The sequence below is a fragment of the Sceloporus occidentalis genome, unplaced genomic scaffold (assembly GCF_023333645.1).
Source record: "Sceloporus occidentalis isolate IW3139 unplaced genomic scaffold, rSceOcc1.0.p SCAF_31, whole genome shotgun sequence".
Lineage (NCBI taxonomy): Eukaryota > Metazoa > Chordata > Lepidosauria > Squamata > Phrynosomatidae > Sceloporus > Sceloporus occidentalis.
In genome coordinates this window covers 830,961-959,193 of record NW_028317011.1, presented here as the reverse complement: position 1 = coordinate 959,193, position 128,233 = coordinate 830,961, and the positions used below count along the sequence as shown (strand labels likewise).

The 128,233-nt window shown below is 39.3% G+C and overlaps 1 protein-coding gene across 1 annotated transcript; it reads right to left on the bottom strand.

Moving 5' to 3' along the window:
- Positions 1-8,300: 8,300 nt before the first annotated feature.
- LOC149298667 (S phase cyclin A-associated protein in the endoplasmic reticulum-like) lies at positions 8,301-127,232 on the bottom strand. Its single transcript, XM_089487033.1, has 30 exons — positions 127,121-127,232; positions 114,114-114,181; positions 112,531-112,725; positions 107,589-107,689; positions 104,694-104,810; positions 103,766-103,926; positions 101,868-102,133; positions 93,820-94,038; positions 91,465-91,626; positions 90,464-90,539; positions 90,101-90,218; positions 89,858-89,969; positions 88,738-88,878; positions 87,872-88,027; positions 86,396-86,538; positions 79,991-80,072; positions 76,911-77,063; positions 76,287-76,394; positions 62,699-62,835; positions 53,223-53,288; positions 52,694-52,820; positions 37,698-37,813; positions 33,311-33,434; positions 27,815-28,044; positions 27,480-27,635; positions 25,816-26,050; positions 24,757-24,906; positions 14,800-15,027; positions 9,655-9,706; positions 8,301-8,398 (listed from the first exon to the last, which is right to left on the bottom strand). Exons 4-30 carry the CDS (start codon positions 107,678-107,680, stop codon positions 8,301-8,303), a joined length of 3,825 nt encoding a protein of 1,274 aa, XP_089343159.1. The 5' UTR covers positions 107,681-107,689; positions 112,531-112,725; positions 114,114-114,181; positions 127,121-127,232.
- Between the last annotated feature and the right edge of the window lie 1,001 nt (positions 127,233-128,233).

Below are 128,233 nucleotides of genomic sequence, written 5' to 3'. Positions count from 1 at the left end.
GCAGGTGCGGCAGTTTCTGATTGCCAATAGAGTCTCTGGATTACAACTTTGTTACCTTTCTGGTTTATATTATTTGCATTGTTGTGGAATTCAAATCTCAATCATTTCATGTAATTATTACAAGGGAATGACTCCTCTCCTGTGGCAAAGTAGATGGGAAACCAAAATAAAGTTTGTATAAAAAAAAAAAAAAAAAAGCAATAACCGAGCCAAGTTTATAGAGTGATTTTACTACTGCAACAAAGTAATGCTTTTGCTGAATGTATAATTCCACCGGTTACTATGGTGATATTACCAGCTCTGCACCAGGACTGCTTTATAAACCCTAGTGTTTTCCAGGACACATATCATTTTTACATATTGCTGATATACAGCAGATATAAAGTACTGCCCTGCAGTATGTATAACTAATTGGTTCCCTTCCATAAGTGTATATATCCCACATACTGCAGGGCAGCATTTTATCTGGGCTGTAATGTAAAAATTGTGTGTGTCCTGGAAAACATGGCCGATGTGGTCAGTACACGCCCATCATTAAAAAGATGTGCCTCATCCAGTAGGCTGCAGGAATCCGCGTACAAGCTCCTCACTAGATGGTATAGGGTGCCTGCTGATCTTCATCATTTCCTCCCGGACGTGCCTCCCCATTGTTGGCGTTGTGGGTCCGATGTCGGTACTTACCTGCATCTGTGGTGGACCTGTCCTCTCATACGACCTCTGTGGGAGGCTGTAACTGCGGTTATACGGGCCTTAGACGATCCCAGTTTCCAGGCCACACCTGAATTGTTTTTGCTGCACCACACGTCCTCCAGCATGGGTTCCTATAAGAGATCTCTATCCATTCATTTCGTTACTGCCGCCAAGGCCATTATCCCTCAGTTTTGGAGGCAACCCAGGACCCCTCCCATGTCAGCCTGGCTCCGGAGGGTCAACTTTATCTGCCAGATGGGGGACCTGGTCATGACCTCTAGGGGACTCGGTTATAAAAACGGCCTGAAGTTGCTTCCCTGGAGGGAGTTCCTGGCTTCCACGACTTTCCAGACTGTCTTGGGTCGCTTTCTTGACGAACCCCCCGACTTGGACTTGTGACGACTGGATCTTCTCCCCCGCCCCTGGCGCTTTCCCTTTTTTTGGCCCCTGCCTACTTTGTTCCTTCCCGTCCTCCTCTGGGTTACCATCTATCTGGCGAACCAACCTTCCATTTATCTCTGTGCATTGTTTTGTTCGGTTTTGTTTACTTTTGTTTTTTTTCACCTTTCTCCATTGTGGTGCTCCTCATGTAATAGTCCTCTGTACTGTCTCCCTGGTGGGGCATTTGTTACTGGACCTGTATGCATTATGACTCTTATTGTTTCTTGTAAGACCTGGAGGTATCTGTTGTACGAAGTACGCTTTTTCCGTTCGCATGTGAACTGTCTTCTCGTCTGTATACCTTGCCTGATGTATACTGCTCTGTTACGATGCCTTGTGTACCGGTCCTTCTGTTCATGGCAGCACTTTCTTTTTCTTCAATAAAAGGGGATTTAATTAAAAAGATGTGCCTAAAACAATAGGTTTTATTCCTATTTTTCCCTCTTTCCTGCATCCAAATAAATGCACTATTTGGGGCTTTGGGCACAACTACACTGCATTCCCACACTAGCACGTAACAACTTCTTCTGAGCTAAGACGCTTACATGCAGAGGCGTATATAGGGTATGGCAGCCATGGCACGTGCCATGGGCGCCATCTCAAGGGGGGCGCCGGTGAGCGGCTTTTAAATGTCGCTCACCGGCATTTTTTTTATTTTTTTTTGATGCGGAGGAGAGAGAGGCGCCCCTAGCAACCGCTCGGCGCCCCTAATTCTCCTCCACGAGCCCTCTACCCCCATCCCGGTGCCGGCATTGCATGAAATACCGGCACCAGTGAGCGGCTTTTAAACACTGATGCGGAGGAGAGAGAGGGGCGCCTAGCAACCGCTCGGCGCCCCTCGTTCTCCCCCGCATCAAAAAAAAAGAAGACAGCGTTTAAAAGCCGCTCGCTGGTGCCCGCTGCTTCACTGCTGAGCGCCGAAATATGACGTCATATTACGGCGCTCAGCAGTGAAGCAGCGGGCACCAGCGAGCGGTGCAGGAAGACAGAAGCATCGTCCTCCCGTCGCTGGACTTCAAGGTGAGAGAGAAGGGGGGGAGAGAGGGGTTAAAAAGTGATAAGGGAGGGAGGGAGTTAAAAAGTGATGAGGGAGGGAGTTAAAAAGTGATGAGGGAGGGAGGGGGTTAAAAAGTGATGAGGGAGGGGGTTAAAAAGTGATGAGGGAGGGGGTTAAAAAGTGATGAGGGAGGGGGTTAAAAAGTGATGAGGGAGGGAGTTAAAAAGTGATGAGGGAGGGAGGGGGTTAAAAAGTGATGAGGGAGGGAGGGGGTAGATATAAGTAAAGAGTGTGCATTAATGTGTGGATGCATTGAGTGAATGAGGGAGAGCATGAGTTAATGTGTGGATGAGTTGTCTGAATTAAAGTGTGAATTAGTGAGTGACTGTAAGTGTTTGTGTATCATAGATGTATAATTGTGGAAGGGCAAAGATGGCACTAGCAGGAGGTTTGAGCCTTGGGGACCAAGATGGCACAGGCAGGGTGTATATGGGACAAAGATGGCACTGGCCGGACTGTTTGGGGACAAAGTTGACTTGTGCTGGGCTATTTGGCGACAAAGATTGCAAATTTTATGTGTGTAATCTGGGCGCTGGTCAGGTTCTATGTGGGCAGTGTGGACGCCAGGGCTGGCTTTGGGGTGTGCAACCTGTGATCTATGCCTGTAATTTAGGGGGTTTTAAATATACCTTTAATGCCGTGTTTTTATGTGAATTCCAATTGATCTTTACCTGCAAAGCTGGGTTTTTGTGTTATTCTGCTATGCTATGTTTCCATACATTATTTATGTGTACCTGCAAATACAGGGTTAATATGTCTTATTCAGTTGATCTATACCTGCGATGCTACGTTTCATATATTATTATTGAATACCTGCAAATACAGGACTTGTATGTCTGATTCTGTTTATTTGATATACCTTCAGTTCTGAGATCACAAGTGAATTTCAATTGATCTGGGTTTGTGTGTTGATCTATACCCGCTATCGGCAGCAGGGACTAATATATATATAGGCAGCAGGGGCTAGTAAATGGGTTTTAGATATTTGGACAGGGGCGCAATTTCAGTGCTTGCCATAGGCGCTATTTTCAGTAGATACGCCTCTGCTTACATGCTAACACCTTCAGCGGAGGCAGCCAGGGGAGTAGGAGGAGGAAAATCAGACAGATTTTCTAACTCCATCAACTAAAGATCATGCATGCTCCAATGTATCACTTTTTATTCTTTTATACCATATTACACTTGAAGTGGATCCATCACCTAAAGAAAAGAAAAAACATACTGCCTGCATGCTGTGTTGATTCCTAAATAATTAACAATCAACACAGTGCTTCTTACAATAAGGTTGTTCAAAGGATATGACAAAACTAGAATTGACAGACTAAGACAAACTATTACATTGAGCAAAGAGGACCCTGTTCACAAACTTATAAACTTGAGGATTCTAACTCAATATCTTACCGAACCCATAACTTGTTATAACCAATAGCCATAGCCACACTGCAACTGTCATTATGCTTAGCTGTAGGAATTCTGAGAGTTACAATTTTCTGACTTGCATAAATACATGAATGTTATGTATAAAAAATGGTTCTGGTACAAAATTTGAAAAATAATCTTATCCCCATACCAACCAACCAACGCAACTTTCCTGCCAACTGGAATTAGACATGAAGTCAGTTTTCAAACTCTGGCATGCCACTAAAACACACTCCACGAGAGAATATCGAGTGCAGTGGTAGCACTCGATTAGATCTAAGTAAGTTTTAATATAAACAGACAGTGTGTGTGGTGGCTGCCCTCTCCTCCGCTTGCTCCGTGTGGCAGATTCCCCTCTTAGTGCTTAAAAGGATTCTGTTTAAATAGGAATTCATTTTTGTGCATTTAATAGATCTGCAGATAAACCTGGAGTTTTCTCGGTAATATTCCACCCAGCCATAATACTGTGTCCGCTGCCCAGCACTCTAGACAAACAGAAACCGCACAGACCTTTCAGGATCTTGTGAAAGCGAGACGTTTTTATGCTCACCTGGAGTCAGGAGACCTGAGGAATGTTAGAAAGCTGTAAAGCCTCCTCGTTTAGGAGCCTTAAATCAATTGGCAACTTGAGACTGGAAGGAACTGGGTCAAATTCTGCTTCTATAGTTAGGTTTCAGATGGAACAAATCAATATGTATATATATGTATATATGTGTATATATGTGTATATGTATGTGTTTTGAGTCCTCGTGTGTGTAAACATGAAAGTTCAACATATTTACAAAAGTGCTTATGCAGTAGTAAAACCAAGAGCCAGAAACAGAGAAGGTGAAATAAAAGGAGGCAGAAAGCCTTGTGCTTGATCATGTTTAGAAAATACACCCGTCTCCAGACCCCCTCCCCAACTTTCATATCTGTTACCTCCTGAGGGAGGGAGACCACAAGGCTGGCTGGTCTATCAGGATGTCTCTAGTGTTTCATTGCTTCCTAGTATAACTTTGCTATAAATTAAATGTTTTGGCGTATGATGTCATACTCTGCCAGACAATTGGGGCTTGATGCTAATAATCGGAACATTATTCAAGCACTAGGATAGTTGCTATGTTTCTCATACCCAATAATCCAGGTGTGTAGAGTGTTTCGACCTTCTTATGATGTCTTCTGGGGCCTAGGGCATGGTTGGAGGTCCTTCCATGCAATAGAGTCATATCTGATTCTGAAACACTAAGGGGGCTCAGGGAAATTGCTGCACGGTGGCTTTGCCATACAGCACCTGGGGCAGTTGCCCCTCTTTAACCACTGAAATTACAAGCCTGGATCTTGGTGTCTTACTGAAGGCTGGGGTGATGCTGATAAAGGAACTGTGGCTGAAGGGAAGAGACAATACAGATTTCTGCTAAATATACTGTATTCTCCTTAAAACAAATTTGTGATTGTAAATTATCATGCAAAATTATTATTTTTATTACTTGTGCGGTGCCAATAAATATTTTGTTTTAAGGCCCTTAAGTATCCACAGCCGGCACTAGGCAGCACGGCTCTTTATTTCCGGTAATCTTTGGCTCAGTTTTATACCACAACCACGGGACATCTCTGCAACAGATATATGGAGCCCTTCGAACTCGATGTAGAAAGCTTAATCAAGAAAAGCTGAAGCACAGAATTCAATTGAAACCAAATGGTAACACCTATGAATACAAAATGACTCTTTGTTTGTGGTTCAAGTAAAGAATTACACTGCCGTTATCAAATGGGTGAAATGAATGATCATTAAACACAAAATCTGTAAAACTTGACACGCGTTTGCTTTTCTAAGGCATCTTTTATTTCTGGTGACATAATGGTTGCGATGCAGAATAGTGGTGGGATTTGAAACAGTGACTTGGATTTTTCAATTAGATGTTTAATTGAAATACAAGCCTGCTTCTATTTGGGGTTAATGACATGCCACCTTAATTATTTATGGCATGTTGGCAGGTTTCCCAAAGCTGTAAATAGCTGAAGCTTGGATGAAGGAGGAGCAGGAACAAGGATATGCTCGGACACCTCTGAATTTTTTACACTAATACTAATTGCAGCCAACTCAGAATGGAAAAAGACATTTATTTTTCGGAGAACACAAATTTAAACAAAACTTGGTTGACATCTGACTGAACTTTCAAAGCTATGGTCATTATTTGTATACAGTACAGAGAAGCCTATATTTAACAGAGAAATAACATTTTATACTCTAGTGTTTTTCCAGAGAGTGCAATCTCTTGACATGAAGGCTTCTATATCACCAACATAGACTGCTCCCGGGTTCAATATGGTAATATTGAAAATACATACAACTTGTCCAGTCCTCCCGACTTACCAGGTTCATTCAATAAACCTGTTGTCTTTAAGTGATCGTTATGTGGGGCTTATTCACTAAAGCAGGAGTTTGCAGGAGAGTTGGTTTTTCAACCAATTATGAATGTGCCTAATTTTTCCCCCTCTTTCCTCCACCCAAATAACTGCACTATTTATGCACAACTACATTGTTTGCAGGGGACAGTGAAGCATGCTGGAGGTTCTTTGCAAGTTTGGGGCTGGATGTCTGCAAATGAAGTTGGGGATTTGGTCAGAATTAATGGTCTCCTCATGGCTGAGAAGTACAAGCAGATACTTCCATTAGGGGGGCATCTGATTGGCCCCAACTTTAGTCTGCAGCATGACAATGACCCCAAACAAAGCTAAAGTATTTTGTATAAAGAAGAACAAGGAGTACTGCAAGTGATGACACGGCCCCCACAGGGCCCTGATCTCAATATCATCTACTCTCTGTGGGATTGCATGAAGAGAAAGAAGCAACTGGGGCTAGCTAAATCCACAGAAGTGTGGTTAGTTCTCCAAGATGTTTGGAATAACCTACGTGCCAAGTGTGTAAGTGTATGTATGTAGGAAAATTTAATCTGTTTAGAAGGCATAAGGCCCTCACAACAAATATTGATATTTTTCTTCTGTTCACTAATTTCACAAAACCAAAGGAGGCCTTTTGTATGCAATTATTTTAAATTAGTAGAAATATGTGATGTTCTGGAAGACAGCCACACATTTAAGACTCAAATCAAGGTTTGCTAAGAGTCTTTTGTTGGTCAACTCATACAGTCACCAAAATCCATAAATATTGATTTAGGGCATCATTTATTATATGTTGCACACTTTTAAAAAGAAAAATAAGGAACATGGTATTAATCATACCTTATTACCTCTGTTGAAAAAAGTTATTTGGAGTAGTTCTGTTATTTGATGCCATAGGTCTTTTTTAATTAAAAAAATAGATTTACACTTTATCCCACTCCAAATGAATGGCTGCAGAGGGAAAAATACAAAGTCAACTTACATGGGAGGTTATAAACATGCAAACTCAATTTTTGGTTGTGTACTCCATGATGAAGGGCTTAACTGGGTAAGGAGCATAATGTATATAATAATATAATTATCATAGCAGTTATCCACCTGGGTTATCTCTCAACTTTACTGAGACCATCTACCTGTAGCCATGATTTTAAGCCTCTTGCAGTGGGTAACGTCCCCCACACAGTCTGAGATGGTGATGATGTAGGACACGCTGTACCCTGCCTTAAATCTTGGCCACCTCAGTAATTCTCATTTACCTATGACAATCTTCTGACAATCTCTCAACATCTGTCAAATACACCTTTGCAAACAACCTTTTGCCGCACCAGTTCTTTTTCCACCTCCCATCTTCATCTTTTCCTTCCCTGACATTATGCATTAAAGGGGATCGAACACTTCAAATGTATGGGCAACTAACTCTAGCCCAAACTTTTGAATGGTAGTGTTTATATATATACATACACAGTGTGCAAGTATACTTTACTAATACTATATTGTAATAATGAAGCACTGTATTCTTTATTCCGATATACTGATCTTATAATGGTGAACTTGGAGTTTCCCGACCTACAGTAGCTTATAACGTACAGAGAAGAAACCATGAAGAACCCTGCTATATGCAACCAGTAAAACAGGCAGTGGGATTTGCTCCTGAGCAATGATAGCAAATATATCTCTTATGTCCTTGATAGTATAGTGCTCTCTTCTTTTTTCTGCTGTACACACATCGGTAGCGATTCAGCAAACACCAGGTCATTGACTGCGTCTAGCATAGAGATGTGTCCCTGTTAGGCCACATGGGACAAGAGAAAAGCCCCCCCCCCCAATGCCGTTGTTAACAGCGGGAGTTGTTAACAGAACCCTACATATTGTGTATTTCAATTAGATGGAGCAGTCTGCCACCGCCATGACTGGAGGATCTTCTCAAAACACTACAATTATAACAACCCAGTCAGAAAGAGAATAACTTATTTTATTGCAAGATATATAAGACAGAAATGTTCATTCACACACAACATTTATATTTGCAAAGCATTTACTTTAATATCAAGGAACATTAACCCTAACTCTGCACGTTGAACTCATTCCCATTACAAAAACAACCAGGAGCCCTCCCTATATGGTTAGGTCAAAGAGGCCGGTAAAATCTTAAACCACTCAGTATCTACATGATAAACATATAAATAAGTGTGCATTGAACACAAAGTGATTAGGTATAATTACAGAATTGTCACAATACTGTACATGTTATGGAAATCCCAGGCGGTCAAATATTTAAAATAAAGTTAAAAAAAAAAACTTGTATTTCTTATTTATCTTCATCCTTTTTCAGAAAGAATCTTTGGGCAAGCTCCCAGTATTGACGTGGGAAACGGCTGGAGAATTCCAGGTAGTGCTGAGAATTTTCTGGGAGCAGAAAAGAAAGTAAATGTTGCTGTGAATGTGAATCTTAAAAAGGACAAGAATACCAAGGAAGACTTTCAAATGCATATGTAAACTAAGAAAGGGGGGTACTGGCGCCCACTCATTCATCTAACACATCACAAACAGCCAGAGATTTATTTCTTGATCCTGATCCCAGTGTTGGCAAACTCTGCTAAAACGAGAATGGTGGTTTGTTTATTTTGTGCATCACCTAACAGAGGGTTTCAGTAAAAGGAACAGACAAGTGACTTCTTATTCAAGGTCACAGGGAGTTGATCAGGCATTCCAAAAGACTTCTAATGCTGACAAGCATTATTATTACTCAATGTGTGTTCTTGATTAAATGGCTGTTTGTGTTCATGGCACATATACAAGCAATGTTGCTGTCTGCTCCTTTCTTTAAGTTTTGAATTAAGTTTTTCTTAAAGGAGCGGTTCCACTAAATATTAATTGCTGCTGGCGGGTTAAGTACAATCTTATCAGATACATCATTTTCTTTCCTCTCAAAGTTTTCTCGCCTACAAACACACAAACGTTTAAGAAGCCTTTTCTGGCGGCCTAATTGCTTTTGTGCCACATGAAACGCTCCCCGAAAAATTATGATTGATGCTAAATTTTGCCCAATTGAAGAATTATATTTGGGAAGGGTTTGGGCATTCATTAGTAATTGAAGTGCCTTTAAATTCAGCACAGCAGGTGCCATGCCTACACAGTGTTAATGTTTTTGCACATTCTGTAGCATTTCTAGTAAAATTCGTTGTACTACTTCTTTAGTTATCTGAATCAGTGTTTTTACATGGGAGCTATATGCTGCGCAGTGGTGAGGTCTAATAAACAAAGGACCACCAGCAGAGACAATAACGAGCTCTCCCAAGAGTCATGTTCACTATCCCCCCCCTTTAATAAAGTGTTCAGCGCTAATGTATCCTGCAGGGTGTGTGTATAGTAAAGTAATTTAACCTGCTCCTGGGATGCTAGCTTGTTTGGTAAGTAACTATTACCAAAAGCAGACAGAGCCCTTGGGTAAACTTGTCTTTGTTACTAATAAAAGAACAAGCTGTGCCTTTTGTTGTGAAGTTGTTCAGCGTTTAATATCCACAATGAATTAGCACCAAACTCATTATGTTCTTTAGTCTGTCAATGGCATCTTCACAAAGCAGGTCATTTCCCTCAAGGTCAGGGGGACTGACTACTCTTTAGACTGAGAGCCTGTAATCATCCAACCTTGGATACATTACCTTTGTGTTGAGACGTCTTACTGTCGGCATTGCTTGAACCTTGCAAACAGTCCTACGACAATAAACACAATATACTGGTTAGTAAAGCAGCAAACAGCCAACAATCCACCCATGCTGGTAACACAGTCTGCTGTAAATTTGGTGCCGCCTGAACCCCCCCACCCAGTATTGTACGGAGAGCTTTTATTCAGTTGGCTCCAGACTTTTAACCGCTTTGTAGATCCTTATTGTATTTCCCAATAATGAATTAAGCAAACACACTTTCTTTCTAACACCTTCTTACCTTCAAGGCTACTCAGCACTCATTCTGTCTTTCCTCTCTGATATTATGCCATATACCAACACGCCATTGGCGTGCCATTCATAGTTGATGTCTCTCTGCTCCATTAACAGCTACTCCTCCATCTTGTCTAAAAGGACAGCCTTACCACGAGACCTTCACCAAGTTTAACTCTCCACAACTTTAAAAGCAAAGTAAAGGAATACCTTTTAATGGTAACACTCCAGTAATTTACAAACCTTGGCTTCAGATAAACGCGTGCAAATGGAACTTTCCTCCTCCTGTATTTGTATGTCTGCACACTGCCTGTTGCTATTTAGATTGTAAGCCCTACTGGACAGTGGTTCATTTCCAATTGTCTGTAGACCACTTTTTATATAACCACACTTATGTTACTTCCATTTTTATTATACAGTAAACTGCACAGCACTAAGTATATCTGTTACCCCTGAGCAGTGGAGCTCATTCGTTCACAGCCAGCCATGCAACGCGTATTCACTCGCTCTCGAACACAGGAGAGAACCTGGCACACACGCCAGTTTATAACCACCGACAGTAACTAAGTTTGTCTATATGACTGAGAAACAATAAATAAATAAAAACAACTCTGCAAGTATCTCAATGGATGGCCTTCTTTTATACCACCAAGTACAGGCATGCAACGTTTGACCCCTAGTAATAATGGATCGCTACAATTGTTGAGACTGTTTTAGAGGCCTTTTTTTTTCTATGAATCCTGCAGTCTTCAGCCACTTCACACCCATGTCCTTATCTTTAGCAGGATGCAGACCACAAGATGTATCTGCCTATGTAACAGAGCCTGGCCTGACAACACATAACGCAGCATGGGTACTAATAAACCTGCTTACAGTCTCTGCCCAGAGAAAGAATGTTTAGCATTGGATAATTCATCCAAATTATAAGTCCCATATATTGTAGCATTAAAGGTGTAGCATGCTATATTTCACCAGAAACAGACAGGCTCCTAAATAGATTTACTATAGGAATGCTGAAATAACATTGTCACTAAGAAGGTATGATGAATTAACCCCTTCACTTTCCCCAGACTACATTCTTTGATTAAAAGTGCTAATCCATTTAGATAAACCATAAACTTTAACAGAATTGTATTTTTTATTCTTTCTTCTGAATGTTTAATAACACAGAAAAAAAGAAGGAAAATCAGTGACAAGTTTGTGCTCCCTAAAAAAACTTCATATGAGGAATTATTTCAGGGAAGGGTTTGGATAATTAAAAGTAATAAGACTTGTGTTTCTAATTCTATATTTAGTCACAAAAGTGTTAAATTCTGCAGTGTATGTATAACCTAATATTAAAGACAAAAATATGTTTGTTTGTACTAAATAATATGTCGATATATATCTTGGTGCATGCAGAAGTTTTTGTTTATGTTCTTAAATAATGTTGTGATTCCTCCGTGCTTCTCTCATTTTTAAATAAATTATTCCATTAAAAAAAAGACAAAACAAAATCTCTAATTGAACTGCACTAAAGATCTATCATCAAGCTTTTCACGAAGTTATTGTGAAAAGCTAAAGACTGTTGCATCTCAAAGAAGTCTGAAAGTCGTGTGCGGATGAAAAATGAGTATTCAGTCTTTCGTAGTTTTTTCCAGCTGTATACAGCTGCCAAAGTGGAGCATAGCACAGATCAAGGCTGCAGGGCTTCAGCTTCCTCCGCTCAATGAAAAAATAAGCAAACGTGACACTGTGTTTACAGGTTATATGATTAGGGCCCAGAGAGTACCTTTCTGACACTGGGAATAATACAGGTCGGACCTTCTGTCTCCGCACTGATTTTTTTTGGTTTATTGCTGGCCAATAACTACTGTATAGCATAAGGGGAATATAATAGCAACAGAAATCTGCGGTCTCTATAGGGATATATTAAATGTGTTCTTTCTATACCAGCGTGAAAAAAAAGAGAAACTCCCTAACAATGCTCGATATAATTTGTTTAACAAGAGTCCAATTATTATTGATACGTAAAACAACCATTATATTACATACATGATTTATAAAACATTCTAATTTATTCATATAAAAAGAAAACCCAAAAGAAGAGGAAAAAAACCATAATCTCATACACTTTTGAAGCAGATTGTCTTTGAACAAAAATCTTACTGTGAATCCCTAAAAATAAACTTCATAAACATTTATTTGTAAAAATAAACGTTAAAAAAAATAAACGTAGAACACAAATAGATTTGGGGATTTTTAATGGTTTGGAAAGTTTGCATTTTGTGTGGGAAAAATTGTATTTTTTTTCCATAATGAATTTTAAGATTATTTAAATATTTTAATACCCAAAAGGTCACAGTGCTAATTATATCTCACCGTCTAGTACTGAAAACTAATAGTACCAGGTTGAACAGCCAACCTCTACATAGGCAGCCTTGCTTTATAACTAATGCTCTCTAACTTCAATTCCTAGAAGTCTTTGCCATTTTATACTCATATATCACTGTATTTTTCAATGATAAAAAAACACACACGTATTACAGACTTAATGTTCTGTCTCAAATTTAATTATATTTGGCCTCTTGTAACCTTTTGTGGTTCGCAAGATACAGCTCACAAAGCAAGGAGGGGAGATTGAAAGAAAAGTTAATTATGTTCTAAGGAGTTAATCATATGTTAAACACCAGAAGACAAGTTCATTTTCTTAACTTCATCAGCTGCACGTCACGTGAGGAAGAATATATGGGCAACAGACTATATATGACTTTTAAAAGATGTAAGCGTTGAATTCTGAATTAGAGACCCAAATTTGCCTTAATCAAATGTCCTTACTGCCAAATCTAGTATAGCAAGGTAATACATGATCACAAAGCCACAAGGAAGGCTATAAGCAATATCATTAGTTGTATAGCCATATAATATGTTAAATAATATTGCATACGATATCATATTATAAAGGGCACTGCAATATCATAGAATGATAACAGATAAATAATCATGTGCAGAAATACAAAAAAGCTATCTGTCAATAAAATGAAATTAAAAAAGTGCAGTAACATATCGTTTTTAAATTAAATACAGTACAACATGCACTTTCGTATTGTCTACTAATCGACTGATCAAATAAAATATGCATATGGAAATTTACATTCTTAAAATTATATTTTTTATATTATATCACCAATAATTAAATAAAAACATTGCAGTAATCTAGAGAATTAAAAAGTAAATACCTAGTTTGTTGTGAGAATGTATTTATGAAACGTCTTCGAATAACATGACCAACACAGTGATTATTAGATATCAACGCGCCATAAATTATTATATTTATAATATCTGTCCTGTGCTCAAAATTGTGATCTTATTTTTTTTTGCTTAAAATTTTAAGTAAATGTTATATTTGTCTGTGCAAATCCCGGCCCAATGTCAAACCATAGGTATGGGATAATTCCAGGCAGACGGAACATCTATGTATAACTAAGCAAATACTTACGGTATTCACATTAACAACAGAAGCTGGAATCCCAGTTACCACAAACCCGGGGGTAGCCAATAGGTGGCAAAGGTCTGGGAACTGTCGCTATTGACTATTTTCCTGGCTAACTAACATATTCAAACACATCAAAAGCCGGCACACACTGTGAATTTCTTTGTAGGACTTTCCTGAACTATTTAACCCTTTGCACCAGGAGTAGGAACAAATATAGCATTAGTAACCACTCACTCACTCTGCGCATTACATATCATTGGTTTTTTTTATTTCTATATGATAAAAGCGTAAAAATAATAATTCTGTAAATAAATAAACCCCCTAGATTTCATCTGCCACACATAAATTTATTTTATTGTGCTAAATGGGCTCTATTACAAATAATTACATCATTATACTGCCTTACATGACCAAATGCATTCATTAAAAATATCTTAATTCAAGATTAGCACTAATTGCCCGACAGATGTACCATTCACCTAGAGTTCATATGGATGAAGCCTTTCCTGCGTTGTCCTGAGATATTCATGGGTTTGAAGTTATTGTTGACACGTGTGAAAGTGTGTGACAATTGCGCCACGCTATGTCAATATTGTCCCTGTTTACTAGTAAAACAATGATGTATTATGTTAAATAAACAATGAAGGTTTTTGCATATGTTCGAGATTTGAACATGAAATATGCTCTACGTTTCCCAGGGTTATTTAATTACTATTTTTCCCCCTAAAGGTTATTTAAAAGAAGGCAAAGTTGTCAGTTTATTTCCACGTGCCAGATTTGTATAAATAAACACAGTAATCAGTGCTGTACAAAGGCTGGGCTCAAACAGATACAGAGCCTCGTTGATATTGTGGAATCTGGACGGGGATAGAACCCCAGTATCACTTTCTATAAACTTTGGAAAACATTACCGCACATATCCTTCTACTTTTGTTTTTGCTCCCCGTGTTCCTGTACTTCTTTATAATACCTGCATGCTCTATTAAATTAAGTGCGGCTTTTTGTCTATTACAGAAAAGGGGACATGACTACATTTTGCAGTTTCTGTTTTATGATATTTTGTACGATGTACCAATAATATGTGTTGATATTATATAAATATTACACACACAGCTATGTTCTGGGATTTGCACATTTATAAATAATATCAGTTTCATATATGTATTTTTATATTTTTCGCTTATTAGTTCTGACCTATGAGAGATCCTACAAATAGGTTAATGCCCTAGAGAGGTGAAAGCGTACATTGACATACTCACGGTCGGGTGAGTTTCTCCAGCCACCACTATGATAGTAAGAGTTCAGCTCTGATGGGCACTCACTGCTTCCTAGCTTCCAGATTCATGTCCTTATCCCGCAAAGCCCCTTCTCCTGAAATCCCTCCCACCTCTCACATCTGGCCCGGTTTTGCTCCCTTTCCCAGCTTCTACCTGAATGAAAGTGGCGAGCAGTTGACAGCTTAGCTCCTGCTCCAGAATAAGTCTGTTCTGAGGGTTGTTGTAGCAGGCGGAGATCAGAGAGGGAAACAGGAGCCGGACCAGCCGTGAATCGCTGAAGTACTGGAAGGGAAGCTGGCAGAGCTTCTGTAGGACAGTTGGGTGACGGCCAGACTGGACAGTAACCTGTGGGAGTTAATATTGCTCATTAGAAACTGCCTTCCGCAATGGAGTTAAGAGAGTTACAGGGTGTTAGCAGCAGGACTTGTAAGTGCTGGCAACACAGACAAAAAAACATTGCTTTATGAGAATTTAACTCTTAGTAGCATAAATACGAATCACTGTTACAAATCTGGCATCTCAGTAGGAAACAGTTTAAAAACCCTTGAGTGGCTCATTGTGTTAGGCAGAGAAACCAGTGAAAACAGTGTGTGGGCTCTGTCCTGTAAACGATTGCCTTACAGAAATGTAGTTTTTCGATTAAATAGAAAGTCTCTTCTTCGGTTAACTCTGGCACTGCCAGGAAAGGTTCTGATCTTACAGGGAAGGTGCGATATGTTTCAGTTCACACGCTCCACGCATTTAAACTCGTTAGAAGACACAAATGTTCACATAATACGAAAGGACGTCATGCATCTATAAAGCAATATAAGCCAACATATTTTGCAGCTGCTGTGGATTACTTGATGTTTGTTCTTATCTTTTTTAAAATTCTGAAGTCAACATCATTAATATGATCGAAAGATTGAAATATCCTACAAATATGGGCTCTTTCTGTTTTACACCTAATACACAGCCCCATCGGAATCCTCAGGACTGGGTCCCAAAAGGACAGGCTCGACATCTCTTGTAAACATTATACAAGTACTGATGGTACGTGATCATTTTTACCCAGTATCTTCAATGATTTACAATCCCATAACCCAGAAATGCCATTATTAAACAGCTATCAATATAAAGTAAATACATTGATCCCTGTGGGGAGTGATTGCCCCGAGCACAGCATCAATTTTGCCAAAAATAAATATTGGGGCTTTTTTTTTTTTTATTCAATTCCAATAATGTCTACTTATCAATATAAACAAAAAAGAAAAACAAAAGTCAGGGGAAACCCAAATAGTACATTTACAAAACCATATATTTCACCACTAAAACAAGTGTCAGCTTTACTTGGGGTGAACTTGGTAGACTTTTTTCAACCTAAATTATTATGTTTTATCCTGCTGATTATATGTATATATATATATATATTTATTTTTTTCTTAGATATCTCTCTCTCTCTCATATATATATATATATATCCTTGGCCACCAACATAATATAAGACATAAAGAGCTGTCCAGTTCTGTGAATGGTGTTGACTTAACCCTTTACTGTCGGGCAGGGAGTAAGTATTGCTAACAAGTCACTAACATAAAGTAACATTGTTCTTCATAGTTCCACACTCTAAAAGTTTACAGTTGACTGAATGACATAATATATACCTTTAAGTGTTAAGAGCTGTGTTTTGATAGGAAATAAAAAGCCAAATCATGCTAGCAAACAAGCAACGTGTATCTATTTCAGCAAAGAATTCCTTTTTAAATAAACATCCAAAAAGTCTTTCTGTCTTCATGTAAGAGCCATCTACTTACTTCATTAGCTACCTGTATCTAGTTTATCTGCAAAAATAAAAACCGTATTGGTTTCAGCTGCAAAACATATTTTATATAATTTAAAAAGGGCTCCGTTACAAATCATTACATTCATTGTCTGTCTTACATGATGAAAAGCCTGCATATTACATATTCCATTGTATTGTTTTTTACTGGCGCTCTAATATGAATAGCTTGAAAGATAACTGTTAAATAACTATACGTTAAAACAAAATGTGAAAATGTTTAGCAAATGTATTTATTTAGTATAATAATTTTTGTATTAATCAATAGTGTTTCCATCATTTAGTTTGAGGATACACTACAGGCTGAAAAAACTAAAGTTATATTCATGCATGACTATTGTTGGTAAATTAGCAGTTATTTACAGACCTATATGTTTTGGCTGTATGGAAAATGAGGTATGCACAAAGCTACAGAAAAAAAAACCCAGAAAAAACCCCAAAATGTAGACAGATTAAACTTGTAAATATCTAGTCCGACTAGCTGGCACCAGTTCCGTATATACTGTATGTATGTTGTGTATGGGGGAAGAAGAAAAAAAAAAAAGTATGCCGATTGGTTTTCTTTTTATGTCCCACAGGTTTAAATATGTGTTTTTGACAAAGCAAATATATGTGTCGGTTTTATTTATTTGAATTATTTTATTGACATGGAATCCCTGCTCTTAATGGCTTCTTACGTATTTATGATGTTTCTGTTTCTCTTACATGAAAGCACTGGTCTTACATGCTGCGTGGTAAAGATCCCGGGTCAAAAGTCCATGAGATTTTCAAACTCATAAAATGATGGGTAACGTTTCTACTTTAAAAAAACTAAACAGAAAAAATACTCTTTTTAACCTTCCGTGGAAGGATCTTCAAAAACTCCAGTTTTCTTTGTATTTTCAGTGCAGATTAGAAGAAAGCTATTACACACGGAGCACCAAAAAATCCAACAGAAAATAAACTGCTTGAATGCACAGGTGACTATTTGTCTGTTCTTCATGGGGGATTTCTTTTTCTTTTAGGAAATAATCGCAAAATAAAAATTTCCACCCAATGGTTCTTGGCGAACCAAATATTTTCAAATGTTAAGAAAAGCCTAGTTTTCAGCTATCTTTCACAGTGCCATGCAGTGCTATTTTCACAAAGTATGGTGAACCCATGACGCATGACAGAATTAAAAGAAGTCTATTATCACACGAACAGAACTGCCCAAAAGCTAGCAAGAAACACTATGTAAAACATTTTTGACCTCATGATGATGTTGTTCGGTGGCATTCTACAAAAAAGCCACAACATGTCTTGCCGTTCGGTGGGTGAACAGTAAAAGTCTAGACAAATACAGATAAAATGTAAAGGCCATTTTGGATAAAAAAAAATTATATGAAAAATATAAAAAAAATAATGGCTGGATGCCAGCGATGCAAGCCATTTAAGAGCCATAGAAATTTTTCTTAGCATTTTTTAAAATAAGTCTTGGTATTATTTTCCTACTACTTCATAGACAATTAAGTGTTGTCATAACAATATTGCTAGTAAAACCACCAACTTTGTGAAATAACAATGGCATTAATAGCAGATATGGTTCTGTAATGGGTCAGCAAGGGCAGAGAGCCACCCTTTTTAATAAATTAAAACAAAAAGTATTATTTTTTTTGGATAACTATACTGATGATAAAAATATCTCAATGTGCTCCAACAAGTTAAAAAGCTACTTTTTTCATAATGTAGTGTACAGTGGTTTGCATTCAAATAAAATGCAGATATGTACCTTGAAACGGAGACCATGTATTTCAGTGTAAAATTATTATCATCTTTTATTTATATCTATAGTGAGTAGTGCAACAGTTGTAGCCTTGTGCACATAGCAGATTTACACAAGAGTGTGTAACACTTCACCAGGTTCTCTTTATTCTGCAGCCACGTGAGTGATGATGAAAAGCTGCTTGTGCTAGTCAGGAGAGTGAGGGACAGATCATTTCAGGTGCCTGGTAGGTAAGGGTTAAACCAATAAATGTCAAGGGGCTTTCTATACTGAGCATTAGTGAATGGTTCACCCAAAAGGCCTAACAGTTCATAGCCACTTAGTTAGGCTTTGTGAAAACCTTTTCATCAGCCCACGATAAACATCTCCTATTAACGTTGATGGAGGGAGGGGTAGACTTTTAGGTGTATGCTCTGTGGCTGTGAGACTGGACACCCACGATTCATGATTGGCGCCAGATCAGCTCCTAGGCACGGAGGATCATATTAACCTTAACTCTGCCTCAGAAAGCATCAGATGATTATAACGTAAATAAAGCTTCATCACAAAGTCACCCCAAAAAACATTAAAATACTCTTTTTTTTTCAAAAGGGTATTTGAAATTGACTGCTGGGCAATAATACAGTCACGATCTGCATGCTTCGCTCGGTTTCCCTTTTAACGCAACCCTGATTATTCACTTTATTATTCATTTCTGGCACCGAGTAAATTAATTAAATATGTAAACATCTGGGCATGCAACGTATGGTATTCATAGATATTCATGCAATAGATGTTGGCACATAAAGTGGCATATACTTACAATTTTAACTATAATATATACTGTACTGTATTTCTGTTAAATTATTCAGCGTTCGCATTAACACTCGTAAATTCTGCTACCATAGGGGCAAGTACAATAACATTCAGAGTACAATACAATATGAAGGTTTTTTGTATTGCATAGGCATGGATATAATGATCTGGGGTGAGAGAATTCATGCCCAGATGTGAAGGAATGTGTGTGTGCGCGTGTGTGTATATATTATATATATATATATATATATTATATATATATTATATATATATATATATGCGTGAGAGAGAACATAAAGTGTTAACTGGCAAAGCTAGCTTCCCTTCCAATGAACAAGCTCCCAATCTTATACTTTCAGCTAGAAAACTGTATGTTGAAGGAACACACCCAGGGCACGGCCACTTCAAATTGAAAGCAGAAGTGGAGAAAGCAACATCACTTGGGGGAGATTTACAAGTTTTCAGAGGCTTTGAAGAATACCTTAAGAACACACTCTGAGTTCATAATGCACCTTAACCAGAGACAAGATCAACAAACTAACAGCTGCCATTTCTTTTAGTTAATGGAGAAAGGTGGGAAGGACGGGACATTATAGCTCTGCCGGATATAAAGAGTCACTGACATATATATATATATATATATATATATATATGTCATATATATATATATATACAAATAGCCCTGCACTCCTACCTAAACATAAATAAGGTGACAAATACTAGATTCCTAGTTCAAAAAAACATGGTGTCCGGTGCTTGGCTAATAGCAAAGTAACAATAATCTAAAAGTAGTGAAGCCAGCACTCTTGGTGTTTTGCAAATAAAAGTTAAGCATTATTGAAGACCGTGAGTGCTGGCTTCACTACTTTTACACAGTAACTAATTTTACATTATATATGTATATGTATATATATATATATATATATATATACATACATACATATTTACATATATATACACACACACAGAAAAACATTGGTGACTTGATATATATAGCTCAGTGATTAGTATCTGCTAAGCTACCAATGACACAAAGACATTATCTCAATCACCTGTATTGGTGACCTCTCTCTCTCTCTTGTTGTTAGTATAGATATATAGGGTAGGAAGTATGTAACTGAATCAGTGTAATGGCGGGTAACCCCTTCTTGCTGACTGAACAGACTGGTCATAAACCTCATCATATGTATATAAGATGTATGTAAGGTGGATGGTGTTTATGTTATGTATCTACATAGAGTAATGGTAGTATAACCATTCTGTATAACCAGTGTATTGTAAGTGTAACCAGTGTATAGATGTGTTTTTAATTTATGCATAGAAGTGCTTTTATATGCATACCTACATTTGTATGGATATAAGCACGCTTATGAATGTATACAACCAGTGGTGCTCAGCATACAGTGGTATCCCTTTGCCTTGCAACGCTAGGTTCTATTTCTGGACACATGTGAATTCCCCATAATTATAAATAAAACATTGAAAGTATCTGTCCTGGAAACATAATATTTGGTATGTGATACCTCTCGTTCCAGAACACTTCTTCCCTCTGACAAGTAACAAAGGGCAGGTAATAAGGATTAAATAGTTAACACCTCTTGGTAACTCTGTATGCTATACACAACTACAGCAGCAGGTAATTGAGGGAGACAAGAGCTTGTGACATCATCCACCATGTCTTAGGTGAGGAAGGGAATTAACCACTTGCAGACCAGACCCAGATAACACAGGACAGAACTCATATTCAAACAAATGATTCTTATTAGTAAAACAAGAAATTGTTATATTAGGAAAACAGGATGTTCCATGGATCATCAGGTTAATATCGAATGCATACAGAATCTCATTTGGCAGAAGGAATCCAGAAAGACACCTTGTTGAAATGCTGATATAAAGTCAGAACTCCTTATTTCCCAGGGTTTTAGTATATTCTCAGCCTTTTCCTATAGGGGTCTGTGTGCGGATGCATAAAGCTGCCCCTGTAATAAGTAAGGCTATTGGGATATATGCATATAGATATTAAAAAGTAACCTTTGTGATAGGTGACCCAGAATAAAGAAAATATATATCTGATGAAGTTCTGCAAATGTACATTTTATAGCCCATGTTATGGCAGATTTTTTAAATTTTTTTTAACAAAAACGTAACAAAAAATAAATTAGTATGAAATGTTTCACTGTGTCTCATTGATCTGATTTATATAACCCTTTCAAAAACACTATTACAATTTGTACATGAAGTGGCATGTATCCAAAGGTATGTCATCAATATTATCCAGAACCCTAAAGAGTAAAGTTCTCAACAACCGGGGTGGGGAACCATTATTAGCACAGGTTAATAGTGCTGGATGTGATATTGAGAATGGGTGGAGGTTGTGGCAAGGGTTAAAGCAATAACATGATAAGAAGTGACAGCTGGAGAAGAACTAGAAATTACAGAAAGTGGGAAATATAGAGATAACAGAATGAAAATAAGGACTAGGAATGTGACAGCTACAAGGAAGAAAGTAGACAAGAAATGTTCCTCCTTCAGCTAAAATAATCACCTGATCTTCTATATGCATTCTCTACAGAACTGATCAATTAAGACATAATAAGTTTAGTTTCATTTAGTACATGTATGAATTACCCACAAACGTACAAATACTGTTCTGCAGGAGGTATAAGATTCAGAACTAGGCAGATCATTCTTAAAAGACTACTGCTTGTTATCTCGTATAACCCAGTGGGGGTCTGAGTTTTCACCAAAAGGGCAGTTCCCCTAAATCCCACAAGAGACAGATGTAGGGCTAACAGTTGATGTCATTATAATTAGACACATCATTAGCTGTTGTTCTGAGATGTTTGGGATTTAGGTTGGAGATTCAGTACAACAGTAGCACATTCCTTGCTAAGTGCACCATTCAGACTATTCTACTCGATATGCCTCTGGCCTTGCTAAATCCCCCTCTTCACTCCTAAATCCCTGCACAAAGCTCTCTCAGAAAAGCTTTTGATGGGTAATGAGTCGGGAACTATGTTACGGAAGCAGGCATCCCCTCATTGGTCCGTGAAGCATGAAAGAAGGTGCAATGGGAGGTGTAGGAAGATGATTTTCAGTGCAGCCATCTTTGTGAATAGACAAGGTTTTTTTGACATATTACAGACAGAGATTACACAAGGTAGTTCCCACTATATATTTTGGGGGAGCGTACTACCGCCATGCCATTTTCAAGCCACTACAACGTCATTTGTATAAAGCTCAGGTTTCTTAGCGATGTCTTTAAGAGCCTAAATATGCCATATCTTCGATATTCTGTCTAAAAGTGTTCATTTCTTATTTGTTCCATGAGACAGCAATGTTTATGGGTATGCTTAGTTTATTTACAAGATTACATTTAAATTGAGTTGAATGCTTATAAAACATTGTAGGCATCTACAGCGTTATTGCTCTACTTTAAAGCAGACAAGTAGCTTTTCATGATTTTCCCGATCAGCGACCGATATCTGAATTCTACCTCTCTTCTCTGCCAATACGGCTGTAAGGGAAAATTCTTGAGACCGTGGTATGCAGTTTTTTTGCTGACAACCCTAAATAGCCTCCAATACAGCCTGGGAACAATAACCGCTTATCCTTTGGCTACAGATTGAAAACTTGGTGGCATGATGAAATCCCTTGAACATCTCTGTCTTCAATTACAGCTGATGACCCTCTCACATCTCCCCAGACTCCCCATTCATGTAGCGTCCCTAGACAGCAGACACCAGGGATTTCACTGCTAGGCTCCTTGCTGCAGGGGCTCTGTCTCATTCTTCTTGTACTCGAGACTAACAATTTGCGATTAAAATCCATATACAGTAAAGCGACAACCCAATATGCACTCTCCCAGCTGCAGATGAGGGTTCCTGATGGGTCTCTTGTGCTGCAGACAGAAAAATCCCTCTCAAGCGTTTTAAGCCGGCGACTGAGATCTTGGCTCTTTATCAACAACATTTGTAACAGATTATTTATAACAAGGATAAAAAAATTCTCTTGACACTGGTGTTCCCTCTTTAAAGTTGCGTCTGTTATTTCTCTGCCCCAGTATAAACAATCTGGCGTGTTTGATCAGCACGGTGTCACCACGAGGATGCTGCGCATCGGAGGTCACACAAATGTGCCTTTTCAGCAATGAATGCTCCAACTTTTCTTTTGTAGAAAAACTAGATAGAGACTGAATCTGAAGTGGGAAGTGAGTAAGGGTATCAGCTATTGGTGGTACTTGCACTCCATATGAAAATTGTCTAAGGCGATTTGAGGAGCATTGGGTATGTGTACTTTATAAGAAATGTAATATTTATGCCTACTTTTGCACCTGAAAAAGACTCACCTATCTACCCGTGCCGGCCAAAGCTTTTCTATACGTAAGTAGCATTAACGCTCAACCTGTTTGTTGGAAATCTGCGTTGCAAAAACTAGGTGTATTACATAAATATTAGTTACATATATTCTGATGGGCTGGTTTAGCAAACCCATTATTTTTCTTCTACAGATTCCCTGTTATTTTAAGAAGCTGCAAAGAGCGGTGCCTTCATACAAGGGGTTTCTATGAGACCTCAATGTCATCAAGGACCACAATGTTTTGATATTCCAGCTTGAGTTTTGGCATCTCAATATCAGATCCCAGGCCTGTCTGCAACCCTCGAGGAATGGAGCTGTGCAGCCCCGATCTGTATATTCTATATATTGGAGTAGCCTATCTGTAATGTGTAAATGGGTTTATAATTCATATATTAATGGTTTTAAAAGTAATGTAACTAAGTGGCCATAACCAATTTAGCGTGAAAAAATACACACAGTGGATAGGTTTCACAGGAAATTTTGCATTAAACACAACGTATGGCTGGTTGTAATAAAATAATATCTGTGAAAATGATTACATGTTCAGAAAAATAAAGATATATTGTAAAAATACAGCCATGAAAACAAAATTAAAGAGGCGAATCCCTAAAGGTCAAAAATTGTTGAATCTGTTATTAGTAAACATTCTATAGCTGCCACTTACCTCTAACCGTAAAATACAATGGGGGAAAAGCAGAAAAAAAAGAAACCATGACAGTGATTGCATAGATACAAAAAAAATACATGCATAATTTCAACAAATTGTGCAGTTTTTTTTATGAATCCGGACATATTTCAGATTCCATTAATAGTGCTATAGTTTTCATAGGATTGCACATTTCTAGGATGTCATTTAGAAATCTAATTTAAACACTTCTATAGGCACACTATTAATAACAGAGTAATAAATCAACAGCTCTTGTCCAGCTCTAGCAATGGTCTTTGCAGTGAGTTTACTGGGTACTTTTACCTGACTGCCTCCCATAGCTATGTGTTGTTGTTCTGGGTGCAGACCCTTAAGGAAGCTCAGAAAAACAGAGTATTAAGAAAACACAAGAGACCAACAAGCCGTCTGAAGTAGCACGAAATGGCAGACCCAGACACGGCACAGCTAGGAAATTGTGTGGAAATCAGATTATATGACGTTTATGAGAAAGATTTCCATTATCAGCACGTTACTTACAGGCTCGGTGCACTTAGCATCTGGAATTGTGTTACCACCTATCTGAAAATGAATATGGCTGTTAAGCTTTAACCCTTTTGTTTCACACAAGGGCCAGGAAAACACGTATTTAAGAAAAAACTGGCTCTGTCATTTTGTGGCGCATGGTAGCAGGGCTCATATGCCGTCTCTCACCTGATTATCAGAATGATTAACTGTGAAGTATCCAACACACACAATGATTTCATGAAGAAGATCCTCACAGGTGTACTGACAGCAAAACCAGAGAAGGGAACTGATCACGTGCCGGAAAGCAAGAGAGAGACCCTCCGCACCTACGACAGACTAGGAAAGAAAACTTTTTATTGTTATGAGGATGGGAGAATCTTTAAATCCAATGGACAGTATGCCCTGTAGCTTTATCTGGGCATTGCAAAACACCCATTAAAATTGCTATAACCAATTAAATGGCAAGCAAACTGAAAGCGGAAAAGTGATTTAATTTGTATTCCTATATTACAGGGGTCAAGAAAATTTGTATAAATATGTATGTTAAACGCTGTAATCAGATACTTGTGAGTGCAACGGGATCTGGCTTCACTACAAGAGAGTTCATATTTATGTAAATTTGGGACTCGGTAGCGTTAAATACCCTGTCATACTTGTCAAACTTGTGACCTACTGACCGCTGAAAGTGATTTAATGTGAAAAAATGGAAGACCCAGCACATTTCTATCTACGGGAAATGCTATATTTCAGAGCAACCACATATAGCCACACAGTAACCCCAAACGGAGGGCATATAACAAAATGCATGCGGTATTTAACATATAATCACCCCCAAATCCTCTCCAGGACCAGGGAGATATAGTGAAAGAGGGGAGAATAATCTCTGACAAAGCACTTTTTCTGCCTTCCATCTATATGTCACATCATGTTCCTCTGAGTAATAATGGTCAAAAACGAATAGCGGTATATTTTTTATTTTGGAACAGCTCCTATGTTGATTCCCTTTATGTATTGAAATGTTTCTATCATATCCCCCCTGTCTCGTCTTTTTTTCCAAGCTATACCTGTTAAGATCCCGTAACCTTTACTGGTAAGTTGTATCCTGCACATTTACTAGAACTTCAAATGTATATAGTCACATGTAGCCCGGCCATCATATTGTACCATGTTTCCATTGCAAGCATATCACACTGTATGACTCCCATCGCGGAGACGTCAGCATTAAAATCTCGGTTAATCATGTACCTGGAACGCCTGAAGGTCTAGCATGGCAAAGCTGTTGAGGAATCGTAAGCTGTGAGATGCCACTTGGATGGTGTTCTGGTCATATGTCTCTTTGGAGCTGGAAACACTAGGATCGGAGGTTGTGCTATGGAACAGGGTACAGTACAACATGTGCAGGACACCGACAAGATCTGAGGTCTGGAGTGAGGCTGACAGCCCTGTAGTATCTGCGCATGCTTCAAATATGTCACTAGATCTGCTTACAAAACAAAACAGCTAGTTAAGAGGTGGCAGTGGGACAACTGAAATAAGACACAAGATTTCTATTGTGGTCCATATGCATTCTGTCTTCTAACAGGCGTCTCAATGTAATGCTGTTCTAATAACCACTGCCCATGATAACAGACTCTATTCCATATAACCGTCTTAAAATTCATAGCTACAAGTACATTCTCCTAATAGCTTCATTTAACCTCCCTCTGTAACCAGTAACACCTATAATCTTTCCCTGTGACCCATTTTCTTGTCCAGTATAACCAGAGCCTCTAGATTTTCCTAGTAATTCATATATCCTCTGCCAATATGTACTCAAGGGTTTATAATTTAATCTTACCTTATTTTACCAGGTACGAGTCTTAGCGACTGCACAAAGGAATGAGCTCTGATATGTGGATATACGCGAGTGTTGAATTGTAGGCTTTTGAAGCTGAAGTTGTGGTTAAGGGAAGCATTATAACATGCTGACTACACTATACATGGCCAATAGTGAACTTCTACTGCAATAAGGGCTAAAGTACCTCTGTAAAAGTATGTAGCAGCCCCTAAAAGTCCATGGCCCATTGGCTTCTTATTACACATAAAGGCTTCTTGCCATCCCTATGACTGACAGATCAAATGATGGTATAGCACAGACAAGAAATAATGCATCCTGCTGAACAATCAAACCATATAACATCGCCATTTAACTATTAAAACATGCTTTAATCATGCACTTGTATAAAACCATGTTAACCTCCTCAACCCCCTTCCCCGTTTTCTCTATTATTTGATATTTTTCTTTACATGCCATATTTGAGGCCGAGTTTGGTACTGTAACCACAGATCTCGAATAGCTCAGACATTCATCATGTTTCTAGCAGGGTCACTGAAGCTGTGTTTACATGTAAGGGCTGCTAGCATCCGGCCGAGGTTCCCACTGACTCCACTTGGTTTGAGATGTCTGCTTTAATTATACATATTCTCAAGTTTTATAATATCAAAGTCAAAGGACATATTCAGAAGTCCCAACATAACACTGAGAATGAAAAGTAGTCTGATTCGATGTTGTTTTAGTTTGTATGCATTGTATGTATTGCATTAATGAACAAAATAGGACATTTCATTTCTAGGTTTTCACCACAGATGGGTGTGCAAGATGTACCACACATGGAAAAGCACACAGATCGAGCAGAAGTTTAAATATGGAAGCTCAGTTTCCCTTTAAAGATGTGACATTTGCTGTATGTCCATAACTAAATGGCACTATAATTACAAAATGTTGAGGAAAAAAAAAAATCATTATTTTGACAGCAGATGTTGTCACATAAGCAGGACAATATCCATTGCATTCACTAAATTTACAGTAAGAAGTATCGGATCCAAACGTTCAGAAGCATTCTGGGATCAGTTTACTATACTTCCCATACCTTCTAGTTACAGACGTACATAGTCTGCACAGTTCTTGCAACAGAGCAGCGGCTGACTGCAGAAACGCAGACACTTTGGGGTTCTCATCAAGCGGACCTTGTATGGAGAGAAAGCAGCCACAAAGCTTGTCAACCAGCCCAATATTCACAGTGTAACTGGAAAGGAGAAGAAATAGGATTGACAGCAATTTAGTTATTAAATAATTAAGTCATTATAAAATAAAACTCACATATATATCTTCGGAGGTACATAAATGTCTATGCACACAGCATACTGCATACACCAGAACACAATCAATTCAGTAACAATATACATGCAACGAATGTGCAAATACCTAATGATGTCTTGAACACGGCTGTTAACAGAGTCGGTTGATGACCCTTTACTCTTGGTTTCCAGTTTTAGGTTGGTATTGCCTGTTTTGTCATTTCCCGATGAGGAGTTGCATGTTAGGAACATAAAGATCCGAGAACATAAATGTAGTAGTCCTGTGGTCAAGCTGTCAAAGACCTGCCTGTTAACACTCCTTCCTGAGATGGTCTTGTCTTCGTCTGGGACAAATAACTGTTAAACAGAACAATGTATTGAATAAGTGTATTACCGGGGGGGGGGGGGTTGACATCTATAGCAAGAATTAGCTCCCATTTCATAATAAACTCAGTATGTTCTTGTGTGTGGGTTTGGGAACTCCATGTAATCCAGTAACAGTACCATGCATGTAAAAACTGACATATTTCATGGCATTAAAGAGGTTAAAAGGAAACAAGGGGTTTGAAAATCATCTGAAAAATGATTACTAAAAACCCAGATGCACATTAATGTTTAGCAGGTGTACTTTACCACGGCACAGCGCCCGATGGTTCCAGATCTAAAGTGATGCGTGTCTAACAGGATCAGAGCTCAATACTGTTTTAACAAGTCACAAAAATGTGTACGGTTAATACTGTAGTATCTCTTGTTTGTAGAGCTCGAGGTCCCACATTTTCAAGTATTAAATATGTACATTTATTAAAGTATAATTCAATTTTAAAGTATCGTTTAGGTGGAGTTGATGTAATGTTTTTTGGTTTTTTTCTGCATAAAATGTAAAAACACATTTAACTAAATTCAATCAGACGGACCTCTGCAAAGACACTTGAGGCTCATTCCTGCAGTCCTACTTGAAAGAACAAAATTTTTCGGCCTATCAATAAAACAGCCTTCTTTTGGCTTTTATTAAGTTAGTGCATGCTTTCTACAGGAAAGAGGGGTCTGAACAATGAAGCAGCGTCTTCTGAAGTGATTAAAAGGTTACAAATTCAAGGCAAGGAATCTGTATAATAAATCTATTGTCTGCGATGCCCGATGTTCCAGCAGTACATGCTTGCATGAATGGACACGTTACAACAAGGTGCACAGAACACATACAGACATGTCTTGGCCTTTCATGTTTCTTTTAAGGGTTTACATGACCAGAAGCACTATTACTTGTAATATCAGGATGGTGCAGTCACAAAACCCTCTAACACTTCTGTACTTTCAATAGAAGGATTACCGCTAACCTAAACCACAGTGAAAATCACACACGAAACAATTATTGGGTAGATGGGAACAATGTTACATGTGCAGTTAATGCAACCGTACCCATATTCATTAGTCATCAGATTCAAAATGACAGAAGAGTTACACCTCAATAAAGAGGGCGACACATCAGATTACCCACTCACTCAGAAGAAGTGATGTTAATTTTACATACAAGCGACAAGGTGTCATCTTGCCACGTCTCCCTCAATTGGTTTCAATGACGTTGGCAGTAATTGTGACGTAAAGCTCACGGTGGGGTATGACGTGTAACCGTTGAGTGCAAAAATAGATGATTCAAAATGTGACTAGTGGGCTATAAAGGATATAGAAATAATAATAATAAAAAAAAAATTCTGGTATAAAGGCCAATCTTCCACGTAACTCCTGAACTGTAAGACACACCATACTTTAATTAATAACAATGAATAATCTGCCTGATTCTTATTATTAACCAGTCTGCTATAAAAATTTCTAGTTTTGGAGCATTGTAACACACAGTAGAATGTACTTGGCTTAATCTCCCAGGAGAACGTTTCACTGATGAAGATTACATAATTTACAGACAGAACTTCAAGGAATGCACCATTGTCTGCCATATACAAGTAATTATGATAATGATAAATATAATAAGTAATGTTAAATATAATATTTAGCGAGCAGGCACTGGCTCTCAGCACACTTATTAAAGCTTATACTGAGGAACAGTGGCTGAGCAGGAGGATGTTGTACGAATTAACATTAGAAGCCTTGTCATTTTGGGGCAAAGTGTTAAAGATGGCGCAGGAACAGGCCACTGGTTTCTAATAATTACATTTTGGCGCCCTGACGTGCAGAATTACCGTATTTGCTCGAATATAAGACGAGGTTTTTTCCAGAGCAAATGCTCTGAAAAATCCCCCTCGTCTTATAATCGGGGCCGTCTTATAATCAGACCTCAAATAGGTCTGACTATGAGACTAAGATCCAGATCCCCTGCAGCGATGCAGGGGACCTGGATCATCCTGTGTTATGCCCCCCCCAATTTACCGGTGCTTCTGAGTCTCCGGTGCTTAGTCCGGGCAGCGTGTAGAGCGGAAGTTGTGTACGCGAATCACGTAGAGTTCTACACGCTGCCCGGACTAAGCACCGGGGACTCAGATGCAGGGGACCTGGATCCTCCTGTGCTATGCCCCCCGCCCTCAACTTACTGGTGCTTCTGAGTCCCCGGTGCTTAGTCCGGGCAGCGTGTAGAGCTCTACGCGATTCGCGCAGAGCGGAGGTTGTGTACGGGAATCGCATAGAGTTCTACAAGCTGCCCGGACTAAGCACCGGGGACTCAGATGCAGGGGACCTGGATCATCCTGTGTTATCCCCCCCCCCCAACTTACCGGTGCTTCGGAGACCCCGGTGCTTAGTCCGGGCAGCGTGTAGAGCGGAAGTTGTGTACGCGAATCGCGTAGAGTTCTACAAGCTGCCCGGACTAAGCACCGGGGACTCAGATGCAGGGGACCTGGATCATCCTGTGTTATCCTGCCCCCCCCCCCAACTTACCGGTGCTTCTGAGTCCCCGGTGCTTAGTCCAGGCAGCGTGTAGAGCTCTACGCGATTCGCGCAGAGCGGAGGTTGTGTACGCGAATCGCGTAGAGATCTACATGCTGCCCGGACTAAGCACCGGACTAATGCACAAGGCATTTCTGGAGGCAGAGTGCTCTGTGAAATGCCTTTTAACCCCCATTAATGCCACTCTGCCGCCAGAAATGCCTTTTAACCCTCTATATGCCACTCTGCCTCCTGAAATGCCCTATACCTCTTTATATGCCACTCTACCCCATAATATGTATTATAGAGTGGCATATAGGGGTATAAGGCATTTCTGGAGGCAGAGTGGCACATAGGGGGTCAAAAGGCATATCATGGGGCACAGTGGCATTTAGAGGGTTAAAAGGCATATCATGGGGCACAGTGGCATATATGGGGTATAAGGCATTTCTGGGGCAGAGTGGCAAGCCTGGGGGCAGATGTGCATAACTGGGGGGGCAGGTTGAAAAAAAAGGAAATAAAAACAAAATATTTTTCTCAATCGTAGCTTTTATTAACAAACAATTGTTCATATAGTTTACATGAATTAACATTTACTGGTAAAACTTTTCCTAAAGGGTCATCTTATATTCAGGCTTTTTCTTTTTTTCATAAATATTCAGATTTTGGGGGGTCGTCTTATAATCAGGGTCGTCTTATAATCGAGCAAATACGGTACTCTTTTGATAAGTGTCTGACACACATATATATATATATATATATATATATATATATATATATATATATATTTAATAGGGTCTGCTTATATATTTATAGACAGTGGGACTAATGAATGAATACATTGAGTTATTAGAATACACAGCAGAGAAAGTGTTAAACTTGGGTGGATACAACAGCAGGATAACCGTGGCATCCCAGTCTCCCAGCTTTAACAGAATATGTATTTCTGTTCCAATACTGTCTGTGGCCATAGCCCGGGGGAGAATTTATATAAAAACAAGAGCTTTAAAACATCCGCAGTGCAGGAGGAAATCTTTCTTCGGCTCATCAGAAAATCCCTTGCTAAAGAGCAAGCTTTCAGGAACAAAGCTTAGAGAACGTCACTTTATTTTAACAGTGGAATTTCTCAGACTTGCTCTTCAGGTGATATATAGGTCAAAGTTTCAGCTTTAGAGTAAATTAGCACTAAGTACACAGAGAGTTGGTAAATGGATTTTTGCGTCTTGTGGAGATTTTCTTTAATGTGCCAAGCAAGCTTTTGCTATCTCCAACACGCAATGTCTCTTAACGTCCTGAAAACCCACTGGACAGCGGTCACAGCAGATCTACAATTAAGGTTGATCACAATTGCAGTAACACATATGTTGTCTGATTTTTGCTTTAATTTTATACATTGTTCTAAGTCATTAAAAACTTCTCATGACCCATAAGCATGCAGGTTGCATTGAATAATACAAAAGAAGGAGAGTAGAGAAGGAGAATAGGCATAAAATGTCAGTGACATGGTGGAAAAGACAGGCTTGGATATAACCATCAGGAGTGGGAAGTGTTACTGTTTATCCCCCGTTAGTTCTGAAAATATGGGCTCTAGGCACCTGCCTAATCTGACTAGTGTCCAACCCCATCCAGCCAGCATTATCAAGATGGAAAGTCCTTAACAAGGTATCAATGGACTTTGAATCTAATTTTGAAGCATTCATTATAATGTAACTATCTGCATTTAAAAAAAAAAAAGATCACAGGAGCACATAACAGACAATATACAAAACTGACAATAACATTAACACATGTTACGATATGCTGGCGCATAGGATGAAGAGGGTCCTCTCTTGTGAGCTTGAAATGCAGTACAATCTACTATTCAATGAAAAAAAATCAAGCAATGCTCCAAGTTGGTTTATTTCCATACGGAGGAGTAGAAGTTTAGCGATTTGCACAGAACAGTCTCGGCAGACACCAGGTCAGTGCAGGAACAGCTCCCAAAAGTTTATTGCTAATCAGGAACTCCCTACTCATTAAGATCTTATTGAAATATTGTAAGCGTACCTTTGTCCTACTTTTTCTCCAAAAGTGAAATATGACCGTGCTATCTATACATGCCAAAGACTATCAAAAGCTCTTTACACTAAAATGTAATGAATGTTTCACAGAGCCCACCTAAACATGCACAGACATTAAAATGGAAATGTCCCCAAACAGTCCGAATTCCGCCTTAATCAAACAATGTAATATAAATTATTCAAAGCACATACATAACTTTTCAATTAACAAAACTGCTTGGCTCGGGGACAGATTTGAACACCAGGTTTTAAGACAAATGCAATATCTGAATTTCTTATGATAATGAAGTCCTGATGAATTAGGAATGAAATATGAAATGAAATATTCAGTAAGGTTTGTAAATAAGGATCATCACAGCAGACAGTGTTCAGGTGTCCTTTAGTTAGACTACTTTTTGTATATATGGAGAAATAGATTTGCCGGATAAAAGTCTATTTAAAAAGGTGAACGACATTTTAAGCTCACTGCAAGTTCTTTTAAGGGAAAAGTAGAACAATCACTGTATTGTATAGCTTATCACACCAATACATATGATTTCTGTAGAATGTTGTTGTCATATAACATAAAACTGTGATTTTTTTATTTGCATAAAAGCCACCATTTGCTTAATCCGTTTCTTTATTACTGCAGAGTCGCAACAATCCAACAGACCCCCTGTTTATATCCCTACTAACTCTTCCCGACTTACCGCTAGCTGCTGTATCAAAAGTTCAAGTAGAAACGTGATTTTGCTGCTGAGCAGGACATACGTGCAATTCTCTGGGCAGTTACCGCAGCTCAAAGTGTAGATATTTACAGCGCTGCAAAGAGATCTGCAAAACAAAAAATAGGCTGTTTGGTTTATCCAGAGATGACACAAAATAGAAGAGGCATGGGGTGACTAACCACTGGCCGCATGGGACATATACAGTACACGACACCACCAAATCAAATCTGTAACGTAACGTAACTTCACTGATATCCCCTCAACAGATCTACAGACCATCAGCTGGGTAGTTGAACCTTATCCCATGCTGCCAATACACCAAATTTCTAACATATGTACATTTGTTACATTGTGTAACATCTGTTTTATACTCACAATTTTAAATCCTCTCTTTTGCCAAGTTAGAAATATGTTGGGGTGCAGTCTAGACCCCAAATTGTATTCTTGGTTTTTTAAATAAGGGTATTACTCGTTACTAGGTTCCTGAGATTTCAAGTGTAAAATGAAGAGATGTCAACTGAAGCAAAAATATAATGGGAACATATGTAAATACATTAGGTTCCTTTCAACGCTCTTTCCCAACATCTCCTTCCCCATCCCTTTTCCCACAGCTTCACTTCTTGTTTTCCGCACCATCTGTCTTCTTCACTGATTTGCTGCGTTACCCTGGCCTCCTAGAGCACTTCTGCATCAGGGCAGCACCTTGGCTTACACCACGGGGACAATCTCCACCCGGGGAACAGGCTGTTCACATGATGTGTGCCAAGGCGCCACCTTGATGCGGAAGTGCTCCGGGAGGCCAGGTTCACACAGCGGATCCTCACAGAAAAAAGAAGAATGAAGGCGCTGAGAACACAAAGAAGAAGTAGAAGCGGAGTAGAGGACAAAGGAGAAAAGGGGAGAACAAGAGACGGACATGTAGAGACACAGAGACAGTAGGTGGGACATTGAAAGAGAGAGTGTTTCTTTAGTTGCTGCCATAACACTATTAGGGATGATGGTGAAAATTAACAAACAATTTTGTATATTCAGGAACTGAGTACACGGGAGGACCGCTAGCACACGCAAGTAAGACAATAGATTAAGGTATCAGTTAATTGGCATCTTCAGAGCTGTGTGTTAATTTGTAACACCATGAAGAAAGGCAAACTGTCAGAAAAATCAAAGAAAAATAAACAAATAACATGCAGTGGTAGGCAAATAGGCACTTCTATGTACAAAATACAAAACCGCACAACCCCACTTAAGTCTGTGTTTAATCATCAACAGAATTACAAAAAGGTTGATGACAGATTTCTCTTGGATGTATCCAGAAATGGTCATGGTAACTGGCAAGTCTAGTTAGGGTTATATTTGGGACAGGGGGGATAAAAGAGAAAGTTAAATCAATATAGACAATATAGGACAGTGGCTCAAACAGAAGCAAATAATTAAATTCATTTCACATTTCTGTTTCCTGGCATTAGGATACAGCTACAAATATTAAGAACTATATTTTAGATATAATGTGACCTGCGCTATATGAGATGAGAGCTTCCTGTGAAGGGCTGGACCCACAATGAAAGAATGAACACTGCCCCTCAAATCTTGAGCCTGAATTTGGGCAGACATCGAGGCTTATATGTATTTATTGGTAAGTGCCTGGCAGAGACAGAAGGTATAAAGGAGTGACCATTTAAGACATAGAGCTTCTGGTCCCTTACAGCAGATTGTCCCCTCTTCAGGCACGTGCTAAGGCGGGTGTTACGTGCCCCTGTGGTGGTAGGGAGGAGAGTAGGAGATGTATTGAAGACACAGTCCTAAGTGTGAGTTAAGGAGGGAAGGGGAGGCCACGCATCTGTCTTACTGTATGGACCTAGAGTGTGTGTAAGTATATAGTGTTAGCATGTGGGTAGCTGTCAGCACATGGTGTAAGACTATTTGTATGGTGTATGGTGTTAAGAGTGTCAGAAGGAGGCAGTGGTGTAAGGGAGAGGAGGGAGATAGTGTGTGTATATATGTGTGTAAGTGAGTGATATTAGAGTGAGTGTTTTAGGTTTTTTTTGGGGGGGGGGCACAGTGCCACTATCCCTAGGCTTACCCCACATTCCCATAATCCAAATACGTCAGAATTTACTCCTCTCTATATCAACTAAAAATAAACACAGGAAAGGGGAAAAGTAATGTAGAGAGATAAAGGAAAGAGTTAAATGGGTTCAGGGGTGTACTAGTGTTACCCCTCATTACGGAACAAGGTCTAGTCATGGATATCTCAGCTCTGCACTGTGAATTCCTATGAGCAACCTTTAAACACATTTTGTATCAGCTTTATATGTGAGGGATCACCCTTCTGTTAATTATAACTCCCTGATTACAAAGAGCTTGCAATGTTAGTCTATACTCATTGGGATTTGTTGATAAACCATTGCATGATTATTACACAAGTTGTTAAATAATCTTATCCAACCAAACACAATTAAAGGTTTAAAAGTGTGAAAACAGGTGCAATTCAACTATGTCCACCTGAGGGGATATCACTTGAAAAACGTTTATGGCAAAAATGAAAACATTAATGTAAAAACATTAGATTGCTTAACATTAGATTAACATCATAATAAACAATGCAAGTAGTGGTGCCTAGAGCTGGAAACACTGAATTAAAAGATAATATTCAGTTTGGTTTAATATTAAGTAGTTTATGAGAAAGAAAAAAATCCCCTTAATTGATTTTTTTGGATGTTTGCCAAAAACTTGCTATAAAGGGTCAATGTAAGAATTCTGTCAATGCGTATTAATACATGGTAGCAAGTTGCAAATTAACATGCTTTTCATGTGGTTAGTTCTAATGATTTAAGTAGGGAAGTAAAAAAAAAAAAAAAAGAGTAACAGTAAAAAAAACAGGGTTTTAAAAATAACTTTTGCGATGCTGGCACAGCTAACCTTTAATAATATTGTTTATTTATTTTATCTTTAGGGAGACAGGATCAGCCTTTTGGATCTGAATACCCTCTTTTTTATATTTGTCGTCATTAATTTGGACATACTTGCTGTGATTAGTTCACAATAAAAATGGTTTTAAAAAAACCCCAACTTTGTAATGCTGACACATTAGAATATGAATGAAATCCAGGCTACCCCTGCACTACACACACACACTAATATGTATTGCATGGCAATACTGGTACATAGTAAATTTTATCTGGCAACAAGAGGACTCTTACCTTGAACCGAAAAATGTAAAAGTATGATTTTAAGTCATTAGTTTACAAAGGCAATATTATTTCTTATGCTGAAACTAGGAGTGAATGGATATATATATATATACACACATACAAACATACATACACATATATCGATCTATCTATCTATAAATCTTTCTGGCAGCCACGGAGTTAACAGTGATGTCAGTAAATAAAGATGCTGAGGTATAAATATCTATGTGACCCAGGTGCCTTTCTCCGCCTCCCCATCTGGCCATGCAGTCCCTCCACCATCTGGCCCAGGCACTCTATGTCACACAGCTCTTGTGTGACGGAATAAATACTCTTCATAAATCAGATGCCTACAGACAGCACGTGTACTTGAGATGGAAGGAGAACTGGTTGAATAAGTGGGTAACTTAACGTATGTTCTGCAAGTCAAGTAGCTGGGGGCTAGACCTCTCTATGCATTTGCAGGAGGAAAGAAAGCATATGATGACTTGAGAACACGTTTCTTGAGTTGGTGTACAAACATCTATGCACTACACAATGCAGATGTAGAAGGTGTAACTGGCTTATTGTGAGGGAGCTATGGTCGATGCTCCTCCAGCACAGGTCTCTAGTAAGTTTGGAATTTCAGCCTGAGACTCAACCCAAATGTCAGAAGAAAGACTGGGACTGTTAGAAGGAAGCTCAGAAACGTCAACATAAACCAACTCTAATTGGCGCTTTTCATTACAGATTTAGGTCACTCAAATCAGCTGGTTATAAATCCCTTATAAATGAACAGACGTGTGCATGGACAGTAAAAATTATTGGAAGGCAAAGTTAACAAAGGAAATATCTATTTATGTTAAAGTGCTATGCATTTGGAAAGGGGCAGATATACACCTTGTTTAGCACTATTCATTGAAGTAAAGAAAGTTTACCTTAATGACTACAAATTTAGTGAAACCTGAGCAATTTTAATGAGATAACAAACAATGACAATATTTGTTTTTTAAGGTAGATTTTTTTTTGACAAGATTATATGGGTCGAATTGTATCTGCAGCCATAATGTATACTCCTATGTTTCTACTACAATAAACATACTGGGAAAAGTTTTTGTAATACATGCAATCAAGGGGTCATCCATTCTGTTCAGATGTCAATTGCAGACAATATATCCCTGTGATCACTGGTACCTTACTTGAATGGCAGACGGGTGGCCGGACATGAGTTGCATACTGGGGTTGCTGTCTGCAAAATCTGTTCTAGGACAGAAAGTCCACCTGCTGCCCGGAATGCTATCTGATCAGCCACGTTCTGTGGGAAAAGGAGGAGAAAAACAGGAGAACTCAGCTCATCCGTAACCGAGAATCATATATTAAAACTTGGGAAACACACAATAAAATATCAGATGCAGACCCTGCTTGCCCCCTTGCTTTCAGTCTGTAAAGTGATAAAATGTCCTGGGCTCCACAGATATAAACTAGAATAAAAGAAGTAATCGTTCCTGCGTTTTCTTTTTTTTTTTTTTACGCATAATAGATGGTGAGTCTGTTACTCGGCTGTGTTTAATCAAGAGATTCTGGAAGATGCCCCAGGACACTATGCATTGTTATATTGTGTCAACAGATGTGTCGGTCATTCTAAAAAGTAACATAATCTACTAAGTAAGTTGCTTTTTCTATGTCCAACACCTGCTACAGTTTGCCATTAAAGACCATCCCACACAAGTATCCCTGAGGGTGGATTTCTGCTATTCAAGGAAAGATAGGCCTTCCAGTAATTAGTCACAGTAAAGAAAAGCCAGAACCGCCATGAATGATGATAATAATAATAATAAATAAATAAAGGTTTACAGATATTTAGGGAAAACTGATCCAGAAAGATCTTGTTCTGCTTTACGAAAAGATAAAACTAGGCATTCTTAGACTGCTGGTATGGGAACACAGATCATTTTATTTCCGTATTCTGGTAGGAGAAAGGCACATTCACCCAAATCACGCTGCTAGCACTTGTGCTGGATATAAGACCACAGTCTAGTAGAGAAAACATCAGAATGGATGGATCTGCTGACAAAAATTAACTAAATGCTTTCCTTTGCTTGTTAGCTGCTTGCAAAGGTATTGATTACTGAAGCTATTTGTTTCCCTTTGAAGGGTTGAATTACACTTTTTTTGCCATTAATGTCATGTGAAAAATGCATATATTTTTTGTTTTCATTTGATCCCAGAACACATTATGACGGCAACCCTTAGAAAAACCAAATAGAAGTCCTGTTTAGTAGTCCTTGGAGAGAAACATTTTATAGCTGCGCGTCTTCAAAGCAGAAAACGGGAGTACTGGGCAATGTGACAATGTGCGAGCAGATGAAAGGGAAAGGAATTGGGATTTAAACTATTTATTGCCCAATCACATGAGGTTTTTGTTTCCAAATAAAAAAGAAAAAGTTCTACTGCTCTATACCACTCAGCAAGGTAACGTTGCTGCTTTTCCATTGCTTTCCCCCGGTAATCCGCACACACAGAATTTACAGTTATGCTGTCAGCGGTGTCCAAATAGAAGTCCAAATTACTGTGCGGGAAACAAAGATATATAAGTGGCTAAGTGTTAATGTACACGTAATGTCACTGCCTGGGCTAACACTTAACAACTGCAACTGGGATGACTGCACTGCAATAAAGGGTTTTATCCTATATAGTAGATACAACTGCTACACTGTGACTGCAGATAAGAGAAGGCACCACTGAAACCCGATGTTATACTTAGTTACAAATAATGAAGATATAATTAGTCTGGCTTTGCAAATGGCTCGGATATTGTGCGCTGGTTTTATTATCAGTTAGGGCATAGAAATGGTGCAAAACACTATAAGGGATATTAGGTAAAGGTTAGCTACTTCGGTGTTGGTGCTCCATAAATAAATAATGATATTACTATTATTACTTATATTTGGAGTATAAACAGAAGATTTTCATGTATTGGCATCTGTGTTTCTTTTTTTTTTTTGCAGTTCACAAAAGACTATATTTCCCAGAATGGTCACCAGCTCCCTAGATGTTGCAGAACGTCCTTCACAAAGTACAGACAAATGCTAGCATCTCGGTTGCTGTGGGTTACCATTCTGATGAAGCCAAGTTTGTTAACAACTGCCATCATAAAATGTTGGCCAGGGTGTATGAAAGCTGCATTTTCCAGCAGCCAGTGTGCCATACATTGGCAAACAGCGCTTATTTCTCAGATTAAGTATAGTATTGACTGGCCATGTGATATTGATGTCTCATGGTCAGTGTTAGAATGTATTCAAAATGTATGTGTGTGGCACAGACCTGTCTCAACTGACTAATGGCTCTTTACCTCCATGAACTGTAGTTTGACTGACAGAGGACTAATCGGATTAGCAGTCCTCTTCCAGAAATACAGCGGGGATGGGGGTGGGGGCTAGAAGACACATAACATGAACTATGCTGCACATTGATCCTTCCAATTATGTAGACAAATAACTATTACCCTGGCTAATGAAAGGAGCAACAGCTGTTAAGGTGGAGATGCTCTCTTGATGGGTCAGGGCAGCTTTGTACTTGACTCATGCTGCCCACTGTGTATGTCTGAGGAGGGGCTGTCTCAGCCTTTTACAAACCTACGGGTAAGACCTGCCTATGTAAAGGTAATAACCTTTTAGGAGCGGTCACGCGTATGAAATGCAGTAAAAATGACTGGATCCATTTTTAGTGTTTTAGAATGGATTCATTCATGGACAATGGGCTATATCTCCCACAATGCCTGCCCTGAGGTATGCCTTCTCTGCTTTAAATCCAGGCAACGCTCAGTAACCTATTCATAGGCAACCTTCTGTACAAGCCTCTGCTAACAAGGCTAAGCGTTCCTACCACCCTACAAGTACCCAGTACGCTTCTCAAAGCATTGTTTAAACACTCGCAGTAACTAGGATTTGTTACTTTCAACATTTTGACATAGAATCACAGGGATGGACAAATATAACTAAATCTATTTAGCTGTAAATACATTTTTAAAAAGAGTAAAATGCATAGATGGATCTGCCAAAAAACAAAATAGACAAATCACATAAATCTTGTTATATGGACTATCTAAGCACAATGCTATGCAATTTAGAACTTTTCCATCAATGCCTTCATTGTCAGACCGATGCTTAGAATTCCAAATAACTTTTGCTGTTACCTCTTCCGACTGGATGGGTATATATCTATCTATCTATCTATCTATATATATCTATATCTATATATATATATATCACTCAGTACCCGACAGCTTATATTATGACATAAGGTAGGATAAGTCAAGATCAAGATTCCATATAAGCTCAATTTATTTTAAGCAAAACTCCATAGCAGTTATTCAAGGTCCATGTTTTCATCTATGATATTACTTTCTGAGGTCATTTTGATTACAGGGTATTTCACCCCAATATGTTTTATCATCTCTGAGATAAGGTTTAAATCATATTGTCTCATTTCTCAGTAATGGGATAATAGTCAAGTAGCATACTTGTCACATCATATATAGCTGCATGGGAACCTTTACCTAATTACAGTCGAGGCAGCTGCTGAGATTTAATTAGATGCCACGCACAGAGAGTTGGCAACATTTTAATTGGCTAGTTGATACTTATCCTCATCTAGCCAGGAACGCTGCGACTGCTATTCCTCCTATATTTTCTTTAATATCAATGGCATACCTATTTGAATTAACTTGTATGAGTTTCAGCAGCAACCGTCACTTTAATGGAAGCTATGATTTCTACCTAAATATGGATTTATAGCCTGATGATCACGTCAAGATTTATGGTCTACAATTGGAATGCGGCAGAATTTTCTTTCAGATCAGGGCAAATAATATTATACAGAATGTTAGCATTACAAGAATCTGACCCCAAATCAAGAAATCTAACCCCTCTTAAATCTGATCATTTAAATGCTGAACAGAACTGATACCGTTGTAATAATTCACTGACTACGGGGAATCTCCTAGAGATTTGCGGCTAAGAGAATGGCTGAATTAGATTACTATCAGGAGATGTTCCTAAACATTAGCACCAAGGCTGAGTCATTTCTACCTTGCTCTGATCAATTTCGTGCCTGAATGTGGGTAGACATGAATATTTCAACACAAGCAGGCTACTATAACATCTACTCGCAAAACCAAATGCCCGAAGCTCTTAAAATCATTTATTAATATTTACTGTAAACAGACAGGCAATCAGAGTGAGGTCTGAACCCACACAAAAAAAGAAAACTTTAGACTGAAATCTGAGATTCTTTAACAGCACTTCAAAAGGGGGGGGGGGGGCATTTATATTTTTCCAGACATGTTTAACCTTTTGAGTGCCGGGGGGTAAGACATTTTCCTCCATGATACATTACCATGGTAGAAAGCAGCCATGTCTGCAGCCACACTACAATAGGGTACTTATTTCTCCACAACTGATAAAAGCGATCACAGAGAGGGGACCATACAGGGGACATCCTGGGTCCATGTTACCAACCATGTACCACACAGGTGATAGACATTGTTTGGGTTCATGTTTGAGGGCTCCCAATGCACTCATCCTGGCTCCAGAGTTCAGAAGTAAACAGAATTTCTAATCTTTCTTTTTTTTTTAAATGCAAAAATATATAACACTTGTTTAGAAAAGAAGGGTGCAGTGATCTTTTAGATCTTCACTAGAATGCTTTCCTTAAAAATATCAATTGAGCAAAGTAATTAACATATAAGTAACACTACCTTTAATATATTTTATGGAAGCTAAAATCTTATTTCCATCCAAGGCTGAGGTAGCTTAACAATATTAATAGAATTGGGCTGATGCTATGTATCTCATATGATACTGTCAGACAGCAATATATATAAGATAACTTTACATCCTTATTTATTGTCACTATCAACACTGGTGAATGGTTTCATGCACATTAAAATAATAATACATTATTCAGGTATAATGACAAGTAGTTTTTAATAACAGTGATAAGGACCTCAGACCATTTGTTCTAAATTCCGTATGGATGGCTTTATACGATGACTTTGTCTTCAGTCATCAGAAAACTTTTTCGTTCTTTCCTGATGCAGGAGTCAAACGTCAAATGTGTTATATAATAAGCACCAGACAATTCTGAAACCAATGGAATCCTCTACTGATTTTGTACACTAGTTACACATTAGGCCTAGAGGAAAAAAGAGGCCAAAGAGATTACAAACAGAAAAGAACATTATAAGAACTCTATGCAAACATTATAGTTAGCAGCTAAACCTAGCTCATGAATTTGAAAGTCTCAGAACTCTCTGTGGACTTAAAAGGTATCGATACAAAGGAGATATAGGGAAATATTATAGAAACAGTAAGACAAGTTGGACTAAGTGGTTTTATTAAGCAAAAGGGGGAATTATATGGTGGGCACTGGGCACTCAAACCCCTTTAATTCCCCAAAATATCCCCCAAAATTTGAAGGACCCATTTTTATTATATTACATGTACGCACACACTCAATATGGGGCCAGTGTAAGACTATTACATTACTTCTGGATCTGGCCCTCTAGTGGAAGATCACTGATACAAAGGACTCCAACTTCTCTTACAAAGAGCATTATATCATATCAGTGCCTCTAAACACTGTACTTGTAAACAAGACTTGTTCTATTGGTTTTATGCATTCAACTGTTGTCCATAATGACAGTTTAATGGCATATTATTGATAACTGTTGTCCAATTATAAGCAAAGCAGAAAAAAATTAAAACATGTTTTACACTACAGAAGATTTTCATGTTAAGCTTTTCATGTTAATTACTGCATCAAGGTAAAACGTTGGCACAAATGGGTTTTTGGTGGATTTGCACATTAAGGGTGCCAGGTAAAACCAATATGCGGGTGCTTCAAAGCTCTGTGTACCGCTGTGAGGCAAATACACTTGGACAGAGGAGAAGATTAGAGATAACAGAAACCGTGCCCTTGGTGGACAGAGCAGGAGCAGCACATGTTGCTTATCTTATGCCAGGAAGGTGCATTAACCTAGGTCCTTCTGACCTAGGATGAAACAGAAAACATGAAAAAGTCACCAAAAAAGAAGGGAACCAGTTTAGTGGAAACGTGGAATGGGTGCTTGGAATACATGCCTCATTGATCTTTTACTGCACAGCATTTTGTTTGCAATGCAGTCACATATTGTACCTGTATTATACCTTAAATAAGATTGGAGCAGTGGCCAGTATGTTCCATAGCTTTAAGCTAATGTCAAGATCAATGGCAAGACAGAGACTTCACTGAAATATCAGGGGGAAAGGGCCCTACTCATAAAATTCAGGTCTACAAGGGGATGAAACAGTTCAGAAATCCAGAAGCCAGAAGCACTCTATATTACGTGGACATGTATTCCTGAGCAAAGGGCCTGGATGGGAAGGATATAATAAGCAAAACATGGCGAACACTGCAGTATTTAGCGGTGACAGCATCAGTATTAGAACATTAGAATCACAGATGTATGCACATGCATATATATGTATACACTATATGGACAAAAGTATTGGGACACATGGCCATTACACCAACAGGGAATTTTAGGATACTTCATTCTGAATACTTAAATATTAATAAGTAGTTGGTCCCCCTTTGCAACTATAATAGCTTCTACTCTTCTGGGAAGGCTTTCCATAAGATTTTGTAGTGTTTCTGTGAAACTTTTTGCCGATCCATTGGGAGGTCAGACACCTTTTGTAGTTGCCAGGCACTTGATTTTATTATTTCCAGTTTCAAAATTTGCAATAATACCGGTATATGCTCAGATTGGATTGGCCTATTCTAATATTCTATAAATTCACCATATCCCCTTCTGCTTTTCTTGACACACAGAGCCCAGCTGACTCCAAACCAAGATCAAAATGTCAGGTCAGATCCGATTAAAAGCCCTTTTAATCTTCTTTTCCAGCATAAACGATGTTATCCAATATGTGCTAATCTATTTTCTGTACCAAACCTGGCTAAGCTGCCAGCACGTTGTTCAATCCACTTAGAAACCATGTCAGGGAACAGTTTAGCCTCATTCTAACAAAGCCTAACTTAAATCTCCCTGGTTACGGGGTTAGATCATTTTTTGAAATCGATGCTCATTAATACTACATAAAGCTACATACTGTTATACATTATGTAATATGACCTTGAATAAATAAATATATGATGTCCAACTCACCCCAATTCTCTTATTGTTATAAACCTGCTGACCAAATCACTTTACTTCATGATAATGTATCAATTACAGCCGCTATCATGTTTATTATTCTTATATTGGAGATAAGGATCTAGATACATGAATGAATGAGTGTGTGTGAATGATTGACTAAGTATCTGTGAATGAATGATTATGTGTGAAAGAGTGGATGAATGAGTATGTGTGTGATAGCATGGATGTGTAAGTGGGAGGTAAGACGGCACAGGCAGGCTGATTGGGGGCAAAGATGGCACAGGCAGGCTGATTGGGGCAAAGATGGCACAGGCAGGCTGATTGGGGCAAAGATGGCACAGGCAGGCTGATTGGGGCAAAGATGGCACAGGCAGGCTGACTGGGGCAAAGATGGCGCAGGCAAGTTGATTGGGGCAAATATGGCACAGGCAGGTAGTTTTGGGGCAAATGTGGCACAGGCAGGTTGTTTTGGGGCAAATGTGGCACAGGCAGGTTGTTTTGGGGCAAATATGGCAGAGGCAGGTTGTTTTGGGGCAAATATGGCACAGGCAGGTTGTTTTGGGGCAAAGAGGGCAAGTCCTATGTGTCCAATCTGGGTGCTGGGCATGTCCCGTGGATGCAATCTGGTGCTGGGGCAAGTCCTATGTGTGCAATTGGTGCCGGGCTGGCCTTTGGAGTTTGCAAACTGTGATCTATGTCTGCAATTTAGGGTTTTCATGCATTATTTATTTGATCTATACCAGGGGCTTCCAACATGCGGCCCGCGGGATCTCGAGGTGCAGCCCGAGTGAGATCGGCAGCCAGGATCACAAGAGCCCTGCTGCTTACTTGTGGGAGGGTCTATTCTCTGCTCCAGTCCTGCCTCCTCTGTGGGGAGAACGAGGGAGGCCGCGCCCCCTGCTGAATTCTGTGATCGGCATTGAGAGAGCTGTAGTGCAGGTAAGGGGGTGGGGGAGGGTGTTTGAATGAGTATGCCTGATTGGGGGAACGAATCTGTGAATGAATGAATTTGTGTGTGTGTGAAAGCATGGATGTGTAAGTGCTGGAACCTAGGCATGATGGGACTGTGATTGCTGTTAACAATCCCACTCCTATCATGCCAAGTCAGCCAGTACATGCTGAAACCTGGCTAGCTGCCCCCTTGTGTATTGATGCTGCCAGCAGTATGGGGTCTGCACTTACAGCCACCCTGTACCAGCATGTACTGGCTGACTTGGGATGATAGGAGTGTGATTGCTAACTGCTAACAGCAATCACAGTTCCATCATGCCTAGGTTCCAGCATTTACTGGTTGCCCGGGTATAAAAAGAGCGTGTTTGCTGTTAGCAATCACACTCCTATCATGCCAAGTCATATTGTTGATTTTTTTTGGCCAATTGTGGTGTGTTACTTTTAAAAAATACAATGCCCAGCCAACCAGTACATGCTGGAATCTGGGTATGCCTGAGATTGCTGTTAACAATCATAATATATAATTTTTTGTACAATTTTGGTGTGTAACTTACTTTTATTAAAAGTGTGTGGGGGGTCATTTTCAGTTTCGGCTAAGTGAACCCTGAATTTTCGGTTTTGGTCCAGAATTTTCATTTTAGTGCATCGCTAAAATAAATAGAACTATTTTATTTTTACTTATCCAGAATCCTGAATTTGTAGTCACAAAACTTTCTAGGCCCAGAAATCAGTGAGAGGAAAAGTAAAGGTTTTGTGTCATTTACTTTTTTTTAATCTGCATATCTTATTAAAGGCCATATTTTCTCACAGTGAAAAATGAGTGCGGCCCGCGCACGTATACAATTCTGATGAAGTGGCCCACTGCAGAAAAAACTTGGACGCCCCTGATCTATACCTTCAATGCTGTGTTTGGTTGTGATTTTTCAGTTGATATATACCTGCAAGGCAGACTGCACTGACTTTGACAGTCTCCTACTAATCTGTAGAGTCAGTACGGCAAGTATTTATTTTATTTATTTTGTTTTTTTGGTGTTGGAGTGGAGGGCGTGATTGTATGCCGTGGAATGGGGGGGGGGGGTCAAGCAAATCATTGTCCAGGATTCAATTAATATTAAAGATGACCCTGGACAGGGCTCTGCTCTATCTACCTAGAGTTGATAAAAGTATTTGTATGGCAAGCTGACTGCTGTCATGCTGTCAAGTAAGTTCCTGTTCTCATATTACTCAGTAAAATGACTGATCACTTCCACTAAACCCTTAACATAACTCTGTTATAACTACTGATACATTTATATTTGCAATTTACTTTTTCCATCACTCCTAAACATCCCTCATGTCACTGATCTAAGAAGACATATAATAATAGTCACAATTAGATTACATTGTGCTACAGATTAGGTATAACATGCACAATAATAAAGATGGGGTTAATGGTTTTGAAGTAGAAAAAAACAGGTCGGTCATTAGGGCACAAACTGAATTATAGCAAACAATATACTTGAAGAAAAGAAGCAAGACAGGATCAGAGTCCAGCACCTTGTACAGGCCAGCCACCAGGGGAGCAAGTATGAGAGCAGCGAGGAGATGAATTATGGGAAACAGTTGTAGGAGCAGTTAAAGAACACATTAGTCAATGTATTTTACTGCCTTGTATGAATGTTCGAGTCACAGTTTCATGACTTGCGCTATAATGGGTTTTGCTGGACAAAGACAATTTCATAACAAAACCCACACATATACTATATGGACAAAAGTATTGGCACACCTGATCATTACACAAACAGGGACTTTTATGACAATGCATTCTAAATACACAGACATTAATATGTAGTTGCCCCCCCCCCCCTGCAGCTATAACAGCTTCCACTCTTCTTGGAAGGCTTTCCACAGTGCTTCTGTGGGATGTTTTGCCCATTCATCCAGTAGAGCATTTGTGTCAGGAGTCTTGGCTGTCAGGAGTCTTGGGGACATACCAAGACATTTTAGACAATGCTATCTTCCAACATTGCAGGAACAGTTTAGGAAAGGCCCTTTTTTTTCCAAGCATGACTGTGGCCCAGTGCAAAAAGCAAGGTCCATAAAGACATGGTTGGATGAGTCTGGGGTGCAAGAACTTGACTGGCACAGAGCCCTGACATCAACCCCTTCGAACAGCTTTGGGATGAACTGGAACGGAGATTGGTGCTTGCATAGCCCTGCTTTTATTATCTATACTGTGATGTTTGCCTCCTCTGGGCTATGAAACTGGTAATGCACTGATTGAAAAGGGATAGTAAGCAGTCTCCTGTGTACCTCGATTATGATGCAGCTCATAAAGCAGTCCATTTAGTAAGTGAAAAGCTATTGTCCTGCACTCTCCTCTCCCCTGGGAACTTTCTGCATCTGATCTCCACAAGCAAGGGAAATATACAATGCATCCGGCCCATATACTGTCCTGCTCACTTGTGCCAACTACTAACAGTACCCCAGGGAAATTCAATTAAAAGTGTCAACTGCACTCCCTCTCGTCAACGGATCACACCATCAGGGCTCTTCCTCCCGCCCCCCACTAACAAGAGAGTTAATGCCCACTTACAGGAATGACCCTGTGCAGACACAGACGTACACAGATAAATCTATCTGCAGGAAACCTATTGATCAGGAACTTCGGAGATGGGCGACTCCTTGTAATGTAGAGGAATATTTTTTAAGCAACTATACACTCAAATAACAAAAGCAATTTCCAACCACAATAAACTGCCACTGCAGCCAATTAAACTGAGTAAAACTGCCACATACTACTGAATGTGATAGAGAATGTAATGGGTTGCGGGGGAATTCTCTCCCTCTGTGTTTTCAGTACACATGGATACATCTGGTAGCCCAAAGTGCAACAAGGGGGTTAAATTAATTAACCCCTTCTCAACTGGCACATCTTCAGAAAAGAGGTTGAAGCAAATGTTACAACAATCACAAATAAAATGCTTCTCAGAGTAAGCAAGACCGCCTGAACTACAACTGAAAGATGTATTGACAGCTCTTGTGTCGTTGATGCCTGGACCAGTGAACTGAATGGATAGACATGGCCCATTAGCACCTTCAGTACCATGGACAAGGAATGCGATATGCAAGACTACCAGCAGTGACTGGTGCCAGGTGCCACCCTCTTCATTCACATTACATTTCTATAGCGCCAGAAGATTCCGTAGCACTGTTAAAATCAGTGGGATCATTTAAAGTCACACACAATAACAAAGAGGTACAAAATTAGAAGAGGGACCTGGTCTTGCAAGCTTACAATCTAGTCAGTGGTTCATTTCTTCTTGCACTTTAAACAGCCCGCCAGAGTTTTAAATCTGCATAGCAGTACTGATCATGTTCATCACCATCTGTAGTTAGGATTGTGAATGCGTACAGTACTGTCCCAGCTGGGGCAGTTGATGGAAACATAGTGATACAATTCAAGATCTAATTCATGTAACTGTATTTAGAACACAAAGGGAATAACTTTTGAGCAAAACTTTTGCTAGAAAACTGAACAAGGATCATAACTAAATGAAAAATATTACCTGTCTGCATATCTGCCTGTCTATTTATCTATTCACCCTTGGAAAATACTCAGAACCCTTAACGGGGTCAACCATATCGTTGTACCAAAATACAATTGGCACATTGGAATCTTATCAGCTACAGTAAAGTGACATTGGTTTCATCATGGTCAAGTTTTATAAGGAATCAAAGATATTGATATGTTATACATGCACATACATTAGAAAAAGGGTACAAAATAATATACCCGTGTTTGGATATCCCAGTGAGTATGGTTGGATAAATAATCAGGTGGATGCATCACATTACGGTATTTAAGATAGGCCATTCCTTAGCTCTCTGACAAGGAGGAAACATGTGAGAGAAGAGACAGAGACCAACAGTAACTTTGAATGAGCTACAGAGTTCGGTCAACAATAAAAGAGATCTGTATAATACCAGCCAGTATGGGAACTTGGCAAGAAAGAAGTGATTACGCAAAAAGTACCATTGAACGGTGCATCTGAAATCAGGAAGCAGCACTAGCTACAATGCGTGAAAGGGTTTTATGGTTAGTTACAACCAAGACAGATATTTTGGCCACAATTTTGCTGAGCAAATGTAGCACTTCCCATACATGAAAACACACCATCCCTTCAGTATTGTGCGTCTTATTGAAACTCAAAGAAGAATGGGATGAATAAACACTGGAAAATAATGCAAGAGAATCTGCTACGCTCCACTCCAAAACCACGGAACAGTGATCCCAAGCACAAGGCCAATGCAACATTGTACAGGCTCAAGAGCAAAAAGGTGAATGTCCTAGAGTGGTCAAGGTAAAGCCCTGATCCCAGTCCCACCGAGAATTGTCATCAACAAGCAACTCCCAAACAACCTAAACAACCTGGAGCCAATCTTCCAAGAATGGACCAGACGTTCTCAGACACTGTGCGAATGCCGATACAGACTTACCCTGTTATTGCAGGGAAGGATGGGTTTAGCAAATATTCATATGTGAGGATTGATGAGCTATGCAAACAACAAAAGAAAATGATATTGCTGTGCAAGATTTTAAATGTAGTAATGTGAAACTTGGGCAGAGGTTTTTATATATATATATATATATATATATATAATGTAAAAGGGTGAAGCCGTATTAGTCCAGTAGACACGATGTCAAAAAATAGAGTATTGCAGAGTATGCGGTGATACCTTTTTTATTGGACTAACATAATATTAAAAAGACAAGCTTGTCTTTTTAATATTATGTTAGTCCAATAAAAAAGGTATCACCGCATACTCTGCAATACTCTATTTTTTGACATCGTATATATATATATATATATATATATAATGCTACACAAAGAAATTTTGTCATTATGAAATAACTTAACAGAAAGGGGATGAAGTAATTAAAATGCATAAGGTTTTCCGATATTACATTGAAAAAAAGAAACCCGTAATCCTTCTACATTACATATAGATTACTAAATGGTCATTATAGAAGGAATAATAAACCAGAAGCTTTCAATAATCCTATCAGTGCTGCTCACCTAATGCTGTGTACAACAAGCATGCCATTCATTGCATTTTCACATAGGAAAACGAAGAAAGCTCAAAGTAATATCTCAGAAGAATAATGCAGAATATGGGGCAAGGGTTTTTCAGTGACACGTAAAAGGGCAGCCGTGTTCTTCTGTAATTTAGTAACCGCAATATGGATGGCGTACGACTGATAAGATATTAATGCAGGAAATGATATTACCCCACTAGGGCCCCTCTAATGGCCTCAATTTTGCAAACATGATTTAAACTTAATGGGGAACTCTGTAGGATTGAAGCCTGCTTCGCTATCTGATTGGCATGGAATTCTGTTAGGAATGTCAAGAAATCTCGTCCAAGTAATCCCGCAATTGTGGCTTTTAATGGGAATAACTCTCCGTGGCAGTGCTGCTATATCCAATATCTGATAACAAGCAGTTACAGGCAGATCCTGAGCGGGTAAGTCTACAAAGTATACCCCCTCTGGAATTTTATCATACAACTGCTAGATATACTGAAAGCTATTACAGACCTAGCAGCGAAATTGCACCCTGGTTCATGAATAATGCCTGTAAAATAGATTCATTTAGACAGCCTGCACTAAAAACATAAACAAATGTCAAAAAAAGGCAAGAAAGGCAAACCCCACCCAAGAACGTACAAAAATATCCCGTTATTGTGTACTTGTTGTGAATGCAAGAACACGAATACCCAACTGTTGCCTGTTATGGTTCTCTGTATTTTCTATATGCGAGCTACAGATATTACTGTTTTGTGCTGATTTGTGCTGATGGCTCTGTTAGTTCCCTAAATTAATTAATTCATGGTCAGAAGAAAACGTTATAAAACTTTTCCACTTAACAAAGAAGAAATTAAAATTATCTATCTAATCAAATCTAATCCAATATCCAATCTAATAATTAAAATGTTTTGAGGTGTTCACTGAAAATCTTTTTGTTTCATTAAAGATAATAAGATTTAAAAAAGTGTTGGTAAACATATTTTTAAGCAATCCTTATTTATATTTATCATTTTCTTAACTGGAAAAAAACCTCCCTTAATTTACATGCTGATGCAAGAAACTGCTATTCTACTCTTATATGAAAGGTGCAACATTTATATGCAAAGGGCTTTCATTTTGCCTTCCAATCATCAAAGTCTGGGTCTCATTAAACTACCTGACCTGTTGTTCACTTATCTATCAGTTAACAAATTGTGACATAGGTCAATAAAAGAAGAAAAAAAAAGATTGCATTGCAATTAAATTACAATCTTTGGCAAATATTATCTGCGAGTTTCAGGTTGACACAATGTACAATTTAATCTTTATTAAACATGGCATTATCTGAATTGGTTTGGAAGGGACTGCGTCGGGACTACGGAGTTGGAAGGAGCGTTTCCTGCCGGTAATGACACACAGCTGTGCGAGTTACCCGCAGACGGAGAAACCTAAAGTAACCGAGGAGCCGTCAAGATCTAAACACAATATTTATTCATCCCTAATAGTATGGGCAAAAAATTGGACAATGTGAACATAATTCACTGGCAGAAGGCAGCCATGGAGCAGAAAAGATCAATGATAACTAATTTGTTACCATAATACGCATTCCTGTTCATGCTACTGCTGGAATGCAAGTTTTTGTTCCAGTTCCACTTGTTGGCACTTGTATTTTTATTTTATTTCTATAATAATAATAATAATAATAATAATATTATGCAGTACAGAATCCTAAAAAAGGTTTAGTACTCACCTAAGTCTTGTATACATTTTATGATACCAAACTACCTCTCTCTATTAACAACCCAAATTCAGTCCCTAGTGCTTTAGCTCAGGATCCAGTCAATTCTGCCAATTATGGTTCACTTTGTTGTATCATAGTACACAGTCTAATGTGCATCCAGGGGCCCTTTCTCTCAATACAAATTTATATAAGCTGGAAATAAATCTATCAACCTCTACACATTTTGAAGTTAGTCCGACATGAATGTTACCTGCTTCTCCAGGATCCTGGAAATCTCCCCCAAGGCTCTGTCCAGGGCTGATACTTTATTGGTGGGCCAGGCACCACTGTCCTGCGTTTGTAGCTGCTTCTGAATATCCTTGGTGAGTCTCTGCAACCTAAATGTGGACAAATTACTAGTCAGTTCCTTATGATGACCTCAATTCAAGGAGCCCAGAAGCCCATTAACCTTTGGAGTTGCAGAAGAACCTTAGGCAATGCAGAGTTATGCCACTCCCATTCTTCTCCCTTGGCCCTGAAAGTTTTGGAAGAACACCCTTGTAAAGTTAACCTCTGTCATAGTGTTTCTGTAAATATCTTGTGTCTCTTAGGCTTCACACTACCCTTTCTACCGCCTTAAAAACACGCATTATATTATATTATATTATATATATATATATATATATATATATATATATCCCCTGATTTTCAAATTTAAAGATGGGGTCAGTGTATTACTTGTTCAGAAGGCAGGGATATAAAATAAATAAGGATGCTGTTAAAATGGAGAATGAACTCACTTGGCTTTGTATGGAGAATCAGTCACAGGGGTTTTGGCCTCCATTGTATTTTCATACTCCTTTGCTCTGAAAGGCAACAATAACACATACATTTGGTATTATAAATCAGATGTTAGCTACAGTGTATGGCTAACTAGTTTGGCATGGATGGCACATATTAATTTGCATATGAATATAGTGATTTCATTTGTGAAAACGGGAATTTGACTACTACATGCATTATGAAGGCCCAATCCAGGCAAGTTTCCCCTGCATGAAGGATCAAGCTGGGGGGGGAACCTTTTTAAAAAAAACCCAAACATTTCTATAAAGAAGGTAAGTCCAGAATGTTTCAGGGACCTCTGCCTTTGGGAGAGCCCCCCGCATGTCGTTCCGAATACAAAAAAGGCCCCCAAATTTCATCCGAAATTAATTACAGGAAGTGATTTTGCTCGCTGTGCACTTGTCTAATAATTAGTAATGGCTAGAAGTAACATTTTGCTTTTGGCCAGTGGATGAGCAGATTATCTGGAACCATGTATTCCATACCAGGTTTACCAGATTTCACTAGCGGTGCCTCATAGCTCCTGAACTCACTTCCAGCTTTCTCCCTCATTCTCAATATTCATGAAAACTTAAAACTCACTTTATCATTGAAGCATACAGCCTATTCAGAAAGAGCTTATTTGCAACTAATACAGACATCTTATGTTTTCTCTACACCCCATACCCTCTAGATTGTAAAATTGTGAACAGGGCTCTCTAACGTAACAGATCGACGTAGTCTGTCCGTTCTAGTTTTGTCATACCCTTTGACAGTGGCGTCTCCAGGTTTCATATTTAGGGGGGGCACATGGGGGGCCAGGGACCAAAGTAGGGGGGCCAATTATAAAACGGTACATATACACTATATATATATATATATATATATATATATATATATATATATACACACACACGTTAGACGTGCATTTTTAACTACATAATATGCACTTATCTCTTTGAAGTAAAGACTGTGATTAAAATATGATTTCAAAATAACAGCTAAAGTGACAGTTATTTTTCATTCTTTAATATTAGCCCCTGCTGACAATATATATAAATATTAGACCCTGCTGCAGATATATAGAAATATTACACTCTGCTTCAGATATATATTAATATTAACCCCTGCTGCGGATATATATTAATATTAGCCCCTGCTGCGGATACATACTTATATTATACCCTGCTGCCGATATACATAGAAATTATACCCTGCTGCCAACATATATTAATATTAGCCCCTACTGCCGATATATAGTATTAGTCCCTGCAGCCAATATATATAAATATTAGCCCCTGCAGCCAATATTTATTGATAATAGGCCCTGCAGCCAATATATATTAATATTAGCCCCTGCTGCCGATATATATAAACATTAGTCCCAGCTTCCGATATATATTAATATTAGCCCCTGCAGCCAATATATATTAATATTAGACCCTGCTGCCAATATATTTGCCACACTGACTGCAGATCAGGGGAAGACAGTGAGAGTCAGTGCAGTGTTCCCTCCTTCTGACTGCACCGTGACATTGAGAGGTCCTCTCCCCTGTAATCATCCCCAGAGTCCCTTTGTCCCCTCATTCACTAAACCATAGCGCTCTTTTACTTACACCCTGTAGTTCAGGTATAGATCAAATAAACAACACATGGAAACAGCACATGCAACTGAATGAGATTAAAAAAAAACTTGTATTTGCAGGTATACATAAATAATGTATGGAAACATAGCATTGCAGGTATAAACCAACAGAACACACAAACCCAGGTATATATCAACTGGAAATCACATGTACACTCAGCACTGAAGGTTTAGATCAAATAATCAACAGCACTCCAGGTATTGATCAACTGAATAAGACATGCAAATCCTATATTTGCAGGTAAACATTAATAATGTATGGAAATATAGCCGATACAGATCAACAGAATGACACAAAACCCAGCTTTGCAGATATAAATCAATTGGAAATTACATATAAACTCTGCATTAAAGGTATAGATAAAACCCCTTAAATTACAGGCATAGATCACAGGTTGCACACCCCAAAGCCAACCCTGGTGTCCACACTGCCCACATAGAACCTGACCAGCACCTAAGTTACACATTATGTCAACTTTGTCCCCAAACAGCTGAACGTACGCCGTTTTTGTCCCATAAAGACCTCTCCCTCCCAATCTATCCTATCTACCCCCTCTCCCTCCCAATCTATCCTATCTACCCCCTCTCCCTCCCTATCTACCACATCTGCCTCTCTATCTACCACATCTGCCTCCCAATCTATCCTATGTACCCCCCTCTCCCTCCCAATCTATCCTATGTACCCCCCTCTCCCTCCCAATCTATCCTATGTACCCCCTCTCCCTCCCAATCTATCCTATGTACCCCCTCTCCCTCCCAATCTATCCTATCTACCCCCTCTCCCTCCCAATCAATCCTAACTATCCCCTCTCCCTCCCAATGTATCCCATCCACCCCCTCCTCCCTCCCAATCTATCCTTATCTACCCCCTCCTCCCTCCCAATCTATCCTTATCTACCCCTTCTCACTTCCTATCTACCTCTTCTGACTCTCTAACCCCCTCCTAACTTTCTAACCCCCCCTTTGAAGTTCACTTACCTTGGGCTTGTCCAGCGGTGAGATCGCGAGGTCTCTGTATCCCTGGTTCTGCCGGCTTCACTGCTGGGCGCCGGATATGACGACATATACCGGCGCTCGGCTTGAAATGCCGGCACTGCGAACCAGGAAGAGGCCTCGCGGTCGCGGAGAAGAGTGAGAGGCGCCGAACGGTTGCTGAGAACTTATTCCTCAGCAACCGCTCGGCGCCTCTCACTCTCTCCTCCGGGACTATTAAAAAAAAAGAAAAAAAAAAAAGACGGCGTTTCAATTGGGGGGGCACACCGGGGGGCACAGCATGATGTAGGGGGGGCCATGGCCCCCTCTGGCCCCCCCCCTGCCGACGCCACTGCCCTTTGAATGTATTTATTATAAGAAGCTGGATCAGACTCTAACTGGGTGTCCTACCAGCACATTGCTGTTAAGCATACACTTCGTTCACAGACCCTTGACAGATTAAAGTGTTTCTCTGACAGACCCTCAAATGTTACACACAGTTCATACCCCAGCCTATAAATCTTCACCTACCCAATTTAATAACCCTGGGACATGAAGAATATTAATAAGGCCAACAAAAACTTCTGTAAGGAAATAATATGCCATTCATCACAATTTGTCCTTTTCTTCCCCTCTGCCCTGGCTAACATATTGATCTAGATTCTGAAATAAGTTTACAAAACTGTAATATAAACTAAACCGCATTAGTGGTTCACTGTGACCTATGTGTAAAGAAAGAACCTACAACAGGTTCATTTATAAAGCAATGTATGATGAAAAAAACAGTTGGTTTTTTAAAGGCCCCTGACAACACCCCCCAAATAGATGTGTTATACCTGTATCACTGAGACTCAGCTAGTTCAGGAATTCTTAACTCCTTAAGGACAGAGCTGCCCTTTGCGACAATGGCTGTTTTAACATTTCTGCGGTTACTCATGTCTAGCTGTAATATTCTTCTCTCATTTACTGTACCCAGTATACATTGTTTTTTTCAGTAGTATAAGGGCTTATGTTATTGTAAATATTATTGCTGACAAAGACATAAGAAAGCAGGGAATGTCTAGTCTATGATATATGCACAAGTTCGCGCCAACACATCTACTCTATGTTATTATTATATATATATATATATATATATATATATATGTGCAAAGGGTCAAGTCTAGGCCATTCTTAATTATGCAGCTTAAGAGGTGTAACCTGCTTGAAAAGTAACCAATCAGAATGATGCATGCTATTAGAAGTAGATAAGATGCTATATAAACCATGTAATCCAAACGTGTAATCAGACAACGCTTCGACTTATGTGTGTTGTGTGCCTTGTCTCGATTCTCCGCATGATCTAAATAAAGGAAAACTCTTTCTGAAGAGAATTCCACCATTAATTCAACCAACACTTTCTTTAGATACCATTATTTTAATCATATCATAAAAGTTACTATAAAAAACAAAAGATAAAACATGAGAAAACAAATGTACTTTTTTTGTAATTTTAAAAATCTTTGGCTCACCTACAAAAGCTAATGACAAAACCTGCTAAATAGATTCTAAATGTGTCCTGAGTTTAGAAATACTCAATCTTTTGTTTTGTTCTGCAAGTTATAGGACAATAAGTACAAGTGGCTATTTCAAAACAATGTTATTTCAGGTTATTTCAAATGCCAGTTACCTTTTTGTGACAATATATCGCTAATTTTAGGAGTTGGTCATAAAAATAAACTTTATATAAAAATGTATTTTACTATTTACATTGTGATTAGTAAGCTGGGCTCCATTGACTTGCATGGTTGAATGTAGTACCTGTATTTAACCTGGAGCTCAGAGCTCAAAAGAGTCTCTCCAGATGCTCTTGGGAACTTGTTGATTGCCTCCTAACTTTTTGTTTGACAGGCAACTGGTGCCATATTTAATTGAAATTGAGGCATTACAGTAACACCGTTTGGGAGAAGAAAGCGATCTTAGAATCGTTGCCAACGGGATATTTATTTCTGAGCTGCCTGGCACGTCAATTGTCAAGGGGTTAAATAGATTGCTATTTAGCATCTCACTGTAATTATTTAGGTTCTATTAATGAATCCATGGCCTAAGGTTAACAAATGCATATTTTCCCTAACGAAAGAGCAAAGAGAGTACATCGTACACTAAAAGGTGAACAACAGGACTCTATAAAGCATATTTTACATATATGCTGTGAACAACCCTGGTAGTAATGTAAAATGTAGAAATTCTCTTCCATTTGTTTATGAAAACATAGTATAACACTTTTAAAAATAACAATGTTTTGTCAAAAGGAACAATACTTTTTATTGTGCAAACCCACAACAGATACATTCCATGTCTACATGTAATGTGTGGTGCCCATAAGCAGTTTATCTTAATTATGCATGGCTGCTATCTGCACTTGCACAATCACCGTGGAACGAACAGCTGGCAAAGGGTTAAAATAAACTTCAACCTAAGATCATCATTGCCCCTGATATAATGATGCCATCCTTGTTACTTGTGATCTTGTGTCTCTATGTGGCAGTGACAAACTGCAGACCTGACCACAGTCCTTCCACGGGAAGATATTTCTAGCTTGTCCCTTGTTGTGACAGAACACTAAATTGATTAAACCAAGCCCAGAGATTTGACACCAGCAGCGGACGCCTTCTATTTGTTGATTACTATTGATTTTCTTTGATACTTCATTTAAAAATCAATAGCTGCAAAGAAGAATCGGCCTAGTTTACCCCGTGTGAAACGGGCTATTGTGAACTGGACATGAGCCACGGATTCACACGGCGCTGCCTTCCAATTATGGAAAAGCTCTTAACAGGTGAACACTTCAACCTGAAAATCGATACTCTGCTTTCTTGCTCAATCAAAGAAAGTGGCCATAAATTAGGCTCATCACTGGGATTCTCCAGACAAACGCATGGAAAATAATTTTTACATTATTTTCCTTCATTCTCCATTCTTCAGGCTACGCCCTCTGATACATATCGGGCTAAACATGTCATTACTATACTTTCCAAACTCAAAAGTGCACTGACACGGAAGGTCTTTGTGAGAAACACAAGTGGCAGCTCCTCTGCAGTCCTACTTTTCCAAAACAATATTCTCAGCGTGATAACGAAAATTCCGCATTTACCTTCATATGTCTGGGCAGGAAATATTTTCCATTCTAAATCCATATAAATAAAACAAGACAAAGGGGTGTAAAATAAGTTAAATTCACAACTCCTTTTTTCTTCTTTCTTAACCTGATACTAAAATGGTTTTAATTCCTCAGCAGGTCTACCTTGAATTTTCCAAGCTAATCAGAGTAACTGCTCCAACCACCTTCACATAATTAAATAACAGCTCATAGCACAACTTTCATTTCACCTCAAAATGCTTCCTTGCACTTCTGATATGGACCCATTTTCTCATAATTCCTGTCAAGTGTGTGGACAAAGTTTTTCTTGAGTCACAAATATCTTCTCCCTGCTTAAGCCAGACATGTTCCAGCATCCACGGACAAGGGTGTGTGGATGCAGTACCATGGTGTGGCAAGGCTATGGCTGTTAAAATTATTGGTGAATAGGTTAAGGACAATTAACAGCTAATAGCATTCTGGGAGCAATAGATAGACATGTAACTCCAGCGTAGAAGTCCTGTAAGACTAAACAACAAATTAGGCAACCAGACATCTAGTGCCTTTAACTCTTCCAGCCTTAAAGTTGAAAAATCCATCTGATTATCACAAGATCTGGTACCCTGTTCACTGATAATTGTCATTGTTAGGATCCCATATTTACCAAATAACTTTATCTGTACCATCCTGATATCAGAGAGCTACATAGGTTCATTGGCACCTTGCACTGTTTCTTGTTCTATTACTTCATAGGAAGAAAGTAGATAGGGATGATAGGGATACAGATAAATAGTGATTTGTACTCTAAGGTCAGTATGCATTTCTAAATTCATTCTAAAAGCACAATAAACCCGCACACATTCGACTTTCCTACATTACTTTAAACATGTACGTCCTGTACTTTGTAAGAAAACTGTAAAGAAATGCCAGTGTTTTACAATGCCAATAGTAGCTTTAGTTAGTAATCTGCTTTTTCATTCATACAAAAGTTCACATTAAAAGCAGTGGCGTCTCCAGGTTTCATATTTAGGGGGGGCACATGGGGGGCCAGGGACCAAAGTAGGGGGGCCAATTATAAAACGGTACATATACACTATATATATATATATATATATATATATATATATATATATATATATATATATATACACACGTTAGACGTGCATTTTTAACTACATAATATGCACTTATCTCTTTGAAGTAAAGACTGTGATTAAAATATGATTTCAAAATAACAGCTAAAGTGACAGTTATTTTTCATTATTTAATATTAGCCCCTGCTGACAATATATATAAATATTAGACCCTGCTGCAGATATATAGAAATATTAGACCCTGCTGCAGATATATATTAATATTAACCCCTGCTGCGGATATATATTAATATTAGCCCCTGCTGCGGATACATACTTATATTATACCCTGCTGCCGATATACATAGAAATTATACCCTGCTGCCAACATATATTAATATTAGCCCCTACTGCCGATATATAGTATTAGTCCCTGCAGCCAATATATATAAATATTAGCCCCTGCAGCCAATATTTATTGATAATAGGCCCTGCAGCCGATATATATAAACATTAGTCCCAGCTTCCGATATATATTAATATTAGCCCCTGCAGCCAATATATATTAATATTAGCCCCTGCTGCCGATATATATAAACATTAGTCCCAGCTTCCGATATATATAAACATTAGTCCCAGCTTCCGATATATATTAATATTAGCCCCTGCAGCCAATATATATTAATATTAGACCCTGCTGCCAATATATATTAATATTAGACCCTGCTGCCAATATATTTGCCACACTGACTGCAGATCAGGGGAAGACAGTGAGAGTCAGTGCAGTGTTCCCTCCTTCTGACTGCACCGTGACATTGAGAGGTCCTCTCCCCTGTAATCATCCCAAGTCCCTTTGTCCCCTCATTCACTAAACCATAGCGCTCTTTTACTTACACCCTGTAGTTCAGGTATAGATCAAATAAACAACACATGGAAACAGCACATGCAACTGAATGAGATTAAAAAAAAACTTGTATTTGCAGGTATACATAAATAATGTATGGAAACATAGCATTGCAGGTATAAACCAACAGAACACACAAACCCAGCATTGCAGGTATATATCAACTGGAAATCACATGTACACTCAGCACTGAAGGTTTAGATCAAATAATCAACACATGGAAACAGCACTCCAGGTATTGATCAACTGAATAAGACATGCAAATCCTATATTTGCAGGTAAACATTAATAATGTATGGAAATATAGCCGATACAGATGAACAGAATGACACAAAACCCAGCTTTGCAGATATAAATCAATTGGAAATTACATATAAACTCTGCATTAAAGGTATAGATAAAACCCCCTAAATTACAGGCATAGATCACTGGTCACACACCCCAAAGCCAACCCTGGTGTCCACACTGCCCACATAGATCCTGACCAGCACCTAAGTTACACATTATGTCAACTTTGTCCCCAAACAGCTGAACGTACGCCGTTTTTGTCCCATAAAGACCTCTCCCTCCCAATCTATCCTATCTACCCCCTCTCCCTCCCAATCTATCCTATCTACCACAACTGCCTCTCTATCTACCACATCTGCCTCCCAATCTATCCTATGTACCCCCCTCTCCCTCCCAATCTATCCTATGTACCCCCCTCTCCCTCCCAATCTATCCTATCTACCCCCTCTCCCTCCCAATCAATCCTAACTATCCCCTCTCCCTCCCAATGTATCCTATCCACCCCCATCTCCCTCCCAATCTACCCCCTCTCCCTCCCAATCTATCCCATCTACCCCCCTCTCCCTCCCAATCTATCCCCTCTCCCTCCCAATCTATCCCCTCTCCCTCCCAATCTATCCCCTCTCCCTCCCAATCTATCCCATCTACCCCCCTCTCCCTCCCAATCTATCCCATCTACCCCCCTCTCCCTCCCAATCTATCCCATCTACCCCCCTCTCCCTCCCAATCTATCCTTATCTACCCCTTCTCACTTCCTATCTACCTCTTCTGACTCTCTAACCCCCTCCTAACTTTCTAACCCCCCCTTTGAAGTTCACTTACCTTGGGCTTGTCCAGCGGTGAGATCGCGAGGTCTCTGTATCCCTGGTTCTGCCGGCTTCACTGCTGGGCGCCGGATATGACGACATATACCGGCGCTCGGCTTGAAATGCCGGCACTGCGAACCAGGAAGAGGCCTCGCGGTCGCGGAGAAGAGTGAGAGGCGCCGAACGGTTGCTGAGAACTTATTCCTCAGCAACCGCTCGGCGCCTCTCACTCTCTCCTCCGGGTCTATTAAAAAAAAAAAAAAGCCGGCGTTTCAATTGGGGGGGCACACCGGGGGGCACAGCATGATGTAGGGGGGGGCCATGGCCCCCTCTGGCCCCCCCCTGCCGACGCCACTGATTAAAAGTATTTTAAAATTTTTGTAAGGAGAGTAAAAAGTCGGTAGTAATTCTGTACAGACAGCGCTACAGAATCTGCCGCCACTCTATGATGTAACGCAATACAGGTGGACAACCTAGAATGTTTTATCATTGTGCACAGTTTCCCAAAAATAGAATCAGGATTAACAAAGTCCATAACAGCTTAGCACATTCATAATAATGATTGGCAAGTAAAGACAACTGAATTCTAGGAAAGAATGATAAACCTATAGTTATACGCCAAGTAGGGCCAAATGACTAGAGATGTACCTGCTGTTCAAACGAGTTTTTAACTTCTTGGCCTTCTTCTTATTTTTTTGCTTCTCTTCCCCATCTTTCACAGGCTCGGCTGGGGCAGCTGTTTCTACCAGTATATCCACTATGTATTTTTTTAAAGAAAGGTGTTCCTGTGAGGGAAAAAAATAATTAAGCATTAAACTGCTTTTACATAAAAAAAAAAAAAAAGCTTGTAATTTTGGTAAAGCCTTGGCTTTTCTCCTGGTGTGTCTTAATACATTACTATAGGAAAAGGGAAACATTCACTTTACAATCGTACAAATATAGTTTTTGGGGTGCTGCTGTATTTATAGGATTTGCAGTGCATGTTTAATGGGGATACACAAAGTTCTTGGTGCTGTGGAGGTGAAAAAGGAGCAGTTAAGGGGGAATTTAAGAGATTACAGGACAAGTAAGAGGATACATTTTAAAAAGAACTTATACACAGATATTACTGTAAAAACTACACACTGCAAAGGTCTCCAACTCTAAAGACAGCCTTACTGAGTTGATTTTGTAAAGTAATTGCCGCACACAGTTCCTGGGCAACCCATGATTCTAAATTGGGAGAACTCTTAGAACGTAATGGAAATTGCGACAAAGCACGAAAGGACACTACATTGTGTGGTCCATTTTGCTAATTCGACTGAATGCATATCCCCGCACGTGACTCACCTCCAGTCAGATCTGGTGAACAGAGCATGCAGAGGTCTGTCTAGACCCCAGTGCGCATGTGTAGGGTCTTTCCATTAATTTTAATAGGAGCACTTTCCTGTCGCTTGGCTGCTTAAACTGTCAATCAGTGACCACAAAATGTTCCCATTAATTTCAATGGAAGTACTTTCCTGCCACTGACTGACAGTTTCAGATCCCAGAGGAGAAAGGAAGATATTTTGTTTCGGAAGAATGCATTTTGAAGTACTCACAAAGTGCTTTCATACATATATTCTTCTTTAGTAGGGGTGTCACAGACATGAGACCGTCCCTTTAACATAGGTTTATACAAAACACATCTGGAGCAGTTAAGGAATGAATTACACTGTGTTACATAGTATGGACATAAAAGCCGTTAGGATAATTAATTACGAGCAGATAAGAGATCAGTTATAAAGAGCTGCCACTGAAAAACCTATTGGGAGAAAAGTTGGATTAGACCCTACAGGTGATGAGAGGTAGGGCTGGTGAACGTCTGTGAATTTTCTATGGGCCTGATCATAGATGATTAGAGGTTATACATTTCTGGAGAATGCATTTACAAATCAACACCATGTTTCACAAGTCATTTGTCTGATGAAAAGCTGACTTAAAATATCACACACACAAAAACATTTTCAATGGGAAGAACTTCTCAAATGTACTGTAATCTCATTATATGTGTCCAGCAATCACTTTCAATTAGTTCGAGGCTGAGGTCGGGGAAACCGATGGGGGAACTGATATCTCACACTGGTTATGGGCGTCTTCCCTCTCTTTCTCAGACTTCTCAACTTTCAGAGGTGTGAAGACCGGATTAATTCTCAAACTTTGGACTCAAAAAAATCATTAAAAGTCAACAAAGGGAATATCAAGAATGCTCACATTGATGTGTCACCTATAAAAGGCAGAGATCAAAAGGAACGATTAGCTCTGTGTCCGAAATAAAAGTGAAGTGAGAGTCGCGTATTAAATGACACTGCTGCCGTGCTAATATTCCAGCTTTATTGTTATGGAGGACTGTGTGATTAAACTATATAAAATATTCACATTATTAATCGAACCAAGGAGTGGAATTGTGCTTTTGAAATGTACAAGAATTCTTCTTACAAAGGCAGGAAGCCTGGAAAGCTGAGCCTGTTCCAGCTGCACATCACAGCGTGTCCTCCGCTGCCCTCTCGCATTTCTACGCTCGCTGGAAGCCACAGAACATCAACCGGGGTAGGCTGAGCTGAACGCAAAGATTCACTATGCTGTACTGATTAATAACAAGGACTATTCGACTGACAGGCCCAATTTAATGCTGAATAGCATCAGATTGAATAACGATATACAGCTTGCATTATATATATATGTAAATACACGCTTTGCACATAAGTGCCAACATATGGCACTGATCCAAACTATACCGATGGAAGGTCACTCCCTTGCTCATCGAAACGGCATTTGGTATTGCAACCGAAACAACCGCAATTTAGTACTGGAAACGATATAATACCAAAAATAACTAATGAGAAGATCACCGCAAGCACTGGGTATGTAGAATGATGTGTGACGATTCTGGTCTCTTTTTGATATAATAATCTAAGGCACAGGTACCACCTATTTAGAAGTTATATACATCTAGTTTTTTATTTTATTTTTGAAAAGGTCACAATGGAGCCAAAGATCCCCCTCCCCTTGAACACTTCAGTGGTCTTCCTTTTTAGAGGGAGACCAAGAAGATCAAGCCCACCACCAGGCTGGAAGTGAAAGATTGGGTCATGTGTCTCTTTAGGGGTAAAGAGTTGGGCTCTATTTACACTATATTCATGTGTTCTACTATATTTATACTTTATCTTTGTTTCACTGACATCTCTTTATAAAGGATACTTGCATTCTTACTGGCATTTTACCCTTACAACCTTCAATCAATTTTACTGGCATTATACCGTGATTAGCCCTTTAGGTTAATAAAAACAAAAAAAGTTTGGTTGTAAGTAATCATGCATTGTTGCAAATGCCAGGTAATAATGATAGAGAACCTGTGCCCCCTGATACTGCTGTTTACAGTAGCATGGATACCATGTCCATTTGGCACTCACACATTTTTCATTTTGAAAAGAAGGCAATTTCCAGTACATCTAAGTTCTGCAATGAGCATTAAATAAAAGTTGGGGTCAGACTTTAAGTAAGGTTGGAATATATTTGTCCCCAACCCGTATTTCGTCTGGAACAATCGCATGTCGGTTTTCCTAGAGCTACAGCTGAAAAGGCAGTCAGGGGGAAAATCTTCATACTCTCACATAGGATTCCTTGCTTCCCTCGAGTAAAACAGTTTGTACCCCAAACATTGTTTACAAAGAGATAGAAGAATTACTATCCTGTCCACTGTATTCATGGGCTTTATTATTCAGCATAAAATATCAGGGAGCTCTTATCGACATATCGATTCAATATATCACTTATGATAAAAATGTTGAAATTTTACCATAAGGTTTGAAAATATATCAGCACCATAATAAATACCCTAACCTTTTTCTCTGTAGGGCAAAGGTATTTTTATTTTTTTATGTGTTTTTTCTCTGTCTACTGGTTGTGCACCCATTTATTTGCAATAGAGTAATTCATCTGAGCAATGGTTGTATTTTTTTGATCTAAATATATTCGTAAATGTAAGGTTGCATACTAATCCAAGAGCTATACAATTCTGTTAGCATTGCATATGTTTGTATGTGTGTCTACGTAAACGTATATAGAGCTGTGTGTGCCACACCAGTATTAAGGAGTGGTATAACTGGAATATTTCATAAACGACTTGTGAAGGAACCAGCATGTCGTCGAAAAGGTTGCTGGGAATGGACTATATTGTACAGGCGATAGAAACAGAGTTTCATGGAAGTTAAGAATCATTTGGTCCACTTTTCCTCAAACCTTATGATCTTGTCATATGTTCAGGATAGAATTATGATCATATGGGTAGTTTTTGAAATGAAAAGAAAAGGTATTGTTGGTGTGACCAGAACGAGATATATTTAGCGCAGGAAATTGCATGAATAAAAATATATGCCATGAATATTGTGGTCACTGAAGAACATTTCCTGAAAGATGACATCCAGCCAGACAGAAATTCACACTCTGCTTACACAGGAAAACTAGCATGGAGGGATTTTTATACAGTGTATATAAGAACATATCTGTTTTAAATTAGTGTGTTGCCAGAAAATTCCATATCGTTAAATGTTTGGGTAAACGGCTCTGTGTTAATCAGTTTGCTCATGCAGTTCTGCACGATCTAAAGCCATTTAACTATGCTGCTGAAGTTAGGGTATCACTGAATGTTTTGTTTATCAGAGAACCAACATTTATCTTATTATGTTCCTATGTACAATAAAAGACACTTGAAATTTGTAATGAGGGTGGTAGATGCGTGGAACAGGCTCCCAACAGAAATGGCAGAGGTTACTAGAGTGAGGGAATCTCTGCATTTACGGGTCAGATATATGGCTATCCTGAATATAACATAAGACAATGAAGCTGTTACGGTCTGAGTCTTTACAGGAGGAGTAGGACTGGATAAGCTGAATGATTATGTACCATCAAATTCTATATTTCTATGTTTAATTAACCATAATAAACCTATTGTGCATTTTACGAAGAAACGTGCAATGAAAGTCATGGTCAGATTAACAATATAAATTATTCACATTTAACATGCAGCAAACACACCTACAATAAATATATTATATATATATATATATATATATATATATATAAATACATATACACGTAACAATACGCTATGTATTTTTATGGTAAAACCAAATACTCATTTTAATACTGGCTATAATTTCCTTTTTTGTTCCTGATATATTTGGCATTGTTTCCTCAAATACACACTGTGGGAGGTTGTCCTGCTAAACCCGCACACAATACTACAGCACGAACACCCTCATTTTGTTCCTGATATTCACAAGTCTAGATGTGATAGGCTCCACTCTTGTGAGTGAACATCTATAGGGGGTTATATGTTTTACCATTCAAGAGGCATTTAATATACTGCACTAGGGCTGCAACTAACGATTAGTTGGCCGATTATTTTTTCGATTAATCGATTAATCGGATAAAAAAATGAATGTACATTTTTCATTTATTTAAAATAATTTAATAAACAAATTATGTTAAATACAAACGCAGAATAAAAAAAAACAACTGATAAAATGCATTTCTTGTCTTTATTTCCCAACCAGCCCCCCAATTTATGCACGTTTGAGCCCAGGCTTGCCACGCTGCCTCCCAGATATGCCACGCTGCCCCCCACATATGCCACTCCACGCTGCCCCCCACATATACCACTCCACTCTGCCTCCCACATATGCCACTCCACGCTGCCTCCCACATATACCACTCCACGCTGCCTCCCACATATGCCACTCCACGCTGCCTCCCACATATGCCACTCCACGCTGCCTCCCACATGTGCCACTCCACGCTGCCTCTCACATATTCCACTCCACTCTACCCCCACATATGCCACTGTGCCTGATACGCCTTATACCCCCTGATACACCACTCCATCCTCCCCAGACATGCCACACTGCCTCCCAGACATGCCACGCTGCCCTCCCCACATATGCCTTATATATCGTATATGCCTTATACCCCCAGATATGTCTCTCCATCCTCCCCAGATATGCTTTATACCCCCAGGTATCTCATAGTCCCCTCAGAGTCACAGACCTGTTCGCATCACACTGACACCATACTTTTATAAATAAGTACTGGGTTAATCTTCACTGCCCCCAGGATTTAGATTCCCCTTAGTCTGCCCCCCTTTATCTCTAACTGCACCTTAAGTTAACTTTATTAAATTAACCCTCAGCCCTCATCATTAAATTAACACTAAACACCCCATTAACCATAACTACCCCTAAATTAACTCTAAATACCCCATCAAACACAACTACCCTAAATTAACCCTAAACACACCATTAACCACAGCATCCCCTAAATTAACCCTAAAGACCCCCATCAACCACAACAGCCCCTAAATTAACCCTAAACACCCCATTAACCACAACTGCATCAAATTAACCCCAAACACCCCATTAACCACAGCTGCTCCTATATTAACCCTAAACACCCCATTAACCATAACTGCCCCTAAATTAACCCTAAACACCCCATTAACCATAGCTGCCCCTAAATTAACCCTAAACACCCCATTAACCATAGCTGCCCCTAAACACCCCATTAACCATAACGTCCCCTAAATTAACCCTAAACACCCCATTAACCATAACTGCCCCTAAATTAAACCCCACCTCCCCTAACTTTCAGCAGCCCAAATATTAATGTTATACTCACAGTTAGATGAGTGTCACAGCCATGTGGTTCTGGCCTTCTGGGAGAAGGAAGGGGCGGGGCCAGTTGTCACAGTGATTACAGGGAGGGGCTGGTAAGTAGGAGCTGCTGCTGTGAGTCACTGAAACGGATTATATAATGAGGGGTATTTTTCAGAGCGTTTGCTCTGAAAAAACCCCTCATTTTATAATCGATAAAAATCGATTCAACTAATCGATAATGAAATTCGTTGGCAACGATTTTCATTATCGATTATTATTGATTTTATCGATTAGTTGTTGCAGCCCTATACTGCACTCCAATGCCTCATATGTTTCTTTAGAATGATTGTGCTATCCGAAAACCAAGAAATTGAAAGATAATGGCTCAGTTTACACTTCTTCTGCACACCCGTACTCTGCACTTAACTATTTAAAAAAAAATGTTTATAGGGCATCCCATGCTGGAGAAAGGCGATCTTAACATCAAAACACAAGTGGCCTCCGTGGGTGTCTTCCCTAGATTTCGGTTGCACATTTGTCCTTAGATGAGATTTGTGTGTTTTTAATTTATATACCATATCTTAAATATAGGGAGATATTCCCGATCAACATGGAACGTGATCATATTAATACAAATAATATATATTATACAGCATATATATAATATCAATGATGGCAGTGCAGTAAATAAATGTCTCACTTGATGGGTTTGATTTACATAAAATAAAATCTGAATGCAGCCTGTAACTGATCCTAAATTAAGTGAGCATTTTTGCGATGTGCTAATTGCATGTTTCGAGTGTCCACATATATGATACCACATTCACTCCCTTCAAGTTGAAGGCTCTCCTTTGGGGAGAACCACCATCTGCCAGACTGAATTTAGAAATCTGATGCTGCTAAGGTCACCAAACCTTATGTCCCCTAAAAGTCTGTCATGCAGGCTGTCACTTCTGGGAACGAGAGCAAGGGATACGCTGAAACGCAGAAGCACGATGGCGATGTGCTTCACCCAGGGTGCTTAGACAAAGTCCATAGACCTCTACTTGCCATTAGCTAGAACGAATTATACACACAATGTGCTGGATACAGGCCTCCTCTGTCCTGTGAGTCTAACCAATGAATTTCTGTGAGGTCAGCATATGTCACTGTTTAAGGTATCTTTTATATAGGTGGTTGGAAAAAGATAACAGGAACACGGTGAGGTATTTTTGACTATGGATGTAACCTTAGTCTGAGGTAAGCAGTAATTATAACAGAAAGGGGGATAAGAGTAGCCAGGTTTCTAAGTAGATATATCTTAACAAAACAACAATAGAATATCTTGGCTACTGCTGAACATCAGTTAGGTCAAAAATGTAATTTGGGAAGCATACATTATTGTGACAAAGTTGTAACAAAAAGCATTAACATGAATAAATGGTAGTTTGAAATCCTAGCTAGGTGCTGTAAATGAAGTAGCATGTACCTACTGCAAATGACATTATAAGGCTACAAGAAACAAACATTTCCATCAGAAAGCCTCAGATAGCAGGGGAATTTATCATATTTGATATTATATAATACCTTGGGTTTCAAATATCGGTTGTACAAGGATATTACTTATAACCACCCCCATTCCCTTTAAGGATAGTGGCAGTTATTTTTTTTTCTTTAGAGGAGTATGTCAGATTTTGAAAAATATGACCATTTATTTCCTTTAACCTTTCTTGCAAAGTATCCTCTCTTTTACAGCATGGTAATGTTCAATTATTTCTAGTATATCCAGGTATGAAACATCCAAATGGTGTAACAAACTCTCCCCATGCCTGTGTTCTTGTACTTTGCTGGTAGTGAAGGACTATAAGAACTTTGAAGAAGCTCTCCTTTTACATACAGCACACACAGGCTATTCCTTTCTAACGTGGTCCAAATGACACAAAAGGAATGACACACTAATTCTTTCAATCTGGAGCTATATAATAAATTCACTTTCCAGATTTAAATATTTAGAGATGAATATTATGGCATCCCCTAAAGGAAAGACACCATACTCAGGATCAGTTTTGTACAGGCCGTGGCTGGCATCGGAAATCAGCCCTGGTACTTCTTCAGCAGTCAAAGATCTTGATATATACACTATTAAGACAAAGACATTGGGATATCTGACCATTACACAAACAGGGTCTTTTATGACATTGTATTCTAAATACAGCTATAACAGCTTCCACTCTTCTGGGAAGGACATCTGTAAAATAAATTTTGGAGTGTTTCTGTGGGAATTGTTGCCCATTCATCCAGTAGAGCATTTGTGAGGTCAGGCAATGATGTTGGATGAGAAGGCCTGGCTCACAATCTCCGTTCCAGTTCATTCCAAAGGTGTTGGAAGGGATTGAGGTCAGGGTTCTGTGTGGGCCAGTCAAGTTCTTCCACACCAAACTCATCCAACCATGTCTTTATGGACCTTGCTTTTTGCACAGTCATGCTGGAATAGAAAAGGGTGCTTCTCAAACTGTTCCCACAAAGTTGCAAGCATAGCATTGTCCAAAATGTCTTGGTATGCTGAAGCATTAAGATTTAAGAAGCCCTATACCATTATCCCTCCTTCACCAAACTTTACAGTTGGCACAATGCAGTCAGGCAGGTAATGTTCTCCTGACATCCGCCAAACCCAGACTCGCCCATTAGACTGCCAAACAGAGAAGCGTGATTTGTCACCCCACAGAACACGTTTCCACTGCTCCAGAGTCCAGTAGTGGCGCGCTTTACATCACTGGCCTCATGTGAGGCTTGCATGCAGCTTCTTGGCCATGGAAACCCATGAAGCTCCTGCCGCACAGCTGCAGATACTAATGCCAGCAGAAGTTTGGAGCTCTTCAGCTATGGAATCAGTAGATCGACTTTTACGCACTCTGTGACGCCGCTGCATGGTCTTCTGCTTCGTTGCTGCTGTTCCTAAATGCTTCCAATAATACCTATGTGCAGATCATACCCAAATCTACCTGTCTTCTCCTGATCTCTCTCCATCTCTCATGTCCCGTATTACCAATTGCTTGTCTGCTATTTCTTCATGGATGTCACAACACTACCTGAAACCTAATCTTTCTAAAACTGAACTCATTATCTTCACTCCCTCCATCTCCACTCCACTACCTGAATTCTCTATCACCATTAACAACACAAATATCTCTCCTACTAACCAGGCCCGATGCCTTGGGGTCATCCTTGACTCAAACCTCTCCTTCATCCCTCACATTCAGTCCCTCGCCAGATCCTGCCGCTTGCACCTAAAAAACATCTCTCGTATCCGCCCATTCCTCACGCAAGAATCCACAAAAACCCTGGTTCATTCCCTTATCATTTCCCGTCTTGACTACTGCAACACTCTTCTGGTTGGCACTCCACTGTCTCGACTCTCTCCTCTACAGTCTATCCTAAATGCCGCTGCTAGGCTCATCTTCCTTGCACGTCGCTCCTCTTCTGCTTCCCCCCTCTGTGAAACCCTCCACTGGCTCCCTATTACCTTTAGAATTAAATTTAAGATCCTGGTACTGACATATAAGGCCATCCATAATACTGCTCCTCCGTACATTTCTGACCTCATTAGCAAATACTCTCCTACTCGATCCCTACGTTCCTCCCATGGGCTAAGGCTCTCCTCCTCACTCATCACCTCTTCCTTTTCCCGTCTACAAGATCTCACTCGAGCTGCCCCATATCTCTGGAATCTACTCCCAAGGAACCTTCAGCATTCACCCTCCCTCCCAACATTCAAGAAACATCTAAAAACCCACTTCTTCAGAGAAGCAGCACCATCTTAGCTGCTAGAACCTCGTCATTGATACAACCCCCACACTACCTCTCACCCTTTCTCTATGCCTTATGTTTGTCACCCCATTTCCCTCTAGATTGTAAGCTTGCGAGCAGGGCTCTCTCCACCAAATGTATCGGTTTGTCTTAGTCTATCAATTCTTGTCTTGTCATATCCCTTGAATTTATGTATTGTATTAAGCGCTGCGTAAACTGTTGACGCTATATAAATAAAGGATAATAATAATAATAATAATACAGTTATTACAGTTGACCGTGAAATAACTAGCAGGGATGGAATTTCAAGAACTGACTTATTGCAAAAGGAATCCTATCAAAGTACCGCGCTTGAGTTCACTAAGCTTTGCAGAGCGACCAATTTTGTTGACAAATGTTTGTAAATGCAGACTGCATGGCTAGGTGCTTCCTTTTATACACCTGTGGCAATGGGTCTGATTGAAACACTACACTTCCACATGAGAAGTATACACTCATACAGTATTTCAGACAGCCGGGAATCATAGGATGTGAAGGTCTTTCCTTATGCCATCCCTGTTTTAGGAAAACACTGAGACATTTTAAACTGTGTCCTAAATAACCAGATGCCTAAAAAAAAGATCTAGACTCCCCAGGTCAGGTGGATGACAGAATACATGTAAATTTAAGGTCATCTTTAAATATGATCTAGTGAAAATTTTTAGTATTCATGTAAATTCAGTCAAAAAATGGGAGATGAGAGACATTTTAGTAACTGCCAAATCCCATTGGTAGCCTATTTAATATCCTGGTAGTATGGAAAAAATACACATGAAAAACTGAAAGAAAATTAAGTGGATTTATGAGCATAAAGCACATTCAAATAATAATCTGCAAACTACTTCTGGTAGACATTTTCATCTCATATACAATGAGGATCTGGACACATTAAAATATCAAATCATAGATAGGATATATGAAATGGAAGGGGGGTGATATAAATCAGCCTTTATTAAGGAAGGCAAGTAGATATATCTATAAATTAGACAGCCTGAAACAGCAACGAGTAAACGAGCAATTAAAATGTGTAGTATGTCTAAGTGTTTTTTGATGCTTCGAACTATAAAATAAGATTAATAAAATAACACGGGGAGGATAAATGTGTTTTACAACTACTAAAAATATATTTTTCAGGTAATGGGGTATATTGTGCTAAAGTAGCAAATGCTAGCTATAGCATTGCCAAAAAGTATCATAGTAAGGGTTTTATATAAAATGAAAGTCTGGTACAACATTTCAAAAGTGATCTATTCATCATAACAATCAATTAATGGTCATTCAGCCAAGAACAATGCAATGGTTAATGTAGGCGTAAGGCCACTTTTTACTTTTTTTCTTTTTATACATAACTAGTGTCAGCCTTTATACTGAATACAGGGAGAGAGCCAGTTTTGACATACATTACAAACATGTATAAGTAAAAGCAGACATTAAAAAAAATCAAGCAGATTTTTAAGGAAAGCTAGAAAATTTACATTACAAGAGAAGTAAAAAGCGTGATATTTCCCATTAATTGAATAAAACAGCTCTTTACATAAGTAGATACTTATTTTTATTAATTCTAAATACCTGGTATGTATAAAGAAACCAATACTCCACAACACATTATTATTTATCAACCCTTACAGCTAAATAAAACAAATGTAATAATAATAAACATGATATCAGTTTAGGTTGTACTAAAAGTTAAACAGGATCCTAATTAAAAGAAAACATGGTTATGAGCAAACAATAGTGCAAAGTCGGAGAAGTGGTCTTATAACCCCCAATGGATGTAACTGTACAATATCTTTAGGATATTGAAAATAGGATGGACGCCAAACACAAAATCTTAAGGGACACAGGAAGGCCAAGAACCAAGTAATACATCTTCTAGCCAATGCTTCTTTTTAACACCAGTTTCACCAGCTAATTACTTAGAACATCAATGTGTTTACTCCATGTTGTTGAGAAGCTGACCTCAAACCGTGCCCTTGCTCATAGCAGATGTTATATATTGCGATACTAAATGATCTACCTGGAGGACATCTTGAGGTCTGCATGTTTCAGCATATTTAAGATTCATTTGGAAAAGACTTCAATTTTCCTATTTTCCAATTATCTTTTATAGCATACACGGCTGTTTAATCTTAAAATCATAAATGAAGTTTAAATCCCTCTTGACATCTTAAATGTTTATGGGGCAGTCGTCAGAATAAAATGACTTGTACGCCAATAAGGTGGCGCCTGCAGGATAACAAGGTGATCTGAATACAGGTGTATCTGAGCTTCAAAGCTATAAAATCATCGCGCACCAACATAAATTCCCCCTGTAATCCACCAAAAATGGCTCATATCAAAATGTTTTTGCAATTTCTAATGCACACATTATATACAATACATACCTTATTATGTTACTGACCATAACAAATATGACTACTTTGTAATGGAATCTCATGTGGCAGTGGGATTTCACATGGGGCAGAGGCTGCTTGTCTTCCATTTATTGCATGCAGACTCCTAACATTGGTATCCAAACACACAAATACGTAGGGTCCAGGAGACCCAGATGAACACGCATCCACACAAGATCCATGCAAGGGCAACAGGGTAGTGTGCTCAGAGTATGACGCAACAGAGTGGGACACAACCAAACAGCACATCAAATACAGAAACATAGAAGTTTGATGGCAGATAAGAGTGGTTCGACCCAATATTTCTCCCATGTGTGTTTACATTTTTTTTATTATATAGTCAACAAAGTATTACGCAGCAGTGCAGAGTGAGACAGCATTAGCATCAGGGCAAAGTAGCCCAGCAGGAGACTCCACAGTAGTGTATCAGAGCTTGAGAAAGCAGAGTAGTGCCCTACAGGATGAGAGAGCAATGTGTTGCTGCATGTGACAGCAGAGCAGTACCCTGCAGTCAGCATTGTGTAAAAACATGAGGCAACAGAACAGTGATTCACAGCAGAAGTCAGCAGAGGGGAGTAAAACTGCGTGACACGACAGTGCTGCACCATATAGTATGCTTGTTGCAACACATCTTCAAGGACAGCAAAGCAGAGATGTTTTAATTAAAATGTTTAAAAAAGACTGGTTTAAGTGCATTTCAGGTATAAGGAGAGCAAAGCAACACAGCATGAGACACAATAGGGGAGCAACATTTCATGAGACAACATAGCAACACGGCAGTAAAAGAAAAGAACAAAGGGCATCATAGTTTGAGAAGGTATAGCATAGATTAAATGGACACTCCGGCCATCACATGCACTTTAATGCATATGATAGCTTAGAGGTCTCTTTACTTTTATGTTGGTTTCCCTCTAGCAAATGTACAGGGATATTCTGCAGAATCCCCTCGTGTACATTTGTCCCCAGGCCCATCCCCTCCCCAAATTATTTTCCATGAAGGAGATGTGTATGGCTGAAATCTCCAGGCATGTGATATACTAATCGGCAGTCAGCTCCAGCACCAGATAACAGAGTACTTTAATACGACTCTTCTTTGGTGAGGCTGTCCGGGACAATAATCTGTCCCTTTATGGGCCAATTCTCCATTTAAATTAAGAGCCCTTCATCTATGTTACTGCGAGCATGTGCTCTTAAAGGGTAAATTACATCAATTTGATTTTATGATGACTAACGTCTTTGCATCCATCATAATTTTACATTGTTGTGATTTTAAAGGTAGCTGGTAATACACATGTATGGAGAAAGGAAACCAGTCCAGGTGTACACTATGACTATATCAGCACTCACCACTTCTTCGTCAGAGAGTTCCCTGCCCTGTATGCTGCTGTTCTCTCTCACGGCCAGTTGGTGCTTTCTGCCTTTAATGTGGCTAAAAAGGTAAACATCAGAGGAAATCTGAAGAGGATAAAAGACGAAAAATACGATAAGATAAAAGCAGAATGTTTGTCCAATGTGATAAAATTCACATCAGAATCCATTAATAGTAAATGTCACCTTCCTCCTTGGGTAATTTGATTTAACTTTGACCAAGAAATAAAAGTGCTAACCAATAAAAGCCCAACTGAGTGTTGAAAGGAACCTCATCTAGCATAGGGTTTACTCATTAGACAACGACTTATAGCATATGAGCCATGTGTAAGGCCTAAATGGCTCTCCTCCTGTGAAAGAAACTTAGTTTTGGATCTTCATAATATATAGTTAAATAGGAAAGAAGTCATGGTTAATTTCACCACAACAACAGTAAGGTGAATAAAAAAATGTTCCCGTCAGTGTAAGCATTTTACAAAAGAGAGTGAGTGTTAAGGTTCAAAGTAAAGGCAGAATCAGATAAGGCACATCAGTGACACACAAAAGAAGACATTGGGGGAGATGATGATCACGTCTGCTCCTTAATATTATAACAATGCCCACCGTCACATTGCATAGAGAGCACTGCTTCTTCCGCTCGTACGGGGTGAGTTTGGGAGCGTAGTCTGTGCTGGCATGCCTGCCACTGCTGAGTTCTGCAGCCTTCTCCTTCCTCTGCTCAATCTGTTCCAAGTGTCTCCTAACACTCTCATCATGCTGGTGGAAAACAATCAGAGTAAGAAACAGCAACATCTCAAAACTAAACATTCCTTGGACAATGAACCAAAAGAAGAGGAGTAACAACAGTGGAATAATATATATTATTGCACAGAAGACAGTGAAAGGAATATTATTTATAGGACACAGAATCCCTAATCTAACCGTGTAAGAGCAACAATTTGGGAAATGCAACAACTCAGAAGTTGTCCACAAATTCTAAGAATGGCATAATGACAGAGAGATGTATAAGCAGATAGCTAATAGACAGACCCATTAACGTTTCCATCTATTAGAGCAGAATAATGAATGAGGAGTGAAGACTGTAAATAAATACTTAATGATAACAACCAAGCATGCTTCCACCATTTCACCAGGTCGTAAACATGATCTTTTTATTGTTTTCTTTAAAAAAAACAAAAAATTTTTTTAAGGCTGCATCTGGATATTAATTTTGTAATTTCTGGCATGCACGAGGGTCATATTGATGCAAGATGTCATGTGTGGGGCTGTGACAGGGCCAGGCTAGCTGGCTCATATGTCATATGAAGTTTAGCCGGTTTACACGTTTTATTGTGTATTCGGCCCAGAGACTGAATGTGGCTGCAGCTCCAGCCTTCAAAGAGACGATCCTATAATCTGGCTGGGGCTCTTAATCAGCCAGCACAGCCCTGTCTGCCCAGACGGCACCCGCACTACAGGGGGGATAACACAGGTGGGGGAACCCATTGTATCCCTTAATCCCCTTACCTGATACATCCCCTGTATACTGACGGGATTTGTGATGGGATGTGGCTGATGGGATTGGGGGTTGGGTTTGGTACACATTGCATTGAGATTGTATATAAATTCTGTGTGTTTGTAATAAAGAGAGTTCTTCTTGGTTTACTATGAATGGTGGTCTGGATGATCCGTGGATAGCTGAGTGCTATCCGTATGAGGGACTGACTGGTGATTCCTCAGCCCTCAAACAGGGGTACCCAGCCTTGGGTACGGTGACCCTGTAACAGGGGCCCACCAATATAGCATGAGCAGCAGCATGGTGTCACACTTGGCCCTTGTTATATCTGTATTATCAATAATACTGCACTCTAGTGCACACAAAGTGGTCCAGCTGCACTTTTTAATATATTTTTCACACTGGCGTGGTCTATGGCGGTCTAATTTTTTATAATACCAGCCATGGGCTTGGGCCTTAATGGCACTTTTTTGTTTTAATGCCTGAACATGGCACCTTTTTGTTTCTGTGCATTTTTTGGGAGGCTTCGTTGGCTTTATTCATTCACAGAATTTGCATTCACTCGAAGTACCACAGAGGAGCCAGGTCCTCGAAGACTCAGCTTTTGGGTGGGGGATGCAAGCTGAACTTCTGGCTCACACATCCTTTACTTTGGGGAGTGTGGCCCCAGAAGAAGAACACTGGGGAACTGGTGTTCCTCTGTGACAGCTGGAACTGTCATCAACTTCACTGACGTGGTTAAAGCCCAACACCTTGGGCTTTTAAATGATAATACTGTTAGATGTGTAGAATCACGATGTTAGGGAGCATTGTGCCCAGTTCATGCGCTCTACATGCACAGCTGCCCGCAGTTCTTACAGTCAGGACACAAGCCTGGCTACGGCAACTGTCTCTGGAAATTTGGGCTATTGGCAGCTAAGGAAGTTTAGGGTACTAAACAAAATGTAACCATAAAGAGGTATCGCAGTAACAAAATTTTGAGGCTAAAAAATTAAGTTTATCATTTATAATAGTGAGGGAACTGAAACATGCATGGGATGGATCTAAATCAAGTCCAAGCGAAGGTCTTTTTTTTTTTTTCTTAACTTCACACAAAGTGTGAGACAGCTTCCAAAACCATTCTGCGCTGGACTTTCAGTTTATCCACCGACTTTTTCTTGGAGTCTCAAGCAGGGTTTGTTTTCCTCGTGAGCTAATTGCACTATTTAACTTACAATTGCCTCAGGCACTGAAATTAAATCATGAACATTACAGGGACTCTTTCTGCAAAAGTCTGCTTATAAAGTACACTGACCGGTCAACAATCATTATGTTATACAACAAACACTTTCTTGAAATGGAAATGTTTAGCCATTGATAAAAGTGCATGTGCCTTTAAACGTGATGCAGTGCCATCCATTGTGTCACAGCAGAGGTTTGCGGGATTAATAGTAATACGTGATCAGTTCTCAGCAGTCAGCGCTAGTGTCTATGCATATGTTTTCACAATAACAGTATGCCCAAGCATTCGAACAAACAAAATGCCTCCCCAGGTAGTGCCCCTTCTCCATAATCACTAACAGAGCCCTCATCTGATGGGATAAATGGGGTTTTGTGGCTCTGAAAAGTGAGTAGCATTGGAGAGGTCATGCGATAATCTGCAATGTAACAATGCTAATTGACTCAAAACCCAGGATGCGGTGAAGCAGTAACACAGGAGTCTGCTGGAGAGCGCTCTACTCACAAACACGCAGATAACATCTAAAGAGGGGGAGACTGGCCTGAGGCAGAGAGATCATTATGGGGAAGGCCCCAGAAACATAGGCTTCAGAGGTGGTTTTCTCCACTAAAGTAAATGACATGTCCTGTCCTTCCTGAGCAAACTAGGTGGGCTAGATGCCGCTTATCTGTTCTCAATATCTGTCTTTGGATTCTATGAAATTAGGTGAGGGAATGCTTTGAATCAGTTGTCCCTACAGAATATATACAAAAAAGGCCCCAGGACTTAATTTGTGACTAAATAGAAAACATAGGTACACATCTTAACTCCTTCAAAGCCAGGGAAAAAAAACTGTGGATAGAAAGCGAGCGCTTTGCTTTACTGTAGGCTCTGCTGTAGTTACATGATTATTTTTTGATTTATATAGGGTCATCATATTCAACAGTGATCAATGTTCACATAAGCCCTTCTACCTCCTTTATGTTTTACCTTGAGTTGAATCTTCTTCTGGAGCTCCTCCATAGCCTCCTGCTGTGCTGCGGTTAAAGCTGCCAACCTTTCTTCTCTGTCCCTTTAATCGATTAATGGCATCAATTAGTTATCTTGTTTAAATGTTTATATAAGCGCACACTATAGAGTACATTTCATTTAGTTAGGCTTAGAGTATTATTAAGTACACAGGTTCTGCCCCAGATGCCGCACAACAACTGCCACCAACTTCTGAGGTGTAAAAGTTCCAATGTTTTAAAATAAAGAGATTGTCTGCAATTTATGACAGACACAGTGATCGAAAACTGATACAAATTCAAAAAATATAAAGGCTGTGAGCTAACATTTGTGTAAATATATAGATAGATCAAAAGAAATAGTAAGCTTTTTTGGGTGATTTCTTATCTCCATTCTTCAGGGAATTTGTGTTTATTTTTGACTTTTATTGTGAATTAAATGGATACAATAATCCACGCAGCACTATACAAACTTCCAAACATTTGTGAAAACAGATTGATTCAAACATTCAGCCAATGAGTATATATGCTGTCAGATTTGGGGTAATATAGTGGATATTAGGGTGTTGTTTTTTGATCAACAAAGTTGCCACCAGCCCCCTAAGTGAAAAAGTGGGGGCACACCAAATGGGAATTAATTCCTACAAAGGTGACAGGAAAGAAGAGAAAATAACTGCTAAAGTAAAATTTTATCAGAAAAAAGTTAAAATTAATAAAAAACCCAACAACCTATGGGTGTACTTTTGTTGCTATATTGTTAGTTATCCCCGAAACGGGGGAATTTAGTATGCCGAGAAACAAACTTAATTTGCTCTATCTATCTTATTTGTTAATGTCATTGTTGGCCATAAAACAATCACAAACCAGGCAAAATAAATAAAGTCATGCATTCATAAAGAATTATGGTGCGCTGGAAAAATCTAGTCAGGATGAATATAATAAAACTACACAAATATGTTGAAACTGAAGACAGTAGTCTGTTCTGTGCATGGATAGGAAAGGGGCAAGATCTTGTGGGCATTCCACATACAACATATGATACTTGGGCAATAGATCATTCCAGCCATCACAGAGCAACATTTAAACAATTATTTCTTAAGTCGGGGAATTATCTACATGTTATTTGGGAAATGATTTACGGACTTGGAAATCCGTGACCTAATTTAATATTTACGGCTGTAGGACGTCCAGTTTTCCATTTGAGCTGCATACGGTCTAAACCTCTCTCTAATGGCATATAAAATCTTGCGAATCCGGATAATACCAAACTGCTTCTCAGCCTTTCAGTCGGATACTTAACTACAACTGTCCCTTTCATAAGAGGTTTAATCGTCACCAGATGTAAAAAATTGACTTTCGTATAAGTGCAGACAGACATTTTTAAAATATAGAAAGAACATTTTAGTGGAGAAGTTATGCGTTGATCTTTCCACTTCCAATGTTTAATCATCTCTGCCAAGTTGTTTATCTGGATTTTGGGCAATGACACTCACCAAAGTACGATGCGTATTAGTCATATTAGTCAGGAAATCACCCCTTATATTTAAGATTTTTTTTTTGTTTATTTTTTTTTTTGTGTATAGCACTTTTTAGTTGGTTAGTACCGAGCTGTAATAACACTCTATGGAGTAAAATCAGGAGAAAACACTTTTAGGGAAAGTCTGGAAAGCAGTGACATTTTCTGGAGCTGCCAAATGCAAATCACGGATAAGACCAAGGAGACGCCAAAATGCATATCTGGGCTTGTGGGCACTATCAAGGAAATTTGTCTTTTGTGACAAAGCGTTTTCCTTTGTAATTGTTCAAGTCAGCTAAAAATGTGATGAGATGCTCCTGAGTAGGGTCTTAACGAAGGCTTACTCCATAATGGTATTACAAATGATTGAAGGTAATACCGTGCTAAAGTATACCCAGAACACATTGTTTTTAAATGTGTATGTAGTAGTTCAGGAGTTAGAGAAGAGCTTGGCGGTATACGTGTAAATGACTTTACTGACCTCATTCCCCTCTGTAATGCTACCAGAGCCAACAACTCCTAGCAAAGGAGGGCAGTTAATTAAATTGGAAGAATATACATGCAAATTCTGCAAACAATTTTGGATTTCAATCATGCTGTTCATTGCAATCACTTGTTTACAAAAGAGAAATAATTAACACTGTTCCTACCCTTTTCCAAAAGGACCTAAAGCGATATCTGCTAAACCAAAAATGCATTGCAATACATCTTTATGTTTGAACCTCTTCGATTAAAGTTTTGAAGTTCTGGTCTTATGATCCTATAAAAAGATATCGAACTACAACCTTTTGCAACATATTTAGTAAATGTGACAAGTGCAACAGGAATTGTTACAATTACACATTTAGAAATCCATAAATGTATGGATAGTTACTAATAGTAACATAGAAACATAGAAAGTGACGGCAGAAAAGAGCCAGTAGGCCCATCCAGTCCGCCCAACTTTCCTTTAGTACTTGCCCTTATCCTATATCTAGCTTGGCCTTATGCCTATCCCATGCTTGCTTAAATGCCTTTACTGTATTAAGATCTACCGCTTTAGCTGGAAGGCAATTCCATGCATCCACTACCCTTTCCATAAAGTAATATTTTCTGATGTTACCATTAAACCTTTGTCCCTCTAGTTTATGGTTGTGTCCTCTTGTTGTGGTAGTATTTCTCCTTTTAAATAAACTCTCTTCCTTTACCTTGTTGATTCCCTTTAAGTATTTAAATGTTTCTGTCATATCCCCCCTGTCCAGTCTTTTTTCCAGGCTATATAGGTTAAGATCCTTTAACCTGTCCTGGTAAGGTTTATCTTGTAATCCATAAACCATTTTAGTAGCCCTTCTCTGCAACATTTCTATATCCTTCTGGAGATACGGTCTCCAGTACTGTACACAATACTCCAAGTGAGGTCTCACCAGTGATCTGTACAACGGCATGAGCACTTCCCTCCTTCTACTGCTAATACCTCTCGCTATACAACCAAGCATTCTGCTAGCATTACCTGCTGCTCTACTGCATTGCCTGCCTACCTTTAAATCCTCAGAAATAATTACCCCTAAATCCCTTTCCTCACACATTGAGGTTAGGACAGTACCAAATATTCTATTGGTATCCCACTGGTAACAAGACCTTGCTCTGAATATACGCCATTCACTACAACCCTCTGTTGTCTGTCACTCAGCCACTCCTTAATCCATTCAACAACATTGGGATCTAAACCCAGAGATTGCAGTTTTTTTATATTACAGTAATCTGTAATCAAACAACACAGGCCAATGGAACTCTAATATATTAAACTGGTTTATACAATTGTGTTTAATAAATTATAAAACACAGAGACTGTGAATGTACAACTATTGTGCTAGTAACATGTTTCTGATTTACACTTATCAATGCAAAACAAGCAAACATAATTCCACAAAGTGTATTCATTTTTTTAATGATGTATATGGCTGAAATCTACTTTTTTGCAGACTGTTTTCTTGCTGACATCTCTGAAGCTGCCTGGATTGTAAGTGCCAACACAGTAATGATGAATGCTGTTGCAGTATCGTGATGGAGTGGTCTGGTAGACCCCTGTCTACTGAAGACACAATTCAGATATTCGAGATGTTAATGAAATATGCACTTCACTAGAAAAGCAGCAGAGCTACATTCTGGCCCTTAAGATCGTAGTCTGGGGTAACCTGGCAAGTGCATAATTCCCAAGTCTATCTGTTTAAACTGGATAGTCCTCATTGGGATCAAAATCCCTTTGTTTTCAAAATAGCCAAATATTTAGGCAAAAATATTTGAATGCCTAGTATCACACTTTGTGTTACTTTATAATGAGGGTGCTCCTAAAATACAATAAAGTCCCTTGAGGGGCTCCATTTTTAATACCGGAGTCCTGCTTTTCCTAATTCTTCATTTTACATTTTTTTTACAGTACAAGAGAAAAGAAAATTAATAATAATAATAATGAAGGATCCACAATCAAAGCCCATTAGTGAAAAATCAATAGTGATTGTTTTATTAAAAAAAAGTGATCCTACACCAAAGCTGGCATAGCAACCAACAGAACTTGCTGTAGACTGGCAATGACACATCTTCCAAAATTTTGCACCAAAATCTTTTTATACAGAACCACCATTGTTTCACAAAGGTATGAGGATGCAAACGTATGTGTACAATGTACCTTATGAGGTATGAAACCTTTCAGAAATGAAGGCAAGAAGGAACTACTAGTACATTTGTTAGCAAACAAAGATAAATAAAGTGGAGAAAAGAATTAAGAAAAGGAAAGGGGGAGGAAAGGGTAGACAGTCACCCGTGAGTCAACTCCGTAACTTTCAGCAGTGGGAGACTTTTAACGCAGAGCCCACCATGCAATGTTTCTCCTGACAGAGGTAAAATTAATAGAACTATGTGGTAGGGATGCTACAGTTGTTCCAAGTACTTTCCGTACCTGTCGAATAAAACTGACAAGGATACGGAAGGTGTGCCAAAAAGATCGTTTTGACAGCCTACGGTAATCACAATCAATTTAAAAAAGGGTATTTTTTCAAAATCACAGCAGAGAACTGATTGTTCTGCTTTAGCTTAAGGTTACGAAGGGAAGGAGTCCAAAGTATATCAACTTTTTCTGCCAGTAACTTACAAACAAGCTCCTGCAGACCATGCAAGGCTACTGGCTGAAACACACAGTGATAGTCCTAAGGATATCAATACTGGAACAGTTTCATTCTAGATTAATAGAAAATGGTCTGTATTTTAGGTGACAGAACAAACAAAAGCCATCAACAGCACTCTGATCAGCAAAGGATGGGGGGGAGCACTAAAATATCTTGATACCCAACCACTCAGGGTAATGACACACGGAGACACTGCATTTGAGGTCTGACAGCTGCTCCCGGAAACGTCGGTAAAAGAGTCATTAATATCGCTGAATAATAACAATGATCTAAATGGCACAGTGAAAAGGTCTTAGGGCAGGCCTGTAGATCAGCTTTATAAGCAAATGTCAGGGCTTTGAACAACCCGGTTACCCAGCAGGTTTAAAAGCTGCCAACAAGGTGTGCCATACATAAGATGACAGGAAGAAAGACGCTGGAGTAAGCGAACAGCAAACAAATGTAATCACTTTTTACTGAAATCGGATCTCCCGTCACAAAAGGGTCGTGTCCGGCATGTATGCAACTGCGATAAAGCTAAACCATTTTTAACTAATTGCACTATGCCACAAAACACAAGATATTATATTTTTGGAGGATGACAAATACTTCACATTGACTCCATTGCTAGAAAAACATATCCACATCTAATAAAGTCAACATGCTTTCTCGGTGAAGTGCTATAAATGCACGTCTTTATTAAACTAAGGGTGCCATAACATCTTGCGAGTGACTCCAATATTGGGGGGACTTTCCATGTATAATTGTTCCCGCACTATATGTGGACTGAGAAAATTTCACCCGATCTGCTGCTTGACATCTTGTCTTTTAAGTGCATTACAGATGATTCACATTTTCTTTTAATTTGATTAATATACTACACAATGATGGTTTTGGTATTTATTTACGTATTTCAGTGATTCTGCACCACTCTGACTGTATGTTTGGAGCTTTGAAGTGCAGTGGAGAGACTTTATTTACTGATTTATTGCTGATCTATTGGTGTACACACATCCTACACCTCTTTTGGTAGTTTTTTCCACCGAAGTGAGTGAAATTTAAGGAAAAAAAATGGTTTCATTTGCAAAAGTAAGATCAGTGAGTTTTGTTTCCTCTAAGGTGTGACATCACTAAAATCGTTAAAAAGACGACTTGTTGAATAGATGCACAGTGATACTATTCGTAATTGTTTATTCCAACGCCATTGGAAGCCCCAAAACATGTGTTTCTGCAGCTCTTTATCTTTTTATAAGGTTTACTATTAATCAATAGGGACACTATATATGCTGCTTTGCGCATGGTATCTCTATATTGTTATTTCAGATATGCTTATCGGCAGTCCAGCAACACATTATGGATATTCTGCAGCATCCAGCAGCGACTAATTTAGAGAATTGTTTTAGAGGAAACACTACCAAGGAGGGACACAGCCTATAATTCTGTGTCTTAAATACATAGCAATTATTACAAGTTATGGATATTAGATTAATAGGGACAGAACGTTGATCCAGGGATTTATTCTGATTGCCATATTTGGAGTCGGGAAGGAATTTTCCCCCTGGTAATTGTGGGGCAATTGGCATCTGCTTCATAAGGGTTTTTTGCCTTCCTCTGGATCAACACAGTAGGGACACAATATGTATATAGGTTGAACTTAATGGACTTTGGTCTTTTTTCAACCTTATGAACTATGTTACTATGTATTAAAAAGACCTTCAGACAAACAGCTTACCTGGCTCTCTCTCTGGCTGCATCCTCCCTCGCACGCTCCTTTTCAAGCCTCTGCATCTCTATACGGGCCTCTTGCTCCTTCCTCTTCATTAATAGTTCCTCAACACGGGCCTGGCGCTCAGCTTCCAAAACTCGCTTGCGTTCCTAGTCACGGTATATAGTTGATTTTAGCCATATTTACAAGGACACTTACTTACACTTTTACTAATCCACATGTTATCTTGTGAGGAGGGCTGGAAGCAAACCAGGCTGCTATAGTCCAAATACACATATTGTAGAAAACAAGCTGTAATACTAGGGTTAAGCACATGAGAAGAAGGGGTTTATATTAAATCAACAGTCTGTGTCAAGAGGAGTTCCCATAAATTACTGTATCTGTTTAGGAAGGTATTCTATGAAACAACATGAAATTTTAGAAGGGCTTTGAGCATTTGGAATCAACTGGATCGCTCATTTTTAAAAAGCGTCTGAATGTTCCTATCAAGTGAAACTCTCTTCCAAGATAATTATACATATGCAACAGGAAGCACGGATAAGATATAAATCATGACAAAACTTTTGGATTTGCAGTCTCTAAATCCAGAGGTGTAACTGTGGGTTTTCTTATTTTGGATCAGGTCCAATGCTGCCAGGTCACGCTTTGCGTAGTAAACAAAGGCTCCTACAATTGTGAGTGGAGCTTCTACTAACAAACTCAACGCAATCACATGGTGTATCACACTTTTAGATTATTAGTAGCGGAGTGGGAGTGGGAGTGGGAGTGGAGAGAAGAGAGATACCAATTGTATATAATGCACATTCTGCACGTAGTAGTCATGTAAATATAATTGCATTATGGAGTCATGTTAAAGGCACAGTAAGAGCTTATACACACAAATCTCATTTTAGTGCACTTCTTTTTCCACAATTCAGGATTACAACTGTACCCAAACTGGTTCAATAACCATTTTCATACATTTAAAGGGACACTCCAGTCATCCTATGCACTTTAAGGCACATAACAGCTGTGGGGACCCTTCAAATGTTTGCGTTGTCTTCAAATAAGCTCATATGCATTTGCCCCTTTCCTCTATCTCCAGCTAAACGTCTTGCCGAACACATCTCCGTGGACATGTTATATCCACCTTCAGTCAGCTCAAGTACTGACCCATGGAATGCCGCAGGCAGACATCTTGTACATATATATATATATATATATATGGAAGGTGAAACTATTCATTCCAATTGGAGCACTTTACTGTCACTGACTGTCTTTTTTTCAAGCAACCAATTAGTGGCAAGAATAGTAGGATCATTAAGGAAGGGGCAACGGCAGCAGCAGAGCTCACAAAGTACTTTCATATCCATTCTTCCATAGTGGGGTTGTCAGGGACCATAAACTATTAAGGGAACTATGCATGCTCTAGTAAATTACTTTTCACATCACCAAGAGAGCCTACTACAAAACTAAGAGTGGTTTATTAAGTCAGGGGAGTACCTGTACAGCTTCGTCACGAGCCTGCTTCTCCTCCTGCCTTCGCTGCCGTTCTTCTTGAAGCTCGTTAAGTCTTTGCTCATATTCCTTTAATTTGGCTAAGACATCATGTCGCTTGTTTTGGGCTTCCAATGTATTGATAAAAGCAATCTCATTTACCTGAATGAAAAACAAAAAGGGCAAATCCACCACAGTACATATATGTTTCATATTATGAGAACTTAATTCCTACAAATACATTTGTTTTCCTGGCAGGTTGCATTCACTTGCATCGTATAAAAGAAGCGTAGTCTTGAGACACTATACACATAGCTTTGCATTAATATCTTCCCACATCACTCTAATCTCTGCATTTGTTATTCACACGTGTAGTCTCCTACACAACATTCTGAGTCTCACGTATCTAAACCTATCTGCACGTAGAAAAATATTTTTAAAGTTCCAAAGCTGAGTAAGCTTTGTATGCGAGGTGATTCCTTTGAATCCTCTAGTTAGCCAACGATGCTTTTCTTGCATTCTATTAAATAAATTATAACAAATTGAATGTTTTAGTGTTTGATGCTGCCTATACTCTCACTGTTTGCAAAGAGTTATTTAGCATGTTACCCAGAAGGACATTCTTCCAAGTAAGGCAAGCTCTGCCTGAGTACATCACGCACTTCACGCAAGATATGTAATGCCTATTCCATTGGTATTTATCTTAATTATCTCAAAAGCCAGGCATTACATGTAGCGCACAATGGCATCTCTGTCATCGTGATTACAATGGGTGTACTGTATTGCCCAGATTTGGAAGACTAACAATCTTGCAGAGTTCTGCGTAGACATACCTTAAGATACCAGCTCTGCCGCTATTCTGATCATCTTACCTTTGCTTCCTCTTCCTGCGCCTTCTTCACAATTGCTTGTAATTGTACCTCCCGCTTAAATTCAGCATGGAGCAACTTTTCGTCCATCATTTTACGCCTCTGCTCCAGTAATTCCTCTTTCCACTTCCGCACTTCTTTCTCCTGTAACGCAAAAACATAATAACTCTGTACAAGGTAAACTTGTAATGTTTTATCTAAAGGGACAATACAAACTTTCTACTATCCATGTTTACATCATTATTATTATCAGTTCTTTCAGCATACTGTAAGTATTGTTGAATATTTCACACTTACAGTAAAAAGATTTAAACAAATTACACTTTCCTACCTTTAACACTTTTACTGCTAGAGAGAGAGAAGAAACTCAGTATGGCCAAGAACCAAAAAGAGAGAAAGGAGAGTTGAAAATTGAGAAGACTGGGTGTATCATAAGAGGGGAAGGCTGGATAAAAGGTAGAGACAAGTTTATAGACTTTTGAGATTAAACTAAGCAACTGATGATGGAAGAAGCAGAAGTAAAACAGCCAGAGAAACATAAATATTCCTGTTTTAGAACTAGAGATTAATTAGCCAACCAGTGGCATGACTCAAGCGGAACCACGACCAAGCCAGACTTCAGGCCTCACACAAGACGAACCCAGACTTGTTTTCGAGGTACAGAAAGTCTTGTATGATGATCCCAATATGGGAGCAAAGAAGGCATTTTAGCCAGCTCGGATTACATGAGCTGCACTAAGTCAGGCATTGGGCTTGAGTCTGGACTAAGGCTGTATGGGTCACCCAGCTATGGCTAATGACCCTCACTCCACGACAATACACCACTAACTTATACATCTTATTATTTTTTACCTTAAATGAATATTTAGCCAACAGAGTCTGCCGCACTGCAAACTAAAACATACACATAAAGACAGGTTCAAACTGATAGGAACAGTATGCCCCTGGATGTTAGACCAGTGGATATTACCAAAACACATGGGACTACGATGGGGTAAAGTTATTTGGAAAGAAAGGTGAAAAAAAGGCAAAGGAAAGAAAATGATTTTTATTATGGCAATAATGCTCTGACATATACATTAAGAATCACAGGAGCCGTACGGTTAACCTTGGTTAAATTTACCCTTTCCAGCAGTTTTTGAACCTTAGATGCTTTTTCTTCCCGTAGCTTCTCCCGCAGCTGTTGTGCTTTAAGTTGCTTCTCCTCATGCTTCTTTTTCGATTCAGCAATTGTTCTAGAAGAATGAAGACGTATAGTCAGTCTCTACGACTTTAAAACACGGAACAGCCCAATTATGGACCTAGATGGAAACACTTAATATTAACTGGTACAGGAATATTTTGTTACGCCCTCTAGTTATCGCACCTTTTTCTTGATGGTGAAGAAAGCTTTTCATGCATGTGGATTCCGTGTCCAGGAGGCCTTGAAGGTTCTTCCTCCACAATGTCTCCCCAGGATGTGTTCTGCCTCCACGATTCTCGAGCTAGAACAAGAACCAAATAAAGGACAAAGCAAAATACTTTGTAATTGATTGTAAGAGGTGACACACAGTTGTTATAGCTCTGTGACACGGGACACAAGTATTTTGCAGAGTTTCTCTCTATGCAACAAGAACCTGTAACATATGTCACTGTAAAGGCAAACAAAGCATTTTAGTTTAGGGATATATTTAAGAGATCCCACAGTCATGAAGAGGTGAATATTCCTCTGTATATATTTGCATATTACCTTCATAATCTGCTAAAACTTCATTCCAATCCAAGGAATTGCCATTGAATGACATGCTTCCACTTCCCATGCTAGCCTGAAAACAGTAAGACACAAATCAGAGATGCTAACTCTTTAATGCATTTTATGTCTGTAAACTCTATAGCCTAGCCATTATATTTTAAACCAAAAAGCAAACAAAAAGTGCATTATTAATGCCATCTTTAGTTGGGTATATTTCACTACACAACTACTACAACATAGACCTGAGGGAGTTGCATGTCATATAAAGCTAATTCATTACTCAATCCTCTGACATATTTATGAAAAACACTGAACGCTACTCCTTCAGAACAAAACATTGGGCATCCCCTTAAAAAGTGGACACACATAAACCCAAATGGAAAACAATTATTTATGATAACTCAGATTACGCATATACCGCTTAACATATTATGTTAACAAAGCAGGCTCTATACACAGTATTCTGTTTTGATCTGTTCGTGTTTAAATTAAAGACAATGTTCCATATCTTCTGCTGAATAAACACAACAAATGTTATCATTAGTAACATAATCTCATCACTGTTAAAATCTAAACAGTTCTTTAATGAGGCCAATTTTTGGCCCACCTGTAAGATTAAATCAGAGGAAAGAAAATGTCAGACGAGCACATAAAAATATCTGTGTTTTGCAATCATGTTAAAAATGATTGAGGGAAAACAAAATTATATTATTATGGTCGAGATAAAGGACACATGTGACTTTTTTTTTACATAAAATATTCAAACCAGCAAGAAGTGCAGATGCTTAGTGTAGGTGGAAGTTAAAGGACTAAACTGTGACCAAGAAATACAACAAAATGGTGCTTGAATGGGAGTCTTTCAAAAGAAATTGCTAGTGTGTCATCACCTTGTTATAATGTGAATGACAAGGATTCATAAGTCAGTATTCAGACTAAGAACTCAAGCAAAATGAAGAGATTTATTTTTTAAGTGTTAGACTGTATTGAGTGAAACTTACAGAAAAATCACTTTCATTGTCAATCTCAATTTCATTCTCCTCGGCCTCGATTTCTCTTGTTAGCTGTTCTTCCTCCGCGATAGCACTCGCTATGGCCTCTTCATTGGCCTTTTCTAGACGATCAGCCAGCTCTTCTTTCTTTGCAAGAACTTCTGCCATAGACTGTGAGAAAAATCAGAGACACAAAGCGTTCCGGAAAACAGGGACATGAACCGTAAAACACAAAATTCCACTGCTAATACAAACCTACTTACACTGTCCATAAAGTTTAATTCTTGCTTTACACAAGCACAGCTTTTAATGGATTCCTCTGATGTGTGCTTCTTTACTAACTATACTCACTTTAGTTAATTCTAGTTAAGTTGTTTCTTACTTCATGGCAAACAATATAAATGCACAGGAAACTGAATTGGTTTTGTGATGTTTTATAGTTAGAATACCTCGATCTCTCTGAGCAGGTCAAAGAATTTGATTTATGGACTTAATTGGTATATTAAAAATTAAAATCAAAGGCAGCAAGAGACACACACTAACACAAAATTATGTCTTCTCTTCAGGAAAAGAATGCCATAAATAATATATATATACACTCGGCTCCATTGTCGGGCCGGCCCTGACCCTGAAGGGCATTTGCCAGCGAGAGGAATTTCAGCCCCCAAAATATTGCTGAATTTTCAGATCACATTAAATAACCTTTTTCCCCAGATTATGTGTCAATTTGAAATATTTTCCCAGGATTGATCAATTAAAATATAATGCAAGCTGTGAGTTAAAACAATGACATAATGATGGCAAGCATGCCTGCATGTCTCAACTCAAAAAGTAAGAGAGGCCAGGCTTGTTAAGTTTTTGGAACATTTACGAACCAAACTACTACTACAAATCTTCTAAAAAAAATACACAGGTGATGCTGGTAAATCATACAGGATGGAAAATGGTGAAGAAAGTACATTAATATGTTTTTGAACAACACTTTTTTTTTTGTTATTACTTTCTTAAGTAATTTAGGACACATTTTCTTCACCACATCCTTGCACATAATGGACTGTATGTTTACAAGGAAGATACTTTTTCTTACTTAGCAGTATGTCTTACATGTGTACATTACTGTTAATTTTATGGTTGATTTTGTATTCTCCTTGACTGTAACAGTCATGTAACTGTAATCTAACTAGAAAATAGCAATGGAAACAAAATAGAACAAAAATTTTTTTGCGCGAAAACAAGATTTCAAGTTCAGCCTCTTAACTCACTTAAAGGCAAAATGAACATGTAGCATGATTCACTCATTTATCTAGCATACTCATGGTTAATCATATTTCATTAAATATTATTTACAATGGATAAAGTCAGAGTTGTAGGTAGCTCCATTTGCGTGCGCCTGAGGCAAGAATGGAAAATTGTGCCCCCCAGCTATTTTTTTTACACTGCCCGTACACATTGCCTTTACACACACCTGCTCATTAACTTTCATATGCACATACACTGCCCTTACACACACATATACACATACACTGCCCTTACACATGACTGCCCATATACACTGCCTTTACACATACCTGTCCATAAAACACATACACTGCCCTTCCACGCTGCCTTTACACATACCTGCCCATAAACACTCATGTACACATACACTGCCCTTACGCACACATATGCACATATACACACCAGCTTACAAACAAACAAATACCTACACTGCTCCTACACACACACACATATATATATACACACATACACTGCCCTTACTCCCCTCTTTTTCCATCCTCCATCAAATTTTGGAAGCGCAAGGTCTCTCACTCCAGGCCTCTGCTTTACTGCTCCCTTATCACTATGCGCCGGCTATTGATGCAGAGCCCGGGGATGACGTGATATTCCGGCGCTTGGCATCTATTGCCGGTGCATAGTGGTTAGGGTGCACGGAAGCCGAGGTCTGAAATGACAGACTCACGCTCCCTAATGTTGGGCCGGTTAGACAGAGATTGTGATTTCCCCAACCAGTTCTGTGCGCCCCCCTCGCAGCTGTGCCCGAGGCGAGTGTTTCTCTTGCCTCACCCTTCCTACAGCCCTGGATAAAGTGGTGATATGTGGCAATGTTATCATGGCCTGAGCTAGAGATTTATATAAGGAGGAAACGGCACATAAAAGTAGCAACGTAAAAGTTGTTTATGTACAAGTCACATCACACCATTAAAACAAATATCCTTTTTCTCATGCTATCCCATTCTAAGCCCTGCTTTACATCTATGCCAAAACACACAATTGTATGTGCCTCAGAATCTCCATTCACCCAGCTATGGTTCATCAGCACCCCTAAGTTTCTGCAAAAATAAAATACTTTCTGAAAGTTCTTACCAATTTTCCAGAACTCACGTTTGATAGGTCCATATCGCTGCCTCGCTTCCCTTCCCCCGATGACACAATATCCGTAGCATGCATCACCTCTGTCTTCCGCAGTTTAGAAAGGGGGTCAAGGAAAACAACGGGTATATCAAGACATGGTAAGGAAGGAGCTGGTTGGGGGGAAAATGTTCCGGTGGTCTTTATTTCTTCTAAAGCCTTGTGTACAGTGAACTACAAAAAATGGAAATGGTGTATTCCGTCATTTGTTATATCCTGAAAAAAAATGTATAACCCTGCCATACCTTACATTTTTTATTGTTTTAGGCGACGTAACAAAATACTAACCATACCAAGCAAAGAGTGCAAGTTGTAGGACACCTAAATGTAATCAACTCTTAAGGAAAATGCCAATGGCTTGTTAGCTACAAGGCAATGTGTATGCGTCACGTCAGTAGGAAGCATCTGATTAGAGTGCCGCACAGGGTGCGTGACATCCGTGAACTGGCACAAACGAACAATATACATTCTTGCCACGGGCTAGTGGCACAAGTAGGGACAGTGAGATGGTAGCAACAAAACAGAAAAGAACAACCACATAGGCATAGGAGACTGGCCACCAGGGGTGATGTGACGCACACTTGGATTTGGAAGAAATAGACTTACAGCAAGGGACTAAAGAGTTTGAGGGACAGAGGAAGAAAGAAACATACACAAGTGATAGCAAAGACAGAAAGCACACAAGGGGACAAAATAAAGATACATTAAAAGATGCCCCTGAAAAGGACAAAGGGAAGGGGTGCGTAAGAAAATGATAAGGATAGTCTGTCAAGTGTTTTTTTCTCTTCGTTGGTGTCGCTTGTGTTTTTCCAGTGAAATGGAAACATGCTTACTGATATGTTATCCATTGCACCTGACTTTATATGTTTTACATGACATAGTCTCAACTCATGGAAAATATTACACAGCCAGGTAAATTCAGATAGTGGATTATAAATTAAGGGTGAGACTACCTGGTAAAAGAAATACTTGTGTGGTAAGTAGGATTTTCTGCCACGTTATTGTATGGAGTTTATTAATGTTCAGATTAAGTCACCATCTGACAAATAAGCCCCAAAGCAAAGCGATGGAGATGACTAGCTTATCTCATGAAAGATAAATAAGAACCTTTGGTTAGGACCCAACTAAAACGTTGGTGGCGTAATTCATAACAATTTGCTCTAGAACAGTATCATCGGTCTCATGAACAAAAGCTAGTGTGAAAAGAGGATGGAGAGTACAGGTTAAAAACAGCACACATCAGCGTGACGACCTTACCACAGCAACAGCTACTAACATGACTCTATCAGGCAAAAAACACACAAATGTATGTAGACACTTCACGTAGAACAATTCCATTACTCTCAATACTCCAGTTGATGAAAACATTTGTAAGAATATACTGAATATGTTGTTGTTCACACATAGGACATGGATCAATCTATTGATATTTTATATGAGCTAACCTCACTAAGGGGGTAAGAATCCAAGGTGCAGTTACATTCATTTTTTTTTTCTAGATGGAATGTCAGAAAATTCTATAAAAACACATGTGGGGGTACATGCTATGTGTTATGGATGACAGCATACACATATCACAATTAACTCTTCATTTCATGTCCAATATACAGAACAAATACTATGCAACTCCAAAAGTTAAGTTCTTTCCAATAGGCATCTGCAACACTACATACCACAGACACTGCATGGTATTGGGAAGCTGTACCAGAATGATTCTGCATTTGGTGCCATGGAAGGTCACCCCACACCATGGTGATCTACATCAAGAACCCCTTCACTGTTTTATCAACAACTTTCTGCTGGAATGGATGCATTGCATAAGTTGCTAGTTAGTTTTACTGTAAGCTAAAATCTCCTTGTCTCGGAAAAGAACGGTGAAATCGATAAGTAGAAGTGTTTTAGCCTTAATAAAGTAGTTATGAGCTGCAGGAGAACCTCAAAACGTTATTGTAAGGAACAACAACATTAGCTTAACACAGTCGGTTTCTAAGTCTAATTAGATGTTGATGAGTGATCCACATCAAGGAGATGTGAATACGGGGATTGTAAAAATCTGAATTATGTACGGTATATGAGGCAGGGATGTTCTTATTGTCGGAAAAGAAGATTCACAGTAAACTGCTCTTATATTCTCTGCCACGTGGGTCCAACCTCTTTCTTTCTTCCTCCCCGGCTCTGCATAGGCTTTTGCTTTCTATATGAGTAGCATTAAATAAGAAAACCGCAAAGATTTTGGATTTCCTTTTTCTTTTACCTCTGCAAACAATAAACAGTTCAGAGAGCGCAGTGTCTTGATGCCAAAACATATTTCTGCATTAAACATTTAACCTGCTCGCAGCAAATATCTTGGTTTGGGGAGTTTTCCGGAGTAAGCCTTGGAATGACATGAAGGCTTCTCAATCCTATTACTCATCAGGACCCTGCCAAATACTCTGCCCTGTAATCCCTAGGATGTTCTTTGCTTCTGTACCTCTCCTGGCAATGACTTGCTTGGAAAACGTGTTTTGTACAATGATATAAATTAGCAGAAATATTTTATTTACTGTCACAGCGGGTCAAAAAATCTTGCCGGTACAGAATCCTGCTCGCTGTATTGTAACTGCTGATCTTGTTGCCAATTCAGATCCCTATTTTAAATACAATGTGTGTTTCTCTGTGTAAGAAGGATATCTATTGCAAATCGGTGCAGAATATAATGGCTCTATATCAATTCATAATAATAATTTGCACAGTCAGCGTGGGATGTAAGATAAATCAGAAAACATAAATATATATTTTGAAATAGGCGAAAAGGAAGAAATATAGGCAGTATGAAGGGTATCTTATCTAGGTTGAGTGATAGCGCCCCAGACATATAGCTTTTATGCCAGTATTCTGGTTTTCCACAAGTCTTATGAAGTTTAAGTAAGTATACCATAAGTATACTTAGGTAACCGGCGCAAAGACGCATTTGTTGTAGTTCTGCTTCCAATGAACTCTACCTGCGGCTGTAGCTCACGAATACCCAATTTAACAATTTGCACAATATAACAACATGATCTGGTGGACATTTGAGCTCCATATGTGCTACAGAACTGGGTGTCTTATCTTTTTTCCTCGAAATGAAAATTACGGAGTTTCAGCTGGAAATTATAGAATTTCTAAAACCAAAATTGGTTTCATTGTTTTTCCAGCAAAACTAATAAACAGACACGCAATTTACATGTAACGTTCAACTTCAAGCAGAGAGGGAAAAGAAAGAAGAAATGATATGAAATGTTATTGTACGGCTTTCTTTTTTTCTAGACGATTTACTAGTCTGGCAGTCAGAGGCTTCATGTGCCAATCTAAGATTTGGTAAAACGGCAATTCTACCAGATGATGGCCTTTCCTGTATAGATGAGCCTATAAATAAAGGGTTACAGAATAATGTAAGGACTTTCTACTTTACTGAGAAAGTGGTAGGGAAGTGGAGCAGTCTTCCAGCAGAAGTGGTAATGGTTAATGCAGTGAGGGACTTAAATAGGAAAGGCATGAAGGTATCCTGAATATAAAACAAGACCAATGACAAAATGATGTTTGAGGACTTTACAGCAGACCAGTTTGGCCAAAAGGTTCAGATTTCAAAATGCCCATTTGCCGCAGATTCATTTTTGGCAGAACCAAGATGTTAGAAAGAAATAAATACCAGCCCAATAACTAATGGCCCAATGGGAATCAAAACGACTAAACTAGGAGTTTAACTGCGTCAACTCATTGCTATAGTTTGAGAATGTACATTACCTTACTGGGGCTGCTAGTTACTGAGTTATATCAAGGCCTTAACGGATTTAAATCCACCCCAGAGCCTATATAGCAGTGAGATCATAAATCCTGTATTTTTTTCCTGTTACCCTACTTATCATACTGTTTGCTTGTCTAGCTAATGTGAACTATTTTAAAATCACTATTTACCATGAGTGTTATTAATGTGGCAGCCATAACCTCCTCAACTGGCAGAGCGTTTCTTTCTGAAAGCATTATGAGTGTTAAGGGTGGAGGTAATGGCTTTCGCTGGAAGATCACGTCTCTGCCAGATCCATAGACAAATCGATATCTATTATATAAAGCCATTTGGATGTTGATACAAACAAATCAACATCCTCTTATTGCTGAAGAATGAAGCCTGTCTGAACAGCCTGAACATCACCAAGGCAGCGAGCCATAAAAACAGTGGAAGCTCCTTTCTAAATGCAGCATTGTCTGCAACAGGCTGTCAATATGTTCCTTGGCAGGAATCTCCCTTGTCGGACATCTTGATCTTACCACCACTTCTGAGACGACAAAGCGATTCACTACTTGGGAGATGAAGTCACACAGGAACATGATCCTAAGCAAAACTATGATTTTTTTTTTCTATCTATGAGAAATGAGTATTCCAAAAAAACTGATTTCCCTAAAAAAAAAAAAAAATCATTAGTATTTAAAATCCTCAGCTGTTCGCAACTCGCCAAGTTTTGTTATCAGAAACATACAAGGAATAAACATGAAAACATAGATAAGACTGCTGTCTCTAGCCCATGATGGAAAGCAGAGCAGTGTATACTAGGACTGTTTAGTCTCCAGTAATATAAATGATCTGAATGTAATGAAACGCACCATTTATAACTCTCCTCTTTACAGCGTAAGGTCTCTCTTAACACAAGAGAACTGATGGTAGGATTCTTTCATTCATTATACAGTGTATATACAGATGACATTACCAAAACATAAAATATTTGTATATACATTTTTAAAAACTCTTCAAAGCAATATATCTCGGGGGTGACCAAGTATAAGTCCATCCTGTTATGGCACCGCTTCCAATATCTTTATAAATATGTGCATTTTGCCTTTGTTTCTGCAAACCAACAACGCAGTTATTGTGAATCTTTCAATGTGATTAACCAGACTATAAAAAGCAAAGGCAATACATGCAAACTGAATGCTATTTTTTACAATGTCTTTCAGGTGTGGTTATTAATGGCCGAGTATATTCACTCTGTAACATCTTATTTATATATTACCTTACGCCTGCCTGCTAACAGGATGTGGTCCTCAAAGATCTTACAATTGCAGGCGTCATGGAAAAAACAAGGACTCTAGGGCATTAAATCACAATGTTAATATGGGATGTTGCCACCACCCTCCGTCTATGCTTCTGAAAAAATATGTGGTGTACCCTGCTAAAAAGAAGGGTAACTTAATGTTGGGTCCCTTTCATTTTCATGTGCTGCTTTTGTGTGTCTTACGTGCAGGTACACATATGGTGTAGCGTAAAATTTATCTTAGGATCAGCAGTTAAAACCAGTCTGGATCACTTCAGTGCTTCCATTGAATGGGGAGTGTGCAATGACTACGCTGTGTTTAGGCTCACTACACTAATGAGTCAGGACTTGAGAAATGTATGCTTTAATAAAAACTCGCACAAGATTGGTTTAGCTCTCAACACTGGGCACAACTATTGTGGGGTCATGTGACGTTGTGTACGGACCCTGCCGAGAGTCTCCCATGGCTGCGCATAAAGGCCAAAAACAGCTCTATTATTATCTTTTATTTATATAGCGCCAACAATCTATGCAGCGCTTCTTACAATACAAATATTCAAGGGGTATGAAAAGATGAGAAGTGACAGACCAAGACAAACCGGTACATTAGGTGGCGAGAGCCCTGCTCGCAAGCTTACTATCTATATAAAGAACTAATTTAGAGAGGAAACTTGCATAACCTAATCGTCATACATGTAGATAAGTGGGGTGAGTGAACCCCCCAGGATGCAGGAAACATTATATAGAGCCCTGTAATGGGTCATCTGACAGAGACGGCCTAACCGGGCTGAAAGTTGCCAGTCCTCCCATGCATTTCAGTCAGTGGCTGTGGGTTTTGTAATCTGACAGACATGGATGATTAGCATGTTGGCCAAACGTGTTATGTGAGTAATTGGCATTACTTGCCCCATCCCTCACTGTATTCATGCAGCCAACTACAGTCAGTACAACACACCACCTCCTGCTCACAGAGCACATCGCCTACTCCATACCAAACACCATTTAATGTTCCACTTCACTGAGTACCATACATTACACGCTGTGTGTGGTTTTAATAGTCGTTCAGCCAGCTCCAATTTAATTAATTGCTTGATTTTGATCAGTCTATTCTTTTGCAATCTGCCGCCAAATTAAAACCTATTTCACATAATAGCAATTATATATAAATGTAACCGTAACGTTCGCACTGTACTACCCATTGCATTAAGGATCTGTGTCGCCAGTATTACTGCCAGCTGTCAGACTGTACCGTCATTCAAAAATACAAGCTAATACATTGCTGGTTCTCTGCATCTTAACACGTTATCCTGTCTGCGCTAATGAACTACGCAGGGCAAACTGAAACAAGGGTTACACGCCAGGTAAACTCAGAGACATCAGACACACACTCCAGCTCCTATCCGCTATACCACCATGAGATGTAGACCTCCTTTTCTCAAAGGACCTATAAAAATAAACATATATCTAATGTAGCCTCCAACATCCCAATGCTAGGCATTTAACAATACAGAAATGTTGTGGTTTAACCTATTCAATTTATAATCGTCAGCGGTGCTACCAGAGGCACTATTTCTGTCTGTCTGTTCTAACAGCCTGTCACCGGCTGTCTTTATATCTTATGGCTGAAACTCCCCTCTTCAATAAACACATCTCCACCGCACTCTGCCTACTGTACGGCCGTATTACCCCGCTTCAGCCGGCTTCCTGATAATTAATGACTTGTTCCCTATCAGTTTATTCTTTTGCAATCTGCTGCCAAATTAAAACCTAACACATTTTTGGCTGTGCAACTCGTGTCCATCATTCATAGAATACATTTCCATTGCTGTTGTTATCCAGCTGGGAGCTCTTCTGTGCAAGTATCTCGCGGCTGCCAAGCCAAAAAATTCCATCTACTGACTTATTTGCTTAGTGAATCCACGTATCGATGGGCCGGTTCCACATTATATGAGGAGCATTGACCCAATGGGGAGAACCGTAATCAAAGTGATCTAATGAAGGCTACAGGTTTTGACCCTTTTATGTGAAAAAACCTTGGGGTACCTTACACATCACCTTAACTTCACATTTATAAATGGATATTATGGGTGCGACAATCATTGAAAAATAAAAACAATTCAATCTTAATTTTTGGGGAATCTAACAAAGCTGGAAGGTTTTAAACATTTTTATGTAACATTTAAAAAACAAGAAGATAGGAACTAGGTGTCCTCATTTAAGAAACGCTTAAGAACAGGAAAAAGATAAATTTCTAGGGAAATAAAATAGGAGCCATAAGATACATTTTGCAAGCCATGTCTGATGTACAATGGTTTTAGATTTTTTAAGAAACTTTAGGACATGTCCATGACACAATTTATCACAAATAAATGATGTAAATATCACATATTTGCCTACTAGAATACTCAAACTTTGCAAAAAATGCAAATGCAAATGTATAGTATATCCATGAAACCAGGAATGACACAAAATGCCAGATCCTCATACGATACAACCTCCCAAAGATGGCATCGCTGAACTGGTGGTTCTGTCTTCTTCAAAATCCAAAGGCAAAAATAGCAGAATGTGTTTTATTTCCATAGTATCTGAGCCAGCAAGCTCATGTTACCAAGAACTAAAGGACATTATTATTTTGGGTGCCATTTACATCAGCCAGGAATTTGAAAATTATATACATTCTTTTCACAATTTCGGTCATCGTCCAATACAAAAAAACAGGAAAAGTAGAAACAAAAAACTAAGCATTAATGAGAAGGTAAAAGTGTGGTCAAAGAAATGAGTTCCCTAACAGCGTAGCTTCCCGAACCATGTGACGTTCTAAAACAAATCTTCATTTTTGAATAAAAAATGACAGATATTGCAGAGGAAAGGGTAAGATTTGAACTTCTTAATAAACTCTGAGCTGCTGTTGCTATGGATACTTATCTAGCACACGCATTGTATGTATAGGTATGGTACCTGGGTTATTTCCGTCAGAGGAATTTCACACGGGCAAAGCAACTCCTTCTGAGGAGGTTCCACAAGAACCGGGGCAAGGTCGGATTTATAGATCTCGTGTGGCAACACTTCGCTTGGCTTGGAAAAGACATTCTCCTTGTTGCTGTCATCTTTTGCTCGTTGTTCTGCCGCTACTGTAGGAGAGGGTTTGTTTGCCGCTGTTGTAGATCTGGAGCGCACCGGCCTGCCACGTTGTACAGTCTCCCAGCCTTCGGCATCTGTCCGCTCTGCTGAGAACGAGAACCATCAATATTATTAGTACTAGGAAGAGTGCAGCTAGCTACTGGTTGACCAATGGAAGCAATTTAATATGCTAAATTTAGCTGGAAGAAAAAAAAACACCTGCATGAGAAGCTGCAGCGCCCTACCACACACCCGCCAAACACTGGCGAGAAACTCTTTCCATTAAAATCAATAGGATGGCTTTCAGTCAAAAGCAGATGTGTTTGGCCAACCAGATCAAACTCTGATTTGGGCAAAAGCAATAACTACCAATCTCAGAATCTGACTAATGACACTGAATATCTTGGCAAGTTTCAACACAAAAGAGACATACAGTTTATACAAAAACTCCCAGACAGCCTGTTACTATATAACTGTGCTGTATGACTGCAATATTAATCAACAGGAATATTTTAATCTGATGTTTTATTTCTTTTCAATTGAAAAATACATAGAATTATTGTTCCCAACTGGAGTCAGTTCACTATGCTTCCTTATCCTTACTGACAGATTTATGGTGGACAGAAAGTAGAACGCTCACGGGAGGGAAGCATTTAGTAACAGCTTCTCAACACCAATTCAAAAGGAAACAGAAGATTAGTACCAGGTTTGTAACCCTTCTATTCATATCCAGGTTCACAGTATTCATCAATAACAAGGGAAAGGTTACGAAAACCTTCTACCTGTGTAAGCGCTATCTAGCTTTTAAAAGATGGACTACTATTAGTGTAATGTGTTAAAAAAGCTTAATTGACGCAAATAAAACATATAAACATAGAAAGTGACAGCAGATAAGAACTATTTGGCACACCTAATCTGTCCATTTTTATCTCAAACCTTAATCAACCCTTGGTCTAGTGTTCTCTGGATTCTGGATAGTCATATGGCTCTGCCATTCATTTTTAAGCTCCCTTACTGTATTAACATCTGCCACTTCTGCTGTGACACTGTTACCCTTATCCACCACCCCTTCAGTAAAATAATATGTCCTTACATTACATCTAAGCCTCTGACCTTCAAGTGCTTGTTCTAACCACTCACCTCCTTTGGAATAAACTTCAATCCTATAATTTTATAAATGTTTATATGCACTTAAAGGTTTCCATGAAAAGACATGCTAAAGCCCAAATGGAGCATATATAACGGCCACTCACATATGTAACATTTTAATTTAGCTTGTTGCCATTTTACAAAAAAGATAGTATATAGTGGAAAACAAAACACACTGCAAAGACTTACAAAAAATAAAACTATTTTTTCTAAATAATTCTAATTTAAGACAGTGATTAAATTCTTTAAAACTGCAGTCTAATAATGGATATTGGAGTACTTTTAATTAAGTACCTGACAAGATATGTTGCATTGTGTCTATATTCTTACAGAGTATTTGATACAACAGAGTTGTAATCTTTTATCAAAATGAGCAAAACCCTTAGGAAAGAGTTGCAAGATTAACTTGCTCAAATTGCTTTCTCACACACCAGAATTGGGTTTTGGAGTGAGAAAAGCAGACTTCAATGACAGAACTACTGCAGAGAATCACTTTATTGCCCCTGTAATTTCTTATCATTATAAAGTGTGCTTTCAGCATTGTAACGCATGCTTCACCTATAGTGTCTATAGTGCCCATTCCTTACCAGTTTCATGTGGCATTCTGCGCGAGGGGCTCGGTGCACTGGAGCGCATGGCCTCTGTAACCTGGTTGCCGGCAGTGCTGCTGTGATTAGCCTTCACTTTATCTGCCCAACTTACTCCCGATGAAGTCAGGCGACTGGGAGTAATGGTAAGCGTAGGTCCCCTAAAAAAAATGTATTATTATATTCATAAAACATCAAAACATAGAGCAATACTTTCCTTTTCACCATAATGTTTTTTTAGAACCCCCACCATATTGTTAATCCTATAATGACTTACTAGCTTGATTTAGTCAGTTAATGCCACAAAAGAATAACAACAAGAAAAGTATTTAACCACAACTAATGTTAATTACCCCTTCAAAAGAAAGTTCAATAGAAAGGCCACCAAATAGCAATGAAGGATGCAATCATGACACTGACGTGAACTGTTTCCTAAAACAGCTAAGATAGGTATAGAATAGATAAGTCCTCACTATTCAAGATTATTGCACAAACAACCTCCATTCGGACACTAATTGTATATTAATTCATGGTCATTGCTGATACACTGATATGGAGATTAATAGTCCAGTCTGTTTACCGGTGAATATGTAAATTCTTAACTGTTGCTCATGCGATTACAGAGGACAAATTACAGGTACACGCTCATGCCTGACCTTACATGACACAATACAGCGGTAGTTGACAAATCTATTCATTTCATGTATTTCTGTGTCCTCTAAGCAGTTAGTAAACAGGATAAATAATTATTCTTGTGTTTTCTTCAGCCCTTTCAAAAAAGCAGGCCTTAAGTAAATGTAAGCTTAAAACACCCATACATAGCAGTAGTCAGAAGGCTAAAAGTAGGTTATGACAGAAGAAGGCTGACAAACAGGACCCAAATTTATAAAATGCAGAAGCTAATCAGTGTGTAACGTTCTGTCCATACCCAAAATTGAGAGCTCTCCTTGCACTGGAAGCAGAGCTCACTCTGTCAGATGACGGACTTGGCAAGACATGACGCCCTGGGGACATTTTCTTCACTTCCCATGCCAAGGATGTAGGTCTAAAAAATACTGCACACTGTTAATCACAACCCAAATAGCCAAGACATGCATTACTCACGTTACAACCAATTTTTACTAGGCCACAGGACCTTCAACACACCCTTCCAACAATATAGCACCCTATAGCAAAATGTTACAATGGACAGGAAAAATAAATATTATGGTGCATTAAATCCTTTACAGTAGTATTTAACGATATATTGAAATACCTAAAATAAGAGTAAGTCACTGCCAAAACTTTCTACTTTTAGCTATGACTGCAGGTGGCAAGGTAGGGCCATGCTTATGTTCTAAGCCATTTGCAATAGTCCTAAATAAAACAAAAGGCAAAACTGTTATACTAAACTAAAAATAGTTCTACTAATCTTACCTTTTATTATATACAAACACACAATTCTGTTTTACATATATACACCGTCTCTTTTGCACATCATCATCTACAGGGCACCTCCCTGGACCCTAACAGTCTGTCAAACTACCACCTCATTTCTTTACTTCCTCTCGTGTCTCACTAACTAACTTTCCCGATTCCAACTCCTTGCCTAATCCTCTTAAATCTATATTCTGCCTTTCCTCCTATGATCTCTCTCCGCTTCTCTTTGATCATGTCAGTAACTGCCTTACCTCTGTTTGTAACTGGGTGTCTCAACAATTCCTAAAACGCAATCTTTGTAAAACTGAACTTTGTATCTTCTCTCCTTAATGTCTTCTCTATCCCACATGCTTACTGTCTCTGCATCACCATTGGCCCTGACCTTTTATTCATTCCAAAAACTACTACCTACGCTTTAAGGACATTGCCAGTAGTTGTTCGTTCCCAACATTAAGATGGAAACTAAGGCTCTTGTTCATCCACTTATCTCCCATCCTGACTACTGCAACTCAGTCTTAGCTGATCGCCATGATATACCTGTCTTCAACAACATAACAATTTTCCTCTCCCATTGCTCAACTAACACCTCTACCATTTGTCAATCTCTTCACTGGCTCCCTGTACACTTCTGGATTCAAATTAAAAGCCTCTAGACTGTAAGCCTATGAGCAGGACCCTCTTTACCTAATGCATCAGTTTGGCTTAGTCTGTATGTACGGTAAGAATCACTGTATAAATAAAATAATAAAAACTAATAATATATTGGCACCTACAAAGCACCTTCCCAACCTACATCGCCTTAATAACATCCAAATACATACCTACCTGGTCCGTCTGCTCATATGATGATCCACCTGTCCAATGATCTGATTTCTACTTCTCATGCACTTATAAAAGACTTCTCAAGGGCTGCCCCTTCTTTGGAATGCCCCATCATGGCTTACATGACTCTCCCCTTGCCTCTAGTCCTTCAAAAAATCCCTCTTGTAATATACTCCCACCTACTTCTAGATTGTAAGCCTAAAAACCCCAAAATGTTATGTTATGCAAAATTGTTATGTCCTGCTTACCCATTGCTGCAGTGTATGACAGCGCTATATAAATCAATAAATAATATATACGTATATTGTCTCTGCTTTTTACATAACCCATCCGTTGTTGCTGCACTTTTACATGTTGTTCTACAATTCAAAGTTATATTTTAGGGAAAAGGCAAGTTGCTGTTAGAATAAAAAAAAGAAACCCAGAGGTAAACCAGGACCTGAGATAATCAAGTGGGGTTGGATTTTTTTTTTAATGAAAGATTTGATTACAGATCGGTCCATTAGTAGAATGAACTATATGTTAATACGCCAGTGGCAGACAATAAAAACCCTGCTTCCTTTAATGACAACGCTAAATAATCAAATGTCTAAAACTGGTTTTATTGCCTTTGGAACCAGCTGTACCATGATAACATCAGCACCAGAGATGTTCATACACCCAGGAGGCAGTGGCAGGGTTAAAAGTCATCCGTGTTCTCATTTATCCCTACCTGCTGCACATAGATATTGGCTATACTATTCATCTATCCGAATATCTGTATTCAGGAGAAGTCTCCTCAACTCTCTAGGCAGGAAATAAACGTCATTCAGACAGACGATCAGAAACAAAACTGCATATTAACCCCTTCAGGGACGGTCATTTTTCCTATTTAGCAGTTCCATTAGGCCAAGGTACTTTTGACTATTATTTAATATTTTAATACATTTTCATTTCATTTAGTCTATTGAAAGGGCTTATTACACATGGAAGGCAATGCTAAAAATAAAGAGAATATTATGCAGGAAATATGATGAAGGAAAGAAAAACAGAGATACGATTAAGGCAAAGAAAAGGAGAATGTGATAGAGAAAGCAGAGGGAAATATACAAATGAAGACAACTATAAAATAAATAACGATAAGGGAAAAACAGCAAATTGTGAAAATGTATTCTAGAGAACACTGCTTATTGGTAATATGTGGCCTACCAACGTGCTCAGGTGTTTTTTTTTTTTAATCAACAGCATCAAAATAAGGAACACACTGATCACACTCTTTGGGTGCTTCTTCTTGATATCAGGTTTATCCATGTTGACATGTCAATTCTGACAAACTGGTTGTACCGTAATTTTAGCATACATACTATTTTTAAACAGTATTTACTTATGCAAAGGGACAAGAGTACAGTGTAAAAAAAAAAACAACAAAAAAAAATACCCCTCCCCACTATTACCCCAGGACTGCTAGACCACATACAGTGTATTGGGTTTCTGGCCCATTTGATCAATTCCACACACCAGGCATGGCAGTGAAAGAGTAAACTGTGAAGAAAACTAGACACTAATTATTGACGTGTCAGAAACTCCCCATGCCGTTATTTACCTGCTTTGGGCATCTGTCTTCTCAAGCTTTTCCTGAAGTTGAATCCAGTCAATAAGAGCTTTGAAATCTCTCACATAGTTATCGAGCATCATCAAAACTTCCTACAGACAAAATATAAGCAAGCACTTAGAAACAACGCTCCTGCTGCGACTACTATACATACTGTATAATCCAGCGAGAAATAAGAGAGATTCCAACAGTTTTCTGAACCTCTGTAATAATTACATTGGAAATTAAATACTTAGAAAACATAGTGATATAGTTAATGTACATTCCAGGGAGCCATGGCCACATGATTTTTTGGACCAAGACAGTACTGAAAGGAATAGAGAAATAATTATAAACCACAAGAATAACAGAGCTTAAATCGGAATAACTTGCATTTCATTAATGTACATGCAACATTTTTCCTATGCACACACAATTTGTACAAAGCAGCGTGTAGTATAGAATTTACATGCTGCTTTCTCAGGGTCAAGTTGGCATCTGCTACCCACTGTTTCTGCTTGAGCAATGCGGTTAAAAAGAAAATTACCTAGACCTAAACAGTAATCACAATGAAGTGAAAGAAGAAATCCCTGTTAGCATCCAGTCTCAACTGCTTGGATAAGACATCTACTTAGAACATCAGCATGACCAGCTGACAGACAGCCACAGAAAACGAGGTGCAGTAGATTTTCATTCCATTTTCTGACATGTATTATGAAAACATCTAGAGCTTCTGGTTATTCAGCCATCTCATAATTCCACAATTCACTCAACAAACCAAGTCTGTTTCGTTGGCATCACATGTGACACACAAAATCCTATGATCTTCATTGTCTTTAAATTCATCCTTTCCACACACAATAAACCACCAAAAATACTAATACACTCCTTTGTGATATCCCATCTGGATTATTGAAACCCCCTTACTAACTGACCTCCCACCACTCCGATCCATCCTGAGTACCGCTACCAGACTAATTTTCCTAACCCGCCTTCATCATCGCCTGCCCCACTGTGCCAGTCCCTCCATTGGCTCCCTATACCCTCCACAGTTAAATTTAAACTCTTGACCGTGACCTATGGAGCGCTTAACAACTCGGCACCTCCCTATATCTCTTCTCTCATATCCAGTATAACGTGTGGACGTTTAACCAGTGTAACATATGGAAGTTTAACTTTACTGAGAAGGTAATAGATCCCAGCAGACGTGGTGAATGCTAGTTAAAGATGCTCGGGATAGGCATAAAGCTATCCTGAATCTAAGACAAGACCAGAGACTGATTAACTCCAAACTTTACATCAGGAAAAATGAGCAGACTAGATGGGCGGAATGGTTCTTATTCATCGCCACATTCTTTGGTGCTATGTGTGTTGCAAACAGTATAATATCAATGTGCTATAGTTACAATTATACATAAAGTCAGTTGGAGAACGCCGAAAACTCACATAAGCAATAAGAACCCGTATAGCCCCCCCCCCATGTATAATTTAGATGTCATCTGCTAACTCCGAGCCTTCCACCAAGTATGGTCATTTAGGGAAATCTCTGTCCATTGGTGCCTTAGTTGCTTGTTTAATCATAATTCGCTTAGGTATATGTATGTAAGGCCTATATAAGCAGCCCTGTACTTATCACTTCCATTTCGGCTGCTCCCCACTGGGACACATTTCTGTGACTCCATTTTTTGCACACCGTTGTATGCCAAACGAAGATTATACGAGGTTATCACACAGGACAAATGTACCTCGCTCCTCAAATATGATGAAGACTATTTGGCCACGTTCTCTTCATTCAGTTGGGATTTTTGGGACAGATTTGATTTCACGAGACTTCTTCGTGTTCCTAACACCATCTCACTTTATCATGTTTCCAATGTATACCATGACCCCAGACTGAATAGGAAATACTACATGTGAATAATTGAATTTGCATCTAACATAATTAAAATAATAATGAAAGGGGTTTATACAGACTCCAGCTTTAAATGCTTTCAGCGCCAGGTTAATGTGTTCCATGTGTTGCGCACCTCTCTAGCAGTGACAGGGTTAAGAGTCTAAATGTCTCCGAAAACATTCTTCTGGGATGCAGAATTTCTTAAAATCTACCAGTACATAAATATCATGCAATTAAGTCAAATTTCAAGTAAATAAATTACTTTAGCTAAAACTACGATATAAGATTTAATTAAAACAATATGAAAAATAATATGAAAAGAACCTATCCAGATATTTGGGAATACAAGGCAATATAATTCCACTGCTCTATAATAAAATGTTTCCTTTTGTAGAGGAAAAAAATGTCTTTCCCTGTTTTAAATATTGTGCCATTGTTGAAGTTTCCAAAATGGTCAGCTGTATTTATGTCCTGGCTGGTGGCGTACGAAGGATTGTATACAGACTTTTCCAGGAATAGCTTACAATATAATTCTGAAGTTTGCGGGATTGGTCGCCATAGTGTTACTGGAAGGTGAAGAAGCTTCTTTCCCCACTTCTGTCATACCCAACCCAGTTCAAAACATTGTCCTTTTATGCATTACATTGTTACACATTTTAATACATGATGGATTATCTCTCTTCCCACCGACCTCACCCTACAGCTGCACTTCAATTTGTCCTTCCTTTTCTACGGGATATGTTGCTTCAAAGTACAAATATAACTCCAGGAACAAAACTTTATGATATAGCAATCGACTATTTAATCAGCGTTGCTCTGCATGCCGCCTGGGATGTCCACACTCCTATTGAGGATCAGAGATGGAAAGTTATGGGGGGAAAAGTGAAATATTCACTTAGTCAGTGTTTTGCCAAGGAGCCTTTTTAGAATATTAGGGAAATATTAACATGTTTTAGAAACATAATGTTTATTTCAGGGACAATGAATACCGTGTTTTTGGCAAGGTTCATATATTGCTATCCTTACTTACCAAAATGATATAAGTGACTGTCTATACAATCACAACAATACAATTCCTGTAGAGCAAGCAGTGCGGTACAATTCTATATTGCAAATCACAAATGTAAGAGCAGATTGCACTTCATTTTTACAATAGAAGGTAGAAGGTTTTGGCCCTTTTCTCTTTAAATATGACTAGACGTTTGTTGGTAAGCCCTTCCTTATGCTACTCATTATCTGGTTGGGCTTCTAATAACCAGCCACGCAATTCCATTAACCCATGCCAGTATATTATAGGTTTACTTAACCCTACCTGTCTGTAAGAAAACTCAAAGCTCCTTATCAGGCTTATCAAACTGAATAAGGTAACCTGATTCGTGTTTCACGAACAAGGGAATACAAACAAGACAAGAAATGGTAGGGGCTCCATCTCCACTCACGCATGTCTCTCTCTGGACATCTCACCAGGATCTGGACAAAAGTGTCTCTCAGAGTGACACCCTCCCCCACTACAGGTCACAACATGGAGATGCCCAGCTAAAGTTACCAATTAGTTTACCAATTGGCTGCAACGGATTCGATTGGTTTGTAATTAATTCTAGTCACTGGCGCGCACAGCAGGACTGTTGGCGCCATCTCTTTGTACCGATGACACTCTATACCAAGACGCCAGGACCCCTGGGCCCAGCACATCAATACAGCTCTCCTGTTCACCCACAACACTGCTAGCAGCAGATATATCCGCCGGTGCTGCAGCAGTTCAAGCTTCAACGATAGAACAAACATATAAGAACAGGAACCTTTGTCACGGAACCGTAATATCCTATAAACGATCATTTGTTTGACAATGTGAAAAAAAACCAAACACGTCTTTTAATAGAATAAAAGAAGAAGCATCGACTTCAAATGAAGCATTACTGAATAATCAGATGATGATATATTCAAATAAATTGCATAATTATGGTTTTATGTAAGCGCCATAATGAAATATGTATAGGGAGGCTACGCTATGCTGATTTAATCATGTGAATATGATGTATACCACAAGAGTAACAAAACCACAAAAAGTATGTTGTGTTGTATAAAGATGTCCGTTTACTAGGCAATAAGCAAAGGTGTTGTCAAAAGGAAATTTAGGAACAGTGAATGAAAAAAATACTTACTGAAAGACTGCAGCAAAGTATGCTATTTAGCCTGTCGGTGGAAGTATAAAACAAACTGCAACAGCGCCCCCTGCAGCCTCCATCAAATAGGACTTCTATTTTATGTGACATTCTTAAATGTCACTAGTGCAACTATGTTATATTCAAAGCTATGTATGTATCTCCACCTAAATGCATTAGCAATTTGTTCATGTTGGAGTTTACATGAGATCTATATAAGTATCCCATCACCCTTTGGCTTGACACCCTATTATAGATCCACTAAGGGGCGCTTGCACAATGGGGGAAAACAAAAAAACACAATAGTGTAGATTGTAATGGTAATTATAGAATGTCAATTCCCCCCCCATTGTGCAAGTGCCCCTTAGTGGATCTGTTTCGTGTTGGACCGTCGGAAAGTGTGTTTTCTTGGGTTGCAGCTGCCTATTGTTGGGAAGTTCTTTTTAACTTTTGTTATCACTGGGTGATCACTTGTGGTTATCAATTAGGAATACATTCCTTATTAATGCCCCATTAGCCAGCTTAGCAGGCCTTTGTGCCACTGTGCTAGAAGGGAACCCTCCTGAACCCTGCCACCAATGAAGAAAGCATTGGGAACATAGAAACACAGAGTCCTATGCCTGTGCACACATTTGCAATAAAACATCATGGTGCTGCCTGCCAGGAGAGAAGCTGACGATCATAAACCAAATTATTGGCATTTCGAAGTGAAAGAAGGGTTTTTTTTGTTTTTAAGCAGAAATTGCTATTACACAATTTTTTTAAATAGTTATGGGTACAAAGGTGATAAAGTATTGATACTGGAATATTTATTTAGCAAGATGTTAACAAATATGACCAATAAGATACATTGTGTCCATTTGATTGGATAAAGTAAGGCACTGACTGCCAAAATTACCTTGCATTCAACAACACTTTGGTCCGATTCACAGGTCACATAAATCTCATCCACAGCTCTTCTTAAGTTATCAAAGAGAAAAGCCCAGTAGCGAGCCCGGAGATCCGCTTTTCTGGGGTGCCTGGCTTTCGTTGGGCTTTTATCCTGATTTTTATCAGTAGAGGGGCCAGAGTTTAGTTTACAGTGCAAGTTGATCTGTAGAAAGAAATATTAAGCGTAAGCAACACATAAGAGCCACGCATGGTACTTAAAAACCGACAAAAAGATACAAATGTGGAGGAATCACAGCTTTGGGGGGGAAGTGTGTATGTATATGTATATGTGTACTAGTGCATCAAATGTTACATATGTCTTTTTACTTTTTGGAACGGCATGAAGAGATGGAAAGCGTGATTCTGTACCCCAAAGACTTTATTGAAGGCACATTACTAACGAGGTTTTTATTAAGTACAAACCAAAGGTAGCAGATCATTTCCGTGGAATCTGCACAGAGGTGAGACACTCTGTCGGGTAAAAACGATTTATTTCTTAATGAAGTGGTGACAGGGCATGAGTGAAGTTAAATAGATTCGCCTTTTGCTGGTAAAGTAAAGCTTTGCGGTCCTTTCTTGTACTGAACAAGCTAATGTGAAACCCTTTGTGTACCATAAAGTCAACATTTCCTAAAGAGATTGAGGCATAAACTCCTGTTACTGTGATTTATCCTTTTTTTTTTGATTAATGGACGAAAAATAAACGCGCTTATCTCAGACGCTCATGAAATATCATAAACAGTCTTCTCATCTCAATTAATCTTCCTTCGCTAAGATTACGGGTCTATCAACAACCAAGAGAAGTCTCAGCGCCGGCTTCCTGCTCCCGGAATGAGTGATGATCGCACTAATGCTTCGCTAAGTAAAGCTGGAGCGTCTTTATGCCAGCAAAGCAAATATCTTTAGCGTTACAATAACTGGTTAGTGTTTACTTCTCACCAAAACACAAGTTAACTCTTGGCTTCCCACGTGCCAACGGTTCATATGTGATTAAGGGTAAAATGTCAGATGAACAATGGTGCTTGACAAGAAGCAAAAGAAAAATGAATGTTTATGGGGAGGAACGGAGAGATATGTCACATTAAGAAAAAGTTAGTGTTAGAAAAAAGATAACGATTACATGAAGAGCTCCAGGAGGAGTTATACGAATATGTTACACAAAGCAATTGGGGAGGAATAAGCAACAATGGAAGAATTAGATAGAGAGAGAGATTATAGGGGGTGACAGAGGGAGCTATAGGTTTTCTGTAGCAGCAGAAGGGTAAAAAAAAGCATGGGGTGCAATACGTGGAGGGACAACGAGAGATCATATAGAGCAAAGGGGAAGGTATAAGTAGGAGTTGTTTGTAGAGATTGGGGGTGGTATATTGACAGGGCATGTACTGCAATAGATGGTTACAGAAAGAGCTATACAGAAAGAGTTATATGACACAATACAAAGAGAGCTATATGAAGGAATTACAGAGACAGCATGTATTCGATATATAGTATATTAGCCATTGGATTTCAATACCCACTGCATTTATAATACGTGTCTTGACATATCAATACCTGCTTGGAAGGTTTGTGCACTCCATGTATTCCTCTCTTGGGTTTCCCACATGGCCATTTTGGTTTACCTGTGCAGAATGATATTTGAATATGAAAAATGATCTCTATTTTAAATATCACATGGCATTTTTCTGATCTAATTTCCTTTATGTGTACTATTATGTGGTGTATCAAAATATGCATACTAAACAGGGAGTTGCAGTGTGATAAACAATCCCATCTGACTGCGTTCACTATACATTATACATCCCCGGCAAGTTTTCCCTGCAAGAAAGGCCAACTGTCCCTTAAAGTATAGTTAACGCTGTGAGATTGTATGTCTTGCCCCAAAACAAGTCATTTAACCCCTTGACTGCTAACGACGGCATGGTACCGTCGCTAGCAGTCCCAGTCAGGTGCTAACGACGGCACCATGCCGTCGCTAGCACTACCCTACCTTGATGGAGGTCTGTGGACCCCCATCACCACCTACCCCGGCGATCTGCCCCTCATGTTGAAGGGCATCACTGTCACCACCCGATACGGCCGGTAATGACGCGATGACGTCACTGCGCAACTTTATTGAAAAATGACAATTGTCAGTTAAAGAGGTATGGGGGGGCATGCTGCTTAGATGCCTGTATCTCAGGCATCTAAGCAGCTACAGACCCCCAACATATATAATGCTTGTGAAAAAAGAATAAAAAATATTAAGTTAAAAAAATAAAAATGTACAAAAAAAAGTAAAAAAAATGATTTGGGGGTCTCTAAAGGCAGATAAATAAAGATCAAATTTTCCTAGAGACCCCCAAATTAAATTATCTAAGCATAAACTAGTTTAACTTTAAAAAAAAAAGTTTAAGTATTTTTTTTTATTATTTATTATTTCTAGCTAAATGATCACTGTGGTAGCCAATGTTACCACAGTGATCATATAGCTATGAAAAAGTCACATTCCCTTTGTAAAAATGGCCGATACAAAATTTTAACCCCATGATCCCTTTGATCATGGGGTTAAATTTAGCCAATGGTAGAGGGAGACAATTTTTGAAATCCTGATGAACTGCAAATATTATTAAAATCAGCCATTTAGCCTGTGCGGTACGTGAGTAACCATCTCATCCCTGGAGCACCTTGCATTTTTACTGCAAAACGTATTTTTGCTGTAAAAGTGATTTTTTTTCTCCCTTTACCATCATTTCTTTGGGATTGTAAGGGGAAAAAATGGTGTGTGCTACTGTGAGTGAATGTATGGAAAGTATGGTGTGTGCTTCTGCAAGTGAATAGAGATATGAAAGGCATGTGAATGGTCAGTAATTAGGGTTAAAGCCGTGATGTGGCGTTACTGCTCAGGTAAGAAGTTAAATTATGGCACAAAAAGTACATATTTGCAAAAACTACACCCCTTGGCTGCATGTGTTTCTAGTACAAACCTGGAGTTCGCAAGACACAAATGAACATGTCGCTATGGTTAGAAAAAACATTTTCTAGCCAAAGCGACATATTCCATCATTATTTGTGCACTCAACTTTTGTCCTAGAAATACATGTTGCCCCTCATTTGAAGCTCCAAGGGGTGTAGTTTCTTTAAATGTGTACTTTATGTACCCTAATTTAACTTCCCAGATGTCTAGACCACTTTAACTTCAGATATGGCAGATTGGAGAATCTTGTTAAAAAATTGTCTTAAAACATTTAGGGGTGATGCCTGCAATTAGACAGCTCTAGACAGCTGGAAAGTTAAATTATGGTACATAAAGTATATATTTTCAGAAACTACACCCCTTGGCGCATCAAATGAGGGGCTGCATGTATTCATAGCACAAGACTGGAGTGCGCAAGACATAAATTAACTTGTCACTTTTAATTTAATTTTTTTTTTTTTTTTATAAGTGTGATATTCACTTATTTGTTGTGCACGTCAGATTTGTGATACAAATACAACTAAGACCTCATTTGCTGCAGCTGGGGGTGTAGTTTCTAAAAATATATAGTTTTGTTGGCATATTTTAACATCCCGGGCAGCTAGAGCTGTTTAATTGACGGCAGCTATGCATTACATTTAAAGATGTCTTTTGTGATAGTCTAATAAATTTAGCTTTTAGCTATAAAATATTACAAAAACAGTCTACTGTTCTCAATTTCTGTTTATTTTAGACCGGTTACCTACTACAAATATTTAGCAACACAGCTTTTGATATTAGCGTCGGAAGTGAAAAATTACTTTATTTTTCAAACCTAATTAGACATACACATATAAAAATGGTATATTTGGAATCTGCTGGGTGTGCTGAAAAAAACAATATATGGTTTGTATAGCACATCTGCCCCCAGGCTTGCCACTCCAATATGGCACTGTGGCCCATGATATGCCTTTTAACCCTCTATATGCCACTGTGCCCCATGATATGCCTTTTAACCCCCTATGTGCAACTCTGCCTCCAGAAATGCCTTATACCCCTATGTCCCATTCTGGCATTTAGGGGGTTAAAAGGCAAATTATGGAGCAGAGTGGCATATAGGGAGGTATAAGGCATTTCAGGAGGCAGAGTGGCGTATAGAGGGTTAAAAGGCATTTCTGGAGGCAGAGTGGCATTTAGGGGGTTAAAAGGCATTGTATAGAGCACTCTGCCTCCAGAAATGCCTTATACACCTATATGCCACTCTGGCATTTAGGGGGTTAAAAGGCATATTATGGGGCAGAGTGGCATATAGGGAGGTATAAGGCATTTCAGGAGGCAGAGTGGCGTTAAGGGGGTTAAAAGCACAGAGCATTCTGCCTCCAGAAATGCCCTATGCCCCCATTTAACACCCCCACCCCACACACTTACCGGTGCTTCCAATTTCCTGTTGTATTGCCGGGGCAGCGGGTTGACGTCTACGCGATTCGCTGCAGCCGGAAGAAGGTGGAGTTGGCAGCGGGGGTTTGTCTGCGTCCATCGCGCAGACCTTCCCCGGCTGTGAGAGATCAGAGTTCCCCGCACCAGTGCAGCACCGGCACGGGGAACTCTGATCTCTGACAGTCGGTGAAGGTCTGCGTAATGGACGCAGACAACCCCCGCTGCTAGCCACACCTCCTTACGGCTGCAGCGTAAGTTGTCTACGCGGATCGCGTAGACGTCAACCCGCTGCCCCGGCAATACAGCAGGAAATTGGAAGCACCGGTAAGTGTGTGTGGGGTGGGGGTGGGGAGTGTTAAATGGGGGGGGGGGAGACAGAAGGATCCAGGTCCCCTGCAGCGGTGCGGGGGATCTGGATCTTAGTCTCATAGTCAGACCTCTATTTGCTCTGAAAAAAACCTCGTCTTATAATCGAGCAAATACGGTATATCAATGCACATGTGCATATGTGTTTTGTTATTTTTTAATCTTTATCTTTGATACTGCCATGTGGAAAGGTGTGCTTAGGGTATTGTCCCTGGAACGAATGTACAGCCTATACATTTTGGTGCTTAATACCAACCGACTAATAAAAATACATAACCATAGCATGAGGCAATGATCATGTCTGCACAGATGTTTGCTGTCATCACAGGAGTGACAATATGCTCTGTGCAGCTGGGCAAAGTGATGGTTTATTCATGTCTGTACAGAACAAGACATATTGATTGCTAGGAGATGTATCTTATTTTGTGCATTGATTTTTGTATACTTTCACCGTGTAACCTGACCACTGACAGCCCCTTGGAAGAAGATGTATTTCCCATAGCTGATATCTGACCCAGGATTGGGGAATGGAGTACTCCAGGATAATCTGTGGTAACATTAAATGAGAGGTAGTTTCCTAGACCTCTGGCTATCCTGTACTGGTGATCCACTCTTCAGATAGTAAACAACTTATTTCATCCTGGCAGGGTATAGGATCTCATCTACAGGAAGCATGGGCAAATGTTATGAATGTGTCCAAATGGTGTAAACTAGGACTGAAACAACTAATCGATAAAATCGATAATGAAAATCGTTGTCAACGATTTTCATTATCGATTAATCGAATCGATTTTTATCGATTAGAAAAATTATAATCCGACCTCAAACAGAGATCGGATTATAACACTAGAATCCAGATCCGCCGCAACGCTGCAGGGGACCTGGATTCCCCTCACTGTCGGCCGGTCTCTCACTTCCGTCTCTCTCCCCCTCCCATACACCCCTCTGACTCCTCCCCCCTCCCATACATCAATCTGCCTCTCTACCCGGCTCCGTTACTGACTTCATAGATGCCTCAGCGTAAGTGAAGTGCAGTAACGGAGGCTGTCTGTGCGCATCGTACAGACCCCCACCGGCTGACAGAGAATCATCCTCTCTGTCAGCCAGTGGGGGTCTGCATTGCACAGACAGCCTCCGTTACTCACCTTCACTTACGCTGAAGCTTCTATGAAGCTTCAGTGAAAGTTCCTGTCAGTAACGGAGCCGGGTAGAGAGGCAGAGCGGTGTATGGGAGGGGGGAGGAGTCAGAGGGGTGTATGGGAGCCACCCTCCCATACACCACTCTGGCTCCTCCCCCTCCCATACGGCACTCTGCCTCTCTATCCGGCTCCCTGGTGTCTTGTGAACCTCCGTGGCTGACAGGAGGCAGAGTGGAGTATGGCCGGGGGGAAGAGGCAGAGTGAAGTATGGGAGGGGGGAGGAGGCAGAGTGGAGTATGAGAGGGGGAGGAGGCAAAGTGATGTATGGTTGGGGAGGAGGCAGAGGGGTGTATGGGAGGGGGAGGAGCCAGAGTGGAGTATGGGAGGGGGCAAAGTGGTATATGGGAGGGGGAGGAGCCAAATTGGTGTATGGGAGGGGGAGGAGCCAGAGTCGTGTATGGGTGAGTTATAGTGGTGTATGGGGGGTATTATGAATTTCAGGGCATATAGGGGGTATAAGGCATATCAGGGGGGCATAAAACATATCTGGGGGTAAAAGGTATATCAGGGGGCTCAGTTGCATATCACTGTCTTTAAGAGGTATAAGGCATATATGGGGGCAGAGTGGCAAGCTGGGGGTCAGATGTGCATAACCGGGGGCAGTTTGGTAAATAAAAAAAAATTAAACAAGGCTTTTTTCTCATAGTTTTTATTAAATATGAAAAATAGTTAACATATGAATTAATATTTACTAATAACTTTGTATTAAAACCTAGTTTGAGAAACTGTGTTTGGGTTCTTGTAGCTTTTATTATTATGTCAGTAAAATAAGAAGGTGAATAGAGAGAGGCCATTGTGATAAAGAGATGAAAGTGTAAATTGTACGTTTTTTATTACCTTAATTTTTTTTATCCGATTAATCAAAAAAATAATCGGCCAACTAATCGATTATTATAATAATCGTTAGTTGCAGCCCTAGTGTAAACTAATACAACCCTATACAAGTGTGTCATCATGGCACATACACATACACACACACACACACACACCAGGCAGATTGTTTAGTTATATATATATATATATATATATATATATATATATATATATATATATATATATACACACACAAACCAAAGGGAGCGGCTGCACACTCAGAAATATTGTAAATATACACAGGCTTTTATTTGCCCGGCTGCTCCAAAAATAGCCAGATATACGTAACCAAAGAAAAATGGGCACTCACGGGTCTTTGTAGTAAAGAGTGCATTAAACACTAGTTTATTTCAATCAGCACGGCCAACGTTTCGGACCACCTCCGGTCCTTTCTCAAGACAAGGGCAAAGTGAAACAATTTATGCAGTGCAGTGATTAATGTAACATAGTTCATAAGGTTGAAAAAAGACCAAAGTCCATCAAGTTCAACCTATATACATATTGTGTCCCTACTGTGTTGATCCAGAGGAAGGCAAAAAAACCCTTATGAAGCAGATGCCAATTGCCCCATACCAGGGGGAAAATTCCTTCCCGACTCCAAATATGGAGAATAAATCCCTGGATCAACGTTCTGTCCCTATTAATCTAATATCCATAACTTGTAATATTATTGCTTTCAAGAAACACGTCCAGGCTCCTTTTGAACTCTTTTATTGAGTTTACCATTACCACTTCCTCTGGCAGAGAGTTCCATAATCTCACCGCTCTTACTGTAAAGAACCCCCGTCTGTGCTGGTGTAGAAACCTTCTTTCCTCCAGCCGTAGAGGATGTCCCCTTGTTATAGATACAGTCCTGGGTATAAATAGGTCCTGGGAGTGATCTCTGTACTGTCCCCTTATATATTTATACATAGTTATTAAATCCCCCCTAAGTCGTCTTTTTTCCAAACTAAATAACCCTAATTCTGATAATCTTTCTGGGTACTGTAGTCCTCCCATTCCCCTTATTACTCTGGTTGCCCGTCTTTGAACCCTCTCCAGCTCCACTTTATCTTTCTTGTACACTGGTGCCCAGTACTGTACAGAGTATTCCATGTGTGGTCTGACTAGTGACTTGTACAGTGGTAGAATTATTTCCTTGTCGTGGGCATCTATGCCCCTTTTGATGAACCCCATGATTTTATTTGCCTTAGCAGCAGCTGCCTGACACTGGTCGCTACAGGTAAATTTACTGTTAACTAAAACTCCTAAGTCCTTTTCCATGTCAGTCGTCCCCAGTGTTTTCCCATTTAATACATATTCCCAGCCTGGATTTTTCTTCCCCATGTGCATAACCTTACATTTATCTGTGTTGAACCTCATCTGCCACATCCCAGCCCAAGCCTCCAACCTATGCAGATCCATTTGTAATTGTGCACTGTCCTCTATTGTGTTAACCACGTTACAGAGCTTAGTATCGTCTGCAAAGATTGATACTTTACTATACAATCCCTCTACAAGGTCATTAATAAATATATTAAAAAGAATAGGACCCAAAACTGACCCCTGTGGTACCCCACTAGCAACAGTAACCCACTCAGAGTATGTACCATTAATAACCACCCTCTGTTTCCTATCACTGAGCCAGTTACTTACCCACATACACACATTCTCCCCCAGCCCAAGCAGTCTCATTTTATGTACCAGCCTTTTATGTGGCACCGTATCAAATGCTTTGGAAAAATCAAGATATACGACATCCAGCGATTCACCCCGATCCAGTCTTGAGCTCACCTCCTCATAAAAGCTGATCAGGTTAGTTTGACAGGACCGATCCCTTGTAAACCCATGCTGATATGGAGTCATACACTTATTTTCATTGAGATACTCCAAAATAGCATCTCTTAGGAAACCCTCAAACAGTTTACACACAACAGAAGTTAAACTAACAGGCCTATAATTCCCCGGGTCACTTTTTGCCCCCTTTTTGAATATTGGCACAACATTTGCTATGCGCCAGTCCTGGGGAACAGACCCTGTCACTATAGAGTCCTTGAATATTAGAAATAGGGGTCTGTCTATTACATTACTTAACTCCCTTAGAACGCGGGGGTGAATGCCATCTGGACCTGGTGATTTGTCTATTTTGATTTTTTTTAGGCGGCACTGCACTTCTTCCTGCGTTAGACAGGCGACATGTACTGGGGCAGTTATCTCATCCTGCTGTATATTACCTGGCATTTCATTTTCCTCTGTGAATACAGCAGAGAAGAATATATTTAATAGATTAGCTTTTTCCTGATCCCCGTCTATAACTTCTCCCTCATTACTTTTTAAGGGGCCAATGCTTTCATTTTTAACCTTTTTACTATTTATATAGTTAAAGAACATTTTGGGGTTTGTCTTACTCTCTTTGGCAATGAGTCTTTCTGTCTCCACTTTTGCTGCTTTTATCTGATTTTTACATATTTTATTTTTTTCCCGATAGCTTTTTAGTGCTTCCTCACTGCCTTCCTGTTTTAGTAGCTTAAATGCCTTTTTTTTGCCATTTATTACCCCCTTTACATTTTTATTTATCCACATTGGTTTTCTCTTGTTCCTGACTCTTTTATTCCCATACGGTATGTACCTTTCACAGTGAAAATTTAAGATATCCTTAAAAATCTCCCATTGAGTGTCTGTACTCTTGTTTTTGAGGACATTTTCCCAATTTACAGTGTTAAGGGCTTCTCTTAGTTGATCAAACTTTGCCTTCCTAAAGTTCATAGTTCTTGTGGCTCCTCTAAGAGTTCCCTTATTGAAGGACAAGTTATAATGTATCATATTGTGATCACTATTTCCTAGATGCCCCCTGACCTGCACATTAGTTACTCTGTCAGGTCTGTTGGTTAATATTAAGTCCAGTAGGGTGCCCCCTCTGGTCGGGTCCTGTACCATTTGGGACAGATAATTATCCTTACTTATAGTCAGAAACCGGTTTCCTTTATGAGATTCACAGGTCTCTGTTTCCCAGTTTATGTCGGGATAGTTAAAGTCCCCCATAATAATCACCTCATTGTGATTTGCTGCCTTGTTTATTTGCTTTAATAATTGATCTTCTGCTGCTTCCATTATATTTGGTGGCTTATAGCAAACCCCGATCAGTATTTTATTATTTTTCTTTCCATATATTTCTACCCATAATAACGCCACATTATCATTTCCCTCACATATATTCTCCCGCAGTGTGGCCTTTAGGCTGGACTTTACATAAAGGCAAACTCCTCCCCCTTTTCGTTTTTTTCGATCCTTCCTGAATAGACTATAACCCTGTATGTTAACCGCCCAGTCATAGCTATCATCCAACCATGTCTCTGTTATACCCACTATGTTGGTAGTTTTCTTCAGACATTATTAACTCCAGTTCGTCAGTTTTATTGGTCAGACTTCTGGCATTAGTAAGCATACAATTTAGAGGTGTATGGTTTTTTTTCCCTATGAAGCCTATCCCTATTGACTATTCTAACCCCTCCCTCCGCTCCACCCCCAGGTACATTTATAAGCCCCAGCTTTCTATCTACACTATCTTCCCCTTCTATATTGTAGTTTCCCTCCCCCCCTGTACCTAGTTTAAACACTCCTCCACCCTTCTGGCCATCTTCTCCCCGAGCACAGCTGCACCCTCCCCATTGAGGTGCAGCCCGTCCCTACCGTAGAGCCTGTATCCGACAGAGAAGTCGGCCCAGTTCTCCATGAACCCAAACCCCTCCTTCCTACACCAGCTTCTGAGCCACTTGTTTAGCTCCCTAATCTCCCGCTGCCTCTCTGGTGTGGCACGTGGTACAGGTAATATTTCAGAAAATACTACCTTGGAGGTCCTTGCCTTAAGCTTGCTACCTAAGTCCCTGAAATCATTTTTAAGGACACTCCGCCTACCTCTCACTTTGTCATTGGTGCCAATGTGCACCATGACTGCTGGGTCTTCTCCAGCCCCTCCCAGTAATCTGTCAACCCGATCCGCAATGTGCCGAACTCGAGCGCCAGGCAGACAACACACTGTTCGGCGATCCCGGTCTTTGTGACAGATCGCCCTGTCTGTCCCCCTAATAATTGAGTCCCCCACTACCAGCACCTGTCTGGCCTGCCCTGCGCTCCTCCTTCCCTCCTTACTGGAGCAAACACCCCTCTGGTGGTCAGAGGCAGTGACTTGCTGCAGTACTGCTAACTCTGAACTAACATCCCCCTCATCTGCCAACCGGGCAAACTTGTTGGGGTGTGCTAGATCAGGGCTAGCCTCCCTGGCGCTTTTCCCCCTACCCCGCCTTCTAACTGTAACCCAGCTAGCTGCCTGACTGTCCTATCATGTGATAAACAACAGGAGTGGCTTACCCCACCTCTCAAACGATCATCATGTGGGAATGAAGACTGGAATCACCCGAACAGCATGTGCATATCCCCAGTTAAACATAATGTGTACCTAGTAAAACATCCCCCATGCAACAAGCGGAACCTAAAACTGTTCCATTCAATACATTGAATTCCCTTGGTCATGTGAAATGATATAAATAAAAGAGAAACTTCTCAGTGAAATAGCAATTAAATAGTGCATATGGAATGAAAATGTGTACGTTTAAAAAATACATAGTACCATACCACAAGAATCTATAATAGACAAAATTTGGTAAAGGCAGAGAGTTCTGCAGACTGCAAAGAGATATCATGCATGCAATGAATAAAAACAGAACATATTGGGATTTCATAAATGCAGCAAGCATAAGTCCATAAAAAAGTGTTATGCTCCATTTCATCGAATATCCAAAAATGAGGGAAAAGAAACATGTTCATTTAGTCCCATCGGTGTGAGGGTATTAAGAGTCTTAATCCAAAAGGTCTCGCGTTGAAGCAATAACTTGGCCCTGTCACCTCCTCTTCTCAAGGGGGGGACCATATCAATGGCTACAAAGCCATACAAAGAGTTCAAGTGATGTTTCTCGCTCAAAAAATGTTTAGCCACTGGCTTATCAGTTGTTCCATCTCGGTACGCTGTATTGATAGTTGACCGGTGTCCCCGGATTCTGTCCCGTAATGTCAAGTCCGTTTTTCCAATATAGCAGAGGCCACACGGGCATGTGATTTTATATACAACAAACTCTGATTTACAGGTGATATAATGATTAATGTCAAACTGCTTATTTGTTGTTGGATGTTGAAATGATTTCGTTTGAATCATGTGGCCGCAGGTAACGCAGCCACTGCATTTATAGCATCCTTTGCGAGCCGGAAGTTTAGCCAACCAATTAGTATCATAACAGTGAATAGGATCAGAGGAAACTACCATATCTCTAATGCTTCTGCCTTTTGAATAGCTCATTAATCGGTCGCTTTTTGAATGATAAAGGAAGGCTTCTATCGTTTATTACCAGATTCCAGTTGGTTCTAATGCCATCTGAGATATCTTTTGAAGCCATAGTGTATCGCATATTGTACGTCAATCTGTCAGAGCTTTTTTGTCTGATAATTTGAGTAGAGATATTGTCCTGGCCCACTGTCTTTCTAGCTCTAGTTAAACATTTTCTTAGTGAATTCTGCTCATATCCACGATGTAGGAATTTGCTCTCCATCTCTCTTAGTTGTTGTTCCGTGTTATCGATATTAGAATTATTTCGCAATACCCGCAGGAATTGTGCATAGGGGATGGCTTTAAACACATGAGGAGGATGACAGCTTTGTCCGTGGAGTAATGTGTTTCGATCAGTAGGTTTTTTAAATAATGAAAAATGTAGTTTACGTTCAGAGATGGAGATCCTCAAATCAAGAAAATTAATAAAATCCATATTGCATTCTGATGTCATCAGAATAGGCGTGGGGAGTGCATTGATTTGGTCAACGGTCTCCAGAAATGACTGTTTAGTGCCCTTCCAAATTATTAGGCAGTCATCGATGTAGCGTTTGTACAATAAGGCTTGTTCACCCATGATATCCATCAAGTAGTCTTCTTCAAAACGGTGCATATATGCATTGGCATAAGAGGGTGCCATAGATGCCCCCATAGCGGTTCCAGTGCGCTGTACGTAGAATTTATGTTTAAATTTAAAGTAGTTCAAAGAAAGAGTAAGATGTAAAAGTTCCAACAAAAACTCAACTGGCGGACCCTTATAAAGTGGATTATTGGTGATAAGTTGCTTGACAGCTTGCATGCCCAGGTCATGGGGAATCACTGTGTATAAACTGGTAAAGTCCATCGTCGCCAGTTGAATTTCACCCTCTGGTAGATGTATTTTTAAGTATTTGTATTAATGCTTGGCTATCACGCAAGTGACTCCTGGTGTTCTGGATCGCATTTTGTAGATGGTAATCTATCCATTTACCCAATGGCTCAAGAAGTCCACCTTTTGCGGATACTATGGGTCGGCCTGGTGGCTTATGTGCATTCTTGTGGAGTTTTGGTAACGTATACAGTACTGGAATACGTGGAAACTCTTGAATCAGAAAATTGGCTTCATCTGGAGTCAAATAACCAGCTTCTTGCCCTCGCTGAATCACTATTTTAATCATATCTGAAAATTTCTCTGTTGGATTATGTGTAAGTGTCTCATATGTTTCTGGATTTGAGAGTTGGCTTATAATTTCATCTCCGTAGTCTGTGTAATTGAGGACCGCTATCCCACCATCCTTGTCAGCGGGGCGAATTACAATCTCCGGATCATTGGATAAAGTAGTCAGTGCCTGTTTTTGTGAAATGGTTAAATTAAAATGACGTACAATATGCGATACACTATGGCTTCAAAAGATATCTCAGATGGCATTAGAACCAACTGGAATCTGGTAATAAACGATAGAAGCCTTCCTTTATCATTCAAAAAAGCGACCGATTAATGAGCTATTCAAAAGGCAGAAGCATTAGAGATATGGTAGTTTCCTCTGATCCTATTCACTGTTATGATACTAATTGGTTGGCTAAACTTCCGGCTCGAAAAGGATGCTATAAATGCAGTGGCTGCGTTACCTGCGGCCACATGATTCAAACGAAATCATTTCAACATCCACATACAAATAAGCAGTTTGACATTAATCATTATATCACCTGTAAATCAGTTTGTTGTATATATAATACCCTCACACCAATGGGACTAAATGAACATGTTTCTTTTCCCTCATTTTTGGATATTCGATGAAATGGAGCATAACACTTTTTTATGGACTTATGCTTGCTGCATTTATGAAATCCCAATATGTTCTGTTTTTATTCATTGCATGCATGATATCTCTTTGCAGTCTGCAGAACAAATTTTGTCTATTATAGATTCTTGTGGTATGGTACTATGTATTTTTTAAACGTACACATTTTCATTCCATATGCACTATTTAATTGCTATTTCACTGAGAAGTTTCTCTTTTATTTATATCATTTCACATGACCAAGGGAATTCAATGTATTGAATGGAACAGTTTTAGGTTCCGCTTGTTGCATGGGGGATGTTTTACTAGGTACACATTATGTTTAACTGGGGATATGCACATGCTGTTCTGGTGATTCCAGTCTTCATTCCCACATGATGATCGTTTGAGAGGTGGGGTAAGCCACTCCTGTTGTTTATCACATTAATCACTGCACTGCATAAATTGTTTCACTTTTCCCTTGTCTTGAGAAAGGACCGGAGGTGGTCCGAAACGTTGGCCGTGCTGATTGAAATAAACTAGTGTTTAATGCACTCTTTACTACAAAGACCCGTGAGTGCCCATTTTTCTTTGGTTACATATATATATATATTTATTTATTTTACTTTACATACCATCATCTTCCTTGTTTTCCAAGGGGACACTCCATGCGATCAGGTTTCTGGCAGTGCGCCCTTCCTCCGCCACAATCCTTCGAACCTTGTCATGGCTGTTAGATCTTTGAAAGGAAGCCTGAAATAAGAATTGTGTACATGAAATCATTTGAATTCGGAAATAAATAGCATGGTGACGTTTAAGGTTTTTATGGATTTTTGTTTAAGTTTATTTTGCTGGTTCCAGTGAAAGCTTGCTTGCTGATGAACATGAATAGAAAATAAACTGTGATGCTTTTCGACTTTTGAGGGAAAAGGATTAAGACATACCATCCCAATGCCAAATATAACTGGCAACTGCTCTCATACAATAAAACTCTTATTAAGAACTTGATATATATCGAAAAGAAATATGAATTCTGAATGAGGTGGCAAACAAGGTGCTAAAAAGCTCTAACCATTTATCAGAGGCAGTAGCCCCAATAAAGGATTTCCAGTCACACTAAAAATGCTGGAAAGGTTTAATAAAAAATGAATTCTGGCCTTGCTGCCATCCAGCTGCCAACATCTGGTCCATTTACACTATGGAGGGCTCAGCATAACCGGCACATTCTCCACAACGTCCATGTATGCTTAAAAGTTAGAGCGGCAGGTCATGACATCAAAGAAGGCGGGAGGCACTGCCCTGCGTCATGTCCAGGCCAGTGCCAAAAATAAAAATTTAGCTCTCTGTAGAAACCAATAACTTCTTTAAACGCTCAGTCACGCACCTGGCGATTTTATCCTTGTCCCCGTGCAAAAGGCCAAGGGATGTAGGTGCTGGTTCCAGTAGCAAGAAGCATGCTATATTTACCCATGACTTCCTTTGAAGCTGACTTTTCACCAACACATTGGGCTGCAGCATTTTGTGCAGTGAACTTGGGGAGGGGTGTAAGAACAGTAATAAGGTGAACCGGAAACCTTAGCTAAAAGGACAAGGAGATAGGACAGGAGGGGCCAAAAGGTGAGAGAGGTAGGTACATTGGGAGGATAGGTGGGAGAAAGAGATATGGGGAAGGGCTAATGACACATTCATCTGTGTGATGCAAAGTGGGCACTGCAATGGACAGGGGCTAGTTGGAGGCACATGGATTA

What these genes read in the sequence shown, in the direction of transcription:
- LOC149298667 (XM_089487033.1), bottom strand. Translation starts at nt 107,680, where the DNA reads ATGATGCTCGATAACTATGTGAGAGATTTCAAAGCTCTTATTGACTGG. An exon ending in GCTCTCTATGCAATGTGACG is followed by an intron (nt 76,395 to 76,910) that starts GTGGGCATTGTT and finishes TATCCTCTTCAG; the next exon opens with ATTTCCTCTGATGTTTACCT. An exon ending in GGAGCAAAACCGGGCCAGAT is followed by an intron (nt 9,707 to 14,799) that starts GTGAGAGGTGGG and finishes TTATTGTCGTAG; the next exon opens with GACTGTTTGCAAGGTTCAAG.